Source organism: Callospermophilus lateralis, chromosome 17 (assembly GCF_048772815.1).
Source record: "Callospermophilus lateralis isolate mCalLat2 chromosome 17, mCalLat2.hap1, whole genome shotgun sequence".
Taxonomy (NCBI): Eukaryota; Metazoa; Chordata; class Mammalia; order Rodentia; family Sciuridae; genus Callospermophilus; species Callospermophilus lateralis.
In genome coordinates, this window is record NC_135321.1 from 4,104,666 (window position 1) to 4,248,844 (window position 144,179).

The 144,179-nt window shown below is 40.6% G+C and overlaps 3 protein-coding genes across 7 annotated transcripts; 1 reads left to right on the plus strand and 2 right to left on the minus strand.

The window, feature by feature from the left end:
- Positions 1-27,808: 27,808 nt before the first annotated feature.
- On the minus strand, positions 27,809-38,713 carry Timm21 (translocase of inner mitochondrial membrane 21). Its single transcript, XM_076837073.1, has 6 exons — positions 38,159-38,713; positions 33,723-33,785; positions 33,520-33,617; positions 31,125-31,198; positions 30,921-31,026; positions 27,809-30,814 (listed from the first exon to the last, which is right to left on the minus strand). The coding sequence occupies exons 1-6, from the start codon at positions 38,457-38,459 to the stop codon at positions 30,692-30,694; spliced, it is 765 nt and encodes a 254-aa protein (XP_076693188.1). The 5' UTR covers positions 38,460-38,713; the 3' UTR covers positions 27,809-30,691.
- A 134-nt stretch (positions 38,714-38,847) lies between these two features.
- On the plus strand, positions 38,848-103,121 carry Fbxo15 (F-box protein 15). 5 transcript variants are annotated; one of them, XM_076837064.1, is made up of 11 exons: positions 38,848-38,883; positions 45,380-45,487; positions 50,161-50,265; positions 54,792-55,034; positions 55,597-55,806; positions 55,923-55,985; positions 59,339-59,465; positions 61,016-61,098; positions 62,059-62,201; positions 97,908-98,032; positions 102,799-103,121. In XM_076837064.1, exons 3-11 carry the CDS (start codon positions 50,162-50,164, stop codon positions 103,066-103,068), a joined length of 1,368 nt encoding a protein of 455 aa, XP_076693179.1. In that variant the 5' UTR covers positions 38,848-38,883; positions 45,380-45,487; position 50,161; the 3' UTR covers positions 103,069-103,121. The 5 variants fall into 5 exon arrangements, with proteins under 5 accessions (XP_076693179.1, XP_076693175.1, XP_076693180.1 ...); XM_076837060.1 differs by lacking the exon at positions 38,848-38,883 and adding an exon at positions 39,316-39,469; XM_076837065.1 differs by lacking the exons at positions 38,848-38,883; positions 102,799-103,121 and adding exons at positions 39,316-39,469; positions 63,239-63,257 and having other exon boundaries at positions 97,908-97,982.
- Positions 66,822-67,398, minus strand: LOC143382755 (cytochrome c, somatic). Its single transcript, XM_076836961.2, has one exon. It carries the CDS (start codon positions 67,357-67,359, stop codon positions 67,042-67,044), a length of 318 nt encoding a protein of 105 aa, XP_076693076.1. The 5' UTR covers positions 67,360-67,398; the 3' UTR covers positions 66,822-67,041.
- Positions 103,122-144,179: the final 41,058 nt, after the last annotated feature.

The following is a 144,179-nucleotide window of genomic DNA, read 5'->3' on the forward strand; positions in this document are numbered from 1 at the left end:
GAAATTTTAAGTTTCGATAAGCTAGAATGGGGTCTGGGAGACAAGGTGGTTGAAGAGCCCTCTATAGTAAATGGATGTGCCTAGAATTCAGCAAAACTGTAAAAAAAAAAAAGGTGTACTTTTTGCACTGACCAATTATGTAATGGTAATTTAAAATGAATTGATTCATTTCTGAGAGAAGACATTAAACTTGCCTCTTTTAAACAGCTCACATAGAAATCGTCTCAGGATGTACTGAATCTTTTTTGCTGGTATGTGGGTTCACCGTGACTGTCTTCTCAGACCCCGCTGCATCAATGAAGCCATGTAAGAGCATGTATGAATCAAGTTTGACATGACCACAGCATCTTGTTGTGATTGCCATGACTGCCCCAGAGTGATCCTCATCGGTTTTTTTCTGGCGCTTCCCAGCAAACTATAATAGACAAAACTTCTGCAGTGGTTCTGTTGCAGGAAACAGACTGGTTGAGAAGCAGCACGCAGCCCTCAGAGAGAACTCCAAACTTTATTTTACGCTGTTGGGCCCAAAGGAGATCAGACTCCAAATTCTGAGTGCTCATCACTAGGTTTTCGCAACATTCATAAGCTATCTTGGGACCGGGGCTGTAGCTCAGTGGTAAAGCACTTGCCTGGCATGTGTGAGGCACTGGGTTCAATTTTAGCACCACATGTAAACAAATAAAGATCCAATCCTATTTTTTTAAAATAAGCTATATAGTGTCATGAGTTTTCTAGTCTAAATGGGTTTCTAGCTGGAAGCATGTTTACAGAAGCAGATTGTGATAAAGGGAAGGACTGGCTCCTCTTACAAGGCCTTAGATAAATCTCTAGCCTTGGGTGCAGCCTCCACAGAGGAGTAATTAGATTCCCAGGGGAAGTCAGTTACTAGGAAGGGGTGAAAAGCGCTACCATCTCAGGCACTAATTCTCACGACAGGATTCTTACTTCCAGGCCCCGGTTTGTCACCCATTACTGTGGCACTCCACGTCTGGACCCTGGCTCCAGAAGGGAGCAGGAAAGAATCTGCAACTCCAACCCATTCCTTTTTCTAAGAACTCAGTTTAAGAACTCGTTCCCTCAGCAGTGTTTGGGTCCACAGGGTGAGTGTGACCCGTTTAGGAATGGTCTGTCCTGAGTGGGAGAGAGTGAGCAGTGAGTTTTTGACATGATTCTGCTGCTCAGGAGAGAAATCTCCTTTTGGGAACCCTTTTCCATTGCATGTTATTTAACTGCTCAGTTATAGAAAACTAGAGATCTCCCGACACACCCATTTGCTCTCACAAGTGCCTTGTATTCTTGGATGTGTTTTCTTATGTTTTCAAATAAGCGGCCTACTTTCCCTTTAAGCTGAGGGGCGACCTAGATGACTGTCCTCAGTGTCCTGGGATCACCTGCCTCTTAAGTTCCCACAGAAACAGGTCTTGAGGAAGTGCCAAGTGTAAGGAAGGTTTCCACAGGGCACCTTGCTCCTTCCCTGAGCACTATCTGCAGTGGCTGCAGGGCTCAGCGCCACTCTGAGACACCCCACCGCAGGCCCCAGCCCTCCTCACCCCCATCACTCCACACCAGAGTGGCCATTTTCCAGCTCAGGTTGCTGTACCAAAAATACGACTCCCAGACTTCCTCTAGCATTGCCCAGTTAGAAGAGCGTTCACCGTGATCTTACACACGTGTGGGGGCCATGAAAGGTATACTTTATGCAACTTTATTCACACCAATCCTGTCACTCAGGTGAAGGTCACAGGTGCGGAGGCACGGAGTAGTGGCCAGGCTTACACCTTCCAGGCCGAGCAGGGCCTGGGTCTCATCCCAGGGCTCGTTAACCCCCCAGCTCCTCTGTTGCCAACTCCATCTGTGCCGTGGAGGCCCACAGAATGGTGTCTCTTTCTGGAACTTGCCAGAGAAACCATCACCACATCTGGCTTAAACATCAGGGACTTACTCTGTCACAGCTCTGAGAGCAGAAGTCTGAGAACAGGTGTGGGCAGAGTGGTCTCCTTCCAGGTCAGTGGGGAGACTCTGTCCAGGCCTCTCCTCTAGTTTCTGGGGGATGCTGGCCATCCTTGGTGCCCTTGGCTGGTGCCCTAATTGAAATGTTGGGGCCTTATAAACCTCTTTTTTGGGGGACCTAATTATATTAAAATGGAAAAGAAGCACATGAAATTCAAAATTGAAGAAAAAAAATGTTCTAGGAACAAAGATTCTGTCTTTAGAGGAATAAGGATTCCATTTTTACCTTGGGATGTGAAATGTAAAATTCTTCACTCTGCCTTCTAACCATTGGTTGCATGACCAGAATTCTATTCTCCAGAAGCCCAGTGGCTCCTTTTTGCTTTCATTGAGATGTCTGTCAAATCATTAGAGAAGTAAGCGCAGTCTTCATGGATTTGTCTCAATGTGGATGGTCTAAAGCTCAGCTTTGACCAGGAAATTTATTTTCACTGACAGAAAAGCTTAATGATGTAAATGCAATTTCAAAAGTATCTTTAAGTGCTGAAGGGATGAATTGAATGTTTTAGTCTGTTTAAATTTGTTAGAGCATTTTTTTATAATTGGTGTGTCATCTACTGATCCTCTGATGTGTGATGTGTACATTAACTCAGGGCCCTAACACTCTCCTGGACTATTTTACGATTATCACTGATGTATATTTGATAGACATTATTTATCAGGATTTTCAGGGCTTTATATTAGCCCTTGTCCCAGATTTGTTCATTCAGCCCTTTTCAAACCAAACTCTTCTGTGACTGCCTGTCTCTGTTATCCCTAAAACATTGGAGTCATTTGTAAGTCTACATTTACCTCAGCTCTCTCGTCACTCAGACCTCACACCTATGGAGGGCACACCTGCTCTGTGGGGCACACCTGCTCTGTGAGGGCACACCTGCTCTGTGAGGACACACCTGCTCTGTGGGGGACACACCTGCTCTGTGGGGCACACCTGCTCTGTGAGAGCACACCTGATCTGTGAGGGCACACCTGCTCTGTGAGGACACACCTGCTCTGTGGGGCACACCTGCTCTGTGAGGGCACACCTGCTCTGTGGGGCACACCCGCTCTGTGAGGGCACAACCGCTCTGTGAGGGCACACCTGCTCTGTGGAGGACACACCTTCTCTGTGGAGGCACACCTGCTCTGTGAGGGCACACCTGCTCTGTGGAGGACACACCTGCTCTGTGGAGAACACACCTGCTCTGTGGGGCACACCCGTTCTGTGAGGGCACACCCGCTCTGTGGAGGCACACCCGCTCTGTGAGGGCACACCCGCTCTGTGGAGGCACACCTGCTCTCTGGGGGACACACCTGCTCTGTGGGGGCCTCTGGTTGGTAAACACCAGCTGTTCTGCAGATGTCCCTCCTGATGAACTTCCTGGCAGCAGAAGGGCCTGTATTCTGTACTCTCTTTCAGCAACACTGAGCCCAACCTAATCATTGCTTCTTAGTGAGGAAGTCATCCAGAACAAGGAAACACCATCGTTTACTTCCTATTCTCACACTGACTGGCTCATGACCTCTGCTCATAGCATTAATTTGTCCCTAAATCTGCCAGCTCCCTAAACTTCCTACTACGTTTTGCCACTGCTGAGCTCAGACTCTACCACACTGCTGACAGCCTCCTGTGATTGGCACACATAGGAGCATTTGCAGTAAAGTCACCCTCTGCCACCTCCAGCTGAGACTATCACGTGCACTCGAGGAAGCTAGTGGTTGGGTCCACACTTCTTGCAGACATATTACTAAAATCAGGAGTCTATGCTATGATAAAAATTGCTATGATCTTAAACCCACTAACAGAGTATACAGGTTATAACAGAGTATAACAGCTGTATACTCTGTTAGTGGGTTTAAAACCCACCCATATCTTACACCATCCCTGTGAGGATTAATGATAACAAGCTCTACTTGTTTATGCCAAATTTTCTAAAATCACTGTGACAATCTTACCCCAAAGTCATGGAGCATTAGCAGTGGAACCATTTGGACCCAAACACCGTGAATTCCCACAGGAACTGCAGCCCCAATGGTTGTGCATGTATTGCTCTTTTGTATTGCTAGTTTCATTCTGTCTCACAAACCCAAACTCTGAACAAACTCACAACTGAACTGTATTTTAGCTCATGAAGTACAAAGAGCATGTCCTTCAGTAGTGACATGATGACAGTGGCTAGCCAGGACCCCCATGGCTCTGGGGTCGGGAACCATGGCAGGGGGCACTTCCTGGTTGCTGGTTGGAGCGTGAACACTGGCTGAGGGCAACCCAGTGCTTCCAAGTTGTCTTCCATGTCCTGCTGTCCTGTGCCCTGGCTTATAATCCTGGGAATCTCCTGAACAGGGAGGACTGAAAAGCCTCCTGGGGCCCTGGAGTCACCTGAGTGCGCCTCTGAGCTGGTTAATTTTTAGCTCAATGCCCAGGGCAGAGGTAAGTGGCACAAAGGGAAGTGTCCAGGTCTTTGGACTGGCAGGAACTTCTGCTTTCATTCTTCCCTCTTGACTTTAGTGACCCTTTTAGCTCTCATCATGCAAAACAGAGGCGACATGCCCCCTTCAGAAGTTGGAGACCCTGGGGCAGGGCATTCCAGGCCTCTACAGGTCAGCTGGCTTCTCATCCCATGAGGCAGGTCCTTTGGAGAGAATATTTGAAAAAAAAAAAAAAACCCTCAAATTAAAAAAATATTTTTAAAAGGTTTTTAAATAATTTTTAAGTTTCTTACGGGGAAAAGCATTTGGGAGGTATTTCTTGGTGCCATTAGATCTTTAGGAACCCCCTTTTCTTTCTTCTTTGGTAGATCCAATGGTGAACACAATGGGCCCTTTGGGAGTGGGGGAAATGATTTCACACTTTCTACATCCCATGTAAGAAACAGGTTGAGACCAGATAGTCGGCCTGACTTTCCATATTAATGCATGTCTCTTTATATACTGGTCAATATTGCATGCACTTAGCTGAACCCCCTCCTTCCCCAAAGAGCCCCTCCTTTGCCTGTGCATAGGTCGTTGCTGACACTCATTATGGATTAGTCTGTGTGCTTCCAGTTCACCTATTGTTGAAGACAAGAGTTGGGTCTTCCTCAATTTTGTGCCCTCACTGTGTAGCACAGGCTTGGAGAATGCAGGCTGTAAGAGTTAGACATTCGTTGATGCAGAGAGTTTATGTAAATAATTTGTTCCTAAATATTTAATTGGACTAACTAGGGGACCTTGAAATTTAGACAAATATTATATAAAATGAGTCTTAAAGAAATAAATGTCTTTGAAATTATATCTAAAGAAACAATTGTTTGTAAAGTGCCCCTACAGTGTAAATGATTACAGCTTATTGTCTGAATCTGGTGTCCACTCATTTGGGTGGTGGCAGTGGCCCCTAGTGGCCTGAGGCTTAGAGTGTCAATGTTCTGGAAACAACCTTTCTCTCAGGATGGCTGAGATGGAGCAGGCACATCAGCTTCCAAACAGGTAAAATAGTGGCAAAAGAAATGTGTAAAGCAACAAGAGTGGAACGGACTCACTGGTGCCTTAGCTTTTCACTCGGGATCCTTACTACTGCCCGTCCATTTAGAAATGAAAAAGATCATCAAGACTAGGGTGCGACAAAGGCGAGCTATGGCTCCCTCTTTTGATCAAACACAGCAGTGTGCTGCCCTGCTTTGGGGTGTTGGGCACAAGCAGTGGGAGATAGAAGGATTCTGCTTTCTTGGTCTTCCCTGGGCCCATGGGAAACCTAAAGCTCTGTGTGTTTCAGGACACCGAGAACCGTGAACATCTTTGGCTCCGTTCCCATTTTGGTAATATGGAAACATTTTATTATTTTAAGCAGTTTATGAACCTGGATTTGGGACAGCTGTTTACATATCTAAATTCACTTAAAAGGCGCTCAGCAGTGGGTTACTTTCCCTTAGTGAGAGGCCGATGAGGTACTCACTGTGTACATACAATTTAAGAGGTGCTTAAAACTCAATTATCAAGATAACATTTTTATAAAACATTTTTAAAAATAAAAATTAACACCAGTTGTACATGATAAGCAAAATATCAATCCTTGAAGTAAGGGCAGGGTCAGCAGCTCTGGTTCCTGTTTGCCCTCATCGCCCACTGGCAGGGCACCGCCCAGTCTTCTCTGTGGGTTCTTGGGGTGGCCCAGGCTCTGAGCTGGGCACCTGGGTTTCACTGCTTACTTGGTGCCTGACTCATGGGAAACATCATGGCTTACCTCCTGTCACTGTGAGTCCTTAGCACTGAAGAACCACTCCTGGCAGGGACAGACGAGGCAGGAGGGAGAGGACAGGTTCACAGTGTGAGGAACTCGGTCGTTGTTATTGGTCCTACAACCTGGAAGACGGAATTCACCTACAACCTAAAGATCCTAGGAAACGGACCCTTCCCGAGAGCTGAGAGAACAGGGTACAGCCCTGCCCACACTTTGGTTTAGCTTGTTAGGACCCTGGTTGGACTTCTGACCTACGAATCTGTAAGGTGATACATTTGCATTGTTTAAGCCTCTAAGTTTGTGGTCATTTTATGGCAGCCAAAGAAAATCAATATGGCTACCAGATGTAGTGGATGGGCAGTGCTCAGAGTGTGGGTCATCTGTGGTTTGCCAATGTCACTCCGTCCCTTGGGGAGGGGAAATGATCTATCCATCTAGCCAGCTAGGGATCTCCTAGCTCTACCTCTCACCCCTATTATAATGCTGTACCTCATTTCCATATTCAGGAAGTTGCTGCGATTGTTAGTTCTTCTTTGTTAGAACTAGTCATTCTGACAGATGGAATGTCAGAATGTTTTTTATAAATATAAAAATGCCCATCTTTGGTATTAACAAAATTGTAATAAAATATATAAAAGTTCTTAGTGTAAGCTGACCACAATGGAAATGGTACCCCTGGTGTGGATGCCTGTGGTGCACACAGTGGAAGCCACCAAGTCCTGCAGTCCTGCTATGACCGTACTGACTCTCGCTAGAGAAGGTGCTGGACTCAGGGTAATTGCCTCCCACTCAAATGCCTTCCCCACAGAATGTGCAGTTTCCCCCAGGATGGAGACAGATTCTTCTCATCTGTCTGTTCCTGGCTGAGGCCAAAGCCTGGTGTAAGGTGAGGACTTGTGGAATGAATGAATGGAAGGAGTTTTTATACTGTAACTTCACTCAAGAGAGCTTCACTTCCTTGTTGGCAGATGCCCTTTATAGTTATTTGCACGATTGTTTTGGATAGTGGCATTTAACTTTTTAGTTGGCTCTGATTCTGGGGTGTTTTCTATAGATTTAGTGGTTGAATTGAAACTATAGTTTTAAAAAACTACTTGAGGAAGATAATCACACAATGATAGTTTTTTGAATGACTTCTTATAACTCACGCTTTGTGTTAGTGCATATTTCTTTGTTTTGATGTTAAAGGTGTGTGTGTGTGTGCATGCGCATATGGGCATGTGTATGTGTGACACAAAGAAAGGAACAACTTTTTTTTTGCAGGTGTGTGCTAAAATTATTGTTGGAGCAATTGGAAGAGTCCTCAGAGGATGGAGGCTCTTGTGAAACGGATTTGAATTGGATAGAGTCTTATTTTTAGATGCAATGAGGGTGATCAATCTGGCTGAAGGTATGGTTTCTGGGTGAAGAAGACTCTCCCAAAGAGTGGGAGAAGGTGTAAGGATGTAAGGCTCAACTGTAGCCAACTTTGAGATGATACCGTGGAAAGTTAGACATCTAGAATAAAAGGAGTTTGAAATTTGTAGAACTATGAGATAAAGTGTTGAGATTTGACTTTGAGAGGTAATTTAGAACCACGGCATATTTCTGAGTGGGAGAATAACATACTCAGAAGGGAAAATAAGTAAGTGGTTTATATGTCAGAATGGGAAAGTCTTCATAAACTTTATAATGACTAGGAATTTGAGAGTACTGTTGAAGATGAATCTCTCTTTGTGGGAAACTCTTTAGATACAGATGCTGTTAGTCAGCCTTTTTTGTCATGTGACCAAAACACCAGCCAAGAACAACCTAGAGAAGAAGAAGTTCATTTTGGCTTATGGTTTCTAATACAGTCCTTGGCTGGCTGACTCCATTGCTGCGGCCCTGAAGTGAGGGCGCCATGGCGGCGGGCTTCTCAAAGCTGCTCAGCTCAGTACAGCCAGAATGAGAGGGGGAGAATGAGTCAGGGACAAGACAGGGTCTAAGGGCATTCTCTGGTGCCCATTTCTCTAGCTATCCCAACTGTAGCTACTCTGACACTCTGTGATGTGCTTAAACTCTTAGATGGAGTGATCCACTGTTGGTTACAGCCCCTGAGAGCCGAGTCCTTGTCTAACAGCCTACCTCCTGACCTGGCTGCCTCGAGGACCTTGATTTCAACACAGAGCTCTGGGAGGACGTCCCGATCCACACCACCACAGTTGAACATGGGAGCAGCCCTTGCAGGGCCCAGCAGCCTTCTGCAGAGAATGAAGAGGGAGGTGTTGGCTCGCTGGAGATGGTACCTGCTGAGTCAGGGTGGCACCCACTTGAGCTGTCCCTCCTAAAAGCCAACTAGGGGCTCCTCACAGAGGACTGGGAGGCCAGCTGCGCTTTGGTAGAGCAAACTCTTGACAGGTATCTGTACTGGTGATCAGGACACTGCAGCTGCTACTCAAAGTTGTTACTCAAAGGATTCTGCCCCCAAATTTTAATATTCCCCAGGAGGAGTGTGACTCTGTTAATTGCTTCAACTTTCTTCATGAGTTTAGGTGTAGAGCAGTGATTCGATTCACACGATTCTCTCTTTGGATGCTGTGTGGAAACAGAGGGGAGAAGAAAGGGGTAGAGGTTAGCAGGCTGGGCAGGAAAAGGGCAGTGGCAGTTTGGCCAGAGAGGTCACGGTGGAGACCAGAGAGGGTCTGACATTTGGAAAGCAAAGCTGGTAAAACTTGTTGAAAAGTCAGGTCCAAGATGCCACTCACCCAGGAAAGGAAGGCCTGAGTATGGGATTTTCTGAGTAGCAAAAATTAACTGTTTTGTTTTGCACATATTAAAATTAAAGATGTCCCTTAAATATCCAAGTGCAGATGTCATAGAATCTGTTGCTAGAGACAACCTCAGTGCTGAAGATAAACAAGAGTCAGATTTGGACCAAAAGAGAGCAACTGAGGAGCAAGTGAAGACAAGGGAGAAGGTATGGACTAGGGCACAGGTGCCCATCAGGTAAAGGTAACAGAAGAGATGAGCCAGCAGAGGGAACCCAGGGGGCCTGTGAAAATAGCATCGTGGAAGATGAGAGAAGATGGCCAAGGCCCTCATGGCTGCTGGTGGATGTGGTCAAGTTTGCTGAAGGCAGGTGCTGAGAGCCATAGCCGAGTCTGAATGACACATGGCATTTTTGCCAGAACAGAGTGGTTGAGAGGTGACGCCAGCAAGCCATTGAGATGATAATGGTTATGTTAAGCTGTGTATATTAGACCCCTGCTGTCCACCTCGGCCTGCTACTTTGGAGTTCTCCTGGGGATTCCCGGAGAGTTCCCATTGGCTGGGGAAGTGCCAGAGGAGGGATTTCCGGTTGGTGGTTCCTGGAGGAGCCGCGGGTGTGGTGTCTGGGAGAATTCCTGGGGAGCGTGTGTGGAGAAATAAAGTTTGTTCCTGCTTCAGTGGCTCGTGATTTGTGCCCAGCCAGACTGCGGCAGGCAGGCAAGACGACTGGAGCCGGCTATCCCATAGGAGAAATTGAATGGAGAAGATTTAGAAGATATTCAGGCCAGATTAGGTGCACATGTATTTTTTTAATTATTATAACATTTTTATATGTCTGAAGAATCTTATAATGAAATAATTTGAAGACAAAAATGCATTGTTTATTTAAAATTATTTTCATTTTGTGAAATTCTGAGGGTATAAATTAATCTAAATGTATGATATGAATTTTACATCAATGAAATATTGAGATGAGGAACAGAGAGACAGGGACAGCAGGAGGGGATGTGGGAACAGGGAAAAGGTCAAAGTGGACAGAGGGAGAGGGACAGCAGGAGGGCATGTGGGAAGAGCAGTTATTGCCAACTCTGGGAGCAGAAAGATGTCAGGATCAGGAGGCCTCGGGATGATCAAAACAAACTAAGTAGTGTGCAACAGGAAGCAGCTGGGCCGGGAAACGGCGTGTTATCAAGGATGTCGATGCTCACATTGCAGTGGGGAGCACCATGAGGGTGGCTGACATCCTCCCTAAGGCCCTGCCTGTAACCTAAAGCCACCGCCCTGTGACCTTCCATGGGTACCTCCTCACTCTGCACCCAGAGTTTCTCATTTGTAAAGTCAAGGTAATAATGGCACCAGCATGGCCTATTTTAAAAAATATACTGAGACAATTAACAAAACTCAAGTTACTTATTAAATATTCAGTATAGGCCCATTATTGTTGTAGAATCAAACAGAAATCATTTGGCTACCTAGCAGAATCTTATCTTAGGGGATGTTAAAAATTATTTAACAAAACCTGATACCAATCTGCCATGGAGACCCAGACCTGCCCAAGTTTGTTATTTCACAGTGGCTCTAAGCATCACATCCAAGCCTCAAAATGTCCAAATTACAGCATTTACTATCCCACAGAGGAGGCCCACACTCCCTCCTTTCCCAGCTCATCCTGGTTTTCAGGGGCTGACAGGACCCTAAGCCACGCCTAGGCTCCCCAGAACTTCCTAAAACTCTGTAATGGGCAGAGGTAAGCCACCCAGTTCCAGGCACCAAGGACACTGCCAGGTAAGGGAAGAGGTCCACCTTTCTGTGTCATCACAGAAATTAATGTCACACCTTTGTATGATTATTTATGTAATCACAGTGTATAAATCATAACTAGATTTAATGAAGGCCATTCTTCTGTAAAATGAACTAAGATGAAATCTTTGATGAGGAGAGGAATCCTGAGTTGCAAATCTTCTTGGCACATTTGTGATTCTTCAGAGAAGAACGGTAAGTAAGCAGAAAATAAGGTGAAGTCAATTGCCCTCTTCAAGTCGGCCAGCTGTCTACCCCCCGGAAGAGGGATTTCTTCTCATTCTTCTGAGAATCAAGGCTCATTTACTTAAAGGTGTGCGCTAAAGAGTAATGAGGCAAGCTGGAAGAGTCTTCCCAGTACGCCTAGAGAAATGTAACACATCATCGTGACTGAGGCCTTGTAAAAATGTAAAGCCATTTCCTTCATTGAAAGACAGGAGCAGCGAAGCCTGCCTCAAACGTGGCTTTCCAGACACCAAGGAAAGGACTCGGCTGCGCTCAGTTGCTAAGGCAGATGGAGCCTTGTGTGGTAGTCTCACAATGGCAGAGCTGTGGCTGGAGGTGGCGGGGAGGACAGGATGAGTTCCACACAGAGCGACTTGAAAACTGAGGGGTCTGACCACCAAACACCTGGGCAGGGGACCACCCTAGTCCCTGCCCTGGAGGATAATGCCCAGCACATTCTGCAGTACCCACCAGAGGCCTGAGGGCTGGCTCTCATGGGCCTGAAGACGGGGTCTCTGCTGCCTTTTCTGTCTCACTTCCCTGCCCTGCTTGTGTCCCCTGGTCACCTGCCAAATAAACTAAGAGTCTGATCCTAGAGAAAGTCTTGCTGATGTGCAAGGAATATATCTAACATATTCCTCGTCCAATAGTTGACTCAGGATGGAAAGTACCCCCAGCCATCCTGCCTGCTTCACTCCGTGAGGGGCGTGAATCTCTGAGGTCCCAAAGGCAGCTTGGTGTATGAGAGCGGCTCTCCTGAGGGCAGATACCAATTAAGATGGCAGTAACATTTTCAGGTCAGATGGACCTGAAGAAAGTGGGAGGTAGGACAGGTCTCAGCGTTGGGCTGCAGAAAATCTCAGAAGAGGTGAACGCGGAAGACCATGGCAGTGGGGGTGGGGGGGATGGACAGTTCCTGGTAGGAGAACCAAATGTGACCTCTCCATTAAACCAGGCTTCCTGCTCAGGGGAGGGCATTAGCAATGTCACAACAATGTGACATTCCTGATCCATGGCTTCAGGATGATAACGGGCAGTGAAGCAGCTTCCTTGGGTAATGGATAATGGGTGGGAACAGGGAGGAAGTGAGTATGAAATTGAGAGGAGCCATGGGCAGAGCCTGATGGATTAATGCTGAGTCCAGGTTCTTTGAAGAACATAGAGGCACGTGCTGCCGGGGGTCAGTGGGCGGGGGGAACCTCTCTGCTGGGCATCCTGCTCCAATGCTGCCTTCTGATTTTTCAGTCTTTTTATTGCTCTTCACCATCTGTTCCTCAAAACCAAAGAATACATGTGTGCAGATGAGAATTTCCCTCAAGTGAGGCAGAACAGACAGCAGGCTGTAAATATTTTATACTTTCCAGGATCATTTTTTTCAGAATATTAAGAATTCATGCCAAAGTTTGACGATAGATACACTGAAGAATGTTTTACTGAGAGAAACAATTACGTTAGAGAAAGATGGGATGAGCTGAGATGTCAAAGAGCTGTTGTGCCATTTAACTGAGCTTGGTTGACTCACCTACCCAGCGATGAAAATTGTACATGCCCTTCACCAATTATTTTTCTTTAATATATATAATCTTCTTATAGAAATTTGTAAATGCAATACATGAGCCCTGTTCCAGCACCATCCGGGAGTGAACTTCCGAGAGGATGCCACAATACTGCCATACACTTTAGAGCACATTCCCTGCAGACCAGGATATTTTCCTGCTGTTTATTTTGCAGCACTGTGGCTCCTGTGTGCGCGGCAAGAACTCTACCACTGAATTACACCCAAACCCCTAGCACTGCCGGATTTTTTTCTTTTAATTACATTTCAAGATAGAATCTCACTCAGTTGCCCAGGCTGTCTTGAACTTGTGATCCTCCTGCCTGAGCCTTTCTAACAGCTGAAATAATAGGCATGGGCCACCACATCAAGTGGATCTTCTACTTTTATGAGATGAATTATGGTGCCCTTATCTAGCCAAATTCACATGTTGAAGTTCCAACCCCCAGGACCTCAAAATGTAATGATATTAAGACATTATTCCATACAAGGTAATTAAGGTAAAATCAGGGTGTACACCAATCCTATGTGATTTATAGTTGTACAAGAAGAGGACATTTGTACACATACAAATATATATAGATATATTCCTCATTTGACTTTCCATTTTCTCATTCATGCGTTTTCATCAGTGTGGACTCGGGATTCTGTTTTGTTCAAAGAGCTGTGCTTGCTGCTTTCCCTGTTCACCTCCATGTGCCGGTTATCCCAGGTTTTTCCAGTGGAAGTTCCTTTCAGGGAGTTTCTGTGTTCCTTGGACATGCTCTCATCGTTCTTGGAGAACTCTCTTGAGTTTTGACATAAGTGTTCTCAGCTCATCTCAAACTTGGCCCCAGGCCTGGAATCTTCCATTTCTCTAGAGGACTCTGGTGTGTATACACATGCATATTGATATCTACATCTCCAAATCTATCTGTATGCATTAACAGCCACAAGTTCTCAATAGTATTTTTAATTCTGATCCAATGGTACAGGGTTCTTTCTTGTTTTTGCTCCTTTCATATTTACAGCTGTCTTCCCCATCAGCAAGAGGAGTAGCTTCTGCTGTCTTTCATAGATTCAGTCTTTCCACCAGTTTTTCCATATGTGGTCAGTGTCCCTGTAGCCCCCTCTTAAGGCCCTTCCTCACCCACTTGAGCTTTAGCACTTCTCCCTCCTCACCTGTCCAGGCTCCATACTCTTATACTCAATTGCCCCCTCCCCGCTACTTGAGCTTCCATACCCATGAAGCCCCCCCACCCACCCTAGGGATGCTCTTCTCATCCTGCTTGGGTTCTGGTCCCTACACAGGCCACACTCTGGACATCCTGTTCATTGGCACCCTGCTTTGGGCCACCCCAGTCCTCCTCCCCCACCCCAACTTACAGCTCTACCTTTTTTGGTCACAATTAATGGCTCCCTCCTCAATAATGGAGCTTAATTTCCTTGAATAAGAATTATATGCTAGTTCGTGGAATTTCACTTTGTCACATCTCATTCAAGATCAGGTGGTAGGGCTGGAGGTAGAGCCTAACAGGTGCAAGCCCCTGGGTTTGATCTTCAGCACCACAAACAAATAAGCAAACAACACACAAACATACACACACAAAACAAACAAAAAACCAAGAAACAAACAAAACACCCTGGAGCCTAAAGTTGCTAGGAGTCACCAATAGCACATGACAGGAACCCTGCTGTTCCAAGGCTCCTACTGGTGGTCCCAGGATGCACCAGCCCCTTCGCCTCCCTGTCCCTCCATCAGCCACAAATGAAACAAAGAGACAGGAACACCTCCTGGGCAATCTGGTGTACACATGAGATGCCAGGGGCTTATGCATAGCTCTTCAGAGGGCTGAAACATACATGTCCGTTTGGTGGGCTGCATTCTTGGTTTCAGAAATACAGAGTCTGTATTACAATGGAAAAGTGTAAATTGATCTTTGCTTGTCGATCAAGCTATTTAACCATCTTTTCTGCGACTCTTACAAGTCTAGTCTAGAGCAAGTTTGTAAGCCTTTGGTTGCCTTCAGACGTAACCCTGTCTACCTTAAAATCCCCTCCTCTGCCCTCCCAGTATCTTCCGCTTTGTCCAGTGAGGCACCCTTCTCCTTGTTGCCTGACTCACCAGGAATGTTTTATTGCACCCTTGATTTGCCCACCATCCCTCATTGCCCCTCCCTCTGCTCTGTGAAAATGTCCCCTGGAAGGTCTTTTGTGATGTCACTCTTAGTCTTCTCTGCTTGATCCCTGTGAAACGTGGACACTGCTTTCCATTCACTTCCTAATGTCCCCACTGTATTGGTTTCTGGGTTCATTTACTGGAGCTGCTCTTACAAAGCACCACAAACTGGGTGGTTTAAAAAAATAGAAATTCACCCTTTCAGAGTTCTGGAGGCCAGAAGTCCAAAATTATGGCTTTGGTAGGCCACACTCCCTGTGCAGGCTCCAAGGAGGGTCCTTTCCAGCACCCCTGGTGTGCTTGGCTTGTGGCTGCCTCACTCCATTCTCTGCCTCCATCTTCACGTGGCCTTCTTGTATCTCGGTGTCCTTTTCTCTTTCTTATTAGGATGTCTAATTAGATTCAGGGCCACCCTGATTCATTATGCTCCCTCTCCAGCCTTACCTTAATTACATCTACAAAGACCTGGTTTCCAGTTAAGGACACATTCCACAGCTCCTGGTGCATGTTGGGGATGCCACTTAACTGAGCACAGTGTCTAAGGTGAGCCTTGCCTGTGCTTCCCGACATCACTGTCAGCTCTTGATGAGGGAGTCTGCCAGACTCTTGTGGTATGTGTACCATGCTCATGATGCTTACTCCCTTTCTCATGGCTTTGAGCACTGGGTACTTGAAGCATGTGTTTGGATGACAAAGATTCTAGGTCTCCAGTCCCATCTGTGCAATAGTCCAGTAGAGACCCAACTGGTGTCCTCCATGCTGGCCTGCCTGATGCTGCAGTCCAGCAAGCCTAACAGAAGCACATCATCATTCTGTCCCTGTGTCGACTGCCAGCCAGGTCCATTCCCAGTTCCTCCCTGGGTCAGAGGCATCATTGACCATAATTGTTCAGGCTAAAGTTCTTAGTGTCATCTCTTATGTAGCAATTTGAGAATTTGTGGCAATGAAAGAGAAGCAGCATACCTTACAATGGGTTGATGGAAAAAGGAAATTGCAGGGAGAATTTCCTTATAAGATGTATTCCCTTTGGGGAAGTTATGAAGTTAGCTCCAAATTGCCAAATAAGGTAAGATCACAAATTATTAGATTTTCACAGCCTCAATTTTAAATAAGTTATTCTAGTCTTCAAGTATTTAAAAATATCTTCAGGTTAGCTATCACTAATTTGTAGGAAGACCAATCTGAGAGGTAAGTAATAAGGAAACAAGGGAGTTCTTTAGAAAATGGTGTTTAATAAAATAAATAAGCAATAAAGGTTTTACTTTTTCTTTAAATAGAGTTAAATACTGATTTGTTGTTGAGATTTCCCCCCAATTTCTCAATTTGTATTATTCTTTGCATTTTGAGACCCCCATGGGTTTCAAGTATTAAGCTGACCCTGGAAAATAATATTGAACATCTGTGGACACATCTTTGCTCTGTGGAAAAATGTGGCCTTTAACTGCAAAACTTCTTGTCTTTGTAATTTTGTAGCATTAGGTTAGAGCAATGCCAGATCACTAGTAGAGTGAGAAATGCATCCTTAGGTGACTTCTTTTTTTATTTTTATTTTTCCAGTACTGGGATTTGAACCCACAACTCATGCATGCTAGGTGAGCCTCTATGACCGAGCTACATCACCAGCTGCAGTGATGTCATTTTATGCAAATGTCCTGGAGTGCACTATGCTAACACAAACATTCCAGAAGGAGCGACCCACTACACACCTGGGCTGTATGGTGCAATCTGTATTTTATTTTTAAACACTTTTGTTAAGAGACTAAGGCAAAAATAGTTTCGTTAGCCTGGGCCTACACAGGGTCAGAATCATAAATATCACTGTCTTCCACCTCCATGTCTTGTCCTACCCAAAGTTCCAAGGGACCGTAACAGGCAGGGATCCATCACCTCCTGTGAGGTCTTCTGGAACTCCTCCAAAGGGACTTCCCTTTAAGAAAATAAGTAGAATACGTTAAAATAGCTACAGAAGTATATGTGTTAAATACAAGAGCCCACGACAGTCATTTATCATCATTATCAAGTATGGTGTGCTATTCATAGTTGACTTGCTATGTTTTCTACAACAGGTAGTGCAGTAGGTTTGTTTGCAGTGGTGGAACAGGTGAGGAACAGGTGAGTAGTGCACTGCAGTGGGGCCAACGTGAGGCATCACTGGGCCATTGGGAATTTTCAACTCCTCTACAACCTTCTGGGACCATCTTCTCATGTGCAGCTGGTCACTGTGGAAACGGGTGAGCATGTGTGACACTGTAGCTGATGTCCATGGGGCTTCGCACATCGCTGCCCTCTTGTCCAGCTGGATGTGTTTTTACCTTTGATCTTCATGTCCTTCTGGGTCCCTTTGTTATCTGCAGATAAACTGAGACTCAGAGAGGTTGAGTGAAATTGTCCATGTCACTCCAGTCACTGGAGGAGCTGGGATTTCATTCCTCGGTTTGTCTTGCTCTAAGCTTTGTCCCCAACTATTCAACTATAATAACTTTGAAAATTTGCAAGTCATAGTCTAAGACTCCTGATTTTCAAGGTACTATCAAGATCTCTTTCCCTGAAAAAAAAAAAGACTATAGGTTTCCAGTGTGACAACTGATTTCTATGTTGCTCCTTCCATGATGCACAGGAAAGCTCCTGGGTCCCCTCCCACCCCCACAGGATGATCTCACGTCCAGCACAGAGTGAGGAAATGGGATCAGAACTGTCCCACCCTCTGCTCCCTTGTGCATCAGAAACCAAGGAGCTCATGTTCTCTCAACGGGAAAACCATCACAGCTGAGAGCAAAACAGGACTCCTACAAGGAAATTCTTAGCAATGAACAAGGTCAGTGGGAGAAGGTAACACAGTGAGAAAGGAAAATGTTATATTCACGGTGTAATGTATGAGAAAAGATTCCATAGCAAAAAGAAACCGTTTCTCCTTTCCAGTGGTAAATCCCAGCATAACTCTTAGAACACAGTTAGACTCTATAACAAGGTTTTAAAAAGATAAGCAGAGTAACTTTAGCACCTCTCCAAATAGTTCTGCTCAATATAATTCAAACAAGGTATTTGAATGGCATATTAAAAGTCCTTCAGAGCCAAGGATTTATTTCCTTTTTTTTTTTTTTTTTTTGCTATGTAAACTATTTTGACCAGATGACAGAATCTAATTAAGCTAAACTCTTTAAGCACATTAAACAATTCAACTTTCCTTTTCATTCTGAAAATATGTTTAAATTTGAATATGGGTCTCTTGTGAATGGTAATGAACAGTTAGTTTCTATGAACACTTCCTCATAATATCATCATTTCCACAAAGAACCAAGGGTATTTCTAAAGTCACGTCTGGGATTGCTCTCTGGCACTGATACCAAAGGAGTTTATGGCGACAGCTGTACATGGCAGTAAGGTGAACAAAGACCTAAGTTCTCCTTTGAGCAGGAAATGAAGTGTACTCTAGCCTTAGCAGATGGGTGGCTTGGTGCTAATGCGCTGAGGAACACCCTGGTGCTTCTAATCCAGGCTCCTGATGTCTGTTCAGCCTTAATGGAGAGAGCACTGTATCTGTGAAATGTCATCCAGCTCTGGTTTCACGGTGTTAAGGGGAAAAAAATGAAATAGCTCTGAGTGTCAAGGTTTTCTTCTGGTCTTCTAAATTTTTAAATTATGTTTTTTTAAAAATTCTTTTCTTTCTTCAATATTTTATTTATATATATATATATATATATATATATATATATATTATATATATATATAAATATATTTATATATATATTATATATATATAATCATTGCCCAAACTAAGGGCTTATATATATATATATATATATATATATATATATATATCACACACACACACACACATATTTTTTTTTTGTATGTGTGTGTGGCACTATTAGGAAGACCCTACTAATTTTCGTATCCTACTCCTAATGGCTCCTCCCCTTGGGGCCTGGGAGGGCTCAACTGGGAGGGAGTCTGGAAACCTGGCCTCACCTTCCTGCCCCTCCCCTTCAGGCACATAGGAAGCCACATAAGTTTCATTAAGGGCATTGGGCTTTGACTCTCACCAGGAGAGTCAAACAATCCACCTCTGCAGCATGTTAAATGTCCTCCCGAAACTGAAGTACCTCTGTGTGCTGACTTTTACTAAATCACTGCGGATGCCATGTGAACAGATGCAGAGGGCCCTTAAGCAGCGTAGCAGAGGAGGGGCCAGCACGGTCTCTGGAGTCTGTTGGGAGAGCTTCGAGTCCCACTCTGCATCGCACCCTACACATGTGGCGTCTCAGTGTCGCATGTTTGTTCAAGACACAGAAAGGCTTTTGTCCTTAGCAAAAGGAGAGCTTCCTTACAAGGCCAAGACCAACTGCAGCAACAGCCCCAGATGAAGAGGCTGCTAAGGCACCAAGAGCTGAAGGTGGGGGCATGCTCTTGGCCAGTTGTCCCCAGCTATCCATGTCACTTCAGGATTCCATTAAAAATGATCGGTTTCTGGGCCCTGTCCTAGACACAATGGCCCACCCCCAAGACACGGTGTGTTCTCGTGCTTAGATCCTGCAATGGGATCTTATTTGGGAAATCTCTGTGATGTGATCCAGGCTCTTGAGATGCGATTATCCTGGGTTATATGAATGGTCCCCAAATCCAATGACAGCTATCATTAGAAGGGAAGAGATGGGGAGATGGAGAGCAGAATTCTGGTCATGAAGTGACAGAGGCAGAAACTGTGTGAGGCAGCCACAAGGGCAGGGAGCCACCCGATGCTGGAGGAGGCTGGAAGCACTGGTCTCCAGAGCCTTTGGGGGAGTATGGTCTTGCTGGTGCTTTGTTGGCAGGTTCCTAGCCTCCAGAACTGTGGGAATAGCCTGTTTTCAGGCCAGGTTGTGAACATTTATTTTGGGAGAATAATATGGGCCCTGCTTAGGCCTACTGAAATCAAGTTTTGAAAATTTCCAGAGTGATTCTGATAATCAGGTAGTTTAGTGTTTTAGCCTTTTAATGGTCATGACCCAAGTACTGAACAAGAACGACTTAGAGGAGGAGAAGTTTATTTGTGGACTCATGGTTTCAGAGGTCTTAGTCCACAGTCAACCGACTTCACTGCTCTGGGCCCAAGGTGAGGCCGAACCTCATGGGGTAGAGCACGGTGGAGGAAAGCAGCTCTCCTCCTGCAGCCAGGAAGCACAGAGAGAAAGCAAGGGCAAGGGGACCACAGGGAAGATGCACCCTTCCAGGGCAGCTCCCAGTGACCCACCTCCTCCAGCCACGCCCCACCTGCCTACAGTTACCACCCCATCTGTCCATTCACAGTAAGAAAGGCTGATTGGGTTTCAGGCCCTCATAATGGGAGGTTCTAGGGGACACCTTGTATCCAAGCCATAATCGACAGTGCCATCTGAGTCAATGGTCTGGTTCTGAGTTTTGTGACACCTGCTGCACAATGAATGGCCTCGGGTTTTAGAGGGGACACTTCCAGTGGCCATGCTCTGGTGACCCAGGCAGACGACTCTAATCGACTTGAGGTTGAGAAGCACCTGAGATATGGATCCATGCATCATCCCAGGGGATGACTCCTCCATGTCCTCTTTGCCTCTGACGGCCCTGCAGCTGCCCACACTGGAGCAGCCCGTCCTTTGTTTCTAGGCTCTGTCCACGTTGTTCCACCCTCCTTCCTGTGCACGCCTGCCCTCTGTTACCCTCTCTGTTTAAACCGAGGCATTACATACTTGCAGAGTGTGCAGACGTGGGGGACACAGCCCTGTGTGTTGACAGTGGCCTGCATCTGTGGGACCCCCGGTCTCCTCCTCCAGGAAGGGTCCTATGCTGCCCCAGTTCCCTCCCATCCCTCTTAGAAAGAGTACTTAGCCTTCCTTTCCTGTCTCTGGACTTCCCATGTGTTTGCTCCCAGGGTGCCGGGGTACCCTGTTTCCCCATCACCTGTTCCTCATGCTCTGCCAGAAGAAGAGGACTAGAGAGCGAAGCCACAACCGCCCAGTCCTTACACACTGGTCTTAGCAGTAAAAATAGCATAAAAAGGAAATGACTTGATAATAATGAATGATGTAATCATATTTGATAAAGATGAAAATGAACACTTTTATAGTTCTATAATATGAAAATTAGTGAGCCTATTAAGATTTATTTGTACTATTTGAAATTTTTTTTTTGTATTATCCCACTTCATGCATCTATACACTAAATAAAATCAACATCAATTACTGTGATATTTAACTTAATCAATGTAGGCATCTTATTTGGATTATCAATAAATACAGTTGACAGTATTTATTGGCAGCCCATCACACACAGTAGCCAGTGGCTTCCAGGAAAAACATGGCTGATTTCCATCATCTGTGCCAAAGACAAGGGATCCTGTCTGGTTCATGTAGAAATCAATACATTGATAGTTGCAATACAGTATGTACCTGCTGCTGTTGAGTTGTCTTCTGTCTGATCTTGGACAGTCCTAATAAAATACCAACGAGGCAGGTATTGTCATCACTTGAGAGATGAGGAAACTGAAATGTACAGAGGTGAAGAAACAGGGAAGGCCACACTTGGTAATAAAACTCTTGGGATTTGAAAATCAAACAGGCCTGGGTTCAAATCCCTTGTTCCAGGCTCATAAAAAAGATGAACTTGAGACACATATTGCCTTAAGGTGGCTCCCCAAAGTTGGATATTTCCCTTTCATCACTTTGTAGCCTGGAACCTATGAATGCTACATTCTTATATGGCAAAAGATGTGACTGGGTGAAGGATCTTGAAAGCACGCACTTATCCTGGGTGATATGGTGGGCCCTAAATTCCACCACATGCATCCTTGTAGGCCAGACCCACAACAGAAGACAGAGCAGGAGCTATGTGCAGGGGGGCGGGGGGGATAGAGACTGGAGAATGTGGGGCCACTAGGAGCTAGGAGAGGTGGGGAGGATCTCCAGCACCTCCAGATGGAGCATGACCCTGCCTGCAGCTAGAATTTGGACTCCAGAGCTGTGAGACCACACATCTGTTTCTTTAAACCACCCCATTGGTGGTACTTTGCTTTGGCATCCTCAGGAAGCAGATACACCCTGTTCCCTCCTTCATACCTCACATATGCTTTTCAGTTTCACTCCTCAGGGTGAAACGTCCAGCTTAGGAAAAGTCTGATTAGTCTGAGATGGATGGAACCCCCCCCCCCCTTTTTCTTTTGTCCAGAAAGGAGAACTCGGGCAGTGGTTTTTCTTCTTGAGCCTGGGCAAGAGGTCAGAGGACCCCCCTGGTTTCCATGGCCATGGAGAATGACCAGGTCAAGCCAAGTAGGTTGCATCTGTGTTCATCAGGGATATTGGTCTTAAGCTTTCTTTCCTTGATTTGACTTTTGCTTTGGTATCAAGGTGAAACCAGCTTCATAGAATGAGTTTGGAAAGGTTTCTCCTTTTTCTATTTCATGGAATAATTTGAGGAGGATTGGTGTTAGTTCTTCTTTGAAGGTATGGTAGAACTTGGCAGAGAATCTGTCCGGTCCAGGGCTTTTCTTTGTTGGTAAGCTTTTGATGCTTTCTTCAATTTCATTGCTTGAAAATGATCTGTTTAAATTTTCTATGTCCTCCTGATTCCATATGGATAGATTATATGTCTCTAGAAATTTGATGATGTCTTCAAGATTTTCTATTATATTGGGGTATAAATTTTCAAAATAGTTTCTGATTATTGTTTGTATTTCAGTAGTGTCCATGGTGATATTTCCTTTTCATCACGAATTTTAAACTTTGATTTTTTTCCCTCTTTCTCTTGGTTAGCTTGGCTAAGAATTTATTAATTTTATTTATTTTTTTTCAGAGTCAACTTTTTGTTTTGATTTTTTTTTCATTTCAACTTCATTGATTTCAGCTCTTATTTTAATTACTTTCTTTCACTGCTATTGGTGTTGATTTGTTCTTTTTTTTAGAGCCTTGAGGTGTAATATTAGGTTATTTATTTGATGATTTTCTATTATTTTAATGAATGAGCTCAATGCAATGACTTTTCCTCTTAGAACAACCTTAATAGTCTTCCAGAGATTTTGATATGTTATGTCACTATTCTAATTTACTTCCAAGTATTTTTAAAATTTCAGCTCTGATTTTTTCTGTTATATATTCATCATTCAATAGTGTATTATTAGTCTCCATGTGTTAGAGTAGCTTATTTTTTTTTAAAATTCATCATTGATTTCTAATTTCATTGCATTATGACCTGATAGAATGTAAGGTACTAGCTCTACTTTTTTGTATTTGCCAAGAGTTGCTTTGTGGCCTAAGATAGAGTCTATTTTAGGGAAGGATCCATATGTTGCTTAGAAAAAAGTCTATTTAGTCATTAATGAGTGAAATATTCTACATATGTCTGTTAAATCTAAATTATTAACTGTAGTTTTTTGTTCTATAGCTTATTTATTTAGTTTTTCTTTGGAAGATATATCCAGTGGTGAGAGGGGTATGTGCTCTAGTCCAGCTAGGCTGCCCAAGTCCGGCTAGGCAAAATAACCGAGAGGTGACAAGCAACTTGAAGGTTGAAGCAGGAACTACTGTATTGCCAGTGAACTCAGCAGGAACTGAGAACTCAAAGTAGTGGGCACCCAGGGTAGCAGGAGCCGCTTCTCTGCTGGACTGTAGAGGTACATGTACCCAAATAATTACACACAGCTTAACTTAATTGACATCATCTTGACACAGCAGTCAGTCATTAAGGAATCCTCATCGTCTTAATGGCTTGCTGGCGTTACTTCACAAACCACTCCTCTTGGCATACTGCCAGGCGCCATCTTAACTTGGTTGTGGCCCTCATCAGGTATGTTAAAATCACTTAGTATTATTGTGTTATGGTCTATTTGATTTTTGAAATTGAGAAGGGTTTGTTTGATGTACGTAGATGCTCCATTGTTTGGGGCATAAATACTTATGATCATTATATCTTGTTGCTGTGTATTTTCCTTATTCAGTAACAAAATGTCCTTCTTTGTCCCTTATGATTGACTTTGGCTTGACATCTATTTTATCTGATATGAGGATAGAAACAGCTGCTTGTTTATAAGATCCATGTGAATGATGTTTTTTCCCCATATTTTTACCTTCAGTCTGTGGATGTCTTTGTCTATGAGGTGGGTGAATCTCTTAGAGACAGAATATTGTTAAGTCTTTTTAAAAATCCTATCTGCCAGTCTATGTCTTTTGATTAATGAGCTTAGGCCATTTACGTTCAATGTTATTATTTAGAAATGATTTTTATTTCTTGTCATTTTGATTTATTTCTGTGTTTAATTTGAACTATATCTCCTTTAATTAACTATTCTTCTGGTGTAGTTCTTCCCTTTGCTGATTTTCATCTTTATTTTTCATTTCTTCTTCATAAAATATTTTCTTGAGTATGTTTTTTAGTGCAGGCTTTCTAGTTGTGAAGCTTTTAAGTTTTATTTATCATGGAATGTTTTTATTTTATTGTCAATTCTGAAGCTTATTTTCACTGGATGTAGTATTCTTGGCTGCCATCCATTTTCATTCACAGCTTGGTATATAACATTCCAAGACCTTTGAGGATCTGGGTTGAGAAATCAACTGGGATCTGGATTGTTTATCTCTAAAAGTTAATTGTCATTTTTCTTTAACAATTTTAAAAATTCTTTCCGTTTTCTGTATGTTAGAAACATTTTCTTAATAATGTGGCTTGGTGTGGGTCTGTTGCAATCTTGTATACTTGGAGCCCTGAAAGCCTCTTGTATTTGATTTTCCATTTTATTCTTACTGGTTGGGAAAACTTCTGATATTATTTCATCGAAAAGATTGTGCATTCCTTTAGTTCATATCTCTGAGTCTTCATTTATCCTGATAAATCTTATATTTGCTCTTTTCATGATATACCATGTTTTTGGGGAGTTCTGTTCATGGTCTCTTTACATCTTTTCTCTATGGTCAAGATTTATTTTCAAGATTATATATTTTTTCTTCATTGCCTGAAACTTTATCTTCCAAGTGGTCTATTCTGCTGATGCTTTCCATTGAATTTTTTTTATTGATCCCTTCATTTTGAGGATTTCCACTTGAATTTTTTTTCAAAATCTCTGTTGAAGTGATCTTTCACTTCAATTTTCTGATTGCATTCCTTACAACATTCTTTATCTTGCAGATTAGTTTCACTGTGATATGAACTTTCTAAACTCCTTCTCTGACATTTCTTACACTGTGTTGGTATCAATGGATTCTTTTATTGAAGTTTTTTTAAAAAATTCATTTGGGATGTTTTTTTCCCTTGCTTTTTCATATTATTTGTGTGTCTAACTATCTAACAGTATGAATCTGAGGCAGGAGAGTTTCTACCTTGTGGACTTATAGTGTCCCTGAAAGTTTCCAGCACCTCACTGTTTAGGGGGAGACAAAGAATAACAACCACTAATGTAAACAATATACAGCATTAAACCAAACAGTTCCTACTATGACATCTACATGTTATCACAATAAACAGAAATGATGTGATCCAGTATTGTCTACAGTAAAAACAGTAAGTTTGCAAAAGGATTTATAAGTTCAAATGGTGAACAGAAAGAGAACAGAAGAGATGTAGGATGTGTGAGAGAGGAGGAGAGAAAAGAGAAGTAAGAAATTTAAGGAAGAGTGAAAGAACAATAGTGTTTGCCTGTTAGGAGGAGAGAATCAAGGGAAAGAGATGTGAGAGAAAAATATAAAATAAAAATAAAAAAATAAAAGAATATGAAACAAAACCAAGATATACTCATCAAACATCCTAGCCTTTAAAAGACTAAGCCATGCAAAATAACTGCCTTCAAAAAATAATAGAAATGAGAAAAAAAGTGACAAATATGTATAGGTATTCATGTACCATTCAGTTTACAATTAAACAGAGCAAAGAAAAAAGAAAAAAATGTTCTTTATGAAAAGTTAAAGAATTGTTTCTGTTGGAGTTTGAAAAATTCTTGGCTTCCCTTTTCAGCTGTTAGGTGGGGTGGACTGGACTGTAATGTCTGCCCACCCTCAGCATGGGGCTACTGGAGTATGAGAGGTGGAGCTCCTGGAGGCAGGGTTTAGGCTTAGGTGGGTTCCAGTTTCTTCGTTTAATGGTAACTGGTTTGAAGATTTTAAATCAGTGCACCTCCAGGGCCCAGCAGTTGCCAGTCCATGCTGGGGGACTGCACCCCAGGCATCTCTCCATGCAGTGGAGAAGCCAATCCTTTGTTCCCTCCACCACCCATGGACCCCCACATCTCCTGGTCTCTCAGTTTCCATCTCCAAACTCAATCACTCCTGTCCCCAGCTGGTCAAGTCTCTCTCAGCTGGTCCTGCAAGCTGCCAGATTCAAGGGGGAGGGTTGGAGCTGGGTGAATTTCCATGGCCTGTATACCGCCATGTAAACCCCTCTCCACATGTGATCTATCCTGGTCAATTAGGAACCATGTCGTGTGGTGTGAGTTTTCCAGGCCTGTATTGGGCCCAGTTCAGGTTTGCCATGAATCAACTCCCACAGCTGGGGCTGCAAAATGTCTCCTTTCTCTTTTCTCCGGAGGCTGCCGGGAGAAATGTGGCTTCTCTCCCACACAAGCATATTGTGCAGCACTCCTTTCAGGTTAGTCTGGCACTGTCTTTATCTCTGATCTCTCTGAACCAAGACATATCATAGGCCTCCTAAAAATGTGGGCTCTTTAATTTCCTTATCCCTCCACTTTGCTCATGGGGAGGGAATTGGGGAGGAGGAGATGGCTCTGGCAGATGGCTCTCCCAGCACCGGAAGTCCCCTCCGGTGCTGGGGACTTCTTCCCAACTTCCTGAGTCCCCAATCTGCTTTGAATATCCAGTATCAATTCCCCATAAAGCCCTCCCCCTTTTTTCTCCACCCACCTTGCTGAGAAGCTGCCTGCTTTCTTGGTTTGATGCCCTGGAGCAGCCAGGAAAGTGCCTTCTTCTACCATCTTCCCAGTGTGATCTATTTCTTTAATTAGTACATTATAATTATATATATGAAATTGGAATGCACTGTGATGTATTCATACATCTACATAATCCTGATCACTTCTTTTAAAGCTTTGTCTCTAACTACAAGCATATCCTAAGGGGCTGCGGTTTGGATGCTTCAACATATAAACTGTGTGGAGTCACAATTCAGTCAGACAGGTGTCATGACTCTTCTAGTCTTTTCTTCTACCTTTGTGTCCTGTCTTGACTTCTGCCTTCCTATCTGCTTGTTTCTACTTACCTACATATCTATTATCTATCTAAGCTATTCATCTGTCATCGGCCAATCATCCACCCGCTTCTCCTCTTCCTTCCCTATCAGTCTCAAATAAATTTACTGTTTTCTCTCATCTCATGGTAGATTTACCATTCTTCCTCAATCCAGTTTAGAACAAAAGGCAGCATAGGGAACATAAGAAAGTAACAGCAATAGACTGTTTAGGTTCAAATCCTGTCTTACCACTTACTAGCTTTGTTACTTCATCGGGAAATCCCAACTGTTGGGATCAGCTTTGGAGTTGTCATGGAGGAAAGGTGTTTTTGTGTGGTGCATGGAACAACAATTGGCACGTTGTAGGGTGATGTAGGTATTTGGTAAATCAGCACATTGAATTGCAAACTCTATACTGTTATGTTTAAATATCTTATAATTCGTTGATCTAAATTGTAGGGCTTCAAAGAATACCAGTTCCTTCCTTGTATAGTACTGATCGTTGCAGTTCATCAGGTGAACTGTTCAATAAATACTTGTTAATTTGACTAGTTCCTTTATGTAATCTAACAGGGTAGGCTTTTTTTTTTTTTGCCCAATTTTGCAGAATGAGTTATTTTTCCTTACAGTGATTTTAAGTAGGCTGATGTTTATGTATAATTAGTTCTATATTTCTGTTGTCAATGACTGTGGACATGAATTATTAGTATTTGTTTTTGATTTCTGGTTGTTGTTGATATATTAAGAATTATCTTGAATCTTCCTGTGATTTTGAATCCTTGATGTTCTTTTAATAACTTGGTGAGATATAACCAATTAATTTTATAAAATGATAAACAATAATACTTATTTGTACATGCTGATAAATCTTTGGCAAAAAATTATGTTAATGAGCATTTAATGAAATCAAAGTTACTGGTAGAGGCAGATGTAGATAATCTATATAGACATTGTTTAAATAAAATCAGATCATTTAAAAAAATTGTAAGTTTATTGTGCACACAAAATAGTTCTCAAACCAGGAGACCACCAACCACAAATGCAGAGAGTCGTAAGAAGCCTGGGTCACATCAGTTACAGCAGTTCACACAGCTCACAAGAGTAAGTACTTGACCTGTATTGTCATTGGCTCTTACATAGTAACATTCTTTTTTGAGCAAGTAGATCTGTTTAAGCCGATTTATCTGTACCTAATTTCATTGGATCATGCTGACTAGGAATAAAGTTTATGTCTGTGTTTACGTACTTATGATAGGAACTATCTGTGAAATTAGGGAAACATTTACATCAATTTGGTTATGTGGCTATGGCGGATGGCCTTGGGGCACATCTAAATTGTGTTCATCTGGTATTCGGGTCCTCCCTTGCATTCTATACTCTGATGATCACATCTCTAATGGTTCTTCCTCTTTGAAGTCCCAGACAGCCTGAGCTATGTGTCACAACTCCACTGGAGTATTTTATCTATTTGATGTTCCTCAAGGCCAAGAGTCATTATTTTCCCTTTTATGGATCTCTGTACCCAATGTAGGGTCTGACATTAGTATATACTCAACAAATATTTCTTGAATGAGTGAATGAATGAAATCTAACATGGCATACCTGAGTGGTGCTACAGTAGGGTTACTGCATAGTAGGATATAAAATAGGTATATCCCGGGGCTGAGGTTGTGCTCAGCAGTAGAACACTTGTGTGAGGTGCTGGATTCGATCTTTAGCACCACATAAAAATAAATAAATAAAATAAAGGTATTGTGTCCAACTACAACTAAGAAAAATTAAAATAAAGTTAAAAAAAAAGTATATCCCTGAGTGGAAATCCATCAATTAGAAGTTGGTAAGTTATATTTGGGTAAGAGTAAAAGAAATAGAAGTAACATCCCTGTATTAGTTTACTAAATGGAAGGAAATGAATAAAGCATTCCTAGCACAGTTGTAAAGGGGCCTGCAAGGTAGTTAGGCTGGAATCTCATTCCTCAGTAAGCAGAACCTCACAAAACTTCTGACTTGAAATCTGTCTACTCATTTAGGAGGTAAAGACCATGAGAGGAAACGCAGCCTGACTCTTAATGCTCATAAGATTTCACTGACTGGGCATGAAGGGACAACCGCCTGAGAAGACAATGACCAAATCATTTGTAAATGCACAGAAATGATAGAGGAGGGACATTGGGCAGTCCGATATGTCCTCGAGATTTTTGAACTGAATTCAGAAGATGGGAGAAGAAGCCTATGGACAGAGATGCCAAAATAAAAGCTGGTTAAAGATGCCCAAATAAGTAACTAAAAAATTACACATTATGTTTTTCTGTATTATGTAGAAGCAGCTCTCATGGCTCAGAAATGTTTCCTTTTGAAATAATTAGGTTTCTAAAACATACATGAAAGTAACTTGGTAAGCTTAGAACTTAAGGGCCATGGGTATGTAATAAAATGGGAAGTAAGTAAAGCTGAATACAGAGAAAGCAAATGGTCTTAAACAAGAGGGTCAGGGAGGGTGACTAAATCCCCACCTGAGCACAGATGCCAGGGTTCTTTGTCCAGGTGCAGTTTGACAACTGCTATGAGGTCTGAAATCAGGTCTGATTTTTTGAATTTTAAGATGGCAGGAAGAACTTCTGAGCCTGTTACATGTTGTCACCTCAGGGAAAGAAAAAAACATAGGAGTAGAGCATTCTACTGGGACGGACAGGAAACACTAACTAGGAGATGGAGCCCAAGTCCAGAGCTCAGCCTATCACTTCACATGTGTTACAGCAGAGAGAGAGGCACATTGCTCAGATTCTTTCTACATGTTTGAGATTTTTAGAATTAAAATTAATCATTTAAAACAAGCACTTAAACCAAAACATTCACTAGTGTAAGGAGGGAGATAAACTAAGTGGGTGAGATAGCCTGGGAGTCCTTCTACCCCAAGTAGCCTACAATCTCAAGAATACATTGGAAAACCCTGCACTCACGGTTCTGCAGAAGAGGAAACACCTGACTGCGGAGACACCATTCGGAAGCCACTATGGAGAGAGATGTTTCTAAACTACCCAGTACACACAGCACTTAAGTGTCACATGAGCAGCACTTTTAAGAGGAAGTCACTTTTTAAGAAATTCCTAGCAAAGACTTCAAATTAAATAGGGTGGTCATATTTAAAAAAAAAAAAAAAGTTTAAAAAGACCTAAAACACACATTTAAATGACCTCCATTGCTTTCTAGGCTCTTCTTAGCAATATAAAGTATCAGCATAAGCTTTGAGCGGGCTGGAAACACCTCATGGTGCCCTGGTTCAGGCACTTGCACCTTCATCTCACTCAGTCACCCCAACCTCTGGTGAGGGCTGACACGCTAAGGTAACCAGGAGAGGAGGGGTGAGAGCCCGGGCACCTGGCCACAGAGCCTGCGCTTTTCCCACTAGGGATAATGCTCCCATCTGGTGCCGAGGGAATAGGCTTCTAAATCCCCGTGTACAACCTTTCCTAATGTATTCATCATCTGGTTCACTACAGTTCTCAAATACTTTCACATGTATCTCATGTCAGATTCCAAAGTACACGAATGGAAGGTGCTTTTGACATCTTTTAGTTGTAATTTTATTCTTTAGGCTTAACACAACTATACAATATAAAAAAGCATAAAATATTGAAATCTGTTCTTTTTCAGTAACAAAAAATTCTCATCATAAAAGATGCAAAAATGCTGTCATGATTGACATTTTAATGAGGAAACATAAAATATGCTCTCTTTCATGATTTTTCATAAGAAAATCCCTAACGTGGCTTGTCTAAGCAGTCGGAGACCCTGTTCCTTCGCTGTTGGGAGTGCGCAGCGCCCTTGCTGGGCGCAGGCTGCCGGCTCAGTCCTCGCGGCCTTGGTTGTCCTCGCGGCCTCGGTTGTCCTCGATCACGATAGTCCTTCGAGGGTAGGAGTCCACTTCCACAAACACGTACTGAAACTCGTACTCGCCACCCTCCGGGTTCTGAAAAGCACGCGTCTCCAGCCTTACCGCCTTCCAGCGCCGGCCCGCGCCCTCCGCCCCACGGCCGCCCGCCTGGCCCGTCCCCGCGCTGGCCCTACTGGCCCACCTGCCTCACTTCAGCGAACACCGTCCCCTGCTTGCCCGGCTCGGAGCCCTCGATGTAGAACTTGACGCGCAGGTGCTTCAGCCCGTCTCTCACGTACTCGATGAAGCTGCGGAGGAAGCGGGCGAAGTAAGACCGAGTCCTGGAGGCCACCCGGAGGCCACCCAGAGGCCACCCGGAGGCCACTGCCTCCCCCGCCCGCGGCACCTGACATGCTGCCTCCGCCCGCGGCGCGTCATCTCCCCGTAGCCTCTCACGGGCTCGCCGAAGACGCTGACCACCTGCGGAGAAGGCGCTGGTCAGTTCCAGGGAGCGGCTCTGCACACGTGCCTTCGGGGAAACCCGGGAAGGCCTGGTCCCTTTAAAACACGGTGACTCAATGATGCGCACGCCAGGAAAGGAGGTTATGTAGCAAGTCATCCCTGAAGAGCTCAGCAGTCGCCTCGTGCCCAGAAATGGAAACAGACCTTCTGGCACTCACCTGCAGTGGCCAAGGTGGGCTAGAGGAAGCTGCTCCACTTCCTTTACAAAAGAACACAAAACAGTGCCTAAACATTCCTCTAACACTTCGTGGTTTCAAGGTAAAAAATGTACGAACACTTTGAATGACATTTAATATATGGAGTGTAATGGCCAAAACTGTGATGTTGAAATGAGTCAAGTCACTCAAACAGTGAGGAAAAAACCCCAAGAATTAATAGCATATTCAAAATCAGGTGTGAATCTACTATTGTTAATGGTAAAATTCACATGAAGTAGAAATGTAGTTTTTATTTAACTTAAAAAGCAAATGCTTTGGAACTCTCTCTAAAAAAAAAATTGCCTCAATTTTGTAAAATTGTCTTTGTCTTTTTGCTGAGCATCTTTACTATCACAATTTCCAGAAACAAAAGAAAAGGATACTATGTAAGATGAGAGATATTTAAGATCTGTGTGCCTGAAACCAAGGAACCCCTGTCCAAATAATTTACTTTAATAGACAAAACACATCAGTATCAGAACATTAGGTGTCTCTATTTTTTAATCAAGCATGGTGCCTAAGAAGCCTTGGGACCTTAAAAACTACTGACAAAACTGTTAAAACTTAATTATTGTTCATAGTTCCTCTTGGAAGCAAACTAAGTTGACCCTAGTAATATCATACTCTGTGTTTATTCTATGGATTTTGTTTTGTTCAAAATACCGTAAATTCTATGAGACGCTGGGTTCGTGAAACACTAAAATTCTTCACCTGTTCTCAGAGATGCATCCTGATATCTAACTAGGTTTCTTTTTTTTTTTTTAATATTTATTTTTAGTTTTCGGCGGACACAACATCTTTGTTTGTATGTGGTGCTGAGGATCGAACCCGGGCCGCACGCATGCCAGGCGAGCGTGCTACCGCTTGAGTCACATCCCCAGCCCTCTAACTAGGTTTCTACTGATATTATTTTTGTAAACTATAAAAGCAGATAACTTAGATCAATCCAGATATAATTTGATTCCCAATAACCATAGTAGGAACCTTTTTTAGTCCCTGCCCATTTTCAACTCTCTCAGGGACAGTTCTCACTTCCTGCCTCCCTCTCCACGGTTCACACAGACTAACAACCAGAGTCCAGTTCAGAGAAATCAACACATTGAAAAGAAAAATGCCAGCGTCCACTGGCTGTCAGGTGTGTGAGCCACACACCTGACACGACCAGAGACTGATGAAACACTCAGAGCCCTGCTCCAGGGAACCCAGCACAGCACAGCACGCTGAGAAAACCTGTGGCCTTCATCTTGCCCCTGGCTGAGGACTGTAGACTCTGCTTCTCTGACCTCACTTCTTGGGCCCTGATATTTATGATGCCATCTGCTGTCACCTTTCAAGGTATCAAAGTTAGGATTTCAGCAAGGAATGCTTTTCAGTGCTGAAGCTTTCCCCCAAGGGAGTAAGGAATCTGTCACACACAGGCCATGATGTCTTGCAAACTGTGACTGGACGGTCATGATCTAAAGCCTTCCTTCTGGAAGGTTCCTTCAGAAACCACAGAGTGGCTGCATGTCGACTCCTCCCAGGGAATGGCTGAGGAAGGCTGTGCCCAGCAGGGTAAGATGTGGAAACCGACCAGCTTGGATTTGGGTTCTGGCTCTCACCTAGTTCAGTGATTGAGGCTGAGTTAGTTAATAATGCCAGTTTTCCCCTCTGCAACTGGAGACAAGAGTAAGACCTAATGCCAAGGGCCTCTGCGAGACTTAATGAGATGATGCACGGAGTCACTAAGCACAATGCCTGGCACATGATGTACTTTTGGCAATGTTAACAATTATTGTTATGATCACAAGACCACGAAACAGTTATTTTAAAAGACTAGAAACAGACTGCTTGAGTTTGACACTTTGGTGACTATCTATGAGCAATTAGTAAAAAATTCACTGTACAATTAGGATAAAAACATCCACACACAGACCTTTGGGTGCTTGTGATCCAAGCATTTCAAGTACAGAACAAACACTTAACATAATCACAACCCAACCACTATGTGCTGTTTATGAATCCCCTGGGTTCAGAACCGGTATTTTAGTTGGGCCCATTTCTGCCTCCCCCACATGTTCTCCCTCTCATCAGAGAACTAACCTCGGGATGTGATCTGCATTTTTCTAAGGCTTTCCCATACACCTTACTAGGACTGGATGAAGAAAAGAGTTCTCTGAAAATCGTGTAGAACAAGCCACCTGAAAATCACAGGAAAAGATGATGAAGCAAACCAAGAGTGAGAGATGAAGATATGTTAGTAAAAAAAAATGTTCAGGGATGTTGTACTTGCTGTTTTTGGCAACCTGTTATGCTGATTCCAATGACCACGATGACTAAGTAGGTGAAATCTCTTCCAGCTTCTTTCACTGTAAAGAGAAAATGCCAAGGAGTCACAGGTGTGTCCCCTCTGAGCAGGCCCACTTCCAGTTTCTTTGGCATTGCAGCAGGGGACATGTGAAGTCAGAGTCAAAGCGAGCAGTGCTGGTGCCTTCTCAGTGGCAGCTCTGGAATCTCCCTATGCTTTGGAGTTTTAGCAGGATCTCAGAGCAGTGTCTAAGTCTCTAGTTTTTATTTCATCTAATGTTATAATCTTGATACTGTCTTACTTTCTAAGAGGAGGACTCCTCATCCAGTCTCTTAGAATAAGAACAAGTGCCACGTATCAGGCAGCTCTGGACACAAGTCCAGTGCACAGATTAAGAAGTGTTGGCTTTGTCAACCAAAGAGACCAAAACGATCATTAAACCTTAACAGTCAGTAACATTCCCAAATGCCATCCTTCTGTAACCCCACTGACTGGTGCATAAAATACAAAGACAATTGAATTCAGAACAGGAATTTATCTCAATCAAACAAACTTAAAAAAAAAGAAGAACCTACATAGAGACTACACCACACTTATTTTTTCCCACATAGATAAAATATGTCCAGATGGATTAAAGAGAAATTCTGGGAGCTAAATAAATTCAATCAAGACATGTTTATGCAAAAAATTGCAATTACAACTACACTGCTTTTTTGATGCTGAAAAAGTACATTACTTCCTTGGCATTAGTTTATATATTTGATTTATTCACCACTTTAGGAAGACTTCTTTGTTTTGAACCCGGGGATGTTCTGCCATTGAGCTACAATCCTACCTTAAAAGATGTGATTCAAACAATAAAAATAGTGCATCTGCCAAATCTGTTCAGCTCATGAGACTAATCTAAACAATAATTGTCACCACAAATCCCATTTCTTTACTTAGGTTCAGATGTGGAAAAGCCTATGGTGACACCACCTCATTCCATCTCATCACTGTCATAACACCTTGATAACTATCAATTGCCAATAGTGTACCAGCCCCCAACTGGAAGTATACTGATAGCTTCATTTGAGCCTATTACCTGAATCAGGTCACAGGCTCCATACCTTGGATTTCTGATTGCCTCTTTCTCAATACATTCATTCCTGATAGGCTGTCTTCTCTATTTATTCAATCACAGATAGCTACTACATATCTACTATGCATAAAGACTGTGCTGAATATTATCCACATTTTATGCATTCAAAAAATTTCTATTGCTAATATATAAGTATCACCAATGGAAGCTGCTCATTGCTTACCTTACTCTTCTTGACCTCTTAGACCTATGTTCATACCTAAAAACCTCATTAGTATTTGTTTCTGCAATTCTCCACACTTCCTGCAGTGGGTGCTGTGGTGCAGTATGGGTACTGCTGGCTGCAGGGAGGAGTGGTAGCTGACAGTTCTCAGTTCCTCTCTGCAAATTCCTTCACCAGAAAAGAGCTTTCTCACCTAGGTCATGGCCTGCCTAGTTTCAGAGTTTACTGACCACTGGCTGAAGCCCTTCTTGCAAGTGCACTTGAGCTCCTCCCTCTGCCAATACTGCTTTCCTTACCCCTCAACATGTACTATCAGAGCATTCCCCAATAAACTTCCTTATGCAAATCTGTTGTCTGCTTCCCTGGGATGATTTACAACAGGTGCTACCAGGAGTGGTCCAATGAAGCAGTTCCAAATTGAAATTTTGGAACTGGATCACCAGCCACTCGCTGGCAATGAGGACTCTACATGCCTGGAGCATTGACAGGCCCCAGCATGCAGTTCTAGGCAACTGTTGCAGCTTTTGCCCACGATGATGAGCTGGAATGGAATAGTGGGAAACAAGAATGCACTGGTTGGTGTTATTTTGAAAAATCTGGAGGACTAGGAAATTTTAGGACTTGGGTTGCATGGTTGTGGGGGGGGGAGAGGGATGTACTAGGGAAGGCAGGGGAGAGTTTGGTAATAATCTTCACTAGTGAAGGTGAAGTGGGAAAGGCAAGAGAGATTTGGGGCATAGGAGATTCATGCTGCACCCAAAAGACAGAAAAGGCTGAGGGTCAGGGCCAAGGTAATAGAGTAGCAAGAGGCTGGCATGGCAAACACGTCAGCTCTCCCAAGCCAGGGCCATGCCCTGATTGGGGCTAAAGGGAATGTGAAGCTTGGTACGAGAATATTGAGGTCAATGCTCTAAAAAAAAATCTGTTATATTCAGATTTTCCTGAAGAAGCAGCTCACTCCTTCCCCACTAAAATCTATAATGTCTTATTTCTTAAAGACTAGGTGAGGCTTCTGCCTAACAAGACACATACTCTCCTCAAGAAGTGTCTACAACCTCCTTTCCTGGCCAAGGTACAACATAACTTGGGTGTGAGAAGGAGAAAAATAAACCATACTGTGAATACTGCTTGGAAAACATATACATGACCCTTTCTTAAAGGGTGTGTGTCAAGGTCACAGAATACAAACATGGCTGATGGAGAGTTGATTTACATGGGGTACCCTCCTGAGATCAAGAACATAACAATCAGGTAAGCGCCCCAGAAACTGAAGTGCAGTCATGTCTGCTCTTGGAAACTTAGAAACAGCGATGGTCCCCATGAAGTGACGTGAAAATGAGAGGACAGAAGTGGCAAACAATGGAGCAAAGGCTCATCAGGCATGCTAGAGTGGATACTAGAGAGAAGTCTGAACCTAACATCTAGCCATGTTTCATAGGAGGGCTTGGAGGGCACTTCACCAAAGCTATAAGGAAGCCATAGTTATACCTTACAGAGTAGGGCAGTGTCTCCATTATACTCCCACCAACCTTCCCCTTCAAAAACCAGACAGATGCTAGAGAATAATGCGGATCAATGCAAATTAAACCAAGTAGCAGTCCCAATGCAGATGTAATAATGCCAAACATGGGAACTTTATGGGAGCACATTTATACAGCCTCATGGCATTGGCCGGCGATCTGAAGAATGCCTTCTTTTCTACCTCTATTGAGGAGGAGCAGAAGTAGTGCATGGTAATAAAAATGGGATACCTGTGGCCTTGCCCAGGATTTGCTTACTTTTTCACTCTCTTTAATGTGGCCAGTGGCTATCATATTGGATAACACAGATATAAAACATTTCCATTATTGCACAAAGTTTTATTTGGACAATGCTGTTTCAAACATTCAGCAAAATCACCTGTTTGACTGTTATGTAGATGCCATTTTGGAGCCAATAAGTAGTAAGTGGCAAGTGTACTGGAAAATTTGGTAAGATATGTGCTTCATGTGTGAATGATGGGCCTGACAAAAGCCTAAACAAAAAAAAAAATTGTTAGATTCCGAGGCTCACTAACCATATCAATGAGACCTGCAGGAGATACTGTCTCAGACATGCCATGCCATTCTGTCCCATGAAAGAAAAAGGCAAATTCCTGCACTCTACACTGCGATCGCAATGCATGGCAGGTCTTTTTGCATTTCGGAGGCAGTATATTCCACACTTGAAAATACAGCTCCCATTCATTCACTGAGTAACAAGAAGTGCTGTCACCTTTGGATGGGATCCACCTCAAGAAAGGACTCTATGGCAGGTCTAGTCTGTAGTGCAAGCAACACTGGCCCTTGAGCCAGAGTAACTGATACATATGCATACCTTTATCTTTCATTTCTGCCGTCAGTTTTTTTTTGTGTGTGTGTGTGCTAAACTGCTATCCTAAACAAAAGATTATATTTTTGCATGTTCAGCAGATTACAAAACAATTGGCAGGATACCAATTTTTGTTAAAAATTAGGAATATTAACTAAAATGACACAAATTATTATCTAAACAACTGTTATATCTGCGACATATAATTATGAGTGCCTGAACTGCTTTCTGTGCCTTTCATTTTTTCTACCACATACTTGTGAAATGAAGAACATAACAATAAGAAAAAAATTAAACTTAAAACACCTGTTAAAATATCTTTGACTTTCCCGACTAAATTACATTTCATCTTTCCTGTTTGTATGTTCTATTACTGCACCTAATGAGTGAGGGCAAGGGATGTTCTGGATGTCTTTCATTTTATAGTCTACAAAGTGTAGCTCAGTATCTGGGAACAGCATCAATTATTCCATGAAGTGATTACTGAGTTTTTCCTATTGGTTGTAACTTGATAATATCTCTCTCTTCAATTTATCCTATCCAATTTCTCTTTCTCATAGGCATGGAAACACATGCTGAGAAAAATCTCCTAGACAGTATGCAACAAAATGATCAAATTCAAGATCAACTTCCATACATCTAAATTCGAATTTATGAAACCTGGTTCTAAACAGTTTAACGGTTCTTCTGTTGAATCGTTTTTCCCTCCTTAGGTGTAAACTTGGTAGAAGGACACTGTCAGCTCTTGTCAGGTGGACTGGAAGACAAGTGCTGCCTTTACCTTTCTGGGAGGTTGAGACTGCGGTTTCTGCTCTCCCATCTCGGTGCACCGACACTTGCTTGCGGCGGTCCTCCTGTGCGTTGCAGGGGCTCGGTCCCTGTGTCCAGATCGTTTTCTGGACGAGTCCAAGAACAGATCTAGGTTGCGCCGTTTTCTTCTGCTCTCGCAAGCCCCCCCTCAAACTGGGCTGAGTCTTGAAGGCAGCCCTGTGAAGCCCACGGTCTGGCAGCAACAGCCGCTTCCCCGGGGACCTGTGCAGCTTCTCCGCGTACTGCAGAGCTCTTAGGACAGAACAGAACATGTTCACAGAAAGCCGTCCCGCTCAGGGACGCAAGGACCAGCAGCAAAGCTTCGCAATCCACAACACGACTGGCCAGCCACGCACAAACCCACTCCTTCACGTTCCACCGCGCCCGCCTCCCTCCCGGCCTCCAACTTGCGAGAGAGCGCCCTGACCCTTCCGCGCTGACATTCACGCCCTACTGCTCCGCAGAGCAGCCTGGGAACCCCCCGGGGTGTCTGGGAATGGCAGTTCCCGGACCGTGCTCCACACTGCGGGGCCGCGCGAGGGCCGCGGGAAGCACTGCATCTCCCACAATGCAAGGCGGCCAAGCGCGTTGTCCCTCTCCGCGCCTCCCAGGCGCCTCTACGCGAATGGCCACGCTTGCGCCGCGCATCATCCGGCGGCAGGGGGAGGGGCCTCAGGAACTTGTGCCTCAGTTCTGGTAGGTCAAGCAGAGGTTGCAAGAATCAAATAAGCAGATGTAAACTGTGTATTCTCGTGATCGTTCTGGAGAAGGCTGTGTTAACTGGAGAATCATTCGCCTCCTGGTGGCCCATTTGAACTTATTGGCAAATAATTTCATTTCTTGTGTTTTTTTCTCAAGAAAACCAGACAACAGCCAAGTGAAAATGAACGGGGATGCCAAAAAGCAGGCAAGAGGGTCGTAAAGTCCCAGCGGCGAACTTGACGCTTGGCGTCCTGGGCATTAAAACGACACGGGCATGGGAAAGAAGCCGGCCCCGAAGCGTCTAGAACGCCATCTGGTAGCTAGGCGACAACGTCAGTAGCGCCAGTCCACGCACGCGCGAAGGCGGCCGCGCTTCTGCGCGTGCGCAGAGCCCAGGCACTCTCCGAAGCGTCGCGCCGCTGGGCGGGCCCCACCAGGTCTCCATGGCGACCGGACGCGGGCGGATCCTGAGGCAGCACTGGCTTGGCCTCCAGGCGCAGCGCGGGCCCCTCCAGGGTGGCGGCTGGCCGCGGGGCAGCGCGGGGCCGGCCGCGTGGCGTGCCGGGGCCACCGGGTTCAGGTGACAGTGGGGTCCGCTGGCGTGTCTACCCGACCCGGGAACCCTTGGCGGACGTCCCCGCCTGCTGCTCTCGAGCGAGTCCTTTTATTGGTCGGACGTCGCCACGTGACTGGTGGCGCTCTCTCTCTTTTTTTTTTTTTAAACGCGGGAAAGGGTGCAGGAAGGTAGAAAGGTCCCCTCACCCTGGAAAAGTGGGTTTCCTGCTCTTTGGTACTTTCCGAGAGGAGCCCAGCGCCGCCCGTGCGGCAGGCTCTGCCAGGCCGCGCCGCGGGCCGCCCGCTGGTGTCTGCAGGAGTCTGGGGCGGGAATCACCCCTTGCCCTAGGTGTGGGCCAGGAGGGGCCACCCCCTGGACCTCCCCGGGGCCGACCTGCTGGCGGCTGGGCTCCGTCGCTCCCCGGCACGGTCCTCTGGTGGAGGCTGGTCGGGGAGGCGCCGCGCCGCCGCCGCGGGCCAGGTCGCCAGTTCCACACAGGACCCTGCCCTGCCGCCGCCTCTCTTAGGCTTGGGGACCCAGGGAGGCCTCTCTGCAGTGTGGGTGGCCGGAGGGCCGGGCTGGGAGCGGGAGGCGCCGCCCTCCAGCCGAATCCGGTTTGACCCGAGGAGGGCACTCCATCTGGGAGGTCCCGAGTGCCTGTCCCCGTTTCCTCGCCAGCTGTGTCTGGCCCTGTCCCCGTTATTTTGTGGAGGAATAATGCTAAGATCGTACCTTCTTGAGGATTTCCCTGTTCCCAAGGCTGTTGGGCTACAAAGTGAAAGGCCAGTTGTCTTGAAGCCTTCGATGTTACCTCAAGTTTTTTTCCCCCCTCCCCTGACTGGAGGAGTGCATCTGTCCTCCTGGTCTCTGCTACTCCGCGTCGCCTGGTCTCTGAAGCACAGCCCCGTTCTTCAGTGCCACAACAGCGGTTCTTGTTTGAAAGGCTATAATGCTGGATAAAGCACAACCCTTGTGGCAAACCAAAGGTCACAGTGCTTGCAAAAATTATTACGCAGAACAGAAAAACTGGCTTTTAAGTAGGAAACTTAAGCTTTAAGTCAGTTTGCCTCAATTACTAAAATTAGTTTTTATGTAGTGCTCTGTTGGGGGAAGCAGAATGACTTTTTTATGATGAATCTTTTCTTTGTAAGTTGAGTGAACTTCCTGGTGGAATGATGTTCACTACAGTGCCAGTCATTATGCCTGGCATGGGAAACTGCATTTCAGCCTGTGGTTTGAACATGTATAGATGCTACTTGGTAAATGGAAGTCAGCTGCTAAAAACAGAATAACTCTGGTTTGAGAAGCTACTCTTTAAAAGTGCATTATAGTTTAACACAGTTGTGGAGTTCATTTTGACATATGTATGGCATTTAATAAAATTTTGTGCTGTTTATATACCCACTACTAACCCCTTATATGTCTTCTCCCTTCTGATCCCCTACCTCTATTCTGTTGGTCTTCCTTCTATTTATTTTTTAACCCATCCATTACAGTTATACATAAAGTGGAATTCATGATGATATACTCATACATGCATATAGAATACTTTGTTTCTTTCCACAGTTCTTGCCCTTTTCCAACCCTCCTCCCTCAGTCCCTTTCCTCTACTCCACTGTTCTGCTTTCTGTTTTCATGAGGTCCCCCTTTTTAATTCCTTATTTCTCTTTATATTTGCATATCAGAAAAAACATTCAACCCTTAGTTTTCTCAGTCTTATTTCACTTAGCATGATGTTTTTACAGTTCCATCTATTTACCAGCAAATTGCACAATTTCATTCTTTTCTATGGCTGAGTAGAACTCCGTTGTGTATTCATACCTCATTTTTCATATACATTCTTCTATTGATGGGCACCTAGGCTGGTTCCATAACTTGTCTATTGTAAATTGTGCTGCTATAAACATTGGTATGTATGTATCCCTACAGTATGCTAATTTCAGTTCTTTTGGGTAAATGACAAGGAGTGGATAGCTGCATCAACAAAGCATTACTTTTAATGTCTTATTGTGGAAAACTTGTGAATAAGCATTTATTAAGTGCTATTTTAATAGTCTACATATAACTGTCACCCTGTAAGAAATATAGCAGCACATGTATCAAGTTGTCTCAGTTTTTATCTACCCTAATTGATTTGATTTACTAGATACTAAAAAGAAGGCAGAGAAATTAGATTTTTAAAATATTAAACTTATTCAAAGTTATCAGGCAAAAATTTTTCACTTGAAAAAAAAGTGTTTTAAACCAAATATGCTCCAGAAGGTATATCAGGCATAGATCTTCTTAAAAATTAATTATTTATCTAATTTGCTATACACGATGGCAGACTGTAGCTCGTTTCATACCTCACATATAGAGCACAGTTTTCTGAGTCACTGATTATATACAAAATATTTTCACACCACTTGTGTCTTCAGACCTAGATCTCAGGAGAACATGCATACAACTTAACTGATATGCTAATGTATGGCCCTTAACAATGTACAGTTGGTTTTAGGGAGAATGGAAATGTGCTTTCAACAGTGTCAAAATTTAAAATCTTATCAAACATGGAAAAAGACCTCTGAAGGGAAAAATAGCAGGCCGGGTCTTGAGGCTCCCTGCCCTAGCTTGGGACTTTGAACAAATGATGGACTCCATGAAATGTATTTTAATTGTGAGAAAAACAAAACAGAAAAAAAGATTTTAGCATTTTTAAAGTGTTAAAATATGTTTGTGAAAAAACAGTTTTCACTTTCAATTAAATGAAATAGGATGAAATAAGTTTTAAAGCACTTAGCACATTACTTTGTGCAGAGTATCCACCTAAGAAAGAAGTATTGGTAGAATTGTACTTACTAAATGAACCCTGTTAAATGTTTAGTCAAAGATAGAGGCATATCCATTTATACTGGTTTAGGGATTCAGACTAGGGAAAAGCCTTTGGTATTTTTTTTTTTGTTGTTGTTGTTTAAATAACTAGGACCAAACAGGATTTGCCTGCTTGATCACTATTTGAAACTATCTTTGGGAGAATTACAGCTTGAATTTGAGAAATCCACGAAGATTATTTTATTTACATTATAGGTTATGTAAATATTAATTTACATAACAGGTGACTTTATTCAGTTCTTGAAAATTTCTGCAGCAGGCTTTCATAAGTTCTGGACATTTGAGTTAACTTTCTCAGGAAGAACTCACTGGATAGAGCCGGTATGTGTTCTTTGACACAGCTGAGCCCCATCTCTCTGTGCTTCTCAAATGGATAGGTGCCACTGGGTAAGGGACACATAGTCACTCTTTCTGATGTCTAAAATTAACACAGAGATTTTGGAAAATTATTACATAATTTAAGTGGTAATTTTTGTAAGAAAAAGGTAGATAAATTATCTAGGAGCATGCATTATTTGTGTGTGTATATATATATGCACATATATAGATAAATATACACATATATGTACACATTTATGTGTGTATATCCATATATGTGTATATGTATACATATATGTGTGTGTGTGTGTGTGTTAATACCTTGTCTCTATTCAGATCTAGTTTCAATTTCTTTGGGGGCACTTGCCAGGATGCCTCAGAGAACCACTGTTTCATTCTGAAGGATTGTGCTGCCAAACTGTGACTTCTAGCAGCTATGTGCATGAGATCTCAGTTTTGAAATTGAAGCAACAACTACTCCTAAAATTTATTACATACTCAGTATATTAAAAAAATGAGAAAAATAAATGGAGTTTTGCCTCTTAAGTCTTCCAGTCCCCACTTGAAAATCACCACCACTATTAAACCTTCTAATCCTATGAATCATATATATATATATATATATATGTAATATACATATGTATACATATTCACACACATGTATATATGCATGTGTGTGTAATACCTTTTCTCTCTATTCAGATCTTTCCTTTGTATGCATGTGCTTACTCTTAGAGAAATAGGAAAGTTCGTTTATGTAGTGTATTCTGATATGACCTGACTTTTCAATTAATATGTCATTAATTTAATATATTTATTAAGTGCTATTTGCATACCAGATGCATGTGGGTGCTGAAGAATTAGCACTGAACAAAGCTCATACGTGTTCTTACCTATACGGAGCTTACATCCCAATGATAATAAATAAGACAAAATACTAAAATGCATAGTATTGGTGACATATGCTAAGGAAAAAATTAGTAGGTAAATAACATAAAGGGTATGTGTTTAGGGTCTGGATGCAGTTTTAGGAGGCATGGTCAAGGAAGGTCTTGGTGAGATAGTGACATTTGTAAGTGCCTAAAGAAGGTGAGGGAGCAAGCTAAGCAGACTCCTGAAAGACATTGTGGATATATTTGTACATCAAGCACTTCACCTTTGTTGGGACTGCACCTTCATTGTCTGCACAAGGTAAACAGCATAGCAGCCATACAACCTAACCAATACTATGCTGTTTCCATCTTTTTATCCAGTGAAGACAGCTTTGAGGTGAATATTCTCATGGGAGCTATCTGGGCATGTTTTCTTTATGTAGGGTATATAGGTCCTGCTTGTTTCTACAGAGGAAGAGCTATCCAGGGAAGAGAAGCTCATTCTTCAACTGCTCGGGTGTATGCAGTGGTGCCTGATGATCACAGCAGATGTGTGCTGTTGGGTAACACAGTGCTCATTGCCATGTGGACATCATGGTGTGCTACCTTGGTGGTAGGACTCAACCTACACTGTCACTTGGCTTGTCAGCTGACACCCTGGGCTAGGGACCCTTTTATTACCTGTGGCTCCTAAGAGCAGGGTGTGCTTGAAGTGGAAAACTATCCTTTGTTAAGATCCATTTCCCACTTCAGCTCCAGAGGGTTAATTAGCCTTCCTTTGAAGTGCTTTGGGCACCTCATTTTGGTCCCCAATTATTGCTTACTTCCTATTTGAGTGTTAGTCCAAATATGCCTGGGGAATCAGTGTGGTACAGAAACTGAGGGTTATTAAACTCTCTGTGAGTAAAGTACATGTTCTAAAGTAATGGCAGTGAACTGAGCATGTGAGTAGTATACTCTAGATTTTAGTTGCTTCTTGAATGACATGCTGGGTGGGAGATGGGTCAGTAACTGATGTGTGTGTGTTGTACATTGCTTCAAGAGGCAGATTCCAAATCTTTACAAGAGAATTAGCATCTTAAGGATCCTGCCTAGAAATCTGAGCTCTATGACTCTTCTAGGGTGTTTCATATCCCCTCTAAACTGCCATCAATCATTGCTGGTTTTGAGGCTTGATCATGATAAGGACTAATTGTGTAAAATGTTATATCTTATTTCATAAAATGTAAAAACTTTAATTTAGATGCTCGATAAAATAAAAAAAGAGGCCAAATAAAATATATTTCATTGAATGTGAGATGTTAAATGTGAGAGTACTGTGGATGAGTATTTGGTATTTCTGTGGCCACGACTGCCAAAGCTACAGAGTTGGAACTGGTCCTAATCTCCCCAAAGATAAGCAAAGTTATAGCTTGTGTTGAGAGTTCTAAAGTTCTTAAAAATCTCAAGCTCTTGATGCTGTCTTTATTATGTTTCTTTTGTATTATCATAACTGGCCAGTCAGTACATTTTTCCTTTTCCTTCTTGTGTCCATTGAATACATTTCACAGCACTTCTTTGACAAGCTGACAATTTGTAATGAGAGCAGGTATTAAACCTTTGATTGAAAACACATCAGAGTAAGTCCAGGCTTCAGGTCTACTCACCAGGACACATGCCACAGGACCTTCTTTCTTTGCCTTCCCTTTTTTTCTTCATTTCTTCTTCCCCTCCTTCCTGTTTTCCCATGCTTTCTTTATAGAGCTGTGCAGAGATGAAGTTTCACAGTGAGACATCTTTGGAGTTTATGAATTCTTTAGAATTTTGTAGAGAGGAACAGAAAACTCACCTCATTTGGCAGTCATGTAATTTGAATCCCCACTTTTCCTTTCAGAAAGGGGCCTGGTGTCAAATCTTCTGCAGGCCGCACTGCTGTGAAGCAATATGCCAGACGTGGCCAGCACAGTGAGAAATCTTCTAACTGTTCTATATCTCTGGATAGGTAAGTAGCTGGAGTAGCTGACCACTGTTTTGGGGGCTCTAGATGGAGATTTTAGAGAAAGTCATAGTGCTGTATATACCAAGTTGCTATTTTGAGCTCTCTAAGAATAGGATTGTGTAGGAAGAATGTACAACAGAGAATTTGATATGAGTCACGAGCCTGTCACCATTATTCTTATTAGACTAGTTTTATGAAACTAAGCTTATAAAAGTGACACATAAATTGAATTTTCTTTTTATTAAAATGTTCTCTAAAATTATTCACTTTTCAATTGATAAAGACCATTGAAAGAAGAGAAAGAAGATTAAAATGCATTCTCCTAAAATCTTAGAAGTTCTCTGTATTTCTTAGCTACCAGTATTTTGGGACCCCATTTTCTATGACAAGATTCCATACTGTGACCTTCATTATGAAGATCCATAGAATTTTGTAAAAATAGTTATTTGTAATTGATGTCTATAGATTTGCACTGTAGTAACATTATCTGTATGCTAAACATTGTGAGGGGCTCTGAAAATTTGATGTTATTATAGAGAGACAGTTTACATTGGAGGAAGTAAGGTCCACATAGTCCTGTGTTGCAAAACTGTGATTCAAACATAAGTTTCCTGCGTTCAAATTCTGGGCATTTAATAATATATCATGACTAGTTCAGCTAATAGTGTCCATATTTGTATATACACATTTTATTGTGAATATTTTAGTATGGCTTTACAAAGAAAAGCCAAAAAGATAATTAAGGACATCAATTTAGTTTAGAACCCTTTGTTCTGGGAATATAATCTGTCTACAATAATCAGAGATGGAAATAGAGCAAATATTTGTTAGTTTGGTTAATCTGTCTACGTATTTGAGGACCTACTCTGTCTGGGGTGCTGTGCTCACTTTTGGAGACAAATAGCCACTCAATTCCCATGAAGCTAATGGTCTAATGGGGGAGACAGATTTTTAAAATGTAAATTATTATAAATTTGGATACATTCTATCCAAGAAACAAATAGATTCCATAGTGCAGAATAGTGGCGTAGAATGGTAAAGAAAGACTTCCCTGAGGGGGTAGCATAGAAAGTGAGGGCTGAGAACAGACTCAGGAGCTTGGAGAAGAGGACCCAGAGGTATGGAGGTGGTGGTGCTGCTCCAGGTGCTGCTGGAACAGTGGTGGCAGCACGTGAAGCCAGGCTTCCGTCATAGTATGGCATGGTGTCATTTAACTTTTTTGGTATCTTGTTTGCCTCTCTCTCTCCTTTTGAAGGAGGGAAAGTGGAGATACATGCAAATTTGTGATAATATTTAGATGTAATTGGTATCACTCATTTTCGAATGATAAGTCAGTGTGAGGGGAAAATTGACATCAGATAGGAGCTTGAACCTGTCGGCTTGAGCAGATGTATAAATGAAGGTGCTGCTGACTCATATGGGTGGGGGCAGAAGAAGGTCAGTGATGACAGAAGAGGATGCCAGGCGACAGTGGGCATGAATCTTCTTCAGAGTGAGGTTAGCAGGAGTTTGTTCTACTGGAGACTGTGGGGTGTCCTGGGGAGAGAGTGGAGAAAGAAGCAAATGTGGCATAAGATGAGCTTGGAAGACTGGGGCATTGAGAAGCACCCAGGGAGCTAGGGGAAGACCTGCGAGGGCCAAGAAATCCAAGAGGGTTGTTGCGTGAACCAGGAGAGGAGATTGCTGAAAAGCCAGGAATGGTCCTGTATCTGCTGTGGTGGGAGGGAAAGTGGGTGGACTGTGGCAACTTTGAACTGTTTCAGGTCAGCAGAAGGAAATGGACACCATTCTTAAAAATGTTTTTTGAATGTTTTATTTCACACTGAAATGTACAAAAGAATGTGGGAGGCACGAAGTGGGGGCAGCAGGTGTGACAAGTTGTTTTCTTCTGTTCTTTCCTAGAAGCTTGGCTGTGTGTGGGAGTCTTAGAGATTGTGTGGTAGCTGGAGGGAGACATGAGGGAAGAGGATAATGTTATGATGAGATATTTGGAGCAGTGTTTTCAGAGAAAAGCGGGGCAGGAATGGAAAGCTGGGGTTCTTGAGGATGAGTAGGGACTCAGAGCACAGGTGGTTTGATAGGAGGAAATGAGTATTCTCATGGGGGCAGAGAGGTGTAGAGATTATAGATGCAAAAGTATTGGAGTGGATCACAATAAGAAATAGGGACAAAGTTATGTTCAAGTTTGAATTCCCTTAGTTCTGAAATGAGCAATCACAAATGAACTCAATGTTTCTCAGGGAAGCCTGTTGGCCTAAAGCAGTTTCCTTGCTTTAAACTTCTTTGTCTTTCTTCTTGCCTTCCTCTGTCACTTTTCTCCCCCATAGTCCCCTATCTTTTTCTTCTCCCTCAATAACTATGTAAAACTGCAAATGTGAAAAAATTAAAACCCCAAAGAAAATAACCCAATATGGGTGTAACCATTGGTGCTTTCATCTTGGAGGAAACTTTAGGAACAATAATTAAGAATACTTTAATCTTAGCCATTTTAACTATAAATCGAGGTTTTCCCCTTGTGCCAGAATTGCAAAGAAAGGATCCCTTTTTAGGATGTTAGTTTGGTGGTAGGAAGGTAAACTCCTGTCTGATGTTTAACTTGAGTGGGATTTCATTCTAGTTAAATGATTCTTACTACATATTTTTCTGAAATGACTTTAAGCCCAACTTTAACTCTTTTTAAATTACCCTGATTTAAAAAAATAATAGGTATGAATTCTTATGAAATAATTAAAATATAAAAACTATATATAGTAGATAACCTGAATGGTCACAAAAACATATTTTCTTGTAACTTTGCTATCTGTAGCATTAGAGACCCTTTATCATTGAAAGTATTAAATTTAATGGCTCAAAACATAAGGGAATTCATTTGAAAAGAGGCATTTATTTTATTTATTTTTTTTAAGAAAAATTTTTAGTTGTAGATGGATGCAATACTTTTATTTTATTTATTTATTTTTATATGGTGCTGAGGATCGAGCCCAGTACCTCACATGTGCCAGGCAAGTGCTCTACCACTGAGCTACAACCCCAGCCCCAAGGGGAGGCATTTAACTAGTACCTAAGCAAGGCTACTATTTAGACTCTCATAATGTTTCCAGTTTTGAGCAGTTAGTAGCACTTGTACAGTGACATACATCATCAGCTTTTTTCTCAGGATCCACTTTGTTCTCTCAGTGTTACCAGAATTTCAGGACTGTGACACATTTGATCATCTGATTTCCATCATAAGTAACAAATTTTTTGATAATTTAAATCACAAAAGTGGAGAGTATGGGAAAGCCATTTTAAATTGGTTCAAGGCTTTCCCCCAGTCTATCCCTAGACCACATTACCCCAGTCATTAATACAATCTTCTGTCTCATTTTACTTTCCCTTTTACTGATTGTTCATAAAGGTGCTTAAACACTCATTCCTGACTTATTAACACTGGTAACACTTCTAGGCACTTTCAGAGCCTTGTACTCTTTGTAGAATTCTGTGCTTGATGGAATATTGAGAATACATCCAACATTATTAGGCATAAAATTGAAAAAGTCACTTCAGAAAACATTACGGGATTTGGTGTCTCTTTGAGAACTGAGAGAAAGCAGTAAGAGTACAGGAGCATTTAGGAAGAGGATGTACCAGAGGGCATAGGTTAGGTAGGAAATAAGCTGAAATTCCCCATTTCAGTTAATTCTACTTAGCATTTTTTTTAGGGGGGAGGAGGGATTCTGCTTTATCTTACTAATAGCTAAGAATGTGCTCTCTGTCCTTTTATTTCCTCCTTTTTCCCTCTGATAGTGGAGAGATTGAACCCAGGGGTTTCCTACCACTGAAGTACACCTCTAGCCCTTTTTATTTGAAACAGAGTCTCATTAAGTTGCCCAGGCTGTTCTCCCACTTGGGATCCTTCTGTCTCAGGCTCCTGAATAGCTGGGATTACAGGCATGCTCCTCCCAGCCTGGCTTGTCTATTCTTTTTATCTCACCAAAGAATAATATATACTTTCATAGAGGGGTGGTGAAGTCATGCCTGTTGATTCAGTTTATGAGATTAAAATGCTGAGGAAGTTTGCTCTTTGTGCCTTAGGATTTCTTTATTGGTTTATGTCATTAGAATTCTTTTTTTTTTTTAAACCAGGGATTGAACCCAGGGGCACTCAACCACTGAGCTACATCCCCAGCCCCTTTTTGTATTTTATTTAGAGACAGCATCTTTCTGAGTAGCTTAGGGCCTCACTAAGTTGTGAGGCTGACTCTGAATTTGGGGTCCTCCTGCCTCAACTTTCTGACCTGCTGGGATTATAGGCACGTGCCACCATGCCCTGACTGTCACTAGAATTCTAATGAAAATTTCAGTCAAGAAAATAATTGAAGGGGCTGGGGTTGTGGCTCAGCAGTAGAGGGCTCGCCTAGCACATGTGAGGCCCCGGGTTCAATCCTCAGCACCCCATAAAAATAAATAAAATAAAGATATTGTGTCCAACTACAACTAAAAAATAAATATTAAAAAAAGAAAATAACTGAAGATTATTTGTAATTCTGGCACAAGGGGAGAACCTTGTGAGTACATTTGCCTCTTCTACAGGAGGAATCTGTTTATGGTCTTCTATTTAGAGAAGAATAGCCACTTGTTTTCTGGGTGATTTTTTAGATAAAGCACTGGTACAGTTCTGATTTTTCCCCTCTCAGAATGCCTTCTGAGATCTTGCTGAAGATATTTTCCTACTTGGATGCTGTGAACCTGCTGTGTGCTGGATGTGTGAGCAGACGCTTCTATCATTTGGCTAATGACAAGTAAGTAGAAAACCAAGTCTGTTATGTTTTTAGCCACATCAATGTTTATAGCAGCACAATTCACAATAGTAAACTGGAGCCAACCTAGCTGCCCTTCAGTGGATGAATGGATAAAAAAATGTGGCATATATACACAATGGAATTTTACTCAGCATTAAAAGAGAATAAAATCATGGCATTTGTAGGTAAATGGATGGCATTGGAGAAGATAATGCTAAGTGAAGTTAGCCAATCCCAGAAAAACAAATACTGAATGTTTTCTCTGATATAAGGAAGCTGACTCATAGTGGAGTAGGGAGGGGGAAGATGGGAGGAATAGATGAACTCTAGATAGGGAAGAGGGGTGGGAGGGAAAGGGAGGGGGCAGGGGATTAACAAGGATGGTGGAATGTGATGGACATCATTATCTAAAGAACATGTATGAAGACACGAACTGGGTGTCAACCTACTTCATATACGAACAGAGATATGAAAAATTGTGATATGTATGTGTAATAAGAATTGTAATGCATTCTGCTGTCATTTTTTAAAAATAAATAAAAAATGACAATTTGATAGAAGTCATGAAAACTATTAAGAGCTTTTGAAATATTTTTAAAAATTTAAGATAATTTCAATAGTATTTTTAGACATAAATAGAAATAATTTGTCTAATACTTTATGTAGTCATATATTTTCAGCTCTTTGAATTTGTATACTTAAAGAAAGGAATATTCTTTGCATATACTGAATAAGATCAGGCTCATTATTGTTGTAGTAATTGGAGGTTGCAGCTTTGTTCCCTTAGGGTTCTTAGGTGTGCTCACCCTAGCACTAGACAGACACATCCACATTCTCAAGCAGCACCACAGAGACTTCCCCATTGTCCCTGGCCATGGTTTGCAGACCAGATGACATGCTTTCTTCTGGCAGGCAGGCAGGCAGAGCCTAGAGGAACAAGCACAAGGAACCAAGTTAAATAGATGTAGCTTCTCCCCTCAAACTTGCCAATCAAGTAAATTCACTCTGTGGGGAGAGTGAAAGAGGGAAGGAGAGGCCCACAGCATCCTCTGGAGCTGTTGCCTTTGAAGCAGGGAGTCACCCTTGCCTGAGCTCCCAGGGTATCTATGAATAAAGAAAAATCTCTCCACTGTTTTGACACTCAGCTTTGCCCACACCACAGAATTTATCTTATGTGGGGAGATTATGGGACCTCCTGACATCTGGTGAGATTATGTGCCCACAACTGAGTATTTTGGTCTTCTAGGCCCTTCTCTCATTTATATCAAAAGATCACACAGATACTAATTCTACATACCATCCATGTGTCATGAGGGAAAACATCAAGGGGATCCAGATTTTACTTATTTATTTTTTGCTTTTTTCCTCTTTCCACATTTTATTGGTGTATTATAGTTATACATAATGATGAGATTTATTGTTTCAATTTGTACATGCATTCAGTATAATAATATAATTTGTCCATTATCACTTTCCAGCAAATGCAGGTTTTAATGGTAGTTTTGTTTATAGAATGACAGAAGAAGGGCTATAATATAATTTAATCTTGGAATGTGGCAGGCAAGAAATGTTATATGGTATGTTGGTTCTTATATGCTAGTCAATAGAAACCTGAATCAGAACCAGCTGGGAAGTCTTGAAAAAAATCTTGGATTTCTAGTCTGCATTTCTGATGACTGTACTTCAGTGCTCTGGAATCTGTATTTTTAACATTTCTTCAGATTATACTGCTGAAAATTAGGTTCTGAAATGACTTGATGTCATATGTTTGACAGTTACTTAAGGAACTCAAAATAAGCTCTTAGACTCCATTAAGGCTGCCCTCAACTGTTATTATACTCAGGAGAGCATGTATATCATTCTCTGGTTGGGAAGCATTGATTTTACTTATTTTTCAATTTAAAAAGATGTTTTCTATATGGGAGAACTATGTCTGTCTGTCTATCTGTTTCAACACACACATCAATGAGTGAAATTATGAATCATGTTCTTGACAGAAGTTGTAGAGTGAATGGAGAGCAATTTTTATGTTTCTTTTTCTTAACAACCTAAAAAGAGATGATAGAATTTACTAAAGCATAATGCAGTGAGGAATTTCTCAAGGAAATAGTAATCTAGTGTCCAAAACTGTAGTATGTTGGAGAGTTCTCACTATATTTAATATTAGTATTAAAAGGGTCTTAACCTTAACATTTTTATTAAATAATCAAGAATAATCTGATTTAATATTTTGATTCCATAATATAAAACATTTTTGTGAAGGCATCACTTGTTAATTAAATGTGCCAGTGTGTGTGTGTATGCAGCTCAGCATTGCACCATAGGGTAGTCACTGCTGCAGCGTGTGTGTGGGGCTGCTGATCTGACCCCTTCTCCACAGCAGTGCTTGCTCTTGTGGTTTGTGAGGACTAGACCATGTACCAGTAGCATTGGCAGTGGTTTGCTAGTGCTGATGGGAGAAATTTATCCCACCCACGTCCTGCATGGGTGGTGGAAACGGAGTTCCTCCGGGGTTCCTCTGTGTAGTGTAGGCTGATGGCGAAAAGACCACATGACTAGATTCTGAAATGATTTGATGTCATATGTTTGACAGTTTTTAAAATTACGGAAGTAATTTTTTATAAAGCTGGGGCAGGATGGCTCTTTGACCTCACACTGGCAAAAGAGAGTGTGTGAGCCTGCATTTTTTTTTTTTTAATATGGGGGATACACAAAGGCTTTTCCATAGGATATTCTGCACCAAATAAGGCATGGGGTAGGCTGTCCAAGCCCAATGGGTTATGCCCAAGTCCAGACCTAGAAGAAAGCAGACTTCCTAGCCCAGGGAAGGCAGTGATCCCATGCATCGCACCAAGTGGAAGGAGCCGCACTGCAATGCCAGATCAAAACCTTCTTGTCTCAAGGCTGAGAGAAGATGCTATGATAGCTCGGGGATACCCCTGCCTCCCGCAAAATTTGAAGTTCCATAAAGATCTTGCTAAAACAAAGGAACACTTAAGTAGAATGAGATTTTAAGTAAATTTGAGGGAAACATAAGTAAGCTTTATGCACAGGGAGGAGTTTTTTAAAAGTATGTATTTGAGAGATTTTGATAAAACAGTTTTTATTTACCTAGATACGTTTAAATGATCATTACTTTGCATCTGTTGGCTCACATATGAAAGTTTAGAAATTTCTGAACCAAAAACGTAAATGCTTTTGTACAACTACCTTGCATGAGATGATTTTGTAGGGTGAAAGAAATGACTTTAAAAAACCATACCAGAAAGGGATGTCACTAGGCCTGTGATTATGTGTGAATTTGTTGGGAAGTCCATGCAAATGTCTGAATTCTGGAGAGGTTCCCTGAAGTCCTTTTGTGAGAAGTGATTCGTTCCTGTTGTAGTGAATGAGGTACCTGTGGTATCTCTAGCTCAGCAGCAACCTCTTCTGGGAGGCTTCTTGGCCATTTATCATTTTATACCATACTTCTCTAAATAGAAATGTAGGGATGTAAATAGCAAATAATTAAATTTTATTTATGGGAAGCTTATCTTTCAGATTAGGAAATTGATTTTAACCCCTGCTTCAGTTTTCCTTAGTTGATATTTCTAGGATGGAGAGTATTAGCTCAGAGATAGGAGACCTGTGGTCCAACCTTAAGCCCACTACTGACTGAGTACCACTGCACGTGGGGTTTCTCACTGGCCTCTGAGCAGAAGGAACACAGACTTTGTATCTGAAGGGAATTTGTATTACAACCTTGTTTAGTTTATTCAGTTATTGGAGACAGAGTGAAGCATATGGGTATGAGAGCTCCAGTCCAGCCTGCATGGGTTCAAATCCCAGTTCCATAGTGTCCTGGGGTGTACCAACCTGATCCAGAGCACTTTGCATCAGAGCTTCAGCTGCATCATCTCTACAGTGGGGAGCTGCCTCCTGGGTTTGTTGTGAGGACTCAATGAGTTAATGTGTATAAAGTGCTTAAAAAATACTTGACATATAGTATTTGTTCCAAAAAACTTAACAGTTGTTATTAGTGTTATCATTAACATTCACATTTTTATCTTTGAGAAAGCAATGCATGTTACTGTTGAAAAGTTAAAAAATAGGAAGCAAAAGAAATGTATAATTCAGTTCTTCCCTGTTGATATTTCTGTGTGTGTATCCTTTTTAATCTTTTTAAAAGCATGCATGTGTAAAAAATAATAAGACTTGTACTACATAGGCTTCTTATTTTTCTAGAATAGAACTCCTATTCAGTTAGCAAGGCAGTGGTTTGGATTATCCTAAATGACATGAGATTGCTTACTTTATGCTTTATCCTCAGAAACAGACTTTTCCATTTTTTATATGTTTTTGGGGTAAGTGAATCTAAAGTACTGCATTTCAAACTGCAGTTCACTTTAACATATGAACAGTTGTAAATGTTCAGCTTTACTTATTCATGGAATTGAACTGTTATGCATCTCTAATTTAATATGAGATGCATAATACAGGTGTGTGGCAATGTCTCTTAGTTTATGTATTTTCTCTTTTTTCGCCAGTTTTATTTGGCTCAGAATCTATTCAACTGTGTTTTCACCTAAAAGATCCAATTGGAAAGTTAACTCAGTGGAGGAGACAACTGTGTCTGTGAGTGGACTGTCAGTTGAGGATAAAGAAGCTGGCTATTGGAAGAAAGAATATATTGCAAAACAGATCACATCTGTGAAGACAGCACTGGCCCAGGTTCTCCAACCTGTCAGCCCCTACACAGGACTTCCTGTGAAAACCAAAGAGGCCCTTCGGTATGCAGTGTGTCCTTGAGCAGGGACCTCTGAGGCTCCTGGACAGACTGTGGCACCTTTCAATTTATAACCACTTTAGAGAAGACTGGTGGCCTCAGCTCTTAGTGTCCTGTGCATAGGGCAGATGTGTAGTTTAGGTGTGGGGAACTGTCGCTGGTAATTTTTTGTTTTTCTGCATCTATATAATATGCAGTATATTCCTATTCCATATGTGTGGCCTGAAGTTTTTCTGTTTTTATGAAAAGCATAAATAACCTAATGATCTGCTCTAGTAAAGCAAGGGTGTTCAAGATGTTCTTCCTTCTGGGCGGAATCTTTGTTGTACTTAACGTCTGTTGTCAGTTGCTGGAACATCATAGATGTTCAGTCAGTTTTAAGAGAGGAGAAAAAGTATAACAAAGGAACTTCTGGTGAAACAAAAATTATGTTGTGCATGTTCCGAGAATGTTGATTTTTGCTTTCATGGAAATAGATGCTTTCAAGATAATGTATAAAATTGCCTTTAGCATTTATTTTCTAGAATGAGGTAAACATTTTTAGGTTTTTTTTTTTCTTTCTGCAGGATATCAGGTTTAGGTTGGGCAATTGTATTGAAAGAAAAAAGTGGAAAAGAATACATCATGCAGCATGTTGATCTTTCTTTAAATGATACATCAATTACTGTTGTGTGGTATGGCAAAAACTGGCCATGTTTAGCAACATTAACAACCTTGGATTTGTGTGGTGTGACGCCAGTTTTTATGGACCGGCATAAACCTCCTGCCAAAAATGGGTAAGTATTAATTTGCAGAACTCTCAAGTGACAGCATCTTGTACATAAATATTAGTTGGCATTACTTTGGTAATTCAAAAATATTGCTAATGTATTTTAATTTGATTGTACCCTAGACTTTTCTGCCATTTTGCATCACCATGGAATAGGAAAAAATGTCTTTGTCATACTGAAATCAGGTCTGAATTTAAGTTCCTCATGTATCGGTTATATGTAACAATGTGAAATGATGTTCTAGTTAGCAAAGTTTTTTGGATAATTGATGGCTAACCTTTTGAAGTTTTTAACAGAAAGATCTATAAAACGATTACATTTTTCTTTAGTAAATGATTATACCAATCATAGTTGAAGTATGAAGTCATGCATATAATTCTTTATTTTGCTTGTCTTTCTTTTGAACTTAATACATGTGTGACCTTGTGTATGTAACTTTTTGCATGCTTCCACTGTCAAATCTGTAAATGGAAGATGGGAGGGGAGGGGAGGGGGGATAGTAGGGGATAGGAAAGGCAGCAGAATACAACAGTCACTAATATGGAATTATGTAAACATTGTGAATGTGTAACTGATGTGATTCTGCAATTTGTATTTGGGGTAAAAATGGAAGTGCATAACTCACTTGAATCAAATGTATGAAAGATGAAAAAAAAATCTGTAAATGGGATGGTGCCTGTGTAGTATTTAGTGTGGGGGACTACTGTGAAGATCAGACTCTTATCAATTTAAAATGCAATATCAAAGGTGTGTGTATCCCAGTGCTAGTACTTACTGAACACTCACTCTTTTCCTGTCGTTAGGTGGCTTTACACTGAGTCCATACTCATTAGAAGGCTTACGTTTACTTTACCCAGGAAATCTCTCATGCCTCTTTTCTCATTATCAGTTATTTTCTCCTGAAAGTTGGACTATGGCATGTAGCATCCTCATTTCCTGAGCAAGCTAACATAGTCTATACAAAATCTACCACAGATGAAAGGGTCCTATCTACCTTCTGCAGAATTTATGTCCTGCTCTCCCTCCCTCCCCTTTCACTGTTACGATGTCCTTGGACTTTTCAGCAACACTTCCCATACCCCTTTTCTTGCTATTCTTGCATGCTGCAGATTCACCCATCGGTCTCTCTTTGTCTTTGGTGAAAGGTGTTCAGATGCCTGACATTAGGGCTAGCTATCCCCAGGAGGATCAGTGCTCTTTACGGTTTCCCTGGAGGTGGGTCTTGTGTCTGGCTTCTCTGTGGTTCTGTTGTGATCACTTAGCTCTCCCTTTGCTGTGAATATGAGGACATTCAGACTTCTCACTGATGTAAGTCCAGGTTTTGTATTTTGAAAATGCCCTTGATGCCACAGTGAAAAACATATGAATTATTTTTTCTGATTGTATTACTGAAAACATTTTGGAAACACAGTTATCTTTTAAATAGTTTTTTTTTATTTGAATAACTTTCTGAAATTGTATATGGTATCATGATGGGTACCAGATTATTCTAATACAATATTTAGGTTTTACACATTATGAAATAGTGTTTGGAGGCTGAGCCCACAGATTCTGTTCTTATTTGACTGAACAACATGCTACTTGGCATATCATGAAATGCTGTTTACAAGTATTAGGACAAAACTGTTAACATTAATTAAAATGATCACAAAAGACTAAATGGGTCAGGTGGAATTGTAACACTCAGTTGAAAACAATATATTCCTAAAACTTGATATCAAGATCAGGAATACTGGATGATATACAGTGAGCAATGCTGGAATTTATTGAGGAAATACATTTTATGTAATTTATTTCCATTAACACTCCATGGACTTTAGCTGGCCTCTGATCAACCATGGCATTGATTTTGATTGCTCTTTCATTGTAAGTTTGTGAACCAGTGCTATCATCATGCGGCAGCACAGATCCTTGTCTCCAAGAAGATACTTTATGACTTTTATTTGTTTTTGTTTTTTGTTTCTTCAATGAGAATTTTTTCAGAGACAGTGAAAGTACTGTTGATGTAATTTGCGAATTGGATTTCCTATAATTCATTGCTTTCTAATTGAATCTCAGTTGGCTTCCTTGCCAGTGTATGTCAGTGGCTTGTAATGCCAAGGCAAATGAGAACTCAGCACATCCACAGAATCTGGTGTATTTTTTTTTTTTTAACCTTTGGGCCCATTGGAGAGGGAGAGAAGAGGGATTTTCACACCCCACCTCGCCTCCTCTCCGTTTTAATCATGACAGTGGCAGTGACTGCCATTTATTAAGTACCCGCCATGTGCACTATGCTCTCATGGTATTTTCTCATTTATTTTTTCAGCTTCCCTCCTGAGGAGACTGGTGATCTCATACACAAGAAATTGTCTTCTGTGGTTGAGGAGGGAGAGTCACTGTCAGTGGGAGCTAAGGGTTTCCCTGAACCCACAATTAAATGAGAAATCATCCTCCTTCAGGAATAATCTGCATATACTGAATGTATTTTTAGTTTGTGAATCAAACATATGCTCACTGACCACCTCTTCTTTTCCAGTGGTTCTCAGCACAAAAAGTTCTCTTGAAGGGCTCAATTCCCTGGTATGGGAGCTGTGGGTTTGCCTCTAGTGCCTTATAGTGCATCCTCTGCTATGAAACAGTGCTATAGTTGACCTTTTAAAAATTTCTTCTACCTAATGAACATTTGCATACTTACTGACTTCTGTGTGCTAGGTGCTGGGGGCAGACTCTGGAATGCTCTAGAGCCCCAACTCCTTCGGGACTTTGTTCTAAGGCTGTGCTCTGTTAATTGACCAATGAGATCTCATCTTTCTTATAATTCCCTGAATCATCTTTAGGTTCCTGAGAACAACAGCCATTCATGTCTACCATTTATAGTGCTCTAGAAGGTTTCACTAGATGACTTTAAGTCTTGTGATGAGACGCAGACTTGTTTTTTCTTACACCTCTGAGTATTTACTCTTAGACACTGAGTTCTCAGGGTATCTCCTTTATGATAACAATCATGATTTTGGTTTAAGTTCATTTTCTAATGTTTCAGTTTTCACTCTCTTAGTTTCCCTGAAGATAAATTTGAAAGAGACTTTTGTATTCAGATATCCTACTGAGACTATCTGTTGTTGTGTAATTTAAAGTATCTTACCTTTGCTTATGCACTATTTCACTCACTAGATTAGAATTACATATTGAGAATTGACTTTTGATTGTAATGTTTTTCTGGGTTTTGGCGTTGGGTGGGGGTATGAGAATAGAAGACAGTTCTGCCACTGCTTTACCATGCTAATTCTTCAGTGCCCCTCTGGCTGGGTCATTGAGTTGCTAGAGCAAGGGAGTAGGGAAAACATAGTATGGTGAAAAGCTCAAATGTATTCATTTTGCGTTTTATTTATGCAAGTCTTTTGTGTCCCCACGTCATAATTGATTGTGCCACTTAGTTTGAGTAAATAAGTATTTATAAATTGCTCTTCAAAAGCATTTTTAGATACACTGAGTAGTAACAGTGATACAGATAGGAAAGCTCACGTCTCTCTTTTTTCTTTGGCATGGGTTTTCAAAGACCTCGATGGCATTCTTTAATTGCAAAGTATGACTTGAGTCACTTAACGGAATCTACCATGATCGGTTGCGACAGACTTGTTCAGATCTTTTGCCTACACCCTGGTCTCCTGGTGGGGCTGTGGAAGGTAAGATGTATTCCTTGTGTATCCTGAAGCATTTCCCTGTCACAGCCCCATGTTCACTCACCATTAAGTATGAAGTCATATGTAAACTCCTTGACTTTTGAGCAGTTGCATCTTACCAGCCTCATTTTTCTGGCTAAATGATCTTCTCTTTTATTGAAGCAGCTCTACTGTTCTGCTGTCACAGTTGACAAACCACTTCTTCCTCCTTTTCTGTTTTTGTTAATGTTGTTCTTTTAATGTCATGGGGCTTCTCCTTTCCCCCTTCCAATCAATCCGTGTTTCTTCCTCTGTTTCTTTCATGTCCTTGTCTGCCAAGGCCTCTTGGTCATTCACCATGGTAGTGTTCCAAGCATGCTTCTTATGCTGTGATGTAGCATGGGTTATAATTTGCTTTTCAGGGTCAATTGTTTGAGAAGTTGTCCTTTCCTTTTACATAGGTTTCTTGTTGTGCCAAGTCAGGCTGGTTGCTTGCTCCTCCTCTGGAGGTTATTTTCTGGCAGTCACAGAGTAAAAAGCAGAACATACCTCTGTGTATACAAATTTAAGTCTTTGGCCTGTGGATGTTTTAAGGGAGTTAACAGACTTTATTTTGAGAATAGCAGTGTGCATCAGTGTACACTGATGAGACAGAATCAAGGTCTCCATTTTCATAGAACATCATCTTGTGGCACTCTTGTCTTTTTTCAATCTCCTCTGGCTGTCCATTTTCCTTTTCCTCTATCCCCTTCTCTCTGAAGGTAACTTGTGGGTGAGGCAAGGGTTTTTTTATTTTACATTTTATGACTTGACCATCCATCTGTGTTGGCCTATAGAGTTAAGAAGACTGTGGTTGATCTGCTTGTCTTCTGCCTGGTATTTGAAGGTTTACTGTTTGTGAGTGTCTATACCAGTCAACATCAACCATGAATCTGAAGAGAGATGGATGAGTCTCAAATAGTCACATTTTCTGTTCAGCCTAATGGGCATGAGAAAAACCTGAATCTAATCACTCTCACTGCATTTGCTAAATCAAGTACTTTCTTGAGAGAGGAACATTATGCCAGTAATGTTCAGTATTTGTTGAATTAATCTGGTACTTGTGAAAGTCTTACCAGTATTATCTTTATATTGGACAAGAGTTCGAAACAGCCCTGAATTGACCATATGCATGTATGTATATTTATATATATACATTTGTACATATTTGCAATCACAAATATATAAATATATATATATATATATATATATATATATATATATATTTATAATTTGCAATCATCATATATAATAGAGTATTTTGATGTTTCCCAAGTCCTAGGATGTTAATTCTTTTGGTACTGCATGCTCTGCCTATTTGGATGAATTGTGGTCCTGCTGTCAGTGTGACACATAAGTCTTATTAGATAGTAATAATATATTAGCAGTAATAACGTATTTGTGCCATGGTGATCTTCTAGTTATTAGAAACCACATCTATCTGCAAGATGAATGTGCTGTGATCTTCACAATGACCTTGTGAAATATTAAAATATTTCAGTTGAAAAATGTATTCTTTTTAATTAACTTTTCAGAAGGAGGAAGAACTGGCTTTTGTCATGGCAAATCTTCATTTTCATCACCTTGTGGAGAGGAGCACATTAGGCTCAGCCTCTGTGTATGTATCTATGGGTGAATTGAATTTTTATACCATCAATATAAAGGGTTAGAAGTTGATGCCATCTTAATATTTGATAATAGCTACAAAGATATTCTTCTAATCGGTAGACACAAGCCAACAGGCATAAGTGCTTTAGCTGTTGCTAACATAGTTGGATTATTAATGAGTACATATTTGCTTTATATATCCCTAGTTAAGGATTTTGTACCTAATATAACATTATTCATGGAGATAGGAATGCTTCACTACTACAAGATGCTGCCAGCTGATCCCTCAGTTTCTTGCACTTCTGTGAATTTTCATATCTTGCAAGACACACACATTAAGGGCCCTCTGGATGAATTTGGTCTGCAGATTTATTTTGTTTGGGTATCTTTTAATGCATTTGAATGTCCCTCATTGGGGAACATGCTTTCCATTTCCCTGTAGCTCTTAACCTTCCTCTTTGGACTAATACACTCCCTTACTCATTTATTTTTATTTTTTATTGTCTGAAAAGCTCCTGGGTGCTTTTGAGTGTTACCTTATAGTAAGGTTTTTCTTATAGAGCAAAACTTTGATCATCTTGGCTTCAGTTTTGCCTGAGTCCCTAACCTGTAGGTCTGCTGTTTGATGCATTTCCTTGCTGAGTACCCCGGTTTCTGGTTACTGAGAACATTGAAGGCAGTTCTACCTTTGTAGAACTGATGTTGGGATCCATCTCAGAAATACATTCATCATGGTGGTCCTATGGGTACCTTTGGCACTCATAAATGTGCCTGTTTTTATAGAAATTGGTGAGAGGAACATGAAACAGTTCTTTTGGGTTTATGGTATTGAAGATTATTGGTGTCTCTATAGTGTCTCATTGGTAAAAGATAGTGCTTTGAATGAATGCTCATTGTTATAGAAGTAATTTCAACCCAAGTATTTCATCTCTGGTGTTGACAGATTTACATGTTTTGTTTTTCTTTTCAGGCCCTATGAGCTGCCTCTTCACAGTCCCTTTTTGGATGACAGTCCAGAGTACGGGTTGCATGGCTACCAACTCCATGTTGACATGCACGGCGGTGGAGTTTTCTACCTGTGTGGTACATTTCGCAATCTCTTCACCAAGAAAGGTGAAGTTAATTTAATTATTGTTCCATGAAAGTAAAAGATGTAGAGAATATGGAACTAATTTCTTGGGCTAAGAAGCATTTTCCTAACTGTGGTCATTTTGTAATCCATTGACACAGTTATGTTCCCTGACCCCATCTCACTCTGGACTTGTGAGATTCCTTGCCTTTGTGAATGTGAATCTCTTTTGCATCTGGCTTTGACTCCTTCACCACCATCACTTTCTACTTCCTGGATGTGGTCTCATTTTCTTTGCTTATATTTTTTTATTGTTTTGCACTCCCCGCCCCAACCCTTTTCCCTTCTTTCTCTGAGGATTTGGTCAGTGTGCCAACAGAGCTGATGTAGTACTTGTCCAGGATGAGAACAAAGAGAGGCTAGCCTCCTCTCGTGTGTGCTGAGTTTAGTATTGTCCCACTTGCCAAAGCTGAGAAGAGGCCAGGGAGACCCAGGGATGGAGGAGGGAACTTGAGGCTAAGCAAAAGAAAAGAGAATATCTGTATTCTGATTTTTCTTTCTTTTGTATACTGTACACATGGAATTTGATGTAAATACTTGTATATAATTGAGTTTAATATTTTTGATAAGGATTTTTTATATGGGAAATTATATCTCCTTCATTTTGCATCATATTAAGAGGCATATAATGTCGGGTCATCTCACTGTTAGTATTTCTGAATTTCTTTTGGTTAAACTGACCACTAGAGCTCTCATTATAAAGCCATTCTTTACCAGATACACTGTTCCTCAAAAGCTTTTTACCTAATGAACTTGACATCCATTAATGATCCTTGCCTAATTTTTTTTTGAATTTAGAAAATGCTGGATTTCTAATTATATCATTATTTCTATGTTTTCTAGCTGAGATTTTATAAGGTACTTTGTTTTATCACTTGGATGAAGGCAGGTAGATGCTTAATTCTTTTCATTTTAAGTGTCAACTTTCAGATTAAGAAAATGATGTGTAGTTACCTCCTACAGTGGAACTGTTTTTCATACTTCTTTCTCTTTCCTTCCTTTTTTTTTTTTTCATGTTTAGTGTCTCTCTGGATTCTTGGGTAAGTCTATTTATCCAATAATTTATAAAAAGTTACAGACGTTATTTTTTTTGAAGCTAAAATTGTTGCCAGTTTGGTCATTGGGGTCTGCTCTGTGTTCTCTGGATTCACCTCCATTAGTCTGTCTGCCTGTCTGTTTTCCTTTCCTTCCCTTTCTTCCCTTTCCCTTTCCTTCAGGGATACTTTACCACTGAGATATATCCCACATTCTTTTTATTTCTTATTTTGAGATAGGGTCTCACTAAGTTGTTGAGGTGGTCTTCTAACTTATGGTCCTCCTGCCTCAGCATCCTGAGTCCCTGGGATTCAGGTGTGCTGCATTACACCTGGCTTCTCCATTAGTCTTCGAGCCCTCCTTGCCTTTTGATTCAAGATTTCTATATTTTCCTTTGCTTTTTGGCATTTTATTGTAATTATGTCAAATGTATACATTAACATGAGATGCTTTGACATTTTTGTTGTTGAATAGTTCCACCCAAGAATGTGGAATGTCTTTTTTTGTCTATTTTTTTCAAAAGAAGTCTTTACATAATCAGATGACTTCCCAGGCTGACTCAAATGCATTTCTTTTTCATGTGGTTCTATGAAGAGTCAGCAGAGGGTGCTGTTGCCATCAGAGTGTCTCTGACATTTTTGAAACTACAAATAAAATGTCCTCTACAGTGTTTGAGAGACTCTCTTGGTACTATGTGGTATATTTAGTAAATTCCAACTATGTCATTGCAGTTGGGGATGACAACACTTTGCCCCTATTTTTAAAAAACACTCTCTTCCTATCAAGGATAAATTCTATCATCATGTCTCCAGAATTCAGGTTGCTCTGTGATCTCTAATCCTCAGTGAAACATGAAGAATCAGGCCTGCTAAGGAGACAGGCTCTTTGGAGTGGTGGGAAGTCAACAGGTTGAGTCCGACTTATTTGATTCATTTGTTAACCAACAGTTGTGGAATGCAGGGGATGCACAGGCACAGGTGCATGCCAGGAGCATGGAGTTAGGAATTCCTGGGGGGCTCTAGAGCAGACACCCAGGAGTTGCTGCCAGTAGGGATAAAGTAACCATTTGTGTTCAGACCAACATGTGTCCAGTTTCCAGGGTCATGCTGTAGTGCAAAAGAGAACACTTTAAATAAAATAGGATGAAATTTATAAACAGGGCCTGCATCTGGTCATCTTATAGGGCCATTTCTAGTATTTCATCTTTGAGTAAGGATTCTGTGGATATACCAGTTTCATCCACAAATTCATTGCAGTTGTTTTAAAACATCTCAGTGGGAAGTTACAAAACTTGCAAAGTTGAGTCTAAAATCCATTTGGAAATATACAGATGCATTAATATTGGCTGCAAATTTGTTTTACAATTTTGAGTTAGTATATCTTTTCTGTATATGGAATGTATATAGGCTATAGGAGAGAATACGATAAAAACCAAAACCAAAACCAAAAACAAAAAACAGAGAGCCAGCACACAGTTGAAGAAAGAAACTATCACTTTGAGTGCTGAAGTCACTTGTGTGTCCCTTCCTGCTCTCCATCTGTCTTTCCTTCTGCCAGAGGGGACCACCATCCTCTATTATGTTAATAATTTTCTTGTATATTCTTTTTTTTTAAATAATTAAGCTTTTTTGTATTGTGAAATGGCACACAGAGAAATTCGTATAACAGATTACTATAAAGCAGAAACCTGTGTGATCACCATCTTGGTCTTGATTAAATTTTGGAAATGAATAGTAAGAGGGGGACTGTTTATCAAATGCTGGACACACCCTGAAACTCCAGTAACCAAGAAAGAATGATATCATTGAAGGATAGAAACTCAGGTGAATGGAGCAAAATACTTCTGCACATCTTTTGCTGTTCAAGATTATTTTGTCACATTAGTTTATATTCATAAATCCCTTATCCACATCCTAATAAATATTGGACTTACAGAAAAGCAATTACTATTTAAATTAATTGCTTCATGGTATGTCTGTATATCTGGACATATCTTCATCCTTTAAAGAATATGTAGGTATTTCTGTAGGTTCTATAGAATCCATTATGTAATTTGCCAACGACTATCTAATAGGATCTCTAAGAGTTGAATATGAAGGGGATATAAATAATATTGAAAGAATTTATGATATATTTACTTTTAGACAGAATGATCCCCATGGAATATTCAGAGTAAGTTCTAATGTTTTAATGTTGCTTACTTCTTGGTCATAGTATTTTCTCTGAATAAAATATGCTTTCCTTCTATTTTCTTAACTCTGTTCCATATGCTTTACTACAAGCTTCTTTGAATTTTTTTCTTCTGTATGTGTTACCAAACCCACCTAAGCCCCCAAGTGGTTGCTTAGGTGTCTAGGATTAGATTCCTGAGTCACATGGAGGATCACTTGGCCAACTGAATCCTCATGAATACTCAAGGATATGTATTGCCTCCTTGTCAGACAAGCAGAGTATCTGAGCTCAGTGGTGCTGTCCTCATCCATTTCAAGGTAGAGCTGATGATTCTTGGCTTTGAATGCTGACTGTCCAGCAGGCCCAGCTCCCAGTAATGAACATCAAGTCCTGCTTTGCTTTTCATTTTATTGCTTTTTCTGATCTCTTCTCTTCTGGCACAGTCAGGAGGAGCCTAGATTCTTTAATTTTATAATATATCCCTCATGTTTCTAGACATTTTTCTCCCTTAGCAAGGAATTGGGATAAGTTTTCTCTCTCTCCCAGCTCCATTTGAGAGTGAATAACCAGGATCTATGTCTTTTCTTCCTCATCAGTTTGATTGCTTCTCCTTAGAACTTTGGTATACTCCTCCCCCAAGAAACTGGGAAGCTTTCTTTCTTTCTTTTTTTTTTTTGTTCTACTATAAGTCATGTCATGTTGAGAGTTTAAAAAAAGATCCGTAAAATCTCTTGAAAAAAAAATTCCTGAATCTGCTTCTTTGTGTGTTACCACTAAAATTAAACTAAAAGGAGGTTTAGGTGAAGAAATATTTTGCTATCTGAATCAGATTTATGAGGGGCTAAAGGGAGGGAGGGATCAACAGTTAAGGAAATACTGAAAGTAATTTATAAATGAAAACTCAAGGTAAGCTTATGAGTGCCTATGGGTTTTTCTATATACAATTTGTTTTCTATTCATTTGGAAATGTAAATGGACTATTGACACCAAGTCCCCAAGACAGGCCCTAAGGTCAGTGATTCACTAGGAGGACTCCTAAGTCTTTTTTTTTTTTTTTAAGTGTTAAATATTCTTTATTTAATATCATACATAAACCACACTAAAAATGCCTTTCCATAAGGAAAGAACAGCATTTTAGATACAGGGAATTCTAATTAAATTGGCATGGTCAACAAAAATAGACACTGCTTCCTTATCTTCAACCTTTAATAGGCTAATGAACACAAATTGAAACAAATGTGAATCATGCTTGGTTCTGAGAGAGTGAAGAGATTTCCCCCATATTTTAAACATATTCACATAATCAGTTCTATAAAACTAAATATAAAACCAGTTTTCAGATGTCATTCACCATTTTTGTGAAATACTGAACATTACTAATTAAGTCCAACCACAACTTTAAAAAGGGGAAACAGTGATAGAATTTACTGAAGTGGGAATATAACCAAAATATTAATTTAACTACAAGTAAGTTTTACTTAAATCAGGATTGTCCAACAAAAATAATTTTGTCAGTCATTCATGATCTGATTTCTGGTGTATCACATCAATTAAATTATGGTGCACATGAAAAAGCCAAGAGACATTTCTGTTTGGTAATAAATAAGGCAGTAGCTATTACTCATTAGTGGCTTTTTTGAGGTAAGCTATTAGGTCTGCCCTTTCTCCCTTCTTCTTAATGCCAGCAAAGATCATTTTTGTTCCAGGGATGTACTTTTTGGGATTCTCCAAATACTCCATCAGTGTATCCTCTCCCCAGGTGATGCCTTTGTTCTTGTTGGCATCTGTATAAGAGAATCCAGCAGCCTGACCTGTCTTCCGCCCAAACAGTCCATGGAGATTTGGCCCAGTCTTGTGCTTGCCTCCCTTTTCCACCGTGTGGCATTGGGCACACTTCTGAACAAAAATCTTCTTGCCTTTCTCAACATCACCCATTTTTAATTCGTTCTTTTGTGGCTAGCGCAAAGAAGCAAAGAAGGATCCCGATCAGAAGCCGGACGTCCCACTCTCTCCTAAGTCTTGAATATAGATGTGTTAATGGCTAAAAATTGGCTCTTGGATTTGAATGCTGACTGTCCAGCAGCATTCAAAGTTAAAGTTATAGTTAAAGGTCTTTATATATAGACAGAGGATACTCAGCAAGGAGAAAATGTGCTTAGGGTGAGGTTTAGAGGAAGCCAGCACACACTTTCAAGAATTTTTTCCCTGTGGAATCATACAAGATGTGCCTATCCTCTAGGAATGAGTTGTGACTGTGTGTGAAGTACTGTCAACCATTAGATAATCTAATTAGAGCTCACTAGAGACTCCACACCTGGTCCTGTAGGCCCTTACTACATGATACTACCACAATCCAGACTCCCAGAAGAAATGAGTTCAGTATGAATTACGTTGTACAAGTAGTTTAGGCACAGTGAATCACTCTTATTGGTTAGGGAATGGTGATAGGAAAACACCTAAACTCCCAAGTTCCCAGACTTTCAAGGGCCAATCTTGCAAGCAGATCTTTCGAAGAATAGACAGACTCAGGCTTGCTGTATTAGTTCCTTTCTGCACAACTATCCATTAACATTTTAATGAGATTATGGTACAGCCTAGTGAAGAGAAGATAGGAAGTAGTCCAGTCATGTCTTTGAAGTGTAAATAGAGCTTGCCAAAGGGCTTGATCAGCATTGCAAAGTATAAAGGAGTATATATTTTTTGATCTTAGTATCAAGCTAATTATTACCAGTTTTCAGAAGTTGAAGGAAGAAGGTCTTGTATAACACAGTATATTGTAGTCTTTTTTTTTTTTTCAGTTTTGAGTGGAATAGTCATAGTGAAGAAGCAGAAGGAAGTCACTTTAAATAAAAAGTATGCTGTTCCTGTCATTTGACTTACAACAAAACAAAACAAAACAACAACAACAACAACAACAAAAACCCTTTACTTTTTAGAACCTAAGTTCACAGCAATATTGGGAGGAAGGTACAGAGATTTCCTGAACTTACACCCGTCACCCCCAAATGAATAGTCTCCACCTTTAATATTCTCCATCACAGTAGAGCATATGTTAGCATCATATATGTTGACACATCATTTTCACCCAAAAACCATAGTTTACAATAGGTTTCCCTCTTGGTGTAATACGTTGTAAGGGTTTGGACAAATTTTAATGGCATGTATTCACTGTGATAGTATTATAGAGTAATTTTACAGCCTTAAAAGTCATCTTTGCTTCACCCATCCCTCCCTTTCTTCCCCCCACTAATACTTGGAAACCACTGATCTTTTTATTGTCTGCATAGTTTTTCCTTTCCCAGAATGTCATGTAGTTAGAATCATATAGTATATAGGCTTTCAGATTGGCTTCTTCCAGTTAGTAATATGCATTTAATGTCTTTTTATGGCTTCATAGCCCATTCCTTTTTATTTTTGGGTACTGGGGAATGAATTCAGGTAGTACTTGACCACTGAGCCACAGCCACAGCCCTATTCTGTATTTTTTGTTTAGAGACAGGGTCTCACGGAGTTGCATAGTGCCTCGCTTTTGCTGAAGCTGACTTTTAATTCACAATCCTCCTGCCTCAGCCTTTCGAGCCACTGGGATTATAGGCGTATGCCACCATGCCCAGTTGCCCATTCCTTTTCAGTGTCCAGATTTATCACAGTTTATTTTTCTGTTCATCTACTGAAGGTCATCTTGCTTCCAAGTTTGGGCAATTATAAATATAAAATAAGTATGTTCATGCAAGTTTTGTACAGACATAAGTTTTCACCTATGAGTAAATACCATAAAATGTTATTGCTATATCATATGGTACAAGTATGATTAATTTTATAAGAAATTGCCAAACCCAACTCAGCTGTATCCCCAGAGGCAATAAATCACATATTCCAGGCTTGCATCCTCACCAGCATTTGGTTTTGTCAGTGTTCTGGATTTTGGACTTTTTTTAAAAAAGATTCTTTGGATATTTTCTGTGGGTGATTGGGCCATGTGTTAACAAAGATGGTTTCAATTTTTCCTTCTTGATCAGGATGCCTTTTGCTGTGATTTGGATCTGGAATGTCCCCCAAAGGCTCATGTGTTAAAAAGCTTGTTCTATCTTAGCACTAATGGGAGATGGTGGAGATGTCAAGAGGTATGGCCTGACAGCAGGAGGTCTCAGGATCATTGGCGGCAGATCCTCAAGAGGGTTAGTGAGACCCCAGCCTGTTCCTTTTTCTTTCCTGACCATGAGGTGAATGGTTGTACTCCATGTGCTCTTACCATGACATGCTGCATTGCCACTGGCCCAGAGTAACAGGGCCAACCAACCATGGAACCAAAATAAACCTTTTCTCTTCATAAGTTGGTTATCTCAGGAATTTGTTTTATTGACAGAAAGCTAACGTACCTTTTATTTCTTTTATTATTGTATTAGATGTTTCCAGCACAGTGTTGCAAAGCAGCAATGAGAAGAAACACCCTGATCTTATTCCTGATTTAAGTGGGAAAACTTTGAATTTCTCATTTCTTATTTTAGTTGAAAATTTCTCATCATAAAGTGTGATGTTTTTTTTTATTGGTTGTTCAAAACATTACAAAGCTCTTTTTTTTTTATTGGTTATTCAAAACATTACAAAGATTGCAGAATCACATCGGTTACACATCCACGTTTTTACGTCTTGCCATACTAGTGACTGTTGTATTCTGCTGCCCTTCCTATCCTCTACTATCCCCCCTCCCCTCCCCTCCCATCTTTTCTCTCTACCCCATCTACTGTAATTCATTTCTCTCCCTTGATTTTTTTTCCCTTTCCCCTCACATCCTCTTGTATATAATTTTGTATAACAATGAGGGTCTCCTTCCATTTCCATGCAATTTCCCTTCTCTCTCCCTTTCCCTCCCACCTCTCATCCCTGTTTAATGTTAGTCTTTTTCTCATGCTCTTCCTCCCTTCTCTGTTTTTAGTTGCTCTCCTTATATCAAAGAAGACATTTGGCATTTGTTTTTTAGGGATTGGCTAGCTTCACTTAGCATAATCTGCTCTAATGCCATCCATTTCCCTGCAAATTCCATGATTTTGTCATTTTTTAGTGCTGAGTAATATTCCATTGTGTATAAATGCCACATTTTTTTAATCCATTCATCTATTGAAGGGCATCTAAGTTGGTTCCACAGTCTAGCTATTGTGAATTGTGCTGCTATGAACATCGATGTAGCAGTATCCCTATAGGTCTTCAGGGAATAGTCCGAGAAGGGCAATAGCTGGGTTAAATGGTGGTTCCATTCCCAGCTTTCCCAGGAATCTCCATACTGCTTTCCAAATTGGCTGCACCAATTGCAGTGCCACCAGCAATGTACAAGAGTACCCTTTCCCCACATCCTCGCCAGCACTTGTTGTTGTTTGACTTCATAATGGCTGCCAATCTTACTGGAGTGAGATGGTATCTTAGGGTGGTTTTGATTTGCATTTCTCTGACTGCTTGAGATGGTGAGCATTTTTTCATGTACTTATTGATTGATTGTATATCCTCCTCTGAGAAGTGTCTGTTCAGGTCCTTGGCCCATTTGTTGATTGGGTTATTTGTTTTCTTATTGCTTAATTTTTTGAGTTCTTTGTATACTCTCTGGATATTAGGGCTCTATCTGAAGTGTGAGAAGTAAAGATTTGTTCCCAGGATGTAGGCTCCCTATTTACCTCTCTTATTGTTTCTCTTGCTGAGAAAAAACTTTTTAGTTTGAGTAAGTCCCATTTGTTGATTTCTTGTTTTTAACTCTTATGCTATGGGTGTCCTATTGAGGAATTTGGAGCCCGACCCCACAATATGTAGATCGGAGCCAACTTTTTCTTCTATCAGACGCAGAGTCTCTGATTTGATATCAAGCTCCTTGATCCATTTTGAGTTGACTTTTGTGCATGGCGAGAGAAAGGGATTCAGTTTCATTTTGTTGCATATGGATTTCCAGTTTTTCCAGCACCATTTGTTGAAGATGCTATCCTTCCTCCATTGCATGCTTTTAGCCCCTTTATCAAATATAAGATAGTTGTAATTTTGTGGATTGGTCTCTGTGTCCTCTATTCTGTACCATTGGTCCACCTGCCTATTTTGGTACCAGTACCATGCTGTTTTTGTTACTATTGCTCTGTAGTACAGTTTGAAGTCTCGTATCGCTATACCTCCTGATTCACACTTCCTGCTTAGAATTGCTTTTGCTATTCTGGGTCTTTTATTTTTCCATATGAATTTCATGATTGCTTTGTCTATTTCTACAAGAAATGCCGTTGGGATTTTGATTGGCATTGCATTGAACCTATAGAGAACTTTTGGTAATATCACCATTTTGATGATGTTAGTTCTGCCTATCCATGAACAGGGTATATTTTTCCATCTTCTAAGATCTTCTTCTATTTCTCTCTTTAAGGTTCTGTAGTTTTCATTGTATAAATCTTTCACCTCTTTTGTTAGGTTGATTCCCAAGTATTTTATTTTTTTTGAGGATATTGTGAATGGGGTGGTTTTCCTCATTTCCAATTCAGAAGATTTGTCGCTGATATACAGGAATGCCTTTGATTTATGCGTGTGGATTTTATATCCTGCTACTTTGCTGAATTTATTTATTAGCTCTAGTAGTTTCTTTGTAGACCCTTTTGTGTCTTCTAGGTATAGGATCGTATCATCCGCAAATAGTAATAATTTAAGTTCTTCCTTTCCTTTCTTAATGCCTTTAATTTCTTTTGTCTGTCTAATTGCTCTGGCCAGTATTTTGAGAACTATATTGAATAGAAGTGGTGAGAGAGGGCATCCCTGTCTTGTTCCAGATTTTAGAGGGAATGCCTTCAGTTTTTCTCCATTTAGAATGATGCTAGCCTGAGGCTTAGCATATGTAGCTTTTATAATGTTGAGGTAAGTTCCTGTTATGCCTAGTTTTTCTAGTGTTTTGAACATAAAGGGATGCTGTACTTTGTTGAATGCTTTTTCTGCATCTATCGAGATGATCATATGGTTCTTATCTTTAAGTCTATTGATGTGGTGAATAACGTTTATTGATTTCTGTATATTGAACCAGCCTTGCATCCCAGGGATGAATCCTACTTGATCATGGTGCACGATCTTTTTGATATGTTTTTGTATCCGATTTGCCAGAATTTTATTGAGGATTTTTGCATGTAAATTCATTAGGGATATTGGTCTATAGTTTTCTTTCTTTGAGGTGTCTTTATCTGGTTTGGGAATCCGGGTGATATTGGCCTCATAGAATGAATTTGGAAGTTCTCCCTCTTTTTCTATCTCCTGAAATAGATTGTAGAGTATTGGTATTAGTTCTTCTTTAAAGTTCTTGTAAAACTCTGCTGTATATCCATCCCGTCCTGGGCTTTTCTTGGTTGGTAGTCTTTTGATAGCTTCTTCTATTTCCTCTCTTGATATTGGTCTGTTTAGGTTGTTTATATCATCCTGACTCAATCTGGGTAGTTCATATGTCTTAAGGAATTTATTGATGCCTTCACTATCTTCTATTTATTAGAGTATAAGGTTTCAAAATAATTTCTAATTATCTTCTGTATTTCTGAATTGTCTGTTGTGATGTTGCCTTTTTCATCCCGTAAGCTAGTAATTTGGGTTCTCTCTCTTCTTCTCTTTGTTAGTGTGGCTAGTGGTCTATCAATCTTATTTACTTTTTCAAAGAACCAACTTTTAGTTTTGTCAATTTTTTCGATTGTTTCTTTTGTTTCAATTTCATTGATTTCCGCTCTAATTTTAATTATTTCTTGCCTTCTACTGTATTTGCTGCTGATTTGTTCTTCGTTTTCTAAGGCTTCGAGATGTAGTGTGAGGTCATTTATTTGTTGACTTTTCCTTCTTTTAAGGAATGAACTCCATGAAATGAATTTTCCTCTTAGTACTGCTTTCATAGTGTCCCAGAGATTTCGATATGTTGTGTCTGAGTTTTCATTTACCTCTAAGAATTTTTAAATTTCCTCTTTGATGTCTTCTGTAACCCTTTGTTCATTCAGTAGCATATTGTTTAATCTCCATGTGATGTAGGATTTTTCCTTTCTCATTTTATTATTGATTTCCAATTTCATTTCATTATGATCAGATAAAATGCATGGTAGTATCTCTACTCCTTTGTAATTGCTAAGATTTGCCCTGTGACATAATATATGGTCTATTTTTGAGAAGGATCCATGTGCTGCTGAGAAGAGAGTGTATCCGCTTGATGTTGGGTGGTATATTCTGTATATATCAATTAAGTCTAAATTACTAATTGTATTATTGAGCTCTATGGTTTCTTTATTCAACTTTTGTTTGGAAGATCTGTCCAGTGGTGAGAGAGGTGTGTTAAAATCTCCCATGATTATTGTGTTGTGGTCTATTTGACTCTTGAACTTGAGAAGAATTTATCTGACGAACGTAGCTGCACCATTGTTTTGGGCATATATATTAATGATCGTCAAGTCTTGTTGGTGTATGGTTCCCTTGAGCAGTATGTAGTGTCCTTCTTTATCCTTTTTGATTAACTTTGGCTTGAAGTCTATTTTATTTGATACAAGTATGGACACCCCTGCTTGGTTCCGGGGTCCGTATGAGTGATATGATTTTTCCTAACCTTTCACCTTCAGTCTGTGTATGTCTTTTCCTATCAGATGAGTCTCCTGTAGGCAGCATATTGTTGGATCTTTTTTTAAAAATCCATTCTACTAGCCTATGTCTTTTGATTGGTGCATTTAAGCCATTAACATTTAGGGTTACTATTGAGATATGGTTTGTATTTCCAGCCATATTTGATTATGTATGTTACTTAACATGATTTATTTTTCCTCTATGATTAGTTTTTCCTTTACTGTACTACCTCCCGCTGTTGGTTTTCATTGTTATTTTTCATTTCCTCTTCCTGTAATGTTTTGACAAGGATGTTTTGAAGAGCTGGTTTTCTAGCTGCAAATTCTTAACTTTTGTTTATCGTGGAAGATTTTTATTTCATCTTCAATCCTGAAGCTTAATTTCACTGGACAGATGATTCTTGGTTGGAACCCTTTTTCTTTCAGTGTTCGAAATATGTTGTTCCAGGATCTTCTAGCTTTCAGAGTCTGTGTTGAAAGATCAGCAGTTATCCTAATTGGTTTACCCCTAAATGTAATTTGCTTCCTCTCTCTTGTGGCTTTTAAGATTCTCTTCTTATTCTGTATGTTGGGCATCTTCATTATTATGTGTCTTGGTGTAGATCTCTTATGATTTTGTACATTCGGTGTCCTGTAGGCTTCTAGTATTTGGATTTCTTTTTCATTCTTTATGTCTGGGAAGTTTTCTAGTATTATTTCATTGAATAGAATGCTCATTCCCTTGGTTTGGACCTCTATACCCTCTTGTATCCCAATAACTCTTAGGTTTGGTTTCTTTATGTTATCCCATAATTCTTGGATGTTCTGCTCATGATTTCTTAACATTCTCGCTGAGCTGTCTATGTTCTTTTCAAGTTGAAAAACTTTGTCTTCGTTTTCTGAAGTTCTATCTTCTAAGTGTTCTACTCTGCTGGTAATACTCTCATTTGAGTTTTTAATTTGGTTTATTGTTTTCTGCATTTCCAGGATTTCTGTTGGTTTGTTTTTTATATCCTCTATCTCCCTATATAGTTGATCTTTTGCTTCTTGGATTTGTTTATGTAATTCATTGTCAAAGTGATCTTTCATTGTCTGAATTGCTGTGTAATGTCTTCCTTGAGACTCCAGATCATCTGAAGCATGCATATCCTGAACTCTTTGTCTGACATTCCATCAGCTGCAGATATTACCTCATCTAATGTTGAGTTGACCTGTATTGTTTGTGGTCCTTTCTTTCCTTGTCTTTTCATACTGCTCATGATTCTTTCTAGCTTTGTGAAACTGTTGTGTTATTGTTTTTCCCCTTATATATTTGTATTGTTCTTATATAGCTCCAAAATCCCTCTTTTGCGGAGAAAGACAATGTTAACAGTTCCCAATATCAACAGTACATTATCTAAGCACAAGTTTTCATTATTAATACATTTATAGTTAGATTCTAAGTCTATAGATATTGGTTTTAATTATTACTTAAGAATATATTCATTAGTTTCATAAAAGGCATACCATATCTGGTGGCATATAGAAAACTTAATTTCAGACAAAGGATGTTATACTTACAGGGAAAGGAGTGAGGGTATGAGGTTAAACTAACTTAGCACCTTTGGAGAACTCTAACCAGTAGACTGGGAATTTATGGAAGAATGTATAGACTCAACCTCCTATCTGTATTTAGATAGTTACCCTATGTATAGATAGCAAAAGTTAGGAGATTGAAAGTGGGATAGAGAGAATACGAATGAAAAAAAAAGAAAAAAAATAACAAGGAAGAAAAGAGAAATAAGGGAGAAGGAAAAGGAAAGTAATATAGAAATAAAGAAAAAAATGTGGGGAAGGTGGGGTATATACATTTCCTCTCTATTATATTACTTTGGTAATTCGGTTGTTCATGCACAGTTCTTTTTTTTTTTAATTAATTTTTATTGTTGGTTGTTCAAAACATCACATAGTTCTTGATATATCATATTTCACACTTTGATTCAAGTGGGATATGAACTCCCATTTTTACCCCGTATACAGATTGCAGAATCACATCAGTTGCACATCCATTGATTTACATATTGCCATACTAGTGTCTGTTGTATTCTGCTGCCTTTCCTATCCTCTACTATCCCTCCTCCCCCCTCCCCTCCCCTCTTCTCTCTCTACCCCCTCTACTGTAATTCATTTCTCCCCCTTATATTTTTCCCCCTTTCCCCTCACTTCCTCTTGTATGTAATTTTGCGTACCCCTGAGGGTCTCCTTACATTTCCATGCAATTTCCCTTCTCTCTCCCTTTCCCTCCCACCTCTCATCCCTGTTTAATGTTAATCTTCTTCTCATGCTCTTCGTCCCTACTCTGTTCTTAATTACTCTCCTTATATCAAAGAAGACATTTGGCATTTGTTTTTAAGGGATTGGCTAGCTTCACTTAGCATAGTCTGCTCTAATGCCATCCATTTCCCTCATGCACAGTTCTTGGTTTCACATATGTTGAAGTTGTGGAAGAGAGAGAAGAAAAGAGAAAAAGAAAGAGAAAAAAAAATAAAAGTCTCTCAGAACACTGTTTTCCTTGCCTCCAGTAGGTGGCATTGTCTATTCCTAGCTTGCGCCTCTGTATTCAGGGTGGTGGGTATAGCCATTGTAAAAGGAAATGAGCTTCTACCTGTATCTTCCCTACTCTAGTCTCTGAGGTAGAAACCAGGTGCCTGTACAGTTGTTGTTTTGCGTTGATAGCTACAACCCCCAAAAGCTTGTGGGAAATATTTTGAGTTATTGCAGCTAAGGGTGGGGGAGTTGGAAACCAGGTACCTGGATCAGCTGCAGAACTGTGCTGGTAGCCACACCCCCTTTGATGGGTTTTAAGGGTTGATGGATGTCCTCCGGACTAGCACACGGGGCGGGGCCAGGCTTCCTCCTCCGGTCTGGCTTGGCTGGCGCCGGGCAGCTTCCTCTTCCGGTCTGGAATGGTCTTTTGGAGTCACTGAACTTGAAGGGACGTCCCTGGGCTCCTGTGTGCATCACTAGCTGTGGCCTCCAGGGAAGGGCTGTGATCTCAGTCTGGGCCACTGAAAACTGGCAGAGGGCAAGTCTGGCAGAGGGCTTAACCGAGAGCCATCTCAAGTGTGATGTTAATTGTAGATTATTTTGTAGATATTTATCAGTTGAATAGAGGAAGTTTCCCCTCTATTCCTAGTTTACTGAGAGTTTTTAATCATAACTTGGTATTGGATTTTGTCAGATGCTTTTTTTTTCACATCTCTTGATATAATTGTGTGATTTTTCTTTTTTGGTCTATTGAAGTAACAGGTAATATTAATTGGTTTCAAATGTTAAACCAATCTTGCACACTTGGGAGGAATTCTACTCAGTTATAGTGCATAATCCTCTTTTTTTCCATAGTTGAATTTTATTTGCTAATACATTTTGTTGAGAATTTGTCATCTGTGTTCATGAGAGATACTGGTCTGTATTTTTATTTGCATACACTGTCTTTGTTTTCAAAATTAGGATAATGCTGCATTATAGAGGCCTGTTCAGATCATCTGTTTATGTAAATTTGTCACATTATGTCTTTTAAGGAATTGATCTACTTCATCTAATTATTACATTTGTTCATAGTTCTCCTTTACTATCCATTTAATGTCCATGGGGTCTGTACTAATGATCTATTTTTTTCATTTCTGTTATTAGTAATTTGCATCCTCTCTTTTTTTTCTTGGTTTGGCTGGCTAGAAGCTTATTGATTTTAGTGAAATTTTCAAAGGAGACCAGCTTTTGGTTTCATTGATTTTTCTCTGTTGATCTCACTAATTCCTGCACTAATTTTTATTATCTTCTTCTGGCTTAGTTTGGATTTAATTTGCTCTTCTTTTTCTGTTTTTCTAGAGTGTGGAAACTGAGATTGATTTTAGATCCTTTTTTCTTTTTCTAATATATGCATTCAGTGCTTTGAATTTCCAACTAAGCACAACTTTGTTGCATCCCACACATTTTGATAAATTATATTTTCATTATTATTTAGTTCGTAATGTTTTAAAATTTCTTGAGTTTTCTTCTTTGACCTATGTATTATTTAGAAGTGCATTGTTTAATCACCAAGTATTTTAGAATTTTGCAGCTAACTTTCTGCTATTATTTCTAGTTTAATGCCACTGTGGTTTTCTAGCAGTCTATGATTTCTAGTCTTGTAAATTTGTTAAAGTGCATTTTATGGTTTTATGACCCATAATGTGGTCTTTCCTGGTGATTGTTCTATGTGAGCTTGAGAAGAATGTGCATTCTGCTTTATAGTATGAAGTAGTCTATAGATGTCCATTATATATAGTTGATTAATGCTGTTATTGAGTTCAGCTTTGTCCTTATTGATTTTTCTGACTGCTGGTTCTGTTCATTTTCAAGAGAGGGGTGTTGAAGTATCCAGCTTTAATAATGGATTCAGTTATTTATCTTTGTAGTTCTATAGCTTTTGCGTCATATCTTTTGATGCTCTTTTGTTAGGCACCTACACATTAAGGATTATTATGTCTTCTTTGGGGTATCCATCCCTTTGTCATTACCTAGTACTCTTCTTTATACCTGATAATCCCCTTGCTCTGAAATCTGCTCTGGCTGAAATTTATATAGCGATTTCCATTTTCTTTTGATTGGTGTTGGCATGGTGTGTTTTCTCTACTTATTTGCTTTTACTCTATGTTGTTTTCTTATAGCCAACTTATAGTTGAGTTTTTATTTTTTCACCCAATTTGATAACGACTGTCTCTATTGGTATATGTAGACCATTGATATTTAAGGTGATTATTATAGTTGGATTAATGTCTGCTATATTTGTTGTCATTTTCTATTTGTTACCCCTGTTCTTTGTATTTCTTTTTTCTGCCTTCAGTTTTATTTGAACATTAATATGATTCTATTTTCTCTGCTTTCTTAGCATATCAGTTATAGTTTTTTCTTAAATTTTTTTTAGTTGTTGCCCTGGAATTTGCAATAGACATTGCGAATAACCTTACAATAACAAAATAATTCTAATTTTCTTTCTTGTCTGTTGTATCATTTCTGTCACTCATTCCACATATACATAAGCATATATATATACATATATATATGTATATATATATATATATATAGTACATTTGTGTACATATTTGAATATAGTATTTTTTTTTAGTATTTGAACAAATAAATTTCAAATGAGAAATGTGGAAAGTTTTATTTTGCCTTCACTTACTTCTCTTTTAATGCTCTACTTTTCTTTATGTAGATGTGAGTTTCTGACCCATATCATTTTCTTTCTCTCAAAAGGACTTCTTTGAACATTTATTGCCAGGCAGATCTGGCAGCACATTCTCTGATTTTTCATTTGACTGAGAAAGTCTTTATTTTTTCTATTTAACCTTTGAAGGATAATTTCACAGGGCAGAGAATTCTAGCTTGGTGCTTTTTTTTCCCTTGCAACACATAATACCAAATATTTTACTCTTACTTTCTTCTTACTTTTATGGTTTCTTAGAGAAAATCATATGTAATTTTTCTCTTTATAGACAACATCTTCTTTTACTCAGTCTTCTTTCAAGATTATCTTTGATTTTTTCCTTTATTTTTGGTGTTTATCCTGCTGTTGTTCTCTGGGCTTCCTGTGGTTTGGTGTCTGACCTTAATTTGGTGGAAATTCTCAGTCATTATTGTTTCAGATGTTTCTTCTTTTTTTCCTCCTTTGTGTTTTCATTATGTGTACATTACATCTTTTGTAGTCATACCATATATCACAGTTCTCACATATTCTGTTCTTTTCTTTTCCTAGTCTTCTTTCTCTTGTTTTTCAGTTTTGGAAGTTTACATTGAGAATATACTTACATTCAGAGATTCTTTACTGAGCTGTGTGTCCAGCCTTCTAACAAGAGCCCATGAAGATATTCTTCATTTCTGTTACTGTGTTTAAATCTCTGGAATTTCTTTTACATCTCTCTTACTTCAGTGTCTTGCCTTATATGTTCTTGCATGTTGTCATCCATAGGAGCCCTTGGCATGTTAATCACCATTGTTTTAAGTAACTAGTGTGATGATTCCAGCATCTTTGATATAACTGAGTCTGATTCTGATGCTTTCTTTCTCTTCAAACTGATTTTTGCCTGTTAATATTCCTTGCAATTTTTCCCTGATAGATGGACATGATGTGCTGGGTAAAAGGAGTCACAATAAATACCTTTAGTAGTGTGGAGATAAAGTTTGTGTATGTAGGTGGGGGCATTCTCTGGTTGTATGTTAGGTCCCAGTCTTTTAGTGAGCATGTGCCTCTGACTGTGAACTTAACACATGCTTCTCAGTTTCCCTCCACTACATGGGGGTGGCACAAGATGGCTGGAAGGGGCTGGAGTTGGGATTTTTCTTCTTCAAGGTAGGTTAGGGTCTGATAAAATTCTTATGGGTTAGGCTGCATTGGGTTTCTTCTGAAGATAACCCTTGTTAAAAAGAACAAAATGCTCTGGTATATTTAAAAATGGTTCTTTTCCCTTCCTCTGTATGGTAGAATGTGGAATTTTCCCTTCATACCAACTGTGAGAACCAGCTTCAGTACACAAGCTCCTGGAGACTATATAATATAAAGATATGCCTTTACCCTACAGTGGGGTGCCTATAGAGTTTTTCCCTTAGACATGTCTACCCTGACCTCCAACAATTTGTCAGTTATTGTTCAGGCTTCCACGGAGGATTGTTTTCTACTAAGTTCTGACTTCCTATATTCTCCTGCCTGTCTTCTCCAGTTTGAGGGTAGAGGTGTGCCCTGTGACTTCACTTTTCTTGTGGATCTAACAAGAAATATTGACTTTTCAGTTTGTCAGCTTTTTACTTGTTAAGATGCAGTGGTGACCTATAAACTTATTATAGTGCTGAACAGAAAGCCAGAAGTCCAAGTGGACTTTTTGAGTTACTATAAAAACACACTTAAAAAACTAATTTTTTTTGGTTATAAGATGTGACATTTTAAAATATAAGAAATTTATAAAAAAGCAAATAGAAACTGCCCAAAGACAACTATTGTCCATAATTTGATCCATTTTCAAATATATTAGTGGACAATATTATATGAATTATGCTGTTCTTTTTCTTCCTAATGTTACATTGGGATCATTTTTCAATGTCACTAAAAAGTCTTAGAACATTTGATTTTGCAAATTTATATGACATTGCATTGTTTAGTTTTATCATGATTTCATGATCCATACTCCTAACATTGGGCATTTAGGTCTCCATTTTTCATGATTATAATATATACTGTTCTTATGAACATTATTTTGAAAAAATATGTGGTGACTTTGGGGAAGGTGAAAATGACATCTAATTACTTTAAGTTTGCATATGTCTGAATGTTTAAATTTTTTTAAATTAAAAAAATTATTGACTGTAACAGAGGTTTGGTTATTATAGAAACCACATGGAAGTCTGGTTTAGGGATATCTTCCTAGGAACCAACTTCAGTACCATTTCTTAATATTTGTGTGACTTTGGTCAATCACCATAATGTCCTTGCTTACAAAATGAGAATAACATTAGAACTACCTTCCAAGGGATTAAAAGATTAAAAGGAGGTAATAAACTGAGTCTCAAATATGTATGACACTATGTTGCTATTATCATTGTCTATTTTTATATTTCTTTTCAACTTGAATATTTATGTTGTATTGTATTTGTATTGATTTATTCCATTGTTTTAAATGCTTACAAGATTTATATGCATTACATTTATTACAATCTTTTCTCCACTTTGTCTTTTGCCTTTTTATATAATTAAATTTTTAAATTTTTTTTTTTTTTTTTTGTGCTGGACATCAAACCCATGACCTTGTGTGTACTAGACAAGTGGTCTACCACTGAATCATATCCCTGGCCCCTTAATTTAATTTTATATATATTGGTTTGGATTTCTCAAAAGTTTTTAATTTTATGTAAATCACTTTTTAAATATTGTTATATATATATATATATATATATATATATATATATATATATATATATACATACACACACACAAATTATATATACATACGTGTGTGTGTGTGTGTGTATGTGTGTGTGTGTGTGTTTGTGTGTGTGTATAAGGGGGAAGGCCCTCACTCTCTAAGATCAGGTGAATACTAACCTGTATTTCCTTGACTGAGAATTTCTCTTCATTTTTCAAATCTGTGTTTTTTTTTAACAAAGTAATTTTTTCATAGCTTTATTTTATTTGTTTATTTTTTATGTGGTGCTGGGGATTGAACCTAGAGCCTCACATGTGCTAGGCAAGTGCTATACCACTGAGCCACAACCCCAGCCCCTGTGTTTTCTTTTAATTAACATGAAAATTACACAGACTACTAGTTTCCATGCCTATGCCTCTTAGGAGTGTTTCCTTCTGTTGAGAATTAGTGCACCTATCCTCTCCAGGCAAGAAGATATTTTAGACTTTACTTGTTCATTTTGTTCTGAAAGTATACAATCCCTATCTCAATATAAAATAAACTTAGTAATGAAATTTTGTCACTGATTTCTTGATTATTTTTGTGCCTTGTGCAGATTACACAATATCTTATTTGGATTTTGATCAGATTCATAGTATATTAGTATATGAGTTTGGAAGAATTTGTATATCTTCTTTAGGGTTTTGGTCTATCTTTCCATTTATTGAAGCTTTCCTTTGCTACCCTTAGAAAAGTACCTTTTGCTATTCACTAACACTTCATTTTTGTGTTGCATTTGTGAATAAAGTTTTGTGGAGTATATCTGCATTTTGTTAGATTTGCTCTATTTCCTATATAGTTTTTGCAGTATGCTTTCCATTAAAATACTGACTAAATAATAAATTCAGGGCTTACTCAGTAAGACATCATAAAAAATGTCGAGGGGATAAAAAAAGTTAAGGGCCTTAAAAACTGCTCTTTTGTACCAAGAGTGGGGTCATTCAGTTCTTCAGCAGCTGAACCTGATAAGCCAGAAAATTCTTCTATTCAAGTTTTTATTGTTTTCTTTAGGTATTTTCTGCTTCCATCATGTTATTTTTGTTGTGATTCTAAAAATAGATGACTTTTTTGTTCCCTTCTTTCTGATATTAATTGTTTTCTATGTTTCTAGGTCAGGTTGTACTCTGTAAGCATTTATCATAACAGTTAAAGCATTAGAAACAGTGTTGTCCTTTCAGGGTGGTGATTACCTAAAAAAATTAGAACAGATAACTCATTATAGCAACTTCATTAGTAGTTGTTTGTACATTTTTGTACATCTGGTGACTCATTATGAAAAATAAGCATTACAAATTACTGTTCATGCAGTCAGAGAACCCAGATCTCCATAATTTCATTCAGTGCTTATCAGAACTAAGCTGTGCTTTACCCATGGGTGGGAAAAGTTGCATAATCTCTGAGTCTCAGGGAAAAAGAAAAATGTGGGATCCATGTTACAAGGTTGTAGGAATTTCAAAATGGCAGTGGTAGAGCCTTACAGCAAGAGGGGGGCCTTCACAACTACACAGGCTGCACCCCTAGCATGGCCCTGCCTACAACACAGTTGTGCTGAGCAGAAGCCTCAAGACTCTGAAGTCCTTTATAGGAGCCCGTATAGCTTCTCTGGTATTCTTGAACTCTGATTCTATTCAAAATTTGACCTAAATTTTCATTTGTTCTTTCTCTCTTCTGATTTGAATTTTTTTAATCATTCAAAAGGAAGGATATGTGTTCTTTATTTTGTTATATTTATGTTTTCAAGAATATTGCTTAAATAAGACTTCAGTATTTAGTAAAATATTTAGTAAGGCAATTGTAGAAATTGAATCTCTTACTTAAAATAAGGGAAGGTAAGTCTAGTAAGAAACACGAGGAGTGGATTTTCTAATTTTCCCCTGGTATGAATTTAGTTGGTTTCAGGACTCTGGATCTCTAGGATTCTGGGTTTAAAGCTTTTTGTTGGATCATAATCTTCCCATCATCTATAATGCCACCTTCCTTACTGCTGGTGAATTGTTTGGATTTCTTACTGCTCTGAGTCTTTGTTCTCTTTCTGGTTTTATTTTTCTGGATATCTAGCCAGATGACACCTTGGCTGTCTCATCCTATATGGCACCACAGAGGTCTTTTCCTTGTCGCCCTGTACCTTCACCCCCACTGATCTAAAACTCCCTTCTGTCTTACTGTTGTTGCTTTTTAAACTTTGAATGCTCGTTAGTTTCTTAAGGGAAATCACAAAGGCATGTCCACTGTGGCATTCAACTTATCCTTTCTTCCTACTAAGAAATTTTTAAACCAATTCTTGATATCTTCCCTTTAACGTTTTAGGTAAAGGAATTAAAAATACCATTATAGCATCTTCCTCTTTTGCTCCTTATTCTCAGACTCACTGTGCTAAGGAGAAAGTGTCACTCAATTGTGCTTCCTGATCTTCCTCTGGCAGCGCATCTTCACTGTGTCACAAGCTCTTTGTATTCTTGTTTTCTTTTTTTCTATTTCAGAGAAAAGATGTCCCACTTCTTTCTAAAATGAGCTTTCCAATTTCTGTTCCTAAATATATTTGCTCCTGCCTGCTCTGGGACCTTTATTTAGCCATTTGTCTCTTATCTCTTTCATCATCTCAAATCTATTTTTCCATCAACTTCTTTTCTACTTAAAAAAATATATACATTCTTTCTGTGTCAAAAATATTTTAAAAGACAAAGTACTTCTGTATAAGACATTTATTAATTGAAAGTTGTAGAAAACCCATCCTAACTCAAAACTTGGCTTACCAAAAAGGGGTCATGTTGTTTCAGATTCAGAGGTAGGTCTTTTTTTTCAAGTTTAGTTTTATTCAGGCACTCGTCATGCTTGTCCAATGTTGGTCATGGATCTGGATAAGGCTATCTCTATTTTTATCTCCCATCCTGATTCTTCTTGCTACACTTTAATCTTAGTTACCTTTCTTCCTTGCAAGGTAGCACTAACTAGTTCTAGATCTCTTGTTTCATGTCTGAGGTTCTCCTTTCCAAGGCCCCTTTTCTCCTCCCAGGATTTTCATTGCATCTTCTTGGTTCTGGTCAGGCCATGAACTCTTCGTCGAGTCAGTCTTATAGCTGGGTAAGGAGGGTGTTTGATAACTAGGCCTAGCTTCTGTATGTGAACCATATGACCTGACCTGGGTGTGCTGCTTACAGGAATATTGGAACATACACGACAGGTATCAGAGAGCCCATAACAAATATTCATATATTCTTCTTTTAAACTTCTGTGAAAGGACTAGTCTAGAAAAAATGTACCCAAGTGGAGTGGAGTGGACTGGACTGGGCTGATAAAAAATTTCTCCAAAGATGTGGAAAACAGAACTGAATTTTGCAGAAATACCAGTTGAAACTCTTAATATAGCAATAGAAAAAGCTACTTTTATACTCAATTGAATTAACTGACAGTGAATTTTTAGAGTCTAAGCACATATTTTATTCTTTTTAAACTCAAATTAATTGTCACCAATATCTTAAAAAAATACCATCAAATGTATTGCTGGTTAAGTCCTAGTTAATATGAAAAATATAGAGACTTCTACTAGGAATATCTCAATCCTTTTGCTTTTACATATATGAGTTATCCTTTTATTCCTGAATTGTAAGAGTTCTTTATATATTCTGGATATCAGTTGTTTGTCAGACATATGTTTTCTTTTTATAATGGTATCTTCTGATGATCACAAGTTTCTCATTTGATGAAATCTAATTCTATCAATTTTTAATTTTATGGGTATTTTTTTTCCTGTCTTAAAGGCTTTTCCTATCCAGGCTACAAAATATTCTCTAGTAGTTTTCTGGCTTTAGCCTTTTTTACTTTTAGATTTCTAATCAGTTCCTAATTAACTTTGTGTAAGGTATGAGGTAAAGGTTGTTTTCTTCCTCTCATGTTATTTTGTACCATTGTGAAAAGACTTTCCTTCTTGATTAAATTATTTTGATGTCTTTGTTAAAATCAAAAAGAAGGAAAAATGGCTGAATAGAAGAATGGTACATTTTCCAGTCACTCTCTGACTTGGGATTCGAGCAGGAATATGGCTTCTTAGTGAGGTGGGTAACAGGGTATTCACTGAAATTCAGTTGACAGCAAGAAAACCAGAGAAACAGAAATATGCCTTGAGCATAGGACAGGAAGGAGTAGTTTGGAATCATGGTGGGTGGTGCTAGCAGTACTAGTTTACCACAAGGGGCAACAGTGACACAGGTAGAAGGAGAGAAACAGAGCAAACAGATTTGGCACTGGAGAACTTGTAAACAGAGAGCCAGTCTGATCTTAGCTGACCAGAGGCTGTGCAGTGAGCTGGTGTTTGAAAAGTACTCTGTTTCTTGCTTATAAGTGGGGAACCATCTTGAAGCAGCTACCTTACGGTTTCCTGCTGCAGGAGTCCAATAGATCATAGACAGCATTGCCAGAATATCCCAGCAAGTGCATGCCTTGGTTTGAGGGTATCCCTGGTGGGTTTGTAACTCAAATGGACATAGAGGATTATGCCCAGGGGGATTCCAGATGGGGACATGGAGTGGAGTGCAGTTTGCTTGCTTTTCCTTTGGGTTTGGCAGCTCATGAGACCACGTGGGGAAAGTCCAGAAGCGGATCAGGCAGGCATGATTGCACTTATGGTTTGATCCAAGGAAGACCACATTCATGGGTGATGGAGTGTGTGAGACCTGTGGAAGGTTAGCTGCCCTGCCCTACAAGTGGATTTCTCTGGAGAACCAAGAGATCCAGATGCCTAGCAGAGATTGGCATCTGCCTGGCTCTAGGGTGTATTGATCTAAACTCTCTGAAGCATTTACCATCCCACAAAGTTCTAATCAGAGCTAAACAGCAGCCAACAGCTGCCAAAATGTCCCATTTAGAACAATACTTCAGCCCTACCTTGGGAGTGCATTGATTTCATCTGTCTGGACAAAACTTCAAGTGTCAGTACTTCCCATTCTATCCTATCTTCCTGATTGGTTAATGGAGACAGTCACACACACACACACACCCATTTATTATTTCACCTTATTTGTCTTTGAAAGGTTAGGGTTATTTGTTTGGTTTTGCTTTTATTTTTGTTTCTCATTATTCTTCCTTCCCTTTCTCCATCTCTAATAGCCAAATTCTGTATTTTCTTTCTCTCTTTAGTTTCTTTTAGTTATATTTTACTCTGCCTCCTTTATAGTCATCACTTGCTAACTCTCTCGTCTTCTTTTCCTCTCTTTTTTGAATATTTTAAACTTTCTTCATATCTCATTTTTTCTCTTATGAGCTATAATTTTACTATCTTTTAGAACTATTGAATTTGTATAATTCCTGCTACTACCATTCATTTTGTTGAGGTTATTAGTACTATGAATTGAATAATTGACACTTGCTATTTACTTTAATGGTAGATATAATTCAGGACTATTTATTTTTTGTGGCTGCTGTTAATTGCTGACCCCACCATTCCTCTTTTTGTGGTAATTAGTGTTGTGGATGTCACAATAGACAATGGGCATTTTAATGCTATGTATCATTTTCTGCTATTCTTGCTTTTGTTTGTTTCCCATTTTTTTCTAAGAAGGGCTGGAAAGAGACTGGGACACTGAGTTCACTGGTAAGAGATTCTACTGCTGAGCCATACCCAAAACTCAGCCAAGTGACAATTCATCTTGTTCTGCACACAAACTAACCCTGTTCAAGCATCAAAAATATTTTAATATATAGAATAGGGAGTGCAAAAACCCCAAACCAGTGACAAAGCCCCAGGTAGGAAGCACTGTGGGGCAGGTACCTTGAGTCCCACTCTTGTATATCTGCTCCTACAGCAAAAAGAGAGAGATTCCAAGACAGTGCTTCAGAGATCCCACAGTGTTGCAGCAGTTTTCAAAGAGAGAATTATATCAATAGTTCTGCAGTGGCAAACTGAGACTCATTGGTGGTTGAATATAGCTTAAATTATACTGAACATAGGCATTAAAGCTTATATATGCCAGGAACACAGAACTTGTTACAAAAGAAATAACTACACACCAAAGGACACCCTTAGAAAAGAGAAATTAGGAATCCCTCTGAACAGATGTGAAAACCTAAAACATCTGAAAGCATGAAGAAACAGGCAAACAAGTCTCCACTCAAAATTTATAGTTTCCCAGCAATAGACTATAGATATGGAAGGAGATGAAATTCCAGAGAAAGGCTACAAAGATGGATTTTAAAATAATCATGAGCTACAAGAAAAGTTAAAGAACAAATTAAGCAAATATAAGCAATGAAAGATCTTTCATTAGTGGTAGAGTCTGAAAACAATCAGAACTCCTGAAAATGAAAGACAAAATAGATTAAATTAAAAATTAACTTGAAATTATCATAAACAGATTAGATTACATAGAAAAAATAACTTCAGGACTCAAATATAGGGTATCTAAGTTTGAATGCTCAATATTCAATAAGGTTAGAAATATAAAAGCATGATCAGCATAGATAAGACTCTGGGACAACCTTGAGGTCAAGCTTAAGAGTCATTGAGATAGAAAAGGGCAAAAAAGATGCAGGGTAATGGCATTAAGAACCTTTTCAGTGAAATAACAGAAAAAAATTCCAAACCTTAGGAATGAGATGGAAATTCAGATACGGAAAACATATAGAATTCCAAATAGATAAGATCAAACAAGAACCTTTCCAAGATACATCATAATCAAAATGCCTAACATAGAGATTAGATTATTAAAATCCACAAGAGAAAAGCATTAAGTCACATTTTGTGGTGTTTTAGTCAGCTTTTTCACCACTGTGACTTAAAGACCCGACCAGAACAATTGTAGAGGAGGAAAAGTTTATTTGAGGGCTCACAGTTTCAGAGGTCTTAGTCCATAGAAGGCCGGGTCCATTCCTCAGGGCTGAGGTGAGGCAGAACATCATGGCAGAAGAGTGTGGTGGATGGAAGAAGCTCACATGATGATGAGAAAGTAGAGGGAGACTCCACTCACTAGAAACAAAATATATACTGCATAGCCAGGCCCCCAGTGAACCACTTCGTCCTGCCACATCCCACCTGCCTCCAGTTACCACTCAGTTAATCCCATCTGGGATTAATTCACTGATTATGTTAAGGCTATAACCCAGTCAGTTTTCCTCCTTGCATCATCTCACATGCAAGCTTTTGGGGGACACCTCACATCCAAACCATAACAAGTGGTAAATCAGTAAGGCTTACTTCTGAATCGTCAGCTTAGATACTAAAATACAGAAGGACTTGGCATAAGATAATCCAAGCTCTGCATGAAAGCAATTGCCAAGATTGTTATATCCAGCAAAGCCATCATTCAGAACTGAAGAAAAAATAAAAACTTTCCAGGATAAACCAAAAGAACTCATGATCACTAAGCCAGCACTATAGAAAATACTTAAAGAAATACTACACACCAGAGAAACTCAAAAATATACTCCAGGACTGGGGCTATCGCTCAGTGGTTGAGCACCTGCCTTGTACATGTGAGGTACTGGGTTTGATTCTCAACACCACACAAAAATAAATAAAAAATAAAGATATTGTGTCCATATACAACTTAAAAAAAAATTTGAAAAATGCACCCCAGATCCTCAAATGGATGAAGCTCACTACCCAAGCCATTAAGCAACTGAAAATTAAGACCAAATCAAATCTATGGAACAAAAATAGCAGAAAATAATAAACATCTCTCTGCCATAACTCTGAAAGTAAATATTCTCACCTCTCCAATTAAAAAATATAAACTGGCAAAGTGGATTAAAAAACAAGATCCAACTATATATACTATTTGCAAGAGACTCATCTTATAGGCAAAGATATCCACAGGCTGAAAGTAAAGGGGTGGAAAAAATATTTCATGCAAAGGGAGTCTGAAAATCAGCAGGACTAGCCATTGTCATATCCATAGAAGCAGATTTCAAGTGAAACGTAATCAAGAGAGACAAAAAAGATTGCTACATAGTGGTAAAAGGAATAATCCAGCAAGAAGTTATAATGATAGTAAATATTTGTTACCCAAATGTTGGTGTACCTGATTATGTAAGACAAACATAATGGCATCAGTCCAAGCTAGACCCCAGTAAAGTAATACTGGGCAATGTCAACATATCCCTCACACTAGTAAGTCATAATAAAGACACTGCTGACATGAATAACACTATAACTCAAAAGGACCTAACAGAAATCCTTAGACTATTTAATTAAATAGTAGCAAGATTCACATTCTTCTCAGTAGCTCATGGAAATTTTGCCAAAGTAGATCATATCTTAGGTCACAAAGCAAGTCTTTCCAAATACAAAAACAAAAGAAGGCACCAAAACCCCTTAAAACAATATAATCCCTTGCACCTTATTAGATCATAATGAAATGAAATTAGAAATAAACAGCAAGAAAAAAATTATAAAAACCAAATAAAAACATGGAGATTGAGCAATACTCTATTTTAAACAAAGAATTGATCATAGAAGAAATGAGAAATTTTAAACATTTCTAGAATCAAATAAGAATAATGATAAAATGTATTAGAATCTCTGGGACATTATGAAGGCAATTCTAAGAGAAAATTTTATAGCATTAAGCACCCACATTAAAAAAATAAAAGAAGAAGAACAGATTCCAAGTAATCTAGTGATATAAGTCAGGGCCCGAGAAAAGCTAGAATAAACCAATCCCCAAACCATAGAAGACAGAAAATAATTAAGAACAGAGTAGAAAAATAAAATAGAGAGTAAAAAATGTAAAGAATGAATGTCAGCAAAGATTGGTTGTTTGAAGAGATTAAACTAAATTGATAAACCCTTAGTCAAAATAACCAAAGGATAGAAGACCCAAATCAAGCTTAGAGATGAAAAAGGAGATCTCACCACAGACATTTCTGATACACAGTGGGTCGTTAGGGACTACTTTGAAAACTTGAATTTTAATATATTGGAAAATCTAGGAGATAGACAAATTTCTAGACACATACTAACTGCCCAAATTGAACCAAGAGAATATAGAAAACCTATAGCCAATAGCAAGCAATGGGATTGAAGCAGTAATAAAAAGCCTTCCAACAAAGAAAAGCCTATACCAGATGGATTCTCAGCTGAGTTCTACCCAATCTTTAAAGGATAATGAATTTCAGCTCTCACTAGTTATTTCATGAAATAGAAAGGAACACCCCCCAAATTCATTCTATGAAGACAGTATCATCCTCATACCAAAACCAGATAAAGACACATCAAGGAAAGAAACTACGGACAATTACCTCTGATGAACTTAGATGCAAAAAGTCCTCAATAAAATATTAGCATCCATATTCAAAAGCACAATTGATCAAGTTAGATTCATTTCAGGGGTACAAGGTTGGTTCATCACATGCAAAGCAATAAATGTGTTTTATCACATAAGTAGAATCAAGGTCAGAAATCACATGTTCATCTCAATAGATGCTGAAAAAGCTTTTCAAAAAATCAAGCACCTCTAATGTTAGAAAATAAACACTGAAGAAAATAGGGATAGAAAGAACGTACTTAAACATTATAAAGGCTATGTATAGCAAACCCACAGTCAAGGTCATTATGAACAGAGAAAAATTGAAAGCATTTCCTCTAAAATCAGGAACAAGATAAAAATGTCTATTCTCACCACTCCTATTCAATATAGTTCTTGAAACTCTAGCCAAAAGGAATTGGGAACTGAAAGGAAATTAAAGGGATACAAATAGGAAAAGAAGTCATTGAAGTATCTCTGTTTGCTGATGAATGGTCCTAAACTTAAATGACCCATGATAAACAAATTCAGGAAGGTTGCAAGATACAAAATTTTCAACATAGAAAATTCAATAGCTTTCCTATTGAATGAATTTGATGAGATCAAGAAAACTATTTCATTTATAATAACCTCAATGAAAAGTAAAGTTTTGGGAATAAATCAAACTAAGGGGGTAAAAGACTTCTACAATGAAAATTATAGAATACTGAAAACATTGAAAAAAGAAATTGAAGAAGACCTTAGAAAATGAAAAGACCCCTTCCCCCATTCATGGACAGGCAGAATTCATAGTGTCAAATGTCCATATTACTAAAAGCAATGTACAGATTCAGTGCAATCTGGGGATGCACTGAATGGGGATCAAAATACCAGTGACCTTGTTTATAGAACTAGAAAAAAACAGTCCTGAAATTCATATGGAAGAATAAAAGACCCAGATAGCCAAGGCAGTAAGAGTGATGATGAAGGCATGACAGTACATAATCAAACTATACTACAGAGCTAGAGTAATAAAACCAACAAGGTATTGGCATAAAAACAGATATGAAGGCCCGTGGAATGGAATAGAAGACACAGATAAATCTACATAAATTCACTCATCTGTTCCTTGACCGAAGTGTCAAAAACATAGTTGGAGAAAAAATAACCTTTTTAACAACTGGTGCTTGGAAGGACAGAATATCCTTATATAGAAGAATGAAACTAGACCTTTCTCTGTCACCCTGCACAAAAAATCAACTCAAAGTGGATCAAAGACCTATGAATTAGACCAGAAACAATGGACATGATAGATAAAACATAGGGTCAATAATCCAATATATGGGAGCAGGCACTGACCTCCTTAATAAGATTCTAAATCTCAACAAATAAAACCATGAATCAATAAGTGGATGGAAATAAATTAAAATGCATCTGTGCAAGAAAGGAAACAAGAATGAGAGAAAATCTTTGACAGCTATTTTTCTGACAGGGGATTAATATCTAGAATATATACTCAAAAAAACCTGAAGACCAGAAAAACTAACAACCTAATTAATAAATGGACAAAAGATGTAAAAACATTTCTCAAAAGAAGAAATACAAGTGGACATCAAATATATGAAAAAATGGTCAATATCCTTAGCAATTAGGGAAATGCCAATCAAAACTATATTGAGATTTTATCTCATTCTAGTTAGAATGTCAGTCATCAAGAATATAAACAAAATAATTGCTGGAGAGGATGGGCAAAGTGGTATACTTATACATTTTTGTTGGGAACTCAGATTAGTACAACCTCTTTGCAAAGCAATATGGAGATTCCTCAAAAGACTAGAAATGGTATTTATCAAAAACATCTAAAGTCAGCATACTGTAGTGACACATGCATAATAATACAATTTATAATAGTCAATTTATGGATCCAATCTAGTCCATCAGCAGATGGATGGATAAAGAAAATGTGGTATATGTATGCATGTATATATATATATACACACACACACATACATACACACAATGAAGTTTTACTTAGAAAGAAAAATTGTAATTATGTCATTTGTAGGTAAATGAATTGAATTGGAGAGCATCATCGGTAAATGAAATAAGCCAGACTCAAAAAGTAAAAGGGCTAAATGTTTCCTTTTCGTATACAGAAGCTAGAGAGAGAAAAGAATAAGTATATATATGTGTGTGTGTGTGTGTGTGTGTGTGTCCATTTATAAATTTTTTGAGTCTCTTCAGTATTCTATAATTTTCATATATATATTCTTTTTTCACTGTGATTGCATTGAATCTATAGGTAGTTTGGGTAAATAGATACTATATATACACACACTCACACACACATATACATACATATATGTGTGTATGAGTGTGTGTGTGTGTGTGTGTGTATATATGTATATATATATACATCTCACAAAAATAGAAGACAGACCAATAGTATAGAGGAATGGGATTCAGAAGGAGGGAAGGTCATCAGGAAGTAGTTGTAGACATAGCATAATTTGAATCATATATATTATAATGCATTAATTAAAATAATAATAGAAGATCAGTATAGTAGAGTCAGTGGATTAGGGGAGGGAGTAGGGAAGAAAAAGAGAAAGTACTGGCAATGAGATTTATCAAATTATGTGTGAATATAGCATAATGAATCCCACTATTATATACAATTGTAATGTGCCAATAAAACATCAATTGCTTATAAAAGTGGTTCTGTTTCTGGACATGTATTCTATTGATCCATTTATGTGTCTTTTGAATCAGTTCTGCACTGTCTTGATTGCTGGAGCTCTATTGTAAGTGTTGAAGTCCCTTTTCTTTTTTCCATGATAGTTTTGAGTATTTTAGGTCCTTAGGATTTCTATGTGGATTTTAGAATTATCTTGTTATTTTAAATTATTTATAAGTATTATTTATAAAGTGTTTATTAAAATGATTGCTAGAATTATGATTGTGATTGCATTGAATCTATAGGTAGATTGGGTAAATAGATACTATACACACACACACACACACATACACATACATATATATGTGTGTATGAGTGTGTGTATGTGTGTATGTATGTATGTATGTGTGTGTGTGTATATATATATATATCTATCTCACAAAAATAGAAGACAGACCAATAGTATAGTATATACCAATAGTATATTTGGGTAAATAGATACCTTAACATTACTCAGTCTTGAATCCATGAACTTGGTTATCTCTACCTGTTTGACAGTGGACTTGGCCCTTTAGATTGATTTCTTGTTCTAATAATGCACATAAGGTACTTCACATGCAGCCTGGCATAATAAGCTTCCTTGTAATGTTTATATCTTACTAGTTCCACTACTTCTCACAAAACTTTCTCAGATGCTCTCTATTTGTAAGCCTATTTTATGAAGCTTGCAAGTTGACCTTGGTTATAGAGCTAGTATATGGCCAGGCGTTGTTCAGAATCGTGTCCTTATCATTCTTATATGTGCATTGATACTGGACGCCAAGATGGTGAGCCTTTAGTTTTATTTGGTGCATTGGGGAATGGTCTAATGTACCTACAGGTTTTAGTTGGAGTCTCCTACAGTAAAATTTATCTTGAGTGGTTTAAAGAGTACAGAAATGTAGTGTGGATATAGAAGCCCAGTGTCTTGCCAGGAGCACAGATGGAATATTTGCACCTGAGGTACACACTCGGTGGCTTCTCTCCAAAAAACATCACCTATTAGTGCATTTATTCTAGAGCTCTGCCTCTGCCAGCCCCAAGGAATAGGGCTTCTCTGCACTGCATTTTCCATAAAATGGCTTTTCCCATCCTCTGCTCACTTCTGACCTCAGGTCTGCAGGGCCATTGTTTTAGTCAGTCTTATTTGCCACTGTGACCAAAAGACCTGATAAGAACAATTTTAGAAGAGGAAAAGTTTATTTGGTGCTCATAGTTTCAGAGGTCTTGGTCTCTAGAGGGCAGACTCTGCTGCACTGGGCCTAAGGGGAGGCAGAACATCATGGTAGAAGAGTGTGGAGGAGGAGAGCAGCTTGGGTCATGCCAGCCAGGAAGCAGAGATGGTCGAACTCATCAGGAACAAAATATATACCCCTAAGGTACATCCCTAATGACCCACTTCCTCCAGCCACACCCTACCTTCCGCTAGTTACCACCAAGTTAATCTCTGTCAGCAGTTTAATGCACTGATTACATTAAGACACTCATGACCCAATCATTTCACCTCTGAACTTTCCTATATTTTTTCACAAATGAGGTTTTAGGAAACATCTAATGTCTAAACCATGATAGGTATGCTTGTCTCATCAAGGGGCAATCAAGGCACTCATTACCTAGCTAAATGGAGGGTTGAGAATGGGAAATGGTGAGTGTGAGACTCACAGATTGAAAAATTGTCAAAAGTTTGAGGGAGCCATAAATGATTCCCCAGTGAATCTTGTTTTGATAATTTATGGGTAGGGTTTTCTCTATTGGCAGTAATATGTAAACAAAGCATCATGAGAATTTGAATTACCCTTATAAATTCTTTTTTTTTTTAGAGAGAGAGAGAGAGAGAGAGAGAGAGAGAGAGAGAGAGAGAGAGAGAGAGAATTTTAATATTTGTTTTTTAGTTCTCGGCAGATACAACATCTTTGTTTGTATGTGGTGCTGAGGATCAAACCCGGGCTGCACGCATGCCAGGCGAGCACACTACCGCTTGAGCCACATCCCCAGCCCCCCTTATAAATTCTTAGCTAGTATAAAAACCAATAGGTAAGTCTGTTTGTCCCTTTTTGTATGTGTTAATCTTTTAGACAACAAAACAATTGTGCTTCTGCTATTTATTAGTGGGAGGACTTTCAACAAATCATTGTTAACCTTTGTCCATAAGTTTTCTCATCTATGAATTCAGAAAACTATAAAACATAATTACTAGCATTATTTTTAAAATAATATTTCAAAGCATTTTTTTAAGCTACTGTATGTAAAATGCTGAATTCAGTGGTAGGCAACAAGTACTCCAAGTGCCACCTATGCCACTTTGACCCACACATTTCCTGTGTGGGCTGTTGAAATGCAGCCATGTATGTAGGATAGATGTAAGTGGGCGTGAAGGACTCGCAAAAAGAGCATGGACCTTTGAAGCCACCACAGCATCATGATTGTTTTGAAATGGTAGGATATCTGGTAATAACAAATAACAGCAGGTTTGCCTCCTGCAGGGATTTCGTGTGTATTAGCTCAGACAGTTGCCATTGAGATGTTATTGGTTGTTGAATCAGGATTGCATTTTCTCTGGTGTGCTGAGGATGAGTCAAATGGAAATGGATGGCTCTGTATGGCTCTGCTACTTACTGCTAGCACACAGGCCTGCCCTTGCCATGCCAGTCGGAGGCCTCTCTTGCTTTGCTCATAGCTGTGCAGTAGTGCACAGCAGAGCAGTCACATCTGGTCCATTCAGAATGTCATTACTGAAGCTTTGCTTTTCACAGACTTCGCCTGCTTCTGTCCAGCCCTGCGAATGACAGTAGAGCTGTTTGGGAAGGGACAATGTTGTTTGGCATTCGATCCTGTACCTAGAGGCAGTGGAGAAAGAAGCTGCACAGTTTTTGTTAATTACTCAACAACAGGGAGGGAATTGTGGGCTGCCACCATAGTTGAGGCAGAGATGAGACTATCAGAAGCTAGCAGAGAGAATACCTAGGTGAAGAGTGCCCCTCCCCAGGACATGGGATGCCTGCCTTTGGTGGCATCTTCCACTTAAGGTACATTGTTTATTATAGAGGAGGGCCCTGCAAAACATTGGTTTTACCTTTGGCTGTGCTTCAGATATAGGAGACAGTATAGAATTTGTGTAACAGGGCATTGGTTCCAAGACAACTTGGCTTTTGTTGTATTCTGTCTTATGAAATAACTAAACCTAGGGCCGAAGAACATTTGCTCTTCTGTTTTTCCCATGTGCTTTGCCTTCTGAATTGTGCTTCATCTTATTCAGGTGTTGTATCATCTTGCTACTGTGTTACTATGCTTAATGGTTGCTCTTCATGGTGTGTTCAGTGGATCTGTGAAGCTCATCCTTACATGAGCTGGGCAATGCTGCCAGCTATCCCCAAGCAAAGAGGCCAAGGAGAGTGGAACATGGGTATTGTTTGCTTCAGTGATGGAGTTGCTGGTGTTCAGCTTTGAGCTAGTTAGGAGCCCAGGCAAGGTTTGGCCTTGCACTTTAGTAAGCATGTGCAAGGACTTGTACTCATTTGTGAGCATGTGCAAAGATGTTCATTTTGAATGCTGTTCTTCTTCCCTTCCCTCCTGTTTATCTGCTCTCTATACTCTCCTTTCTCAGGGCAGTGTTATCCTTGTTCCCTCTCATTTTATGGTCTTTCTTTGCCTCTTCTGTATTTGCTTCCTTAAGCTTCATATTTCTGGTTTTCTGTTTTCATTACTATTGTATTGACCAAGTGATAAGAGCCTTAATCAAGACAAAGGCTCTTCACGTAGTCTTTTCATTAGAGACAAGGTACATGTCCTGAATCACCTTCAACATCCCTTTCTCCTTTTCTAGGAATACACATTAATTTTTTCTAAGGCTCTAGTCTCAGTTCAGGGCCAGGATTTGCTGTTCCGATGTCCTTGGGTAAATCTAGAACTTATCATGATAAGTATCCCTATGGACCTGCTAACCTGAAGACTCTTGATTTGTTGTCCTGCCTTAATATAGTAACTAACAACCTTAAATTATTTTCAGGATGCATCGAAGATGGATATGTGAAGCTGGTTGTGATAAATTTTAAAAATAACAGAGAACACCTACCTCTTATTGGAAAAGTTGGCCTTGCTTGGAGAACTAATATTTTTGATGGCTTTATAAAGGTAAAAAAAAAACAAACAATAACAACAACAACAACAACAAAAAAGTTGCTTCCTTTTCTTCGTATCATGGTTTCTGCATAACAAAACGAGGGTGTTGATATATATCTATGATGCTTCCTTTAAAGTGTTGGACTTTTTATTCTAGTTTACATGAGCTGGGCAGTGCTGCCAGCTATCCCCAAGCAAAGAGGCCAAGGAGAGTGGAACATGGGTATTGTTTGCTTCAGTGATGGAGTTGCTAGTGTCCAGCTAGTGTCCTTGTAGATCTGTGGGCATTCCCTAAGCCAGTGACAATCACTTGATTCCTCCATCAAGTTCTTATCAAGCACCTTTTGCTCTTCATGGTGTGTGTAGTTAGACTAGAGCAGTGTTTGGGTTGAGCTGACTGCACTCTCCACTTTCTTAATACCTGTCTGTTCTGCAGAGAGAGAGCAGAGCTGAAAGTTGGACCAGGAAAATAGTATTTGCTCAAAATGTCATCATCATTCCTACATGAACTTAAAGTTTTCTGCAGTTATAAATTCTTATTCCAGGATACAGGTGTCTTTTTGATAGTTACATAAAAAGTTAACCACTTGGATGGGAGTTGGTTTAGTGTTGGAAATTGGTAGGGAAGGATGGAAGGATGTTGGAGGAAGGAGACGGTATTTGGCACAATGAAATGTCTTACTCATCCTATTTATCTAGAAGCGCACATTTAAAATTTGGCAAATATTATGTTTATCACACATAAAAGAATGTTGTTTCATGTCTTTAAGAGCATAAACCTAACTTTTTATTTTCCTCTGATAGCCTTAGAGGGGGCCTAAAATAAAAATGTGTACTAAGATAAAATATTAGAATCAAAATTTACCTTGTGGACTAAGAAAGGCTGAATATAAATATGACTTCTGTAAAGGGCCAGCATAATCTTTGAAAATAACTTGTTATGTGTTTTCTGAAAGTTTAGAACAAGATGAAAGCTGTCATTTAGTCTCACTAAGGGACAAAGGGAAATATAGTAATTATGCTAAGAAGCAAAGCTTTATTCCAGCTCTATTATTAAAACAACATCTCTAATGGAGCTGTATGCAAGGCCAACTAACCCTAAATAGCACTTCAGCAGCAAGTGTACTCATGTACTCCTCACAGCAGTTCTCACAGAGGCTGAGGCCCTTCAGTGAGCTCTGGGCAGAGGTGCTGGCTGCTGTGGATTTTCCAAGGCACTCAGGCTTCTGGCACAGCAGCTTGATCTGGAAACAGGATTCTGAGTTCCTGAAGTAGCCAGTGGACTGCCTGGCTCTGGATAGTTCCCCTATGAATTCCTTCTCTCGGATGAACTTTGGGAGAAGAAAGGAGGGTGATAGCTCAAAAGTCTGTGCCTTCTTCTATGCTAGAGGGGGGCATGGTCAATCTGCATTTGCCATTTATATATGGGGTCACTACTAAGACTAAGCTGTCCTTGTTCCCAAAGAAGGAAGTCAAGTGAATGATGTGTTCCTTGTGTTTGTCATGCAGCTTAGGCATAGGAATAATGAATTAATAAAATACATTTGAGAAGTTGCTCTCAAGGAGCTAAAGCCTTTATTTTTAAACAAGAGCATAAGATATAAAGTGTTTTTAGGTATACGTAGCTATTAAAAACAGAAGTAAAAAAAATTGCTTCTGAAAACTGCCTCTGGAAAGGAGCCTTCTAACACTTAAAATGCCCATCTGAGCAAATACTGGTAAGAAAGTATGTCACCCAACTGATTATAGTGCTAAGGACAAAAAAATAAAAAACAAAAATAACGTAGATGATAGAGGATATGTTGCCTTGTTACATTGCTTATTTGAAGTGACATGTCCTGGCAAGAGTCCTGATCCTCTGGACTTCACTGTTTCCGTATGAAAATTCTTCTCTAGAGCTTGGAGTGAGTTCGAAAGCGTGGTGGCTGCTATCACCTGCTGGGATGGTAGAGGTGCCAGTGAGAAACATCTTGAGCTGGGGTCAGCATTAAAAACAGTATAAGCAGATCAGTTTTTTTCCTTTTAAATAAGTCAGATTTGATATATATATATTTTTTTTCTCCTGGGGATTGAACCCAGGAGTGCTCAACCACTGAGCCACATCCCCAATTTTTTATTTTTTATTTTGAGACAGGGTCTCACTAACTTGCTTAAGGCCTTTCTATGTTGCAGAGGCTAGCCTTGAACTTGAGATTCTCCTACTTTAGCCTTCTGAGTCACTGGGATTATAGGCCCACACCACCAGCTAAAATGCATTTCAAAGATGCTCACAATGGCTGAATGTCAGTAACCAATCCACATACGGCAGTTGCTATATGAGCAGTTATCACACTATTTTACAAAGACACTTTAGACGTCCAAGTTCCTTATAAAGGGCGCCCTGCTGCAGTCATCAGTGTGATATACGATACATCACTCCCCTGTTCTGTTTGCTCTCAGTTCCTATCAGGATTTCTGACGAATTTTCTTTTGGTAAGCTTTTCTTGTATGTCTACCTTTCCTTGTCTTTCATGCTTTGGTATTTTTTGATGTTATTTTAATGTTCCTTATAAATCTGCATAGAGTTTGACATAAGTTTTAACTTAAACTCTCATTCTGCTTTATGCATGAAGAGTTGAGGTCAGTAGAGCCTGCCATGGGAAGATCCTGGGTCCTGCATGTTGTGGGTGGTCATGCCCCATAAGAAGGGTGCTCTGGCTACTTTGATGAGAAGTGTTGCAGCTGGCTGCATAGATTCTTGGTGCCGTTGGTGCCATGAAAGAGCAGGGCATTCCCACATGGACGGGTGCTATAGTCTGCCAAACACTCGATTTTGACCCTGTTATGAGAATAGGAGCTAATGTGAGTCCTGCCCTGGCAACTCTGGAGTCTGCCCTTCCTGGGCCTGGTCATACAAACTGGTCCTCAGTACAACCACTGTGTCATATTCTTTCAGCCTTTGTGCATGTGCCTCTTCCCTTTTCTTTCTCCTTTTTGCAGAATGAACTCTTTTCAGCCTTATGACAGGGCTTACTTATCATTCATTTGCTAATTCATCAGCAAATATTTATTGGCCACAAAGGGCTAGACTGACCTAGGTGCTCAGGCATGTGAGATGAGTCCAAAACACAACAAAACCACCACATTAAAACAGCATCAAAAAACTGTCTTCCATTGAGCTTATGGCCTGTGGAGATAGGAGTGTCAGGGAGACTTCCCCAAGGAACTAGTGTCTACTCTGAGTTCTGAAGGCTGAGACATACCAAGTGTTGGGGAGAGAGTTTAGGCATGGCCTTTTGTGGGGGTGGGGTGGGGGGGTGGGGGCATAGTGGGTTTGGTGCTGGGATAATAAGGAAAGTGCCTTTTTGGAAATTGGTAGGGAAGGATGGAAGGATTTAGGAGGAAGGAGACGGTATTTGCCACACAGTGGTTATCTGCCAAAGCACCTTGAATAGGGTGCTGAGGGACAAGGGAGGGATGAGTGAGTGAGCCCCCAAAGCAGCACAGCAGGATCCACATGTGACGCTGAGCATGGTTTTGGAATAGCTTTTCACTCAGATCCAAAGAGAAAGAGAGAAATAATGGAGTTCATCCAGGGCTGGAGTTTGGCTAAACCTGCTCTCAGGTATGATGAAAGAGAGGCGAAGGAAGTGTTCATCATCAGTTCAGAGAAGGACAGGGAGGTCTAAAGTAGGTGAGAAGAGCCTGATAAGGGAGAACTGGAGGGCAGCGGGTGAGGATGCATGTACTGTGCTCTCAAGTCATTTTACATTTCCACTGTGATCCACATACATGTGAATATGCATAGTCATGGTCATTAAAACAAAAATTCATAAGATAATACTTATGCTTATTATGTATGATGCTTGTTGAAGTTTGCTATTTTATTATATTTTGACATTTAGTTGTGCCCCCATTAAATGTAATTCAGGATGCACGAATTAGTTGTGATTTGCAGTGTGAAAATTCTAGGTGAATCTGAAGGATAGCCATGATGGGAGTGGTTGTGAATAAGCTGAAAGGTAAAGAGACATAGAAACGGTGTTGATCTTGAAGGAGAACCCTTAGGGGAATGATTTGTTTAAAGGTAAAACCCTGGAAAGGAATGACTGAGGTGAAGTGGAGAGCAGACCATAGATGTCATGTGGTGCAGGAGTTGAGAGTACCGAGACCCTGTGGGTATTGGGATCCCTCAGGGGATAGTGAAACCTGGGAACAAGTGAGCGGAGAGAGAGACACAGAGGCAACAGAGGGCCTGCCTTGCAGTGAGAAGGATGAGCATGAGGTTGGTTATGACTGAGTCCGGGTGAAGCAAGCGTGGAAGCGCTGGAAGTTCAGAGCCTCAAAGAGCAGGGGTTGTTACAGGAGAGGAGGCCACAGTCTGTAGGTGTCATCGAGACACTGGAGGAATCACTGCTGCTCTCCAGGGCAGCGTGTCCCCATGCTCTTGGAAACACTTCACAACCATCTGTGTCCTCTGTGTGATGTCTGTTGCCTCTAAATGGTGAGACTGTGTGGACAGGGGCAGCGTTTGTGCTGCATCTCTCAGGCTCTGGCACTAAAGTTCTGTACCATATCAGAAGATCCCCAGGCCTCCCCTTCTGTGTTGGAATGAGTGTGAATGTTAAATGATGAGGCAGGAAATACTAATTATGGTTTAGGCCACAAAATGCCAGTGATAGTCTTCCAATTTTGATGTCACATGCAGGATTTCCAGTCAGTTTTACATAGAGTCACCATCTCTGTGAAAATTGCGTCTAATAGGCCATTTTATTTCCATAAATATTGTTTATTTTTAGAGTTGTTCTATAGTGGACATAACACTGTTGGATGAACACAGGAAGCCCTTTTGGTGCTTGAGTTCTCCAGTTTGCATGAGATCTGCTGCCTGCCCCTCAGATGGTCCCAATTTCTTGGGACAGACATACTATGTGGACTACATGGATACAGAAGGAAGAGTGCATGCGGAGCTGGTGTGGATTGAAGAGACTGAAGAATACTTCATTGTCAGCCTGGTTCTTTACCTCAGTGTGGCAAAAATAAACCATTGGTTTGGGACAGAATATTAAGAATTGACAGTAGGTGACAAAGTGTGGTGTGCTGTTTATTTTTGACTAACAAATTTGCTCCTGGTATTGGAAGTTAAAATAAAGCATATTGCAGTAATCTGGTGGCTTCTTACTTTACATTAGAAAGTATGATTCGTGGGTCATTTTAAGTTAATATTTAGAAGTTGAATTAAAATTTAAAAATAAAAATAGCATGTCCCAGGGCTGGGGTAGTGGCTCAGTGGTGGAGGCTTCCCTAGCATGTGTGAGGCATTGGGTTCAATTCTTAGCATGCATTCAAATAAATAAAACAAAGGTCAATTGACAACTAAAAAGTCTTAAAAAACAAAACAAAACAGCATATCCCAATGAAAATTCACTTAAAACAAAAAGGGAAAATGATATTTACTTTTCTTATGCCCTTATTTAAAAAAAATTAAGTCTACCTAATCTACATGTGTGCTGGGTAGTGTAATCTTTGTATTTTCTTAATTGGTAAGAAGCCCAAATGAGAATATATATTTAAATATAAACTTCATGGTATTCATTAGAATTAGACAGTGCTATGTTTAATAAAACAAAATAAATAAATGTGGCAAATCCAAGAAGTAAGATGTATCTGAGATCATCAGAAGAAATACAAATTAAAAGAATAGTTTCTGGGCTGGGACTATAGCTCAGTGGTACAGTGCCTGCCTTGCACATGTGAGGCACTGGGTTTGATCCTCAGCACCACATAGAAATAAATAAAGATATAGTGTCCATATACAACTAAAAAAGAATTAAAAAAAAACAGTTTCTGGTGCAATACAATTAGACCACCTAGCTCTCCCTTAGTAGGGTAGAGATGGAGGAGTTATCAAACACTTCACCTGTAGAAATAATCCAGGAGAGTCAGTGTGTATATAAGGATATGTTATTTTAGGGATTTGGTTTCAAATTTTTTTTTTTGGACTGCACTATGCTTTGACCATATTTTTATCTCCTTTGTGAAAGTTGATCTCAGAGGTGATTTTTTAATAACTCACCATGTTTCTTGTAATCAGGCATGCGTGATTAAACTCATCCTCCTGTGTTTTTCCTTCTTTTGAATTATAACAAATTTTCTCTTTTTAGGTGTGTACATGATTGTGTGTGTGTGTGTGTGTGTGTGTGTGTGTGTGTGTGTGTGAGTGAATGCAGAATAAAGATATTGAAGACAGCAATGAACTGAAGACTTGGGAACAGATATTAGGTTAATGTTCAAAGAAGTGTGAGAGTAGAAAGACTTTCTGCTGCTGACATTGTCCTCCACTCTCTTGTTCTCATTGGCCTCAGACTGAAGCCCTTGAGAAGAGAATCTGAAATTCCTATCAGATATTGAAAGTGAAAAGCAACATCATTTCATGGTATCACCAAAGAGAGCATTAAGAGTATCTGCCCCACTTGAGTGGGAGTTGGGGATGGAAGAGGCTTTGGCTTAGCAGTGAGCAGAGACAGGAGTATGAGGAGTTGGTAAGAGGCAGGTTGGCACCTTGGAGGCAGGAGAGGTATTATCTTGGAGTCAAATGTCATTCACAGGACTGAATCTGAAAACCATCACAAGACTATTTGAGGAGACTCCCTAAACTTGCTGGTTACACTGTGCAGGGACTAGACATCCTGAAAATACCAGAAATAAGGTAGAACCAGAGAAAGAACTGTCTTTTCAATTCCTGTTTAACAACACTTGGATGGAGTTGGGGGTGCAAGAAATATAGGTCAACTGGAGAGCTTTTAGACTGGGACTTATTGTTGCAAACCTTGTCAGTATTGGACTTCACTAATGCCTAATGTCTGCCTTTAGAACCAGATTGCTAGTCATGTAGCAGGTACTATGATTCTTGTCCACTGCTTTATCTCTAGCATCCAATAGGATGCCAGGCCAAAAACTGACGCTCAGTAGTTATTGGTTGAATCAGTGAAAGCTTTTTTAACTAATATATCAGCAACTATTCAAGCTTGAAGGAGGCCTGAAGAAGACTGGAAACCATTCATATATCAGGAAACATCTGCATCTCAGGGAAGTTGTTGGGAAGCAAGGGGAAGGTACTCAAGGCAGGGGAACAGCCTTCAGGAAGCCATGGTACTCCAAAGCAAGTGTGCACACCTTATGTGACTGAGTAAGGCTACAAGCCCTGCTGTCCCCACATGCCCTCTCATGTGTCTGATACAATATGCAACTTCTTAAAGCTACTGCTTCTTATATTGACCTCCATATTTCTAAATATATCTAAACATATTAAATAAGGTATGAATTATAATTTCTTTTTTCTCCCAGAATATTTTATCCCCATTTGCCTTTGTTTGTTTGAAACTGCTTGCTCTCTAGCCTTGCTGGATTGTTGTCATCTTAGGGTTTCCTGTGGGCATCCCAACTTTATGGAATCCTGCTTCTTCCTTGTCCTTTTTCAGTGGTACACATTGTCCTGTGGCTTTCTAAGAAAGGTTGATGTGGGACATGCATTTTGAATTCATGAATTTCTGAGAGGAAAAAAAAAAGCCTGGTGAATAGTTTAGCTGGATACCAAATTATAACAAGAAAAATAGCCTTCTTGAAACTTTGAAGACCTTTTTTCCTTGGCATCTAGCACTGTGAGATGTCATATGTTATCCCCCTCCCCTGGCCCCTGTCATATGCAATCTTTCTCTGCTTTCTCTGGAAGCATTTTAAATTTTCTCCTTATTTATTTATTTCAAGATGATATTTTTGGAATTTTTTTGTATTTATTGTGGGTTATTTTATTGAATTTGTGTATTGCAGTTCTGGATTTCTTAATCTGGCAGTACTTTCTCTGTTGTCTTTTTCTGTAACTTTTATTGATGGACTATTGTTCTTTCTTGACTGATCATCTCATTTTGTTTTAATCTTTTATTTCAATTTTCTGAAATATTGCCTATAGATTATTCTTAAATCCTTCTATTGAATTTGCTTTTTCATTTTGATAATCAGGTTTTTATTTTTTGGAACTATTTTTCTGTTCTTTTTGTTTGTTTCTCAAAATATCTGTACCAGGGGCTGGGGATGTGGCTCAAGCGGTAGCGCGGTCGCCTGGCATGCGTGCGGCCTGGGTTCGATCCTCAGCACCACATACAAACAAAGATGTTGTGTCCGCCGAGAACTAAGATAAATAAATATTAAAAGATTCTCTCTCTCTCTTTCTCTCATCTCTTTCTCTTAAAAAAAAAAAATATCTACTGGTTTTTTAAGCGCAGTCCCCCCTCTCCCCCGGTGGTGGGGATTGAAACCAGGCTTCACACATGCTAGGCAGGTGCTGTATCATGGAGCTGCATCCTCAGCCTGCAAGGGCAATATTTTGCCAAAGCAGGGTTGGAAAACCTTTTCTATAAAGGCCAGACAATAATTTAGGCTTCGTGGGATATATGGTGTCTGTTGCAGCTACTCGGCTTTGCCCCTGAAGTCAGCTACAGATGATCCACAAATGAGGGTGTGGGATCATGTTCATACAAAAACAAGCAACAGGAGGGAAAGGAGAGGTACTGGAGAATAAAACTGACCAAGTTATATTATGTGCATGTACATATATGTAACAATAAATCCCACTATTATGTATAATTATAACATATCAATAAAAATTTTAAAATGACAATCATCAAAAACAACTACCACCTCATAAAGCCAGGCAGCAGCTGAACTTGGCTTCAGGCTAGAGTTTGTCCATTCCTGGATAGAACTCTCTTAGGCTGTCCATTTCCTTTTCAAAAAAACTATTATCATCTTAACTGCAAACCCATAGTCATGGGTGCCCAAGTCTGATGTAGTTTTGAAGTCTCATGCCACTGGTACTTAACTACTTACAAAGGAAAGAATGGTAAGTTTACAGTGAATAACCTGAGAAGACAGAACCATTAAAGTCAACAGCATCAGTAATGAGCAAATCATAGCCTCCTGGTATGTCAATGACACATCATCACTTCTCTGTTGTTTACCAAAAATCACACATGGGGAAGCATTAGACTAAGACAGGGGCAAGAACATTTTATACTTGTATTCTATATTCCTCTTTGAAAATTTTAAAGACAAAGAGTTAGGAGGAGGCTAAGGATTGGGACAGATGAGAGCAAGAAATCTGATTAGATTTTGGATCAGAAAATGACACTAACAAAACAATGGGTGAAATCTGAAGAAGGGATATCGATCACACATTAGCACACACTGCTAGTTTCCTGATTTTAGTATCGAATGTTAACATTTGGAGAATCTGAAGAGTATGTAGGAAATTTTTTATATATCTTTATTATAAATCTTTTTTACAACTTTTTATATGAAATAATTCCAAAATGAAAAGTTAACACAAAAAAATAAAATGATCCCTGACTTCCTTGTGTTCTCTGTCTTATATAGGCTCTTTCTGTCTATTTTCCTGGATTGTTGGTTTTCCCATTAGAATTTGCTCTCTGCTCATATTTAAGACAAAGTCTGTAGAAGTTGACCAGACCTCTGCTATAGTCAGCTGACAGGCCACAGCAGAGCAAGGGTGTGGGTGCTGCCTACGACTTTATTCTTTAGATCAAAAGCCCTTAAATGTTTTTGCTTTGTTCTCATATATAAAGGTAGTAATTCAAAGAATAGGAATAAATAAAGTAGAATATTTTTTAAAAATCTCCCTCTAAACTTCCCCATCCCTATTTAGCCAAAGTAATAGCACTCTCTGCCATGCAACACACTCTGCCTTGTTAGGATGTAGCATGAGGCACGTACCAGATACTGAACAGATGCTGTGCCATTTTTTTTTTTTTACATAAGTCATACAGTTTCAGGTATTTTGTTACACCAACAGGAAACAGTACCATCTTAGTATTATTATGTATTGAAATTAAGTTGTCAGACACATGAAGTAAATGCATTTGCTAATCCTATTTCTTTGTCAGAAAGAAAGCCTTTGTTTGCAAAGCAAGTGAAATGATTATGCAGGGGCATGTTCGATACAAAGAGAATCACAAAGCAGGACTCGATTGAGTTGAATCAATTCAAGAAAAGTAACAGGTGCAAACTCTTGATTATGCAGTTGGCAACAAAATCAAGTTTGAGTTACACACAAAAGCATATCCACCACTAGTGTGGAGTAAAAGAGGCATACTTTTATTTCACAAATACTCAGATGCAAAATCTTCTGTGGTTTAAAATCTGGTCAAAGATCTGACCAGCCTTTGAAGAGATAATTTGTATAGGTAACTTGATAGTTGTCTCTTCTTTTCATCAACATCTGCTTTAAAGTGGGATGATGATAACTGCTTCAGAAATGCTCACACAGGAAAATCTGTGTCAAATGGTTTATAAGCACTTTTAATGTGAAAAATGGTGTCTCCAAGCTGAATGTAAAACTGTTAGCTTAAGTCACCTGTGTCCATTTGTATGTGGAACAATATGTCATCCACCTTGAGCCTGGGAGAGTCTTGTGGTTTCCTATGACTTCAATAAATAATACTTGGATTTCCTATGAGGTATAGTAAACATGGAGCAGATCACTGCTGCACAAGTCTCAAGCTGCTGGCTAAAAGGCATGTTCCTGAGCACAGCTCAGCAGGATTGGACATGCCACACAGTGGGTCAGGGCAGATGACAGATGCCCAAGGTGTTAAGGTCTGTAAACAAGTCAAGATGGCGCCTGGCATTTTGCCAGAGGGAGTGGTTTGTGAAGTAACACCAGCAAGCCATTAAGTGAGGAGATTCCTTATTGGTTGACTGCTGTATCTAGTTTATGTTAATTAGATAAGCTGTGTGGAATGTATATATACCCCTCCTGTCCTACAATAAACAACTCCCACTCCTGCTGTATCAATGTACACAAGTTGTTCGTCACCCCCCCCCCCCTTTTACTTTGCTGCAGCCGGTCTGCGGCACAAGGAACCCAGCAGCTGCTGCAGAGAGCATCATGGTGCACATTTGGGAACAGGCAAGTGTTGGACCTCATGAATCCTCCAGCCAGAGAGGCCACCCGGCTGCCAGGGAAGAACCAAGGAGACAAAGCTGTTCTGGGGCAAAATGGGAAGAAGATGCAGCTACAAATACATGGGCCCTGTCGCCTGCAGTTGGTGAGAGCCACCGGTACTGCACCGAGCACTGCAGTGCCAGTCCTGAAAGTGACATGCAGCGGGTGAGTGCATGCTGGGAGAGGCTGTGTCTGCCAAATGCCTGAAAGCGGGTTGAGGGACAGGGCCTCGGCTTCATACTACTGGTTCAACCTGAGCACTTGTCCTGTGGTGACCCTCCATGTTTTCTCCCTCAAGGCCTCTTGATGATTATAAGAGGAACTCTGGGAATTGTCCCAAGGGAAAATAATGGTCACTAGTTAACTTATGTGCTTGAGTCATGGTGAAATGGGCACAAAACAATTCATTCATCTGTATGTGTCCAAATCAGAAAAGTGCCTACAGACTCAAGAGAAAACACAGGTGATCACTCATTGACTTAGTGTTGGCTGGGGATAAAGTCAAAACTTTATCATGAAATAATAATAGTGACTTTCATTTTTAATAGTTGACATCTTTTTTTATGCCAGGTACTATATAATAGCTTTACCTATATTTCTTAAATCCTTATAACCCTATGGGTAGATGATATGATAATGTATTTTACAATGAGGATCTGAGTTCAGGGAAGTTAAGTAATCAAAGGAGCACATTTGGTAATAGTCAGTGCTAGGACTTGCCTGCTTCTGAAGCCTCTGCCCTGGTGTTACTCTGTACCTCCATGTGTGCCTTGGCACTGGAGGGCAGAAGCTCCATTATAAACACTTAACCACATGAGAAATTGTGTGGGTGTTCAGCAGAGCATAAAAATAAATATATGCAATGAAGCTAATTCTTCCTAATGGGTAAATTTATTTTAAAAAATGTGCTTTAAGTCAATGAAGCTTGCATTTATGCACACAAAGAACAGAATAACTGTTACTTTGAAGAAGCACAAGATGACAGGGCTTCAGAAGACTTTCCACAGTGCCATAGTGATGCAGCCACCAGGTACCCCCCACATACACCACAGAGACCCCACCATAATTAAGCTTCTTCAAGCACCCCTACCATGATTAAGCTTCTCTTCTTGTCAGAAAGACTTACAAAGAGTGTCAACAGGATTTCACAGGATTTCTGCAGAGAGGTCAATGTGGTTTGAAACGTCCTCTTTCTTGTAAATGCCAGGTTTGCAAACAAATGGTGTAACAGATTCCTTGGTAAAAACTTGTGAAACCTCTGTCTAGCTGAAGGATATGGGACAAAGAGTACCTGCCACGTAATCACCAACTGCTATATACCCAGTGCACACACACACTGTGTATAAATCTCAAAGAATTCTAGACCCAGGGTCCAGGGATTTTTAGGCATTAACCCCTCTGGACCACTGCAGCTTAAATAAACCTGCTCCTTGAAAATTCCTCGGGTGTCCAGCCTCATCTGTCCTACAGTAATAGGAAATAAGATATTGCCCTTCATTGCAAGAAAAGATCAACTAAACATATGGAGCAGAATACAGAGCTCAGAAACAGGTTCATTGACATGGTGGAAATCACAGAGCAGTGGAAGAAGATGGATTTTTCAATAGGTGACACTGTGTTACCTGTATAGCCACTTGAAAGAAAGAAAAGGGCCTCTACTTTATGCCTAGAGACACATTCCGGGTACAGTATGTGAAAAATAAAGCAAGAAAGCTCCTAGAAAACAAATTGGGTAACTTGCAACTCCATAGCAAAAGGAAAAATATACTCAGTAAAAAAATGGGCAAAGGACCTAAATAGACATTTCTCCAAAGAAGAGATGCAGATGGCTAAGAGGTATGTGCAAATTTGCTTGGTGTCACTAATCATCAGAAAATGCAAATCAAAACTAAAATGAAATACCACCTCAGACCTACTAGGATGGCTGTTATCAAATGAACAAAACAGTTGATGGTGAGGATGTGGAGGAACTGAACCCATTATCCACTGCTGGTGGGAACAAAGCATGGTGCAGTCTTTACAGAAAACAGTATTGGAGGTTCCTAGGAAAAGTAGGATCCTGAAGGAGTATCTGCACTTGTGTGGTCATTGCAGTGTAGTTCACAATACTTAAGATACAGAGTTAACCTACTTGTTCATTAGTGGATTAATGAATAAAACATGTCTCACAAACACACATAGGAATTTGAATGGGCCTTAAAAAAATAAAGACAGCAACATGGATGAACCTGGAGGACGTTACACTAAGTGAAATAAGCCAAACACAGAAAGAAAAATACACATTTATATGTAGAATCTAAAATACTCAAACTATAGAAACAGTAGAATGAGTAGGCTAGGAAACTGGTCAAAGAATTATGTTGGCTTAATGTATTTAATGTTGCTATAATTAAGGAGAAGTTTTTATTGATACATACAGTCTAAAACCATTCTCAGGTCAAAATGGTGGGGTTAAAAATTCTATGCATTTTGTATTGGTTCAAAATGTCAAATACCTCTTAACTGTAGTGTGCTGTAAGTTAAGTAAAATTTCTTTTTTTTTTCAAATAACAGGGACTAGAAGGAATAATGACCAAATAAGAGCAGTTTGATTTATTGAAGACATGGGATTATGAGTCCATTTTGTTTATAATTCTATTAATGTTGCTATAATGTAATAAAATATTTAAAGATCAGAAATTCAGTTCACGATTATGTTAAGTATACTATTAAAGTCTGATGCAACCGGACCCCAGAGCCTGCAGAGAAAGCCGCCCAACCTTTTTACTCACTGCAACCCACTCCCATGGTGCTTTGCTGCCCCTGGAGCCTGTGCTTTTCCTGCTTGTGCTGGTCTTTCTGCATTAGGGCAAGAATCGCCACTGCATGGCGTAAGACACCAAGTGGCATCTGTTTTGTACACATTTACGAATCCCAACTCCCCATTTTTCCAGACAGGACACTGTTTTCTGTGGTAAGATTCTGTTGGCTACTCTTCTGTCACTGAATCGCTAATGTGCCCCTTGTTTGTTCTGAAGCCACCTGGGAAAAGGCCACACTGACCTTCTGCTCACACTGGCTCCGTGGTTGTAGGTGTTTGCTCTTCTCTTTCCTGAGGGGCTTATTATGGTGTATCAACAACTGCTCTAAAGACGTTTTAAAAGCTGTGTTGTAGCTGGGTAGCAGAACTTTGTGTCATGGAGGGGCATTAGAACTATGTGAAAAGCTATGTTTTGGAGGCAGATAATGTAATGTAGTCTCGTGGATTTAGTGACCATTCACATTTATTCCTCAAGAGTATTATTAAATTAGGGTGTACAACCATGCCTTTTAATCACACACAACCTGAGTCCCAGCTGGAGGCTCAGAGAACAAGGTCGTAGGCTCCCTGTTACAGTTCCCGTGGCCCTTGGCCCCCGGGGCTACAGTGCAGTCAACATCCTCTCAGAGGTCGGCCTTGTCCCTCCGCACTGGTGGATGGAGGAGTGAGGGCACCCATTCAGCAGAGGGAACTGGATGCAGCAAGCAGCAGGTGACCTAAGGAGCGCAGTCACTGGGGCATGAGGCTGCCCACCACCACCCAGCGACAGCCCGGATGCTCTGCAGAGGTAAGGCCCAGAGCAATGAGTGCCTCCCGAGCTCCACTTGGTTTCTGCCACCATTTCTACTCTGTACTTCCTCAAATATAACTCTGCTCCTTTGCTCACAAGACTTACTCAGAAAACGCCCTTTGAAGTCTCTAACATTCCCCACCAAGGATTATGACAAGATGTTAGAATCCAAGGCAACGGAAGGCGTTTGGTCAGGGCAGGGAGGCTTTTCCTTCTTGTATCTGCCATTAACCCCCTGGTGATGCTTGTCCATGCCCATGTGGGATTGCAGCTAGCAGAGGAGCCATGGTGCAAACGCCTGGCTAAGAAGTGGGCACGCTTCAGTCCTTCCTTCCGTCACTCATTATGTGGGGCACATTGTGTATACATACGGGGATATCCTGGTCCCTGTAGGCCTTCAAGACACCATGTACCCAGGGACCATTAAAACCTGAGCTGTCTGTGTGGGAGTGTCTGTGTTCTGGGTGGGCTGACTAGTCACGGATCCCTCTATGGTCAGACGAGCAGCACTGGCTGCTGGACAGGGGTTATCCTGCCTCCGATTTGGGAATATGCTGCCCGCCTGGGCGGAGGGTCTGGAAGTGAATATCCAGTGTGCAACACCAAGAGGGTGGCCTATCTAGTCCTTCCTTGCTGAACAGAGCTCTCTGATCCCTAGCTGGCGATACTGCATCTCCTATGCCACACGTAACCCACGATGAAGCTCTGCAGCCAACTGAGTGAGGGGTGAGTGAAGTGTCCCCTGTGGTACAAGCACCTCTGCCACAGTACAGAGGCCAGCCCTGCATGGGATTTGCAGGGAGGTGACAGGAGGGTGGCTTTAGTGGCTTTTGATGACAAACAGTAGCATTCTCAATGCATGAAGATGTATTTGCCTGCACACTTCCACTCCCTCTTCCCTGCAGAAACATTCATAGGGTTAAAAATATTCTGGAGAAAAGTCCATAAAAGTTCTGAATCGTAAATCAAGGCCACCACCAGCGGTAGATCACTGCTCTAACTGTCTCATTGATGCAGGCTTGAGAAATCACTCAGTGATGAGAGTAGAAGTCCCTGGTGGAGCTGCCGCACATCCTCAGGATGTCTGTGGAGGACCGAGCACACTCAGGAACACAGAGGAAGACGGTAGGGGCGAGGAAACAGCTCCCTTTATTCAGACTCCTTCTCAAGTCATTTAATTCAGTTCGGCAGATATTTACTGAGTACCTAGCAGGTTCAGATGACAACCTGTCACTTCCCAACCTTTACTCCGACTCACCCTACAAGAAAATGTGTCTATGATTCAACACTAAGTTCCCTGTTTTCCACTGTCCATCCATTTAGCTTGAAGATAGGCCGGCATTTCAGAGTCCAGAGTAAAGTTCTTGAGCCATGAATTAAAGAAGGGCTCACAACTCTGCTCTTCACTGGCCGTGTTGGAATCTTAGAGAGATTGTTTCACAGGAAAGGAAGTCAGTTATGCCCATCCGGTGATCGGAAATCCCATATATATAACAAGCAGCTGCAGATGGCATTGAAGGCTGCAGTGGAATTCTTCCTCCTCCTCAGCAACTCAGCCAGAGAGTGTCGAAAGAAAGACTGCAGACACACATGTGGCTGGGGAAGGCAGAGTGCAGCTGAAAAGTCCAATTTTAGAAAGTCAGGAGCACTGTAACATGTGAGCCTCAGAGAGGGGTGCAGGATGTAATGTCCTGGATAGCTAGCTTCCAGAATGACCTTTAGGTTGTCATTTAGAAGACAATCCTGCTGACCAAGTTGGCATGCTAAATAAAGCCCACAAAGTGGACATGCTTCATGCTTCATTAAAGTTTGCCAAGGGAGAGAAATTACAGTTACAGGCTGATATCATCCTTCACATGGTAGATAGGCAACAAATGTGGAATCCAAGTGAGTTTGTTGAAGTGTGTGCAATTACACATTTTTTCCTGACTTGATGCAAATAATTAAACTGCTAATAATCCATTAGAAGAGTGGTGTTTTGTTTATGCAATTAAGCAAGTTATTTTTAGAGGTAAATGAACACTACAAATTGTGCCCAACTTCCCAGAGAACATTTTACAGCCGTGTGTGTCCAGAGAAGTCAGTGGCTTTGTCTGGGGGTTGTAGCTTTAGTGGAGTTCCTCAGCCAGGGCCTGGAGAGTCTACATAAGGGGGATAAAATTGGAACATTGGGATAAGACCTCCTCTATCAATATGGGACGTTCTAAATGACAAATGACCATGCTGTCACTTGTAGAAGACCTTTCACTTTATCATCTCTATTGACAATGTGGAGTAGGGGAGAAAAAATTATTACTTGGAGAACTTATCTTTCTTGTGAAAAAAAAAAGTTAAGCACTGACCTATGACACTTTTCACTTGTGTTTTATATATACTTTAAGAATATGAGATAAAGTAGGGCATGGTGAAGTTTGAGGCCAGCCTGGGAGACTGCCTCAAAACAAGAAGGTCTGGGAGTGTAACTCAGGGTACAGCTTCCCAGTGGTCAATCTCCAGGAACACACACACACAAAGACGAATTGGAACCACGAATTAACATAAAGTTTGGGGTGTACTAACAGAAGGTGAAATATGGTAGATGGCTCCAGTTTAGGAAGCAGATGAGATCACTTCCTGATACATCCCACTTCTGCACTCTCAGAGCATTGGGGTCTGGTGAAATACTCTAATCCACTCTTTCAGTGGGGGATGTGACCTTTCTAAATGGGTTTCATTCCAATTTCTGGATGATCCTTAGAGCCAGTGCTGGTGAGAACCAGACAGCAGCTGGCATTCATGGACAGGGGAGCAAGAGGGCGTGCAAAATGTGCTCGAGGCCCAGCATAGGACAGGCCGCAGCTTCAGCTTCTGCCGGGCAAGATGCAAATGCAGGGTGGATCCACTCCTGGCCACAGCTTCTGTCTGTGTGCAGGGTCTTTGAAAAGTGCCACTTGACACCCATCACCACACCCAGAGGCACATTTTAAGTAAAGCTGATCTGTGAAATATTAGGTTATTAATTAGATACCTCAGGATGAGGTTGCCCCCTTTCTTAGATGGTTTTTCACATTATTGAAAAATTCTCAGAGTTCTTATATTTTGCCTCCAAACATTCGATTTCTTAGTCTTTTATGAATTATAAAAATGAGATATGTTCTTTGTAAGAAGTACAAAACGGTATGGAGGAAGTTAAAATCACCCTGAGGTGAGTAGATATAACTAATAATAATATTTTAAAAATGAGCAAAACACTGAGATGGTAAAGACAAAATACAAATTATAAACAAATTGATTCCACTAGAAAACATTAAGAAAATGGATAATTTCTTAGAAAAATGATTTAATAAGAAATGAAACATGGATGGAAGAGAACCTCTACAGAAATCCAGTCAATAAGCCAGACACACACATTTCAGTAACTCCTACCAAGTTCAAAGAACTTAAAGCTGATTTTTTACTTTATCTTGAAATACCAGATAAACCCAAATTTTGAAAACTGTTCTAGAGCATATGAAAACAGGGAGCACTCCAAAATTCATTTTAAATGATTTTTAAAATTCAAAATTTTATGTTATAACATATACAGAAAATCGTGTAACACATAATTGTTCAAATTGATGAGTATCTCAAAACCCCGGTGACCTTACCCACGGGTGCCATTACTCAGCCTCTCTCCACCCTTTCCCTCCAGCAGATCCTCTTTCCCCTGTGGCTAATCATTACCCCAACTTTTAGGATGCCACAGCTTACTTTTATTCCTACTTTTATAATCTTGGTTTGCATTCATTTATGTTTTAGTTTTGCCTGGTTTTGAACTTTATAGAAATGTCTTGAATGGGGTCTGAGCATTGCAGTAAGATTGGATAAAAAGGAAAAAAATGAGTAAGGATTAGAAAGAACTAAACTCTTATCTCAAGTTCTTATCAACAGCAACACCCCATAAACTGTTGACAAAGTTAAAATAAGAGGGTTCAGCAAGAGATTTGGGCCAAACATCATGCATAAAAATCAATGAAGTCACTTTTGAAAACCAATACTCAGAAAGTTTAATTAAATAATATATTTCTAGGAGTTACTACAAAGCTACCCAAAACAAAAACAAACAACCTCATGGTACGTGGGAGCAAGCCCAACAAAGGATATGGAAGAACTTTATGGAGAAAATTCACAACTTTCTCAAAAGACATTAGCAAAAACATAAACAAATGGATAGAGTTATCATTTTCATAGACAAAAAGACTTTCCATAATACTGTCAGTTCCACTAAGCTAATCTACAAATACAATACCATTGTAATTCAGTTGCAAACAGAGCTTTTCCTTTAATTAAATAATTAAAACACAAAGAAAACTACAAGACTAAGACTGAAGAGATGATTTTCAAGACGAAAGTGATGGGATTCACTTTCAAGGTATAGTAATGAAGAGAGTGTAAAATTAGCACAAGGATAAAACATTGATTTATAAACAAATAAAATTGAGAAGCTAGAAAGGAAGTCATGCATAATGGAAACAATTGATGGCAGAATATCATTATCATTCAAATGAGAAATAATGGACTATTCAATTATTGGTGTTGGGATACCTGGATATCCACATGCAAAATGTTAGAATGAGACTCCCTTTTTCACACAAAAATCCATTCCAGGTAGATTAGAGACATAAGTAAAATTTCAAATTTGAGCAGAAAATACTGGAGAAAATTCAAATCTCAGTGCAGAGAGGTATTTCAAGCAAAAACACATAAAATACAAGCCATAGAAAAAATATATATCAAATTGAACATGTTTAAAACAGAAAGCTCCACATACAAACAAGGGATGAGACAAGCTACAGACCGAGAAAGAAATTCAGAAAACAATAGAACTGATAAATTATTGACATTCAAAATATATTTTAAAAGCATAAAACGCCTTTAAAGTTATAGTCGAAAGACTAGCAATTCAGTGGGAAGGTGATAAAGAACATGAAGGCAATTTGCAGGGGAAGAACCACAAATAGGCACTAAATGTGAAGAATCAACATCACTAGTCTTCAGAGAAATTCAGATGAAAACCAGGCCACATGCCATTTCATCCTCTTCTGTTGGCAGCAATGTAAAATCCTGAAAATTCAAAGTGTTGGTCAGAATGTGGGGCACAGAAATCATATGCTCCACGAGTGGGAGTACAAACGGGCACAACTCTTCTGTAAAATTATGTATCATTCTCCAATAAAATTGAAAAGATGCAAAATCTATGATTTACAATTACCTTTCTAAGTATACAACAGCAGAATTCTTGTATGCATGTTCACAGAGATGAAAAAAATGTTTATAGAAACTCTGTATGAATGTCAATAAATTGCAAACAACTTTTATGTTTTCAATAGGAAAATGAATATGTATATGTTCATAACAAGTCAATATTAATCAGCAGCATGGATGAACCAGAGCTATATGAATGAATGCAGATAAATCTCAAAAATACATTGTTACAGTATGATTTAAATTATATAAAATTTAAAAACCATCAAGACCAACTCTCAATACTTTTTATGGAAACACGCATTTACAGTAGTTATTACAAACCTACCAAAAACAAAAACAAACAACCTCATGGGAGCAAGCCCAATAAGGGTGTGGAAGAACTTTATGGAGAAAATTCACCTTTTCTGAAGACCAGTGATGTCGATCGTCTTCACATTTAGCAAAATATGCATGGAATGATAGACATTAATTGAAGCGAGTGATTATGTTTAGGTAGGAAAGGAGGAAGGAAAAGAGTGCGGACACTTCTAAAAAAATGATATGAAGCCAATATGGCAAATAATAAGACATATCTCTGGATGGTAGGCCTGAAATATTTCACACAGAGATTGAAACGTCATCAGTATGCACATCACATTTCACTCTCTCCTTTAAGTTTCGTGTATAACGTATCGGTTAGGAAGAGTGGTGTTATGTCAGACATTCCCAGCCTGCTTGGGGTCTATCTTCTTCATGCACAGCATTGCCACACATCAGAGCTCATGGACAGTCCCTGTGTCTTTGACTGTAAGAGAGTTATCCTGTATGGCTCTAGAGCTGACACAAAGTGATGGGCAGTTTCTGCTTCAGAAGGTAGCCTGTGACTCTCCACAGAGTCCACCCTTCCTGACATCTGAGCTCTGTTGTCATGTCCAGGTCTGATTGGGATGATAATGAAACGTCACTGTCTTAATATTCTTGAACTGTTATAACAAAACACCACAGACTGGGGTGGCTCGCACAGCAGAACATTCTCTCTCAAGTTCCGGAGACTGGAAGCTCAAGGTCAGGGTCCAGCTTCTATTTTGTTCCTGAGAAGCACTTTCTTCCTGGCCTGTAGACAGCCACCTTCTCACTGTGTCCTCCTCATATGGGGAGGAGAGAGGGAGGGCGGTCTGGTCCTATTGGGTAAGGATCCTACCTTTATGATTCACTGACTTCACTTATTTCCTTGCTCTAAATACAGTCACAATGGGGATTAGGATTTCAACATTCAGTCCATAACACCAACTACAGCAATTATTGTCCTCCAGGCATCCTGGGAACTTATTTTTTGGGGAAGTGGTTACGGGGATTGAACTCGGGGCACTTGACCATGAAGCCACAACCCCAGCCCTATGTTATATTTTATCTAGAGACAGGGTCTCACTGAGTTGCTTAGTGCCTCCCCTTTGCTGAGGCTGGCTTTGGACTTGCAATCCTCCTGCCTCAGCCTCCGAAGCCACTGGGAATATTGGTGTGTGCCACTGCGACCTGGATGGAACAATTGTTATTACATAAGAACTTGCAGAGCCATTAGGTGATGGATAAATCGAGTGGGCTTGCTTTGAATGCCACCAGAGCACTTTCTGCTACTGTCTTATCAGACCCACACCAAGAACATTGGCACTTTCGACTCTTAAAAGAGGGTTGAAAGTAAATCTATGCCACCTTGCACTGGAAAGAAGGAAATTAAATGAAAATTTGAAAATATCAATCTAATATTTGATATTTATTATCCCAACTGTTAGATGCAGTGTGGAGCTGAATAGCGAGGGGAGACCTGATGTATGGAATTTCTGTTTTTTCCTGGAGCACTGACAAACCACTGTGCATGACATGGAATAAATACTTAATAAAAATTTAATTTGTGTCCATAACAAATGTATGAGACTGTTACTGATGTATCCCCATAGTCCAACCTGGTTTAGTGGTGGCTTGTTTGTGGCTTTTATTTCAACATACCACTGCCTATTTCATTATGCCTGGCAATTTCCTTCACAGATGTAGGTCAAGGATGTAAGTGCTGTTTAATATTTGAAAAGCAAATAGATGTCTTGGATACTAAAGGCCAATTCCAAGACTCTTTGTTTATAGCTTTATTATCCCATGTCCCCATTCTATTCTTTGACTTTTCCTTTTGTTTCCATCCATTATTTGCTCATTGTAAATCAAAAGGCCCTAAAGAATCTGAGAGAATAAATAAAATGATGTCTCCAATGGATATGTGCTTTGTAGGCATTAAAAACATTTTGTCAATTAAAAGTCTGGTCTTGGAGTTGTGGTCCACATTTCATTAGTATTGGTGGAAAACAGGAGAAGGAAATGATGGGAAAAAAACCCACCATTTTTGTTTTCCAGAACCTGAAAGATGGTGGCATGAGAAGAAGAGGGAGCTCTAGGTTGGGCTGGGTGTGGACAGAGGCCACTGGCAGGTGGGTCTAGGGAGGACCCAGGAAAGATTCTGATTCCACTGTACTAATTGAAGAGCTTTGCACTCAAAGGAAACTGTCTTATCCCCTAACCTTTACGCCTGGCTCTGGCTATCGGATGTATAGAAACAGAGTCACTTCAAAACTCTTTTTTTTTTTTTAATTATACTTTGTTTTTGCTGGTGGTGCTGGGGATTGAACCCAGGGCCTTGTTCATGCAAGGCAAGCACTCTACCAACTGAGCTATAGCCCCAGCCCTCTTCAAAACTCTTGAGTTTCTTAGAGAAGCTGTACTTCATAAATTCTTCAAATTGGGCAGATGACGTGGAAAAAAAAAATAAAAACTCTGTTAAGTTAGACCAATTCAGACTCAAATCATGGTCATACCACCCGTAAGGATGAGGTCATTTCTCCAATCCCCAGTTCTTCATCTACCAGATAGGGACAGCACCTGCCTGCAGATCTGCATTGTTATTGCAGAGACACAGGGAAGGCACTTGGTTGTGTGTCTAGACACCAAAATGAACGTTAAGAAATGCAGTGTCATGAAAATAGGCCTTATAAATTGTCAGAGTGCTGGTGATCGAGCACAGCAACCAAAACAGGTGGCACTGAAGGCTCCACTTTCCTCCTCTGAGTGGAATTTTGGAAATCTGAATGGATGAAGTCCTAGCAGCAATGTCAAGGGGACCTGAGACTGCCCAGCTGGGCTGAGAGCATCACACTTGGGTGCACATGTGTCTGCTGCTGTGATAGAATTCTATGTGAACATACTTCTATACTTAAAAATAATCAATTGAAGTGGCAGTTGGTGGTAGTGTGTTTGTGTCACCTGCTCTGGATCTCCACATAGAGTCTTTGTCACGTGTGTAGAAGTGGCCAGTAGGTTATTTGTACCTTGAGGGCATAGGAGGAGAGAGGAACATGAGAGTCACCAGGGACAGGGAGAGTCAACAAGGACAGTTAGTCACAATAACAAAAACTTGACTAAAACTGTGTGTGATCAGGAAGCTGACTCTGTACCACTGTGACTGAGTCACACTCTGCCTTGACTGCTGGGCTCAGTACCCAGCACTATGACAATTTGTGAGGCCTATTTTCACGAAATGTGTTTTCACTGCTGTTTCTCTGGTGGTCTTCTCGGTGTTCTGTCATAATTTGATGCAGTTTTTTTTTTCTTTTTAGGAGACTGCATGGGAAAATGAAAACACGCAGCAGCAGTAAAGATAGTGGTGCATGTGTGTGTGTGCACGTGCATGCATGTGTGCACACATAGTGGTTTAGATATGAGCTGTCCCCCAAAGGCTCATGTGTGAGACAATGCAAGAAGGCTTACAGGTGAAATGACTGGATGGTGAGAGCCAAGACCTCTCAGTGGATTAACCCACTGATATAGATGACGGGTGGTAACTGTAGGCAGGTAGGTGTGGCTGGGTCACTGGGGGTATGACTTTGGAGTTTATATTTTGTCCCTGGTGAGCAGAGCTCTTTCTGCTTCCTGGTTGCCATGCCCACTTTGGGTCCAGAGTCATGGAGTCAACTCACCATGACAGAAACTCTGAGACCATGAGCCAAAATAGACTTTTTCTTCTCTACATTGTTTTTGTCAGGGTTTTTTTTTTTTTTTTTTTTTTTGATTGTGATCAAAAAAGTTGACTAAAACAGTGTGTGTGTGTGTGTTTGTGTAAGAGAGAACAAGAAAAAAATGAAAAATGATAAAATTAAAAAGATTGTTTAGTCTCCTTATAAACATTTTGTCCCTAGGTTTTTAGAAGACTTTTCATTATTTTAAACATGACTTATTATTTTGAGGTTTGGTGTAGTGACATGAATAAAACAGAACAAAGAAAAACTATAAGATGGGCTCATTTAAAAAGTTGAAAAGTATTTGTCTCTCCCCATTTGTCTTTCACATTTGGTTTTCACTTGTTTGTAATTGACCTTGAGCATGGGGCAGGCTGGTACAGGGATGAGATCATTGATTTTGGCGTCTGATCCACTTAGTATCTATCCTGTGCTCTGCCACCCATTCACTGAGTAGCCTCGTATATGTGACTTAATTCTCGGGTCTCCCTTTTCTCACTGGTAGAACACCACGTGTGTAACGGCAATGGATGCCACACTAGATTGCTCTATTAGATGAAACAGGTGGCACCTGGCCTGTCATACATGTCCAGGACAGTAATCCCTTCTCTGTGTTTAACTGGGCAGTGTATTATGACAAATTATGTTTGGATATTGCTGTTCCTCAGCACGGCTGGAGCAGGAAAGGTGCAGAGGTCTGGGATGGACACATGGAGTGGGTTGGCATATTCTGATTCTGTTTCTCTTCGCATCCCATTGAGTCCTGCCCTCCGGGAACTGAAGGGCAACCTCATCCAAAAACCTAGAAACAGCTGCTGTAAAAAGCAGTAGTTTGCATTCCTTCTGATTTAAAGCAACTTATCATGAAAGGATTTGTTTGCTTTAGTTTTTCATTCCATTCATTTGGTCATTTCAACAAATGCTTCCTGAGCTCTTACCGGGGCACGCCCATGAGCGAGACAAAGCCCTGGCCTTGGGAGAGCTCACAGACCCACCAGGGATGTGTGCTCACCAGTGAAGGCTCTCAGTGTGCCTGAGAATCCAGTGGTGGCCGCAGAGGAGGGAACACTACCCCTGCGGGTGGGAGGAGGACACAGAGGCTGTGTCCACTGTACAAGAAAAATTTCCCTGATGCCTGTTAAAGATGGCAAGAGAGACTTTATCCAAGATGGCTGTGATGGCACAGTGAACCTAACTCCACCAAAACACAGGAGGGAGGTTCTACGAGGCAGGAAGCCCTGGAAGGGGAAGAGAGGAGGCTGTCCATTGGGTGCCTGTCACCAAGGTTAGACTGTGTGTGGTAAGGGTCTAAATTCTTTTTTTTACTTTCTTCTTTCTTTCTTTTTTTTTTTTGCATATTTATATGAATTACCCCAGCACCAGTTGTTCAAAAGACTTTTTCCTCTCCCCATTAATTATGTTTGCACCTTTGTCAAACTTAAACTGCCTGTTACATAAGAGTTTATTTCTGGACTCTGAGTTCTGCTCTGTTGATTTATATGCCTGTCCAGGGCCAAGGCCACTGCCTTGACTACTGTGGCTTTTCAGGGAGTTGTGAAGTCAGAACGGGGAAGTCCTCCCACACTGCTCTGTGTCAGAATCCTTTTGGCTCCCCTGGTCCTTCACACTGCCAGGTGCAGTTTAGGGTTAGTTTGACTTTTCTACCAGAAAAGCCTCCTGGGGTTTCAACAGGGATTGAGGTCACCTTGGGAACAACGGCCATCTTGACAACATTGACTCTGTCAGTGTTGAACATGGAATGTTTCCGCATTTATTTTGTTCTATTTTAATTTCTCTCAGTAACATTTTATACTTTTTAGTATAATCTTGCTCATTATTTTGTCAAAGTTATTTCAATTTCACTTTTTGATGCTTTTTTGAATGGACTTATTTTTTAAAAATTTCATTTTCATAGCAATGTGAATTATAATTGATTTTTATATATTGAAACTGGGCTCATGACTTTCATAAACTTACTTGCTCCAGGTGTGTGTGTGTGTGTGTGTGTGTGTGAGAGAGAGAGAGAGAGAGAGAGAGAGAGAGAGAGAGAGAGAGAGAGATTTCCTTGGGATTTTCTGCATTCAATGACATAAGATAGTTTTACTTTATTTCCAAACTAGAGGATTTTTATTTTTCTCCCCTTTTCTTTTGTTTTCCCTTCTCCTCTTCTTCTTACTCCTCCTTTCCACACTTCTCCATCCTCCTTCTCTTCCTTTTCCTCCTCATTTTTGTGTTTCAATACTCAGTTCAATGTTGAGTAGAAGTTTCTGATCTTATTCTCAAACTCAGGGGCCAATGCCTCCAGTCTGTCACCAGGAAGTATGGAATTAGCTGCCATTTGTCATAGATGTCCTTCATCAGGTTGAGGAAGTTGCTTTCTATGCCTATTTTGTTGAGTATTTTTTATAATCAAATTTTGAATATTGTCAAAATATCTTTTCTATACCTATTAAAATGATCATTTTGTCTTTTATTTTATTAATATTCTTATTACAGTAATTGATTTTTTCATATATTAAACCAATTTTGCATTTTGGGAACATATCACTTGATAAAAATGTATAATTCTTTTCATATGTTGCTGAATTTGGTGCCATTATTAACGATTCTTGTGTCTCTGCTCATGAGGGATGTTGGCCTGCACTTTTCTTATCCTTAAGGATGTTTTTAAATCTAGCTTTGTGATGTTAGTAGGCACTAGCACTGTATTAGGAGAATACTAGTCTCATTGAATGATTCGAGATGTGTTTCCTCCTCTATTCTTTGAGATTTTAAAGGACTGGTATTATTTCTTCTTTAAATGTTTAGTAAGATTCCTGATGAAGTCATCTTAGCCTTGGCTTTTCTTTGTGGTAAGATTTTTATTGCTTTTCTTGATGCAGGTCTATTCAAACTTTCTATTTCTTCTTGAGTCAGTTTTGTTAGTTTGTGTTTCCAGAATTTGTGTGTTTCATCCACATCATCGCATCTGTTACATATGACAGTTGTAATCCTTTAAATTTCTCTAGGTTCACTTGTGATGTCTTCTCCTGTATTTATGATTTTGCTAATTTGTGGCTTTTATTTTCCATGATGTAGCTAAAGATTTGTTATTTTTTTTAAGAGAACACTCTTCTGGTTTCATTGATATTTTTTCCTAAGGTATTTCTGTCATCATTTCATTTATATCTGTCCTAACTTACTTTTTTTCTGCTTACTTTGGGTTTAATTTGCTCTTTTTTCCCAGGCCTCTTAAGCTAGAAGTTTTGATACTTAATTGGTGACATTTTTCTTTTCTGACTTGTGGTATTAAATCTCTAAATTTCTCTCTAGTTACTTGTTTTTTAAGTTCCCCTACAAATTTGATATTAGAAAAACTCGCTCATTTTGAAATATCTTCTAACTGCCCTTATGATTCCTTTCTTTACCTATGGGTTACTTAGAGAATGTTGATTAATTTCCAAATATAAGGGAATTTTCCAGATTTTCTTTCTGTTGTAGGATTCTAATTGGTATCTAGTGTTAACTTCATACATTTAATGCTCTTACACTTTATTATAATAGCCTAGGAGTGAGTTCTCTTTCTTGTCTCTGCTGTAACCTCACAGACCTTTGTATTCTGACATCCTCCACTTTTTTTTTTTTTTGAAACTCAAGATATTCTCAAAAACAATTTCTTCCAATATTTTCCCTTGGTTAATCTTTTCTTCCTCCGATATCCCTGCTACTAGCACATAGACGTTTTACTGTTTATCTCACATGTTTTTTGTCTCCTGTTGTATTTACCCTGGTCACTTTTGTTAGTTCCTCCACCCAACTGTGCAACCTCTCCTTTCTTTACCTGTACACATTTTATTTATGTCACCTGCCGAGTTTATCTAATACCTGATGCTTTTTTGTTGCTCTTATTTATTGCCTGTACTTGGCTTATGCTATTGATCTCTTAAGTCTTTGTCAAGTTGATTTAAAAATTTTGATCTGGCTGTATTATCATTTCTGGTCCCTACAGTTCTGGTCATGTTTTCTGCCATGGGAATTTTTTCTCTTGACGTATGGTAGCCTGGAGTTCAGTGTGAGTAGGGGCAGGGAGAGGGGAGACCTGAGCTGAGCCTCCAGCAGCTCAGGTTACTCTTTGCCAACCACCTACCTCTCTGCAAGGCAGCATCTTAGTTTCACACAGTGGAGGAACCAACATTCCACACACAGGGTATCTTAGAACAGCGGAGTTTTACTCCTACACAGTCTGGAGGGCAGAAGCCCCAGATTGAGGCGCCAGCAGGGCCAGGCTCCCTCTGAAGGTTTGGGAGGACCTTCCTGCCTCAGTGGCTCTCAACAGTTCTGGATGTTCTTGGCTTGCGGCTGCAACCCCCCAACCTGTGCCTCTGTTTGCCTGTGATGCTCTCCCTGCATGTGTGTGTCCAGATTTCCTTCTTGTAAGGATGCCACTGGTTGGATTAGGGCGTGCATGAACCATCAAAGCTAGTTGCCCTGTTTTGGTTTCCTTGGGCTGCTGGAACCAAGTTGCTAACAGAAATATATTCTTTCACATTTCCAAAGAGCAGAAGTTCAAAATCAGGGTGCACAGGATTGGTTCCTTCTGAGGCTGTGAGGGAGAGTCTGCTCCAGGGCCCTGCCCTGGCTCCTGGTGCTGACTGACAATCTCCGGCATTCCTGGGGTACAGATTATCACTCTGCCTTCTGTCTTCATCTTCGTTTGGCCATCTCCTTGAGTGTATCTGTGACCAAATTGTATTGCAGTAGGGCCTGCCCTACTCCAGTGTGGTCTCATTTTAACCTCTACAAAGACCCTGTTTCTAAATAAGATTTCATTCCAAGGTTCTGGGGATTAGGACTTGAACCTGTTTTGCTGTGTGTGTGTGTGGGGGGGGGCGGCGGGTGGCACAATTCAACCAGAGAAGGTGCAGTAGTGCGGGAGGGGCAGGAGAGCAGAGCAAAGAGCAGGACAGGAAACTCCAAGCACCTCCGGCCACCTCTGCCCCGAGCCCCACTCTCTCCTAATAAAAACCATTTAAATAAAATAAAAATTTTAAGTTTTTTAAAGTAAAAGTCATTTGTTTACTGAAAACTGTTCACAGTGGAGAGACAGCTTCAGGGCTGTCAGAGTCAGGGTCAGGGCTTTCCTGGTTTACAACGAAAACTCACAAGAATTTATGCTTTCAAATTAAAAAAAAATAAAGGAAGGTATAAAACTGAATATTGCTGCTGGGGCTGCCCATTTTAAGGGTGGCACCCCCCTGGAATTGTAAGCTTTTGAGAGGTTGAAAGCAATGGTGCCAGATCATCCTCCTGGTGCCTGATTCGGGGAGTCCTACAAGATTTTTCTGCTGAAAACGACCTTCACAGAGTGATTTCATAATGCAGAAGTGTACTGCATTTCTCCAGCAGAAGGGACAGAGGCAGCATTTTCAACTTCTTATTCAGCTGAGAACTTTTTTCATCTACAGTGATAGTTTTCTCCGGCAGAGTTTAGAATTCTAGTAGTGAAACCCCTGGGTGGGTTGAGAGGTGGGAAATAAAAATAAAAAATAAAAAAATAAAACCTTGCAAGATGGAAGGAAACTAAGCAGACCTGGAATGTGGGGTATACATTTTTTTTCACCAAAATAATCTCCACTTTTTTCCCCAGGACCCGGGCCTTGCTCCTTACCTCTTTGGGCCTTGGCCTCAGGTGGAGGAAGGAACGGCATTCCGTGATGATTTACCATCTTGTCAAGAATATAAAATCTGCCTTGCAGAATTTTAGATATTTTTCCCTCAACATTTTATTGCAAAAACATTCAAATGTACAGAATTGTTGGATGAATTTTATACTGAACTTCACTGTAGACAGCACCAAGATTCTTTAATTAATAACTGGCCAGGAATCTTTGGATTCTGCTATAACTCTCTCTTACCTCTAACAGCTGTGTTGCCAACAGCTGATCTAACAACATTTCAGCAAATAAAACTCATCTTTGATGAAGTTTTTCTATGCATTCAGATTTGTAGAAATGACCACTGCCCTTTTGCACTCACATCTGCATATCATTCAGTTGTGTTAGGAAACCCGAATCCTGTGCCAAAGAGTGTTGGTCCAGCAACGTCCCTGTGTTGGAAGGAGGCGAGCCTGGCTGGTTTCTCAGGCTGCCATGCACTCTGGATCCTGACCTGATTACTGGTGCTCCCTGTGGAGTTTATTACTAGAGATCTGCTAGTAATAAACGTCCCTGTGTTGGAAGGAGGCGAGCCTGGCTGGTTTCTCAGGCTGCCATGCACTCTGGATCCTGACCAGATTACTGGTGCTCCCTGTGGAGTTTATCACTAGAGATCTGCTAAGAGAATTTCCAGCACAATCCCACAGGGGCTTTTCCAGTCAGATTATGCTGTGCTAAGTATTAAGTTTCTGGTCTTCCCTTCAGAGTGAGAGGTATAAGAACCATTAGGGTCAGAGTCAGGGTTAGGGCTTTCCTGACAAAGGGTGCTGTTGTGAGCACATAACCAGGCATTCACGCATGCATGACCCACAAACATGTGCCCAGCACAGAGAGTCCCTCCTGAGCTGGTGTCTGGGAAGAAACAAAATAACCAACAAAATAACCAAACAAAATAACCCCATGGCACTTTTTTGCCAGGCCAAAGATACATTTGCATTTCTATACAGGCCTCAGGAGCCTGCTGTGGATGACCTGCCTATATATCTTCTGACTCTCACTGGTGACCAAGATGGGCACGAACACCTGCCATGTTCCCATGCAGAAGCTGTTCATGAACAGCAAACCCAGAAACTTTCTAGGTTTAACGTTTTTAATATCCACACTGTACCTTCAATAACAGGAAAGCAATGATCTGGAAATTTAAAATGAGCAGAGACTGCCATTATCATTCAAGTCCTCTTCCAATTTCCAACTTCATATGCTTGTCCTGTTTGTGCCTTTATCACTTCTGAGCTTTTCTCAGCCTTCTACTGGTCTGTGTGCTGCTGATGCCATCTGCTAACCCATGCCCCGCCGGGCTGCTTCTAGAGGATGTGGACTGTTGCCAACACTTTCTTCATGGCCTAGAGAGGACCGTCCCTCCTTCTTAGCACAGCATGCAAGTTTCAAATGATCTGCCTCTAATGTTAGTGTCCAGACTAACTGCTTCCAAATTCCTCCCACCTCGACTTCCTTCACAGGCTGAAATGGCTCTTGCAAACTGGCTCCCTACTGTCCCCCTACCCCAGCTTGCTCTTCCTCCATCTTTCTCTTTGCTATCAGCATCCTGATCATCCAGGGACCACTGTCACTGGCTGAAGGTGACACCTTCCTCATCTGTGTCCCCTGAGCCTCATTGCTCATGTGCCTCACTGTCCACCTGCCTGTGTTAATGGTGATTTTAGTGGCTACTGCTCCAGTCTATGAGACGCTCCCTGTGGGAGGACTGTTGCTTTCTCTTTGTGTTTTTTTGGGCTCTTCCCTCCATGCTTGTACCTGGCTGTGCTCAGACATATTTGTCATTCTGAACGACATGCCTTTTATTAAGGAAGTCAGCACAAGGTGTCCATAACTCGTGGGCATCCTATGTCTCCATAGTCTACGAGCTTGCACATTCAGAAACATTTATATCTCTAACATATTTGCTGAAATTCCACCTATCAGGAATTCTGTTAGGTGGAGTCACATCCAATTTCCCTCATTGCAAAGTGAAGCTGAGCTGTGCAGCAGTCCTCGTGGAAGGGCCGTAAGGATGAGTGTCTGGGATCTGTAAACCTGCAAACCTGCATCTAAATGGCACCTCTGAAGATGAGGACAGCAACAAGACTGTTGACATAACTTAGAATCTCCTGGAATTACATATCAATTGAGGCTTATTACATTGGATTTTACATGTGATGTAGCATGTTCCCCTGTTTTGTAATGGAAGGTGCAAACAATATATAATATGTAATATAAACAAGTCACTTATCATCATGTAAGATGTAAAACTGATGGACATGATCTCAGTTCACATCCCTAAGATAACTGAAGGGCACTTTGCAGAGAGTGGCCACCAACTCCCTCATCTGCTCTGCACCCCAGTCTCACTGCTCAGCAGGAGGCTGGACAGATGTTCAGACCCGGAGCTCCTGGGAGCCTGGGCTTCTGTTTCCAGGAGGTGTTGTCATGCCTGTTGTGTAGAAGAACCACCAAAGTCAGATGTGTAGAATCTTCTGTAAAAGAGAACTCAAAATCACTTACTTTTTTTTTTCTGAGAAAGAACTCATAATTGTATCCAGCATGTAATTTTCTGAATTGTCACAAAATGATTGCTCCTGGTAATAAGAAATTACCCTAACTTTCTAAACTTCTATTGTGACTGTTTATTATGAAACTCCGTTAAGGAGTGATGAATCATCTAACACTTATTATAAACCCAACATTAGCAACAAAGGTAGAAGAACATGGAAAAGTTGGGGCCGCTTCATTTTTGCTTGTTGGGCCATTTGTTTATTCACTAAACTAATCCACTCAGCAACCATTTCCTGAACACCCTCTCATACAGGGCTGTAGGACAACATAGTGGAATAAAACAATTTGTCCTCCCAAGGAAATAATAATCCAGATGGAAAGATGTGACGTGTTCCCCAAAACTGTCCATATGAGGCAGAGCCAGAGAACGGCCAGCAGGCAGCTCCGGATCCAGCAGGAGTGAGTGTCTTCTTCCAGCCACACAGGAAGGAGCTCACGTTCACCAAGAGGGCACGTGCTCTGAAGACCCCCCGGCCTTGCAGTCTGAGTTTTAGAAGGTGGAACCCGTGCTGATGGGCAACTACTAGGATCAGAGGAAACAAGGGTTCCAGTAGGAGGATGGCCTGCACAGTCAGGATGATGTGCAGGCGCGGCCAGAGATGAGTGAGAAGGAAAGCGTTAGATCAGACTGTGGACAGTGCCATGGAATTACTTGGACATTATTTTGTGCAAAATGGGAAACCAACACAGCTTTTTAAGTAAGAGAATAATGTGACCCCATTTATATTTTAGAGAATTCTGTTTTAATTCTGAGTTTGCTTAAAGCTTCTTCCTGAGGTAGGAAACTGAAAATGAGCTAATACCACACTAGAAATAAAACAAACAAAAAAAAAGCAAGGAGTGCTCTCCTGTGTGGGAAAGGGGGTGCATCTGCAGCAGCCCTGTCTCCCAGGTGGCCTGTGTGGCCTTCTTGCTAGCCTTGTCTTTAACGGTGATCAGTTGTCATTACTTGTGGACCTGCTTGCTTGCTGGAAGTCTTTCCCACCCCTACCTACTAGGCCTTGTCTAAATTGTCCAGCCTCAGCACCAAGAACAGCACCTCACATTCAAGAGGCAATTTTAATCATATTTTGTATGAATACCCTTAGTTTGACTTGATTTTCTGCTGTCAAAACAGGTTTGGGGACTAATATGGAGAAATAGCTAATGCCTGTATAAAGCTGTATGGATTTTAAAGTACTTAGAACTATTTTTTCCTCCCAACATCCACAAAAAAGCAATCTGAAGGGTAGCCACTCATTCAACCTGACCTTAGTGGAGCACTTCTGGGCCAGATGTGCTGGGTATTGTGTTGACAAAGGTGCACTCAAACTAATTCCTGCAATAGAAGTCCTCAAACTCTGGTTGAGAAAGTCAATCTGCACAGAGACTCTTAAATCATTGTGTCTGTATTAGAGTTCTCCAGAGAATAAGACCATGGGATGTATCACACGTAGACACCGCGCGCGCACACACACACACACACACACACACACACACACACCTGGGATGCTGATGTCCTACTCTGAAGACACTCAGGCAAGAGGAGGCATCTCAATAATTTTTGAATGTAAAAAACATTGCTATTAACTATCACCACTGTACAGTGGATCTCCTGACTTACTCTCCCTGTTTAACTGAAAAAAAAAATTTTAAAACTATTTCTTTGATTAACAAATGAAAGTATATATTTATGTTGTACAACAAGTTGGTTTGAAATAGGTACATTTTGCAGGGTAGCCAAATCAAGCTCACTAACATATGCATTACTTAGGTTAATAGAGAAAATCCTTTGAGGCCACCTTGGGTCAACCCTTGCCTGCCCTGGCAAACTGCTGGCTGGTCTGCCACTTAGTGAAGAATGTTGGGAGTACTTAAAAGGGGGTGCGGCTAAGTAGATACCTGGGGTACATTTTCAACAGGGGTTGCACTTATCTGGTTAGTGACCGATTTTGCCACAGTGTTCATTATGTGACCCCTGGGAACACAGCAATGATAATTTTTCTCCCCCCCTCCGCCCCACCAGGCTTTCCAGAAGCCACAGTGGTCTACAGGTTACTGACTGTATCCTGTTTAAGTACTGCTGAAGGATACAGAAACAAGCACCTAATCTCCCTTCCCCCCAGATCTGCAGGCAAATCACTTCCCAGGCTGTTCTTGGGTTGATTTTCAACTACCATCTGAAAGGAGCCTTAGTCATCCTAACAATGTGGATTAATCATCGGTCAGGCCCGCTGGACAATATTGCAACGAAAACAACAGAGACGGAAATGTCCCAGCCAGATGAGAACATATGACCATAGCTTGACTCAGAAAGATCACAGCTGCATTCAACAAACTTCCAATAAAAAGAGCCCTACCAGCCTTATCTAGAATTTTTGGCCATTAAATGTGTTTTTGTCACTAAAGGACAGTCAGCAGTGTAATTTCATACTCACACAAGGAACCGAATTGCAGTAATTTGAACATTTTGTGACCAGCACACTTCCAGCCAAATGATACAGTTGAAGTTGTAGCTTTCAAACAATTAAATTCTGTCTCATATATCAATTTCTGAAGAATACAATTGTTATTAATGAGACATTAACAGGATATCATTTCCTTTGATGATAATTTGATCTCTCCATAAAAGTGAGTTATTAGAACAATTAAAAACTACATCAGAATCTGCCATCCAGATGATTCAGTGTTTTGTCCCATTTCTGACACATTTGATGCCTTTGAAATGTGCTTCCTCCTTTTTTTCCCAATCTGTTTGAAATTACAGAGGAGTCCACTTCTTCTTTTTGAAGATTTTGTAACAACTTGCTTTTTGGATGACTGTGCAGCTTTAGAACGCTGTGTTCTCCTTATTGTCATCCCAGCTGCGGTACTTAAGAGCAACACAGAAGAGGATCCAGGCATTAATCCAGGTTAGGACCAAAGCAGCACTGGAAAATAGGTATTCCTTCCACATTATATATAACTATAATGCATCAATTTTCAATAAAAAAGGGAAAAAAGAAAAAGTTTTCCAATTTCAAACTATTATCAACCCAGATGAAAGCAATCATAATTTTTTTCTCTCAATAGAAATTGGGCAGAGTTACCATGAATCATTATAACCAAAGATGATTTTTTAAAAAATCGGTTTTAATAAAATTTTTAATAAATATATGAACTTAATGGTAAAAAATTCACATGGTCACAAAATAATTGGAGGTCACACAATGACAGGGGTAGCTTGTGATACTGTGGTTATCCAACGCCCAAGTCCAGCTTCGGTTCTATAGAACATTCCTCTTCCTCTTCCCCCTGCAGGCATAATTAACCACCAAGCAATGAAGTCTTTCTGAGGTTAATGTCTACTCTGCAGCCAGTCCTGCAGCAGGCCAGGATGAGGTGACACAGTGGGCATGCCGTGGTCCCACTAATCCCAGAGCCTCTGCTCAGAGGGTTCCCTGGAAGGACGTAAGCCAAGCTGAGTCCTTCTCCACACTGGGGCAAGAAGAGCTCTCTGGTGACCTTCAGGACTCTGCATGGCAGTGGGGATCTCTCAAAATGAGGGGTACGGACTGCCCCACACTATTAGGAACCACTCTTCTCTTATTTTAAGCTTCACACTTGCTGTCTCTGCAAGAGACCTGCTGTCGTTAGGTGTGAGCTGATCAAGGGCCGGCGGATCGTGGACACAGTGGTAACTACAGACAGGAAGCTCCCCTGAAGGACCGAATCCATCTACCATCCCTTAGGTTGCCTCACCTTACGGCCTGCAGGGGACTTCTGAGGACAACTGTCTTGAGCTGCAGACATGGTCCAGGAGTCAGGAAGGGGCGCTGAATGGAATCCTTCTGAGGAAAGGAGTATGGGTGACATAGCAACTAGGAAACAAGAGTTTCATTTGTGCAAAAAACCTGACAGCAGGTGAGTCTTCATGTGTGTACACGTGTGCCTGTCTCCCCAAGAAGATTTTATTTAGTGTCTTTTCCTTTGAGGACCAAGAGTCCTTTCCACACTGTGCTTTTCCTTCCAAGTTGCCTCATTCTCAGGAGCAAGCCTGCCTCTTCCAGCACTGTGTGGGGTGTTCATCTCATGAGGGATGAGCAGCAGGGTGTCTGGGTACAGAGACCTGTTCTCCACCCTGGTGACCTGCTGGCCCTAAGTGCACAGTGTGATGGCCTCGTGGTTCTCGGTGATGCTCAGGATTTGGGAAAGCAGCCTCCAGAGAAGAAGCCTCAGGGGAGATGGCCCCTATTCCATATGCAAGGATCATAAATCCATGCCACTATGTGTGCCAGGCCAGATACAAGGGAGATCTATCTTTGTGGGAGAAGAGCAAAGGAAGGACATGACGAATCTCAGAATAACTACCATGGAACATTATGAAGAAGCTCCTGCATCAAAGGAGGTCAGTGTTTTGCAAACTCAGTGCTGCTTTACCAACCTGTAGGAAGGCTGGGACCTGGAGTGGGAATGCTCACAAGGAGCTCATGGTGCACCGCAACAGTTATGCAGGGGCAGGAGAGCTTGACAGATGACCCATCCAGCTAGACAGCAGGCACTGTAGCCCTACAGCAGACACTGATGTTTCCACACTGGGCAACAAAATATGCACTCCTAGGCAGGGCATGGAGAGACAGCACTGTTCACCTAAAAACTCTTTGTTAGAAGTAATTTCTTTGAGATGGTAGAGGATGTGCCTGTCATTTCCATGGGACCAATTGGCTAGTCTAGCTGTAAGCTCCTGCCTACGGATTGAAGGTCAGCAGAGGCAGCTCCCACTGCAGGAGGAGCCACTACAGCATGCAGTGGGGACCAGAACACAGGGCCTGGACAAGGACATCTTCACTCTGTCTGTCCGTCAGTCTCCAAGTGTGCTGGGTTCTTCACCTTCAAGTCCAGGTCCAAAGAGAAGATTTCTGTGGCTGTAGATTTTTAAATTTCGAGGTGCATTTTATTCTGAAATGATACATGTCAGAATGATGAGGAGTTAACTTGAGGAGAGGAGGCTTTGTCACGAAGAGGAGTGGACGCTCCACACTATTTGGTAGGAGAATGGAAGACTTTGTAACGGAGGCCTGGAAGCCCCCTCAGACTCTCTTTGTGGTAGAGGGATGGAAACCTCTCCTGAACTCTGTTTCACAGAGGCACGGGAGCCCCGCACAGACTCTCCCTGTGTTAAAGAGGAATGGAAGCCCCTTCAAAGGTCTCGGTGTGGTTGAGGAATAGAAGCCCCTCACAGTCTCCCTGGGTGGTGGAAGAATGGAAGCCCCCCGTAGACTGTCTGTGTGGCAGCCCCTCACAGACGCTATGTTAGAGGCATGGAAGTCCCTCACAGGTTCTGTGTGGAAAGAGGACCTTCACAGATGGTGGGAATCCTTCCCACAGTCTGGAGTGTTCTGGAGAAAGGAGATCTTGGTTCCCACTTTCACTGAAATCCCCTCCCTGCCCCGCACCACAAAGTGACCTGGGTGTCCAGGGAGGAAGCCCCACACAGACTTTCTTCTGGTGACACAGAAACCCCAAGGGTGAGTACGAGGCACGTGGAGTGATCACTAATCTGTGACTAGCACTGAGCAGTGGCCTGGTGGGACTGACCCAGCATGCAGGTGAGGAGGAGCAGGAAGGCGCTGGTGCAGGGGGAAAAGGCCCCAGCAACGTTGAGGCTGTACTCAAGAAGCCTGGGGTGATGTGGGGAGGGTAGAAACAAGTTGGCCAAGTATTGTCATATTTCAAGTTGAGAGAAGGAAATGAGTCACATCTTGGAGAAGACTTCTGAGGACCTCCCCGCTCTGCCAGGCCCTCTCCTGGCTTGGCTTTGCTCAGTGCTTCCAATTGGCCATGTCCCTGTCTTCTCCGCAGCCCCACATGGGCTTTTCCACCTGTTATCAATTTTCCTCCATCCCTCAGATAAGATTTCACTTCCTGCTTTCTCTGCTGCCCCAGCCACCACAATCTACCTCAATTCATATCCTGGACTATTCTTTTATGCCATTTCCTACAACAATGGCAGGTGTGTCCATCCCAATGGACTTTTCTGCCTTCCTTACCAGGATGGGAGTCATGGTGGGGTTTGTGTTCACGCAGACTTGTGTGCTCCTCCCCATTCTGGGCGTGGCTTGGGGCTGCCACACAGCATGTAGCACCCACGGTCAGGTCTACTCCTCACCCAGCACTGAAGGTGACTAGTGACCAGGCTCTGGGAAGCGAGTGGTGGTTCTGCGGAGGGACAGTGGCTGAACTGCAGCTGTGTCGCAGTGGTGGTGGTGGCTATGGGTCATCCAGTGGTGAAGCTTATGAAGGGTTTGATGCTGAGTCTGGAGCAGAGAGAATTTGGGACTAAAGACACAGATTCAGGAGCTTCCTGCCTCCCATCAGAGCAAGCCGGGCATGGATTCTGCAGTATGCAGAGCCATCAGGGAGAATGTCTGGTGACTTGGGCAGGTTACTCAACCTCCGTGACTTTCAGTGTCCTCATTTGTCAGTGGGGGCTAAGAACATGCACCTCAGGCTACCGAGGTTATTAAATGTCTGTGAAGACTGATGTCTAGGAGGGGCTTTGCTCAATGCCCGGCTTGTCCTAGACGGGTAATGAAGAGTGGCTGTAAGAGGAGGGCGGAAGGGGGACCCAGGGAGATGCTTAATGAGCTTGTGGGGAGAGGGGACAGGAGAGAAACAGGAAGGGGAGGTTAGCTGGCAAGGTCAGGTGTTTCTCTGCTTAGTCCTCATTCAGAAAATGCAAATTAATGCCAACATGACATACATGACATTCTCCTAAGTAGTCACTTCAGCGGAATTTAATAAGGCCATTTTCTAACTTCTTATAATTTATTATATTCAAAATGAATAAAAATAAGGAATATTGTGTTGGCATTTTAAATTTAAATTTTTTGATCTTATAGCACAACACATTGTAAAAGACAACTGCCCAGACCTGCTCTTTGTTTAACATCTGCCTACTTGGTGTTTGCTTGTCTTTATTGGGAAGAGTATCTTTTCATCTGTAAGTTCTTTTGAGGGCTAGGCATGTGATATGTAATTGAAAATAGCTTGTGTGGAAGAGCAATTTGAGAATTAGCTTTTATTACTTAGAGTTTATAGTATAAAATAATTGTCTTAGAAGTCTTATCAGGTTGAGATTTATTTTCCCAATTAATGGTTTGCTCAAGAAGTGATTTAAAGTTTCCTATTCTCATAGGTAACAAATATGAGTGGCAGGTACAAATGGTCTAGAAATGTCACCATCCATCCATGGGATTTTAAATCAATGGATTGTGAAATTCTTCTGTCAGAAAAATTGATTGTGACTCTTTAGGCTCTACTATAAAATTATTCCTGTCATCCATATATTAAAAATATTCTTTCCATCAAGTGGTTTTCATAGTAGGCTTGTCCATCTAACCTTGGCTGTCAGACAATATCATGTCTGCTATTATCATACAGGAGAGGCAGCAGAGCGGGCGAGGCAGGAATGTGGGCGTCTTATCCTCACTAATGACAGGAAAATTAAAACAACCATGAGAAACTGTTTTCATCTGTCAAACCGGAAAAGTGTAATAAAAAGAATACCTGGGGTTGTTAGATCATGTGTGAAGAGATGGACTCCTGGCTGGCCGCTGGCGGGAGTATGATTGGGACAATTTTTGTTGGGAGTAATTTGGCCAGAATCATAAAAATATCCAATGCTTTGCTATCTAATGCTCTACTCATTTCTGCAGAATTGTCAAAGAATGTAGTGTCACACCTGGGCACAGACACATGCACGAGAGCGCTCCCCGAAGGTGCCGTGGGCAGCAGTCCGCCTAACGACCCAGCAATACAGGAATCATACCTCAGGGAGAGATACATCATGGCTATTCACACTGCAGGGCTGGGGATGCAGCTCAGTGGCAGAGTGCTTGCCTGGTGTGAGCGAGGCCCTGGGTTTGATCTCTAGCAACACACACACGCGCGCACACACACACACACACACACACACACGTCACGATACACAAGAAAGTGAATATTTAATGAGCATGAAACATGCTTCTAAATGAACCGAGCAGAATCTAACAGGTGACTGAACATGCACACAACATTCACTCGTGTAGACAGAGGGTGTCTGTGAGGGTGAAGTGTTCTCTGTCGTGACATAACACACCCACTTATCAGTCCTCATGACTGCATGGCCTGACTGGGCTCCTTGGTGGTTGGGGAGGGTCCTCTGTACAGTCTGTTGGCTGGGCGCTAGGCCAGATGGCCTAAGAAGGTGTCCCTAGCAATTCTGGGGCTTCAGTCCTTAGGGAAGCTCTGCAGGTGTTCCCACCAGCAGGTGACCTGGGGTGGACAGCTCTGTGGCAGCTGACTTCCCCTGAGGAAAGGCAGACGCTGCTGGATCTCTCAGGCCAGGTGGAAGCTGGAATAGAACCCTGTGGTGCTGGCCATGGTGGCTCATGCAGCAACTTCAGGACGGAAGGAATCAAGTGGCCATCTCTGAAGACGCGAAAACAGCTTCCATCAGAATTTCTGAAGCACCTCTCTGTGTGTGGCCTGGTTGTAGATTTATATTTGATCTTAACGTATACTTTCTGTCTCCTTCAAATTATTTACATTGAATGTTTGCTTTATCATCACTGAAAATAAATATGCAGAACAAGTACCAAGTTCTCACTATAACAAATTGTAATTGCATATAACAGGGCATTGGAGTAGGATTCACATCCCAGTCTTGTTACTGACTGTGTAGATGGATGACTTCTTAGGCTTGCTGAGCCCCAGGTGTTCCATTTGTTAAGAGAGATAGAAAGACCTCAGGTGACTAAGGCAGACAAGGTCTACGAGGTGAGGAGCTGCAGGCCCTCCTAAGAGGTTGCTCAAGGATAGTATGTATTTTCCTTCTTCATGTTGACATCTTAGAGCTTTGATGTGTAATTGGCATAGCATCAGTTATTCATATTTTCAGCCATTTTGAGCTTTGTGGTATTGAACATCATTTATTTATGATATTGTATCAATAATCCAAACTCAGCAAGTTTCTTTGCTTAAATGGAAAAAAATTGCTATGTAATATTTCTTCACTAGAGAGAGATTCTCTTCCCTGAAGTGCTATTTACTTAGGTCTGTATAGACCTGTCCAGAGAATCAGGCTTTCTCTTACAGATATGGATTGTAAAACACTGGCTGGTCAGGATGCTGTGTGCTCTGTACAGGTGGTCCTGTGAAGGAGCCTGGCTTTGGCACTCGAAGACCTAATCTCTCATTTTGATTCCACAGCTGAATAGCTGTGGCTTTAGGAACGCTGTTTCTCTGTTTTGTTTTGAAATATCTCAGATAAGAAAGATCAGACTAGGGTGATTTCTGAAGCTTCTTTCAGCTCTAAAATATTAATTCTACATGTTTAGGTTCATGTCAAGAAGACTACGTGAATTGTGTGATAGCTCTATTTCTTTTGAGACAGACTTGGAGGCTAATGCTTACAGGGGAATTGGTATCACCTGATAGACGGGACCGCAATGGGGCTTTGGACACTTAGTTTCTATTTTAAATACAATCATTGACCTGCAGCTTGACCTGTGGGAAATTAAATCCTATCCATGTTTCAGCTCCCTTGTGGATCTAAAAGCAATTTTTCTTCTTACCTCAAGAGGTGGTTATGAGATGACTATATCCAAAGAGCAACAACAATCTCCACAAGGAGGAGAGGAGGTTTATAATGGCGCTGTGAAGTTTCACTGTTCATCAAGAACCTCTCGGAACACAATCCCCAGTTATGATCATAAACATGCGTAGACTCTCATCATCAATCTAGAAATGTGTTGGCATAATATTTGATTTCCACAAAACCTGCACATCAGGTCCACATCTGCCATGGTGGCTTCTACTCTGAACTTATAATTTTGCATGGGAAGAAACATTTGGGACATGTGGGGGGATGCTGTTGGCAAAGCTGCTAATGAACTCTTTTGTGTAGAACTCTTAAATTGTAACTTTGGGGATTTAAGATATTAGCATCAAATCACACAGCCTGATTTTAAAAAAAGTTTTAAAGAAAAGCTTAGATGTTAAAAAATTAGTGAATAAAAGACAACGGTGGTGTTAATACTAAATGGAAATCGATCAATAAATCTATTTTTCTACTCATCTAATGAGATGGGTAGACACATGGCAGATCAGGAAAAATGAAAAATTCCCCATGATACCAAGTTTTGGCAAACTTGAGGAGGTAAAGGGAATCCCTTATGCGCTGGCAGGGGGCATGCAATGGGTATATCCACTTTCCAAACAATTTGCCTCTAAAAGGCCCATGCCCCTGGATCCAGCAATCCCAGTCCAGGAGAGCAGTGAACCTGCACGGTGCACCGGGAGGCACTGACTGCTGTGCTGACAGTGACATCTTCCAACACTGGGGAGCTTTGGAAATGACCCACCAGCAACAGAGTGGTGCACCTACCAAGCAGAAGCATCTCCAACTTACTGCTCTGGTCTTCAAGGATGGCCCCGTAAAGTACCCTAACTAGGTGTCTTGATGACAGCATTCACTGCTTCAGGGCTCTGAAGGCCAGAAGTCTGCTGGGTGGGCTCCTTCTGAGAGCTGTGGGGTGGAATCTGTGTCAGGCCTGTCTCTTTGGCCTGTGGATAACTGTCTCCTCATATCTTTTTTCTTTCATGAATATCCCTTCTTAGAAAGCACACTGGTCACATTGGATTGGAGCCCTCCATAATAACCCCACTCACATTGGATTGTCTCCGCAAAGATCCCATTTCCAAGAAAGGTCACATTCTGAGGTACTGAGAGTTAGAACTTCAACATGAGGGTTCGGAGGTACACACTGAACCCACAGCAATCATTCTTTATATTTACAATCAGGCTGTACCTATCTACTTGTGTTTGTTAATCAAAATGTATATGCACATTAAGAGATGTTCACGACTTTCAAAAGATCCCTGACAGGATCCAGGACCTTTGAAAACTTAGGAATCATTTGCAGATTCAAAGTAGAATGTCTGACAGGAAGGATTGTTAAATTCTACAGAAGCTTATAAAATAAGCATGCAGAATCATTTTTATAGGGCATCTAAAAAGTGGGATATTGTTTAAAATTGTTCATCTATATCAAGTGGGGACTGATGTTAATATCTGATACACCTTCCTGCCTTAAGAATGATTACACTTAAGCCATTTCAGATAGATAGCTGCTCAACACGCCATGGAGAAGCCCCTGTACTGTGTCATTTACCACCTGACATGCGGTCTTTATTATATGCTTTGGGACATAAGAATGTTTAAGTCAACATGAGGGAAATCACATGGTCCATAAACTTTCTGCCACATTCTCCAGTGTAGGGCTGGCCTTCAGGGCCACATTTTGCAGCTGCAATGGGCAGTGCACCCTGGGAGGATGACCTGCTGAGTGCTTCTCACCATCTGCCTGCTGTTCTTCCTGGGGGGCTGGGGAGGCTACCGTCACCACCGGGTCGATGCCTCCTCGGTCAGGCACCTGCAGGTAGGGTTCGTTGCACTGTGGCTGTGAAAAAAGAACACAAGAGGGGTGGAGAATGATTAGAATCATTTCTGAAATAAGGAATATGTTTATTTTGTTAGATCTTACTTTAAGCATGTGAGAAAATACCATAAAAATCCCCTAAGTATGTATGTCCCCTTCACTAAGGATGATAACGAGACTGCTTAGCCAGACGGGTGGAGAGAGCTCTGCCGTCCGGGTCTGGCCTCCACTCCCCTTTTCCCATTCTGCAGGCTGCACTGCTGCCTGTGCTGTGGAAAGAGGGGCTTCCTGAGTGCAAGCTCTGATTGACCCCAGTAGATACTCCCTGCAGCCATCAGCAGTCTGGATGGAATTTCTAAGCCACAGAATCACCTTTAAAGAGTTAAAAAGGCAATTCTCTACAAAAAGGTCTGGTATCCTGTAAAGCAATAGGTATCTAGCATGGAGCTGGGTGCCATGGTGACCCTTCCTTCAGGAAAAAAAGAGAATGATCTGGGTGATAGTGGGTGATCTCGGTGACAGCATGGCTGGGGTAGGACTGTCCAATTTGCTCAGCTTTTCCATGCATTGGAAGGTAACTGCCACTAACAGGTGTTTACGCAAAAGGGTGTACCTGCATGTGTTCACAGGGACCTGTGCATAAACTCACGTGGGTACTGGTGCTAAAAGTCTCCTCCCATCCTTCGGCTCTTAGATTCAGTGCAAGGGGAGTAGATTTCAAGTACCTTTCCTTGGGTAAGGAAGTAAGCCAGACTCTCAGCTTGCTCTCTGTCTGCCATTAAGGTTAAGTGCTGAAGAGGAGCCCAGGGAGAGCTCAGGACAGAAAAGGTGGGGGAAGCCAGCTCCTGATGGATGAAGCCTTTCTTGGGACAGCAGGGGAGAGCCCACCGCGTCCCTTGGTGTGGACAACTGTAGGGGAAAGGGTGTACTGTACCCACTCACTTAGGCTCCATTCCTCAAGTAAGAAAACACCAGAAGGAAGGTAGGAAACCACCCAGGCACGGGAGGAGCTGCGGGCTTTTGCTCTTTTGCTGACTTTGCACCAGGAAGTCTAGTCTCCTCTGGGCTGTGTGTTGCTGAGACTGTGGGCCAGAGGCCCGTTGCCACCGGATCTGTCCACCGTCCACTTGTATATTCCCTTTTTTAGCATCATTCCAGCAAGTAAAAACAACTGATCATTTGTAAAGAGAGAGAATCTTGAGGTTCAAATTGCCATATTCAGGCCTAAACTAAGTAGCTTGAAATGGGGGCCATGACTGATTCATAGTTTTTTTTTTATATATTTGTTATTTTTTAGTTATAGTTGGATGAAATACCTTTATTTTATTTTTATGTGGTGCTGAGGATTGAACCCAGGACCTCGCACATGCTAGGTGAGCGCTCTACCACTGAGCCACAACCCCAGCCCCTGATTCACAGTTTTAAAGGAGGCGGTGGTGGGTCTTGGGAGCTGGGAGAAGGTGGTCAGTAACTTGCTCATGGCTTGGGTGTGTCAGAGTGGAGAGCTCATGTGTGTAGACAGCATCGTGTACAAGTATGCCACGTGTCTAATGTGCACACACACACACACACACACACACACACACACGGAATCGACTACGCATTTGGAGGCTATTTTAATTTATAGCACAAAGACCTTTGCTGAATTCATTTTATTCTCATATTTATCAAATGGAAACAGGTTCAATTTCATTAATATGTATGGAGAGGCTGCATTTGGAACTGTGATACCTACAAAGAGCTCTCCTGTTGGTGGCATCAGGAAGAGAAGAGAATCTTCCAGGCGGGGCTGGGAAAGGGACTTCTCATGGCCCATCCCAGTGCCTGGACCCTGCCAGGACAGAACTTGGAACAACAGCCTCCTCCATTGGTGTATGAGGGTGGGGTCAACGCAGCAGGCGTGCTGAGAAATCAGAAGAGATAGTGGAATTAAGGGAGGAGTGAGGGGAGGCAGGGTCTAGTTCACCCTTGATTAAATGATCAGTCCTCCACTTTGTGTACGCAGGTGACTCTTGGACACACAGTCCTTGTGTGCAAAGATCCTAGTCTGCAAAGCCATGTATATTCTCATCTGACATAGTTAAAGAATAAATATGTTTGCTTTATGAACACAGTAGTTTGTGTTTTAGGCAAGAAACTCTATGTTGTGAATAAGAAGAAAAATCTAAGAACTATTGCAAAAAAATGAAGGTATTAAATTCTTTGTTTTAAGTGAAGGAGCAAATTAATGCTTTAAACATGCATTCCTGAGAATCAAGGTGTTTTAAAATGAACCTTTGCATGACTTAATTGTTGTGAACTAGAACAGAATACATTGTGAAAGTCTCCTTGCCGCTGACTCGGCTTAATTCAGAATTTACTACCTTTTATTATCCTTGGAGAGTAGGAAGTCTGAATAAATCACCTCTAGACTCAAGGCCTCTGTTTTCTAATTCTTTTTGTTTCCTTTTAATTGCTCTTCGAAGAAAGATAAATAAGGTATTTGGATGTTTTTTGTTGCACATACATGTGTCTCATTCACACAACCTGGGTACCTGGTGGAGTCTCCCTGTGTCTTGATGAGACTTGGGAGGGTTCCATTTGCTTACCCCAAACTGTGCCTGATAGAGTTTGCATCAGAGAA

Bases quoted from the DNA above. Each gene is read 5' to 3' on its own strand.
- Timm21 (XM_076837073.1), bottom strand. From the start codon at position 38,459: ATGTTCTGTTCTGTCCTAAGAGCTCTGCAGTACGCGGAGAAGCTGCAC. The intron at 33,786-38,158 runs GTAAAGGCAGCA...TTCTCTTTACAG, and splicing joins AGTCTCAACCTCCCAGAAAG to TGAAAGAAGCTGGAAGAGAT. The intron at 30,815-30,920 runs GTGGGCCAGTAG...CGTGCTTTTCAG, and splicing joins TGTTCGCTGAAGTGAGGCAG to AACCCGGAGGGTGGCGAGTA.
- Fbxo15 (XM_076837060.1), top strand. From the start codon at position 39,333: ATGGCGACCGGACGCGGGCGGATCCTGAGGCAGCACTGGCTTGGCCTC. The intron at 55,035-55,596 runs GTATGCAGTGTG...TTCTTTCTGCAG, and splicing joins AAAACCAAAGAGGCCCTTCG to GATATCAGGTTTAGGTTGGG. The intron at 98,033-102,798 runs GTAAAAAAAAAA...GTTTATTTTTAG, and splicing joins TTTTTGATGGCTTTATAAAG to AGTTGTTCTATAGTGGACAT.
- LOC143382755 (XM_076836961.2), bottom strand. From the start codon at position 67,359: ATGGGTGATGTTGAGAAAGGCAAGAAGATTTTTGTTCAGAAGTGTGCC.